This window comes from Tenebrio molitor, chromosome 3 (genome assembly GCF_963966145.1).
Source record: "Tenebrio molitor chromosome 3, icTenMoli1.1, whole genome shotgun sequence".
Classification (NCBI taxonomy): Eukaryota; Metazoa; Arthropoda; class Insecta; order Coleoptera; family Tenebrionidae; genus Tenebrio; species Tenebrio molitor.
In genome coordinates, this window is record NC_091048.1 from 22,464,930 (window position 1) to 22,572,496 (window position 107,567).

The window sequence follows — 107,567 nt, forward strand, 5'->3', positions numbered from 1 at the left end:
GTATGTACCTACTACTTACAAACACAATGAATGGTCCACGGATGACAGAACCTCGATAATTAATCAAAATTACTGCTCCTGTATCCATTAATACATACATAAGTAAACACTTTTCAGGGAAGCATTATTGCATTAATTTGCAGACGTGCGTAGGCCGAATTAAAAAATAATATGTATAATATTGTATACATACCTACTATGTATGTATATGAATCAAAAAGTTAATAACCTGATCATTGATCTTTCTTTATTTAGCTCTCATAATCAATTTTTCAATATTTTTGATCCCAGACAATTATTTATAACTTTCATCAATAACCCTGAAGTTTTTTGAATGGAATTTAACCATGGAATATACCCACTGACTACAAAAAAATTCCTCATGTACAGGATAACAGTATAAACGGTGTTTGAAGTTCAATACGGGTGCTCCACGAAGCGCCAGTGACGTCAATGGTCCAAAAAAACCTCAATGTCCGAGTGGAATTCTTTAATATTTTTTTTGACAAGACAAGTATACCCGGTTCAAGACGGAGGATTTAATTGGTCGACAAAAACGCAACGATCATATTTATTCGCTAAAATCGTACCACGTGACCGCGTCACTATGGATTTCCCCACTACGATGGACTTGGCGGTCGTCGTTAGATCTTCAAATGAATCAAAAACAAAACATTCGAATTGGTCTTGAGGTGTGGATGTGCGAGTGGAGTTAGTATAGTGAGAGTGATATAATATCGTTAATTTTTAAGTGCGAGGTAAGGGAACTAGACTAAGTCGCGGTTCATCTTCGATTGTTACCACTAAATTTATTTCCAAACAATTTGTGCAATATGTTATTGAAACGGTGTGCAATCACGACCAGAGTTTTGACTTGAAATGGATGTGCCAATTTCCTTGATATGTTGCGAAAATAATTTACTGAAATTGTGCACGGCAACGTCACTTCTTCTGCGCAAGTTGCATTTAAGCGATGCACTGCTGAAGACAGTTGAGCAGTTGATTCGAAATTTCCAAACAATTTGAAAGTGTCTAATGAATGTTTAAAGATCAGACGTTGCTCATAGCTTCATAAACTTTTAAATTGCACAATTATCGACATCGTCGAACAAATAAAAATTCCTCGTTTTCCATACGCTAATTGTAACAACTCCCTGAAAACACCCGAGAATCGTTAATCCTTTGGAATTACGACAATGTCGAGCCAAACAAGGTGACCGCAATGAAAACCACTGCTTTAGAGGTAATTCAGTTTTGTAAGTTCACAAAAAATTACCTCAAAATTACCATCAAGAACAATCGAACTGTTGCTAATGGTCGAAGCGAGCTATATAAATATATCTGCACTTAGACAAATAATGTTAAATTGGTCAATTTAATGATGAATTATGGAAATGTCCCTTATTACAAAACAAATTCGGAGTTAAGCAGCGAGCCAGTTGTTGCATAAAAAATAACCTCCAGAGACATAAATATACAATATCATTGGAAAAAATTTTATTAGAGAAAAATTTCCGAGTTAAAGAGCGCGCTATTTATTGCGTAAAAACAACCTCCGGAGACAAATACAAATAAATCAATTGCATAAATATGTATGGAACATCTTCCTCATGCATAATTAATGCTATCATCGACAAATTTTAGCCAAAATAGGCAGTGTAAACTGTACAGAAGGAGCAGGGAGTTGACAAATTTGAATAAAGCAGTTTGCTCCTACTTCATTGTAAACGTACCTAATACACGTTTGGGCGCATTTTTGAGTAAACTTGCAACACACGATATGCGATTATTTCATCAATAACTTCACCTTGAAATTGAAATCAATATCAGACTTGCTGAATTAATTATACAACAATTAATTTTTGACCCTGGTCTAAAAATGCTGTCAACTTCTTGCAGATTCATTCAAAATAACCAATAATCTAACGTTAATTACGTGGCGAAGTACACGATTAATCAATTATTATATAAAATTAATGTGACCCAGTTCCTCACACGGGTGATTTTATGGTTAACAAGAAGTGTTGTCTCGATTTCGTAATAGTTAGATATGAAAAACATAGAATCAAAATCTAAACATGCGACTATAACACAGTTTTTTCTTTAGGTATTCTACATGTACAATGTGTGGATATGGCAATTAGGTCCGGTCCATGTTTTTTGTTTTTATAGATTTGTAGCTTTACAATTAAATAATTTAAATTTAAATTTACCATTTACTTATTTCACTGAAAAGAAATTCAATACTGTTTTTTTTTCTATTTTCTTGGCAGAGCAATTTATAATACATATATACAATCATGGCCACCCAAAAGTGAACGATAGCTTGCGAACATTTCGGTATTTTTCGTTAAATTAAATTAGGCTGTATTCATTGGCGTTCGTGCAACCTGTTTTCTTGCCAACGACTCTTTACTGCAACGTACTCTCGCCACAGGGGCCAACGACCAATTTTCTTCAATTATCGTTGTAACGCCCTTGGTGCATAAATAGGTAGCTAAAATAAGCCGTTCACTTTTGGATGACTGCGATTGTACATTGATTTTAGTGAATTCTTTACAATATTTGAAAATTTTACAAATTACACGACTAAACTAAATCTCAAACAAATAAAAAACTGAGCTTTTGGTCACAGTTCCCAAAACACTGGCAGCATTTCCACTTTGAATAGCAATAGTTATTCTTTGTTAGAAATAGCTAGGGGATTCGAAAAAACCAGATTTTTCAAGAAGCAACTTGCTTATATCCTTAAAAAGTTCTTTGGCATCTGGGCTCCATGGGCCAAAGGTTTCTAAAGAAAAGACGACAAAAGTGTGATTTTCTTTAATGCTACAATAATACAATTCAATATGTGCGTTTGTGTTCTATTACGTTTTAAATCGCAAAGACAAATTATGTAAATTATTTTTTTTTATTTCTCGAAAAGAAAATGTATGATAGATATGTATATGGTGTATCTTATTCATAAATTATGGAATTTTTTTATGCGCCACAATTTATTGTCTCGGGCAACTAACTTTACACGAGAGAATGCTTTTTCCTTAAACGATAGAGTCATTTAGCAGCGTTTCAATTTACAGACATTTGCATAATACCAATAATATCTGGGTTTTATACAATTCAGTAGTGTTGGTATTTCGCACGAAAAATTCAAAAATTTATAAATATTAAAATTCGTTCCACGTGTTTGCATTTAACATTTATTAAAAAAAAAAGAAGGAATTATCTCTTTGTATTTCTGCTGGCCATTTGATAATGGGGCACGTAAATGTATAATGTCTTTATAATTACAACTTTGTTTATTTATGGATGTACGTGGAAATGTACTTAAATCATGTCACATTTAAAGTGCACATTTAAACGAAATTATATTTTACAAAAATCTCATCGTATAATTTTATAATCATGATCATGTCAGAATTCGATTCATTAATTGTAAAAGAAAATCTGGAAGGAATCGGCAAAAGAAAATTATTTTGCCTTCGTGCTCTCAAAAGATGACTTTTGTGCTGGGAATCCACAAAAACAAATTTAAACAATGCAGAATGCATACATTAAATTTTAAAAAAGTGGTTTCCTGTGACGCAGATCTGTTTAAATTATAGGTCTACAAGATAAGATCCGCTTTAAGTTGAGGTATGGGAAATTCATTGTCTGAATTTTACGAAAGTAATTTTGTTAAAGCGTACCTATTTTAGTAAATAAACAATAGCAATTAGTTACTGATATCACAGGGTTTAATTTAGGTACAAAGTGTCTATAAAAGAACGTATCTATATCGAGAGTCCTGTGAAATTCGAATTTATTTCATTTCTGCCCTTCTGTGGCATATTGTGGTACCAAATAGAAAAACAGAGGTTAAGTAAGTTCATTAATGACAGATTTTTAATAGACTGTTGTAAGACGAAAACTAATTAGAATATAGAAAAATTCTTAATTCTTAGAAACATCTTCTACCTTTAGAGAAAATTTCAAGAACAGAGTCTTCTCTTCAGTTAAAATCAGATGATTTTTACTAAACCATTTCCGAGCAGTATTATGTATTGTCAAATGCTTTGTTTACAAGTGTCGGATTTTCTACAAAAAAGTCTACTTAAGTAATTATAACAGTAAAAAAATATACTGAAGAATGATTTTTTTATTTACTAATTTCTTTTTCATATTTTGCTGGATTTTGCCTTACTGACGTAACTGCTCTACCTAATTATTTTTTCTATTTGTTGAAGTTCATTTTAAAGTGATATTTTGAATTATGTTTAAACAAAACGTTCAAAATTCGCGGTTTTTTTTTCAACATTTAGTTATAAATAATGTTCCCAACTTATACGTTCCGAAAATTCACATCGTATTTATTAGGATAGTCTATTTTACTAAAAACATTTTTATTTAAACCTAGTATATCTAAGAAGAATCTTAAAATGTTTATTAGAAGGAACTGGTAAGCAACTACGAGTATGTATATGTACTGGAAGTTCGAAAATAATAATGTTTTACTTCTAGATTTAACAAATAGGTGTAGAATACAGTTTGTTATATTTTATTGTTATTACAAAATTTTTGAAGGTTTCCTTGACCGTTTATAAACTGGGATGTGGGTGTACTCTTACAAAGACTTTATTTCGAAACATTATTTCATAATATTTTTCATTATATTTGGCACGTCACAATACGCATTCAGGAAAGTTATTTTATTTAAAAAACTTAACACATAAAGTTTGGAACAAAATTCATAGTAGCGTTATGTGATGTTTTTTGGAAAATCGCTCGGACAGGTCGATTTCATTTTGAAAAATGCCATCCTGTGACGTACATATACAACTGTTTAAATGACGTCATTGGTTTTTGCGCAATGACGTCATCACCAATTTTTTTAAATGGCAACCCCCACTTTTTTCATCTCTTTCTGATAGACGTTCTTACTACCTAAACGATGAATGAAAAAAATTGGTACCTTACATAACAATTTTTTTTGAGAAAATGGCAAATTTTGCTTTAAAAAATTAATTTAATTTTTAATGTAAAAATTTTAATTGACCTCAAACAAATGCAATCAACCATCTAAGGTTAACAATAAAAATTAACGCAAATGTTGAAATTATTTTTTGTACACTGCGCTCAATAATGTCAGGGCTTTTCGTTCCATTTTAGAGCGAATTCGCGGCAGTAAATCTTCTAAATTGTTTGGTCGATTCTGTTTTAAATAAACCCATACAAAAAAAAAAATTACATTAAAAATTAAATTAAATTTTTGAAAAAAAAATTGCCATTTTCTCAAAAAAAATGTTATGTAAGGTACCAATTTTTTTCATTCGTCGTTGAGGTAGTAGAAGGGTCTATCAAAAAGAGAAGAAAAAAGTGGGGGTTGCCATTTAACAAAATTGGTGATGCCCTCATTGCGCAAAAAGCAGTGACGTCATTTAAACAAGTTGCACGTCATAGGATGGCATTTTTCAAAATAAAATCGACCTGTCCGAGTGATTTTTTTAAAAACATCACATTACGTTATTATAAATTTTGTTCCAAACTTTATGTTCACACTGTAGAAATAGCAGAGTAGCAGAAATATCTTCTTGGGTTTTTCTATTGACGGAGTTACTGGTTTTTTGTCTTAGTAATAATTTTCCTTCAAGATTGTGATTATGGGTACCTTTTTTTATTGAAAAACCCGAATTTTGAGTATAAATTATTGCTGAGCTACCTTTCTTTGTACACGGCCACACTATGTTTTCACTTGTTTTTAACACTCTGTATTTTCGAAACTTGTATATTAAAAATCAGCAATAACTGTCCACGTTGACTCAACATAGTATTACATTTTTCCATTTTTATGCTTTCAATAAAACCAAAATTCACAAATAACTCAGGTATTTATTTATAACTTAGTTATTTAAAAGTTGTTCGTACATACCACTCCTAGCCCCTTGTAATGTACCATATAATTAGTAAGTACCTGCGTAAGTATTGAGCGCAGTTCAGTTGAGGATTAAGCAACCCTTCTATTCCTTCTAATGACCCTACTACCTGTTCTTAATCTGTGCGCAGTTCGAGTGCCCTCCCTACCTAGAACCTAGAACCTGTTTTGTGGGTTCCACAAAAAGTTGCAGTTATTATCATACTTAAAAACGTTACAAAGGAAGAGTAAAAATTGTAAAATAAATTCTGCGTGTTTATGTTTGCCTCGATTATAAACAAAAAATACTACAACACTTACAAGATCTTACCTCATCGGTTTCTATTCATCTTTTTGATTTCAGTCAAATTCGCACTTTCTATGCTAATGTAAATAAAATACGCTTCATAGTAAATCATCAATAGAATTAAGCAATTTGTACACAGTGTTATGTAAAATCCTGAAAGAATAGTAAACAAAAAAAAAATTAAATGACGAAGTTCATGATCTTTCTTCAATAATTTGTATTTAAAGTCAATGTTCAAGGACTACTTGAAATTACGAGTCATTGTTTAATATGCTTATAATTAGCGTTAAATAATGTGCATTTAGCAATAATTTACCCGCCCTGCACTTTGCAGCACATAATTTGACATATCGCAATGTCACTCTTCAAATTCAACTTGCCGTAAAAAAATCGCAATTTATATCGAAAATGAAGCACGTTTCCATCGTTAATTAATCGATTCTCATTTACAGCCGAAACAACAACAACATGCCAGAAGGTCCAAGTGACCTAGAACTGCGAAGGAGGCAGTTCAAAGCCCAAATGTCCACAGTACAAACCCGTCGTCAGCAAGCGGTTTGCGTCAGACGAGCTTACAAAAGATACGGTACCAAAAGCAACCCCTATGTCATTTTGGATGGGTTGAATATGACAGTACCGAAAGGTGCCATGTGAGTACCTTACGATTCTTACACCAAAGATAAATGTCAAAGTGAGCAAACCTGTAACACCGGAACACTTTTATTTCAATACAGTCAATAATTATTCCACATAGTTTGGTAGAACCGGTTTTTCGTTGTTGTTGATGTTTTGAATTACGTATTTCCCAGTAAAATGATCGAACGTCAATCCAGATTTTACACAATCGTGCCATAATTATACAGGGTTATTCACATAAAGCTAGCGTAACACGATACTAAATTTCACAGAAAATTCTGTAAAAATGACAAAGACAGACTATGATCCTGATCGTTCATTGGTGCTGAGCGAGGGTCTCTCTCATTTTCTAACAAATTTTCTACAAAATTTAGCATCGTGTCAAACTATAGTACGAGTATTTTTATCTTTGTAAGGAATTTTGGCTTAAGTCATAAATAAACCGAACAAAGACCCTACTTAAAGAAATTTATTGTGATATTGTACCTGTCAATCACTAGGCGGTCTCGGAGAAAAAAATTACCTGGGATAGTACTCAAAATATTTGTCGGAGACCGTCTAGTGATTGACAGGCACAATATGACAATAAGTAGGGTTTTTGTTCGATTTATTTAGGGCTTAAGTCAGAATTCCTTAGGAAGATACAAGCACCATAGCTTTAAGGCTGTATGACACGATGCTAAATTTTGTAGAAAATTTGTTAGAAAATGAGAGAGGACCAATGAACGGTCAGGATCTGACAAAGACAGACTATGATCCTGATCGTTCATTGGTCCTGTCGAGGGTCTCTCTCATTTTCTAACAAATTTTTTACAAAATTTAGCATCGTGTCAAACAAGCTTTAGATGGCGAGCCTGACCAGGTAAAAATGCAACCCAAAATACGCTTTACAAAGCATTCATTGTGTTTTGGTATTTAAAAATTAAATCAGGAATCCGAGTAGGTATTCTAACGTACGATCAGTTAAAAAAAAATCGAGTTACCTGGACTGTGCTATTCTGATGCTTTGATTGGTTCAAACCACCATTTTCGCCTACTCTGATTTTTTTTTTATTTGATCGCACGGTATTAATTTGAAAGGTATATCTGTCATTGCATTTTTCGTTCATATTTAGTATTTGAAAAGGTTTTCGAACGGTGATATGATCCTACTTACCCATTGCTTTTGTGATTTTAATCGCTTATTATTCTTATTAAATCATACTTTGTTGGGAGAGGTTTTTTTTTGCCAGAACTTGACATTCATTTGGCTGACGTTAAAAGCTGTCAATTTTATGTTTTATGTGCATTATGATAATGCTGGATAATTTAATAGGGATCGAGATTGCTTTGTGAATTGCCTTTTGGGTTGCATTTTTACCTGGTCAGGCTCGTCATCTTACGTGAATAACCCTGTATAATTTATTATCAAGGGTGGGTTTGGTTGGTGCATTTGCCCAAGGCAATGTATTTTGTTCAAGGTCTGTTTACCTTTCTCTGGGCACAGCCCAATTTGCAGTGATTCAAACCAAAATGAATTTGACCTTGTGTAGACACATTAGTGTGAATCTGATGTTGAAATTATCAAATAAAAATTTCGTTTTTGGACTTTTTCAAATGCTATGATTATTTCGTCTGAGTATTCGTATTTTATTTTGTTTAGATATGGACTACTAGGAGCTAGTGGTTGCGGTAAAACTACTCTTCTCAATTGCATAGTTGGTAGGAAAAGATTAAATTCTGGGGAGTTATGGGTGTTGGGAGGCACACCGGGATCACGAGGGAGCGGCGTACCTGGACCTCGAGTTGGTTACATGCCACAGGTAAATTTTCACTTTGCTCATAAATCACAAAATTTCTGGACCTCAAACTGTTCCACAACTTACTTAGGAATTTGGAATCTACCAGAAAGTTAAATTGTTATAATACAATAACAGTTAATTCTCTTCTTTAATTACTAGTAAATACAAATAAATCTATCGTGCACCTGTCATGCATGTCTTACGTACTTTGTTTATGGCTTAATTAAACCCATTAATTCTCTAATTATTACTACTCTTGGCAATTAACTCAACAACGAAATATGTATTACAACAGCTTCTTTCACAACACACAAAAATAAATTCGTAATATCCACCTTTGTTATTAAAAATCTTAAATTGAAAGCGAAAATTTCTTTGTGCACTCATCAATCACCTTGACCAGCATATTCGTGACGTAAATCTAGTTCATAATATTATGACGACATAACTTTCTAACTGAAACATTACAATAAGCACCAACTAATTAGACGAGTGCAAATTACGCGATAATTTCATGTTGTTCCTGTGATTTAATCTCCAATTCATAACCATCTTTTCGTTGGTCGATGCTTACTTAAGTAACACAAAGTAGAGCTAAATGTGTGCGATTTTTTCAGGAACTCGCAATTTACGGCGAATTCACAATTCGCGAAACTTTGAAATATTTCGGGTGGATATCTGGCATGACAACCGAACAAGTAGAAGCAAAACTGGGATTTCTAGTCAATTTTCTGATGTTACCTGACGCCGACCGACTGGTAAAAAATCTGAGTGGTGGCCAACAGCGGCGGGTGTCCTTGGCTGCAACCCTAGTACACGAACCGGAGTTGCTGATCCTTGACGAGCCGACCGTAGGAGTTGATCCTTTGCTGAGACAAAACATTTGGGACCATTTGGTGGAAATTACCAAGCATGGAAGGACCACGGTCATCATCACGACCCATTACATTGACGAAACGAGACAAGCCCATCTTGTAAGTTGACTTAATTTTATTTGATTATTCAAAAGAAACAACCAAGCCAAGCAAACATATATTACGAGGACTCATGTTCACGTGGCCATGCTTTTTTACAACAAGATAAAGACAATTGGCAAAACACTCCTAGAACATTTAAAATGTGTTTCGCATTTTTCCCAACATCTAAACATCCAAGGTTGGCGATACCATTAATTGTCACCATTAGCACTTTTATCAAGACTATAATTTATGCAATTACAGTCATCTGTATAAAAATTATTACCTATCTTACCACCGACAAAAAATTCCTTGAACATGTTTCAATGAATTGAATTGTGCAACTGCAAGCAACACACGCAAGTTGTGCTCTACAGGTTCATTAATTAATAAATAAGTCCATAATTCATTCTTGACGGAAAAGTATTCCATTTTCGCCCACCTTACAAATATCCGGGTTGGTCATCAGTCTTTAGAATCCGATAATTGTTATTGTAAATAAAAATAAAAATGTCAATGCTTATATTGGAGTCATATAACCAAAAATCAATAAATGATAATGTTAAATAAAAGTCGTGTTAAAAATAACGTAGTGATGACATTTAATGAGGATTGCAAATAATATAATAAATTTAATATAAGTGTTAAAAAATTATTTGCACCCGGTTTAATTACATTAGAGCGTCATTACATTAATTATGTTTATTTATATAAATAAATTATGCAGCTAGATAGGTTAAATAAAATTAACTGGTTTTGAAGGAGTTGACTCGATTAATTAGAGAATCTTTTATTGTGGAACTGACTTTGGATTGGTGCCTTTTCGACAGTGTCCTGAAAAAAAGTAATGATACTGTTAATAACCGCAATGGTTGTTAATAATTGCCAAAACATGTCGCTTTATTACCGATAATTACCACTTACCTGAAAGTTACGACCGTGGATAATTATTTTAGTCTCTACAACAAAGTAATTACGACGCAATTTAAAGCTTCACGTGGTGTCTGGTAGTTTTTCTGCTGATTAAGCGTTTAAATGGTTTCGAAAAAATCCTCTGCGTCAGAGCTAACAGCAATGACAACATCAACCTAAACCTTTACTCTCTTCTGATGTCAATGTCGAGCTCACAGAGTCGCTCACCTTGATCTGCATAAAATCGAAAAATTTTCGTGCTCATGGGGAACTTCATCCGCTGCTACCACCAAATCTGAAATACCAAGCGGAAATTTCCAAATTGCCTAATTGACTTTCGCAGCTAGGTTTTACCTTCCTAAAATGTGGCAATCGCCTCTCATGAATATTCTTTCCGCAGATAGGACTGATGCGCGGCGGTTACTTCTTAGCCGAAGAATCCCCCGAGCGGTTAATCTCGCAGTTTGGTTGCGCAAGTCTGGAAGATGTCTTCCTCAAACTCAGCGTTATCCAAAATATGGGCAAAAGACGCCGGTCAAGCATCCTTCAGGGCGTGACCGAGGCGATACAGGTCCCCACTGGAACGATAAACGAAGCTGCTGTCATTGACGACGAAGTGGGCGAAATCTCGGGAGAGTTTGGTGACAACGTGTCCATGTCGAGTCGGGGAAGAGTGTCGATAGCTCCAGAACCGACGGAAAACGCCCCTCCTGAGCTACCACCAGAGGAGGACCCTCCTATGGCTTGTGCGGACTATTTCAAAATTGTCACGCTAACTCACATGCACGCCCTCATCTGGAAAAACTTCCTCTGGATGTGGAGAAACGCACCAGTCATGACCTTCATCACGTTACTACCGGTGGTGCAAATTATCTTGTTTTGTCTCTCTATAGGGCACAGTCCGAGCGGATTGTCACTTTCGGTAGTTAACCACGAACTGCAACAGTCCGAAACCTGCGAATTAGCTCCCGGTTGCAACAGCACACGTTTAAGCTGCAACTATCTGACTTTCCTGGAAAATCGAACACTGCAACTGGTAAGTGCGTTAGCAGCTGTTTGGGCACAAGCTGAACGTGTGTTTCAGAGCTTTTACGCGTCTGAAGAGGAAGGCAAAGAAATTGTTCGGCGCGGAAACGCTTGGGCGGCTTTGGTGTTTGCCAGTAATTTCTCAGATTCTATTCGGTCGCGTATAGAAGGCGGAAGGAACGTGCCGGACTGGGATTTAGTCACTTCATCGGTGGAGGTGTACCAAGATAAGTCCAGTAAGTTGAAATAAGTACAACGTAAAATGCAGTGTACTTCACTCTTCACTCCTCTAGATGAAAATATTGGCAGTTACATCCAAAGAGACTTATACTTCGCCTTTGAAGACTTCTTTAAAGAATATTTAGTCTCGTGCAACATTGACAGTAAAATTGGATCGATACCGATCAAATGGGAAAGGCCAATCTACGGCTACGATAGTACAGATTTCACTGACTTTGCAGCACCGGGTGTTATGCTCACGTGAGTCTTTGCCTTCAAAGTCGAAAACTCTCCTGCTGACTTGATTTACTTTTTCCAGAATCATATTCTTCTTAGCGGTGGCATTAACTTCTGGAGCTATGTTGCTAGAAAGAAACGAAGGAATTTTAGAACGGTCACTGGTAAATGGAATCAACGGAGTGGAACTACTCTTTTCCCATGTTATAACACAGTTTACTGTCATGTTTGGTCAATCTGCCATGGTTTTGTTTTTTTCCTTTTACATTTTCGGAATTACCCAAAATGGAAATCTTCTTCTGGTCGTAATTCTGATCATTATGACCGGTCTTTGTGGAATGTGCTTCGGTGAGTAACAACAAACAACAAAATTCCATTTTCTTAATTCATTCCTGTCGCAGGTTTTGTGGTTTCGTGCAGTTGCGACAATGAAAGGTCGGCTACTTACATGGCGATGGGAAGCTTCCTGCCCATAGTGATGTTGTGTGGGATTATATGGCCCATCGAAGCTATGCACAATGTCCTCAAGATCATTTCTTACGTCTTGCCGTTAACGAAGTCGACAGAAAGCTTGCGCTGCATCCTTGCCAGGGGTTGGAGCATCGAAACCCCCGAAGTATACGAAGGATTCATTGCCACTTTGATATGGATCGTCGTTTTCTTAACCATTAGTATATTGTTGCTCAAATTCAAGAAAGGTTGAACGTTTTCGTGTGATTCTAGTTTACTTGTAGTTTCGTATTTTTAATTTAATTTGTTTTTATTTAAATAATAAAATAGATGTTTGAAAAAACTATTTTCCTTCAAATCCACCACACCTTACAGCAAATTGTTTTATTGTTTACAACTATCACAAATTCTCATTTTTCTCCTTTGTAAACTGCCTCTTAACTGCCCTAAAGCAAAATTAGCAGATAACCGTTGCCCTAGACAACACATTCAATGTTACATTTCTGACAGGTCTTGAAAAATTTGTCAAAACTGTCAAAAGCAAATGCAGAACCATTTTTAAAAGATTTGGAAGCTTCAGGGACGTCGTTTCAAAGAATAAAATTCAACTCGTTTCTGGGTAAATTGGGCTTTTCTAATTGCCCGCGAGGCCTTAAAACCCTATGCTCGTGTTTTAATCTTGTCCCTCGGGCAATTAGAAAAGCCTAATTTACACAGAAACTCGTTGCATAAATAACTATACAGGGTGTTTTCGAAGTTGAGGCGTTCCTTTTAACATGTGATAGTATGCGTTGTTCTAAAGAGTTTTATCCAAAATCACCTTAGTAAAATGTCTATGGCAATGAAGATACAATAAGTTAATTTTTTTGAAATTTTTGAAACCGGTCCTGCTCAAATTTTGCGCGGATTTGTTAGAAATTAGAATTGACAAAAAAAAAATCAAATGAGCATGGACGTTAATCAAAAATACTGTCAGAGTTGTCATCTAATTAGTCGGAATGGCTTTATTATTAGGAAAATAATGAGCTCACAGATATGTTGCTAATGTATGGGCAATGTTATCACGTTATCAGAATGCAGCTGCGGCGTCCAGAGAGTACGCAGAGCGATTTCCGGAAAGATACCACGTCAGTTATTAATCTAGTACAGCGGAGAAATAGACAGGACCAGACTCAAAATTTTAGAAAACAATAAAAATATACAATTAATTATCTCCGTTAATACAAACATTTTACTAAGAAGATTTAGGCTAAAATTCTTAAGAATAATGTATAGTACCTCGTGTTACAAGGAACGTCTCCACTTCGAAAACACCCTGTATTGCACGACCTGTATATAATGAGGAACTTTACTCCTTGACTGTATGGAGTAAACCGGGTCTTTTTTCCCCTTGGGCAAAAAACCAAAGCCAATTCAATCTTTTATGATACATATTCATTTCGAATTATGTAATTTGTTTTTCTACTCGAGGTGCCGTTTGTAGCCCGAAGGCGAAGCCCGAAGGACTGAGGGTCGTACAAAGCACCGATAGTAACGATCATGCAGTCCCGAGGTGCAGATACTATTATGTGCACGATCCAAAAATTTTAATTGAAAATGCCGAAAGGTTAAAAATTATTTTTAACTGTCAAAATGACACTTAAATTTAATTTGACAGTGATAATTTACAAATTTTCGACTTTTTTCAATGAAAATCGTTGGGTCGTGCAAAAAATAGTATATGGACCTCAGGAATGAATGATTTTTACCCTCAGTGCTTTGTAGAACCCTGGGGCTACAAACTGCACCTCGGGTAAAAATCATCCACTTCACTCCCTCGGTCCATAATATGTAGGTATTTATGCATTAAGGGAGATATATTATGAACATGATTTTTCCCTGAGGTTGACGTGGTTATAAACCGAGGGCTTTTCGCCCGAGGTTTATAAATCAACCGAGGGGAAAAACATGAATGAATATCTCCCGTGGTGCATACAATATTTTATTTTTTAGTGTATGTAAGTACTTAAAAGTTAAAACCTTCTTAAAAAATTTGGAGGAAAGATTGCGTTACTATAGTTTGGTTCTCAAAGGTTGTTGTAAACAATGGGAAAGGCAAAAAAAATCAAAATATCCCAAGGGAGTTATGAGTTGTTTTTCATAATGCGTATCTATGACGAAACAGATATTTATGCATTAAGGGAGATATGAACATGATTTTTCCCTGAGGTTGACGTGGTTATAATTCGAGGGCCTTTGGCCCGAGGAATTATAAGTCAACCGAGGGGAAAACATGAATATCTCCCGTGGTGCATACAATATTTTATTTTTTAGTCTCTGTACTTAAAAGTTAAAATTTTATTAAAAATATTTAGCAGGGAAGATTGCGTGAATATGTGGTTGCTATAGTTTCGTTCTCATGAGTTTGTTGTCAACAATGTGGAGGGCAAAAAAATTTGACAAATCCCAAGGGAGATATGAGTTGTTTTGCACAATCTGTATCTATGACGAAAAGAAACAATATCGTGTTACTAAAAAATAATAGTTATTAAGGTATCAAGGGTGTTATAAGGTTGATAATAATGCCCTAGGGGATTATTTCTCTAATAACGTATCAGAAAACTGTGTCATTATCGTTCAATAACAACACAGTAGGTCATTAAGAAACAATATCGTGTTACTAAAAAATAATATACTATTTTCCAACATAAACGCCGACTTTCTCGGGAACAATGGATGCAACCCACAATTCTCTAAAATTCCACACAACTCTAAATAATAATAATATACAAATAATTCACAGTAATGTTAGATATTCTACATTTTCTGGAACAGGGATGCAGACCATCGACAAGGTAGTAACAGTTGTGGATAGAGTTGAGCTATAAATTCTAATTAATTAAATCGCGAGGGTACTTTCAATTTTTATTAATAGGAACTCAGGAGTGTGACGGCACCTCTTGCAAGTCTAGCCATCAGGAGTAACATTAGTGTAGTGTTGCCGATTTTTAATCGATTCTGGCAATAATCGATCCAGACGGCCAAAATAATCGATTTTTTAGATCGATTATGGGAGCTACGATTTTTAGTCGAATCGATTTTTTTTGTCGTATAATCGGCAAAATAATCGAAACATTCTTGAACAATGACGCAAAACAATTTTCTTTGCGTTTGCGTGTTGCACTGTTGCCTCTCTCCAAGATTCCAATTAAAAAAAATATATATATAGTTTAGGGTCCCTAACTCCCTAGGGACTTTATATTCAGTCAGTACTACCAACATTGATTATTAGCCAAAATGACACAGATGGGAAGGGGGAGATGTGGATGTCCAATCAGGTCCAAGTAGTCTTTCCAAGTCCAAGGTCCAATGTCGCAATGTCCAATTATTTTATTTGCGCAATGTGCAACACAGATTGTGCAATTCTTAAACTGTGAAGTGTAAAGCGTGTAAACTGTAAAGTGTGGTATAAAGTTATTAAAGTAAATCAAGAACGCAATTTAGCAATCCCGCAATCCGAACCCGAAATTCCACTTCATTTCACATGTGCATATGGTGTGAGGTTCAAAAGTAAGTAAAAATGCCTGGAAATAAGAAATGTAGTGTTGTATGGAATAATTATATCAAAACTGCTGGTGGTGGGATTTGCAAGTTATGTGGAAAAGAAATAAAATCTTGTGGAAACACAACTAACCTAATGAACCACCTTCATAGGAAACATGATTTTGTATCGAATCAGGCAAATCGAAGAAAAAATCACATCCAGACTCGAGGTCAGACACAGGGAAAGAACAACGTCGACCAGGAACAAGGGAATTCTTCAACTGCAATTTCAAATCCCTGTCAAAATGGTAACAACCCCGTACCTACCCTGATAGATTGCATGTTTTTAAATTCTAGTTCCAAAACATAACGCAGTGAAAAATACTAAATTCTCCATCTCAATTGTTTCACGTTATGGAGAAAACCGTTGTAGTCTTGCAGATTAATTCCCGCCACACTTGTTTTTGTGTCTGTATCTGTCTTCTGTCAAAAAAACGTGCAATCTATCAGCGTACGGAGTTTAGGTGCTTCCATGTAAATACGTAGCTAATACCTGTTCACGTTGGATTGAACATTAATGGTGCAAATTGTACACATTTGGCACTAACGTTCATATGAGTTGTCATAGTCATTTGCACCACAGCTGCTCTTCCCAACGTGAACAGGTATTACTTGTGCAAAATGCAAACGGTAATTTTATAGAACGGATTGATATGGAAGTAGAAGACGAAATTTCATGTTCTAGTCTCAGTAGTATTGGAACCACGTCTACTGTTACTTATAAAACCAACAGTTCTCTGCAAAAACGAATTGACACTGCATTTTCAGAAATACGGTCATTTAAGGGTATATACTCTTCCTGCACAATTGATTTATATTTAGTTTACCCGTTGTAGATGGTGGTGATAAGGCCATACAAATCACAAATGCATTACTGTTCATGATTGTAAAAGACAGTTTACCATTGGATTCAACTGAAAAGGATGGATTCAAGTATTTCATAAAAATGGCACTGCCACATTATGCAGTTCCTGGGCGGACAAAAATTACTTACTTATTAGATAACAAATTTGATGCATTGAAATGTATTGCTAAGGCGCAAATAAGTGAAGTCAATTGTCTGTCAATTACTGCTGACATATGGACAGAAACAACAAATACAAGAAGTTTCCTGGGTGCTACTGCACATTACATACACAACTATAAGTTTTGCAATGTATTTATTTGTTTAGAAGAATTAGATGCAGCACATACTGCTGAATATATAAAAGAAAGACTCTTAAATGTGTGTGAGGATTGGAACATTGCTGTTCCAAAAATTGCCGCTCTTATAACAGACAATGGAGCAAATATCACCAAAGCATCAGCAGACCTTGTAGGCAAGAGCAGAAATCTACCTTGCTTTTCGCACACATTGAATTTGGTTGCCTCAAAAGTTTGTGATATTGAAAATATTGCTCCATTGGTATCGTCAGTGAAAGCAATTGTTACTTTTTTCAGACAATCTGTTTCTGCAGCTGATGAGCTAAGGAAAGTTACCAATTTAAGACCAATTGCATCTGTTCCTACAAGGTGGAACTCTACCTACTTTATGCTACAGAGATTTATGGACATTCGGAATGAAATTGGAACTGTTTTATTAAAGTAGGTTGTTACAAAATGAGGTGCAAAAATAAAAATAAAATAATTGGTTTTTCTATTAGATTTCCTAGAAGCCCAAGGATGTTAACTGCAGCAGAATTACAACAAGTTGAAGAAGTACTGCAATTACTATCGCCTTTAGAACAAGCTTCAACAGAGATGTGTGGTGAAAAATATGTTACTGCCAGCAAAATTATTCCACTCGTTAACATTTTACAAAAACAATTTAGTGCACTACATTTAGAAACACAAAATGGACAATGTATGAAAACCACATTATTACAAGAGCTGAAGAAAAGGTTTGGAAAGATGGAAGAAGTACAACTATTGTCAATTGCAACACTATTAGATCCAAGGTCAATTTTAACTTACTGCAAAATTTAAGAATTAATTAAGGTTAATATTTTTTAAAAATCATATTTCATTTTTAGGTTTAAACGGTTACACTTTGGAAATCCACTTGGAATGTCAAATGCAATCGTTAAAATAAAGCAATTGCTTCTTCAAGCCAACAACGAGGAGGGACGAAATAATGTTGCTAATACAGAGACTGTCCCACTTGAAACAGATGCTGAGTTCGAGTTGTCAATTTGGAACTACCATAATGAATTAGTAAAATCTACAACAGTGGTTGATCCATCGGATGATTCCGAAAATGAATTGAAACATTATTTAAACCAAAAAATAGTGAGTATCAAGGAAGATCCTCTGCTTTTCTGGGAAAGACATAAGACAGTGTATCCTAATCTGACAAATATTGCCTTGAAATATCTCACCGTTGTTGCAACCTCGGTACCTGCCGAACGCATGTTTTCAAAAGCAGGGATTGTGATGGAGCCCCACCGAAACCGCCTACTACCAAGCAGACTAGGGAAATTAGTTTTTCTAAATTCCTTGAGTGCAGAACAGTGGCATTTATAAAATAAGTAATGTATAACTGTATAAGTAGCATATAAATTTAAATATACGTATAAAGTAAAAGTAGTATAAATTTCTCTAGGTACAAAATAAAGGTGCGCCTCATAATGATTTCAATGTGATGTGACTTACTCTCAACCGTAATTTAGAATCGATCATTTCAAAAATCGATTATTTCTGTTTCGATTAATCGCTAAATCGATTCTGAACGTAAAACTTTGAATCGATTCAAGAAATCGATTATTTAAAAAAAAATCGGCATCACTACATTAGTGTGGCGTAGATTCCTGCAAGAGTGTCATAGATGTCAGCACATTCGACCATTATTCATTCAAATGGCCTTCAACCGAAAACCTACTTATCTAAGCAAAGTATTTTTATTAGTCACATGATCCTAGTTTCACATAATGTTGATGTTAGCGTCCAACAATGACTTACAGAGAAAAACTTGTGTCATTCCATGTTGTTGGTAAGACCATTACATTCGAAAACGTCTCTGCATTGTTATTTTTTATAGAAAGAGAGAATAACAAAAACTTTCTCACATGGACATACCCTACGATAACGGATGACCAGAAAAAATACGTCCTGCAAAAATGTTTCGCAGAAGACGATCAAAGTGAATATATGTGTTGGCGCAACAATAACACCTGGTTTCACATACGTAAAGTTACCGAAAACAAGACATTCGCAATCGTAATTTTAGCTAAAGAATTTGAACCAAAAAAGTACAGATTATTATGTGATATTTTAGGGAAAAAATATTCAAAGTGTCAAAATCCTGTTGAACTGGTTTCGTTGTATTTGAATCTGTGCATGTCAGGTTCTTGCACGTTACACGAAAATGGAACTTCGTATTCTTGTAATTTCAAAAATTTCGAATATCCTACAAATATAAAAGGTTGGGGATTTTTATTGCGCAATGTTGCCGGCATTAGTTACCGCCAAATTTAAATTGCAGAGTTTATCCGGTCGTTCGATTTGGAAATTATTTTACTTTACACCGCCATCCTCCTTAAGAGAAGAACATTGGTCTATCACCCCAACACAGAACAATTACTAAATGTAGGTAAACCGGACGTGCAAAAATAATCAAATTAAGCGTTTTATTTTAGGAATTGTTGGCTTTAAGTAATCTGGTGCCTTGTAGAAAAGTCGACGAATATTTACACCCCGTTGTAGACAACGCCATCAAATTAAAAGGTTTGTCCTTTTACGTCGCAGGAACCACTGACGGCGATTTAATAAAGGAAGAACACCTGTACGATTTGTTTGTTGACCTACAGTCTCGCCAAATAACAGTTTCACCCAAGGCCGAAGGTAAAATTATGTGTGCGCTAAATTTTTTTAACGACACGATTTATGACATCCGTAATCAAACGATAAAAATATCTTGACTGAACTATCGGCAGGATCATAAATCTATCGTTATATATACGGGAATTGGCCTTCCTTTTCCGTTTCGAAAGATATCTTGTCTGAAGTCAGTTGTTTAGTCCGCGGTTCGCACCAACACAAAACACTTTTTTTTTTAGAAACGATGAGCATGACCAAGACTCACAAAGAAATAGCAGATTTTCTTGTAAAGTTGTCAACAAGCGAATTGTCCGAAAAGGACATCAAGCAACAAATTCTAAAAAAAACGACAGATCTGTTGAGTTTATTGAAAAACATGGCGACGGTGACAGCCGGAAGTGACTTAAAAATGATTACCACAAATGAATTGAAGTCCAAGAAGTTTCACCCCGCGCTGGAAAATTTTCTCTTTAATTTGGCGCTTGCGGAGAACATGATGATGCTATAAACGATGTACATTTTTAATAAAACACTTTTATAACGTGAAATATTTTAATTTCTCTTAATTTCCTAAATTGCATTGTACAAAAAAATATTGATGTAACTAGTCAATCTATTCGTAAACTTAACATACAACTGAACGCTGTGGACAATGGTGAAGTGATCTTCAGTTGAATAAATTAAAATAATATTGTTATTATCACATGAGCGTTAATAAATTTACAACCAGTACAGCTTAGGGTCATCCCGTCTTACTTGTAATTTAACAACGTGTTTATAAATCTTCAACGCTGGTCCTAATTTCAATTTTAAATTCGTGAGAACGTCCATCCTCGTCATCAGGAGCAACGAGCGTCCGTCTATCTCCTGAAACAGTCGAATCGTCAAAACCACCCTCGGCGACCCTCGCTGCAACCCACCTGTTCCCTGAAGATGTTCGCCTCCTTGGGAAAATATTGGGCAAAGTACTGATAAACCTCCTCTGCAGACCAATTCGTGGCGTCTGGTATGCTCGGATCGATGTTGTCGTCGTCGGAGTCCTTGTTGCTCTGATTACTTTGCGAATCAGAAACGCCTCCGTCGCCGTTTTGCTGCACTTCGTTCTGCGGACTCAGCTGTGGCGGTGTGGGAGATAACGGCGGAGATTGATAATTTGGTGTTGTGTTTCCTGATATGGAAGGCGACGACGAATTGTTATCGTTCGTGTCTGAAATCGCGTACGAAATGAGACCGTCCGCCAAAACGTAAAAGTCTCGATTACCATTGCCGTTTGTTAATTTCTGCGAAAACGAATTGCTCATGTTTGACTGGATCTCGTTGATTTTCAGCTCCTCGGGCATCTCACAGTTTATGCAAAGCCATCTCGTCGGCGGCTTCGTCTTCTCGGGGATGCGCGGTTCGTGGCATCCCGAGTGGTAAGCGTCCGCGCAGACGGCGCAGATCGTCAGGCAGCCCTGGAAAGCGGTTCGTCCATAGCACAAATGTTGTTTCATTGTTGCGGTGAAACTCAATACGTATAAAAAACAGAACATATTCTCGGAAGACGTAGCCAAAGTGCATAAGCAAGTTGCTTGAGGAATGAGTGGACGCATTGTTATTACTAGGAGCGGTAGATAAGGTTAACAAGAAAGCCGCACACTGTACAAGAGTAAACAAAAAAACATTAAACAATGAAATATCTCAAGTGAGAGCGCTAATGAAATCAGAATAAATAAAAGTATTATCTTATGGGATTTTGACTCATCAGACGATAATCATATTGAACTGAAATACTGACTACGTTCGCTTAAAAATAAAGAAAGAAAACATATTTAAGTACTGCAAAACTTAAATATTATCAACATCGACTCATTTAAAAGAAATGTTGATATTTATCAACAAATAGTAGGTACCTACATATCGACGATTTTCTAATCTGTAAGCAATCAATTACTTCAGTGTTTATGGTAAGCAGCAATTTCTAAAATTATTTTCAATGTTATTTCTTATTGCAGATCTCTTTGTTTTAAGACATTTTTCCAGGGGTTTATGATTTATGTCAGCCACAGATGTTAGCCAATAGCCAATTGGGCTTGAGTTTAAGATGGCGGCAATACACAAGTCTACTTTCCAAAAAAATAATCACATGACTGCATAACAAAACGACTTGGATTAAATAAAAAATGAATATTATATCATTTTCAGTGCAATGAGTTGAGATTAGCCATAAATTGCATCTTCATAATGAGTCATATTAGAAACACACAATAATAAATCAGGAATAGAAAATGCTAAAATACTCACTGCATCTGAGGTTTCAAAGCAAACCACACAGGTTTTGCAGTGTGGACATTGCCAAGTATTATCCGGATACATCCTGAGCATCATATCTTCCCCATTGAGACAACTATAATGGGCTGAAAATAGAACAGTAAATTCGGATAGCGTTGTCGTTTTTTCAAAACGAACCTTTATTGCTACATTCGCGACAAGCCACCATCCGATCGTTGGGTCCCCTTTTGTTTTGTATGTGGCATACAGAACAAACTCCACCTTGTTCTCGGCCACTGTTGGAGGTGCGCGAATTGGGCCTGGACTCATCGCTCAATTTGGCCAAATGCTTCTCAATCGTGGCCTTGTTCAATGAACCCAGGGGACGTCCGCGTTTTTTCGGAATGTGGGTGTCTGAGGGATCGAAGACTTTCTTGGCCCTCTGCAAAAGTGAGGTTATGAAAGTCACGATCGGTAAAAATAATGTTAGCGATTGATTGGTGCACTTGAGACGTTTTTAATTAACGGGACGATAGCGTTCACCAAGTTGGAATTGGGTTATTTGTGGTGATTGTCAGTTCGAGTTGGAGGTTAGGAATTTAGGGATCTGTGTGCGTTTCTGATTGCGGGATTTTGGTGGCTTTTAGGTTTTTTCAACTTTCGAACAGATGGTACCATTTTAGGTTTGGTGGTCTTCATTGGTCAGGTTTTCGGTGGTGAAAACTCGTCACATCTGTCACTCTGTGATTGACAATTGGCTGGAACTAACCTTTCGCCGTCCCCCTACTCGTAGACTTCCACTTTCCGACTTTTTCTCGTCGGAGTCCATGTTTTCGACAGGTTTCTCTTTTTTGATGCCAGGTTTAGGCCCAGGCTTCTTCCTCGGTTTGACATTGATGACCAGGTCCTGGGAATGACTATCTCCGTCCCTCGCGTCGCCGTTCGCACCCTTGAAATTGTCAATTTCGTCCGTTCTGCGTCCCTCGTCCTTCGTCGGTCCCATCAAGTAATTGTCGTTGTCCATCTTGACGAGACCCCCGTTCTCGACTTCCTTCTCGATCAAGATGGAAATGTACTTCTTCGTGTATCTGACGCTGTCCTTGGAGAGTATGTTGTTGATGATTTCTTCGCCGGGAACCCCGAACTCCAGGTAGTCCGGCTCCAGGACGACGAGCTCGCCGAAGGCGTTAGTCAAGAGTTGTGCGAACTTCCTGTTGGCTTTGTTGTCGGCGTTGTTATCGTTCTGATTGTCACGTTTGACGTGCGAGTATTTTTTCGCAGCATTTCTGTAGCTGATGCTCCCTTTGTACTCCACTTTGAGGACGACGTCGTTCTCGACGCACCACTGCAGGTCGGACCGGGCCTCCACGGAGTTTATGGAAAAGCGCCGGAACAGGTAATTGCATATCCGCTGTATGTCGGGCCGCGCTTTACGGCGACGTAACTGGTCAATCGCCTCAAGAATGCGGTCTCTGTTCTTTATCGAATTCATTGCGATCGGATTTTCGACGACTCCTGTTTATCAGATACGCGCGATAAAAGTCGGTCTATCGAGCGGAGCGCAACTGTCCGGTGCGTGCAAAAAACGCCAAAACGCCGACAAAAAGACCCCGGGACTTACGCACTTTCGCAACTGTTGCCACGGTCTCCGGGACTCCTCTTCCGCTTGGTGGATACACCGTGCGGCTCGGGATCCACGCTGCGCGCTTAGGCGGTCCACGGCGTGCAAACTCTCGCTCGAATTTTGGCTCTTCCGTTGGGTGTTTGCGGCCGCACTTCGCACCAGGTGCTCACCTCGACAACTACGGATTATTTGGACGAGTTTTCGGCGTTGTCCGTCGCGTATTTACCCGGGAAAAGGTCGCGATCAGGAGCGGCTTTTACCACGCACTTGTGCCGAGTTCGTTGAGCGTTCCTCGCACGGGTTTGGTTTTATCCGTGTTGCGGCAGGGTTGCTGAAACGAATCGCAGCTGCGCACGCTTAACTTCGCTCAGGATCGGGCCCGATCAACTATTTATCTTTTAATTTTGTTTACGCCTTTGGTGCTCCCTCCGTTAATTATGCGTCCGTAATTGGACGCTTCGTTATTTAGGGAGTTTCAATCGAATTCTGGATCGGACTCGGATTTTACACCAAGGCGCCCACTCGATATCTGACGCCACACCTGTCGCAGAAACGCCGGTTGAACTCATTACCTCGCGCTTCTTACCTCAACTTTTAAATTACGATGCGACCGGCGTTAATTGAAATAAAACCATAGACGGTACGCTCCCTGGGGCTCCTCTCGTCCGACAACTTTCGAAAAACAGGCGGGTCCGGTGCCGCGCGCTGCCGTCGCTAACCCTCTTTTTTATTTAACAACTTGGACGGGCAAGATGAATCAGGCACGATTTTCTATATTCAACTCTCGCAACAGCTCAGCCGTCAAAACGATACGAGAGGATAAAATTGTGGAAGAAGTGATGGAGGTGACAAGAGCCAGTGGCGTAGCATCGCGCGGCTCGAAAAACTCCGCGATAAATCAATAAGTGCCGTCGCGACCGAGAAAATTCGCAAAACTTCACGTTTCACTCCACAAATTCTATTTTCGTCCAGATTCCGCGCATCCCTTCATTTTAAAATGCAACCGTTTTGACAGCGGTCACGCCTAAATCGTCACACATTTTTTTTGATTAAATAAAAATGAAATCAATCGTTTCGATACCCCTCTCCACCACTGATTTTAACCTTGAAAAAATCGCTAACCTTGAATTCGCGGTCGCGTCCTATCGATTTTTCTTCAAGGCCAACCTCAGTACCATTTAAGAAAATTGTACTCTCTATGAAAAGAAATTCCAAAATTTATTAAAAGCCATTAGTTCCTTGGGTTTACAGAAAAAAAAAACAAGTCTTTAAAGTCAAAATGGTACCTACCTAACTTTTTCCAGGCAGGTTTAAATTATTCAAAGTCCCATTACTTAAAACTTGTATTAATGTGAATAAGTACCTGAAGGTGACAAAAAAAATAACTCCTATCCCAAAAAAGCCACCTGTTTAACAATTTTCCGTCCTGGAACTAGTCGCAGTAATTATTGTCGGTGGTCTTTGAATCCATGAGTTTACTCTAGGCCGTGTAAATAAGGAAAAATCTCCAAAATTAGAAACGCCAAGAGGGCAATTGTACTTATCAGACAATATTCTTGCTAAGCGGTAAACTTAATTTGTTGTGAAGATAAGATGTACACCTCCTCGCAAGTTTTTCTACTTCTTTTCTACAGTTATGGCCAAATATGTACTTTTTATATCTTCAAATATGGTTAGTTAGACGTCAGTTGTTTCATAAGTATACTTATTTTAATTGTGACGTCTGCTTACTGTTTTAAACTTTATTTTAATTAAGTATCAAGTTGTGACATATACTTAACTGGAAAGTAGACTTATTTATCTAGAAAGATAACATTCTAACTTTATTTTTTTACATATAATTTATCTACTTCTTGATTTCTAAAAAATCAGATAAAAACATGAAATAATCTTCTTTTCCTACGACCCTTACAAAACCTTGCATAAGCAGGCATGAAAATTATCAATTTCATCCACCTGTGTCTTATAATAACGCACACTACACTCGCATTGTCAAAAATAGTTTCTACATATAACTCGTTGGAAAGTGTCTTTCATGCATTTGTGTGGTTTGGCACTCGGCTAGCGCCTCAGCATAAATACACAAACACAAAATCATGCGAAATGTGTCACTTTCCATACTCGTTATATAACATACGAATCTCTAATTTTCTCCAAATATCTTTTAAATATTTAATACCTTCGTTTTATGCAAATTTAAAATTTTAAACTAGAGCTGAACTACTGTATTATATCATACTGCAGAACAAATGAAGGTGATGTACAATTTGCAACAGCTTGTGACATAATTTAACCTGCACGATAAAGGCATTTCGGTATTAAAAACTATGTATTATTATTACGTTCAGGAGGTCATCACCCATCAGTGACCAACTTTTACAACCATGGGATGACCTACTCGATTGCCATTAATTTGTCAGGCTGTAGTGGCCTGTCAACATGCATTGTTAAAACTTGATTAAAATTGATAAAATAGTACAAATGAAGTACACGGACAGTCCCATCCTGAGCGTGTTAGATCTTCCCAGATGAAAAATGGTGGATGCGCCGGAAGAGCGAGCGCCCTCTGTCGTCTACACTTTTCAAATGATACTAAAAGTTTACCTTCATTTATATTAATAAATCTCGTTATACATAGTCATTGACAATAATATTAAGTATATAGGATGTTTCATTTATTGATACCTCCAAATAGCACCAAGGGACATCAATAAATATATTGCAAAGCTTGGTGTCTCGTAAGTGGTATGAAGCGAATTTAGTAATTGTCATCCAACCCTTCAATCGGGACTCTGTGAGGTAGCCGGTTAGCTATATTACAGCTGAAACATCCTGTATATACATGTTATACTCAATACCTACATATAGGCATTCTTCAACAATTAGAAAAGCTATAAATGACAACTTTTTAAATGACAACTGACATATTTCTTGTTTTTGCTGAGACGAGAAAGTAAAAGATGTTTGGTCGGAAGTCGGCGTCACTTAAAAAGCTGTAAAAGAAACGAAACAAATTTTTACTTCAAATTCTTTTGCACCGTAGCAATCTGGCATTAAGCATTGATGAGATCGTTCACGTTGACAAATTATACAAAATGAAAAATATAACAAAGAAGTTCGTATCTAACGTATGTAACAGTCCCGGACGAAACGGTTTTAACATTCTAATATCCAACATTATTGACTCTGAATATAAGCTAAGCTTGTACCTAAACTACATAATTCATTTCTACAACAATACACACAGAAATACACAGAGATAAATTATATAAATTAAGACTTAACCGACTTATCACAAGAACTACTTACTTCATTGTGAACCAATAATACTTGAATGAAATGTCTTTGTGTATGTGTACAATCTTCTATATATCTACTTGCTACACAATGAACACTGATTTTATATATAAAAAATAAATTTAAACAACTTTAACAACAAATTATATTAACTAACGCAATATAGTTTCGTAACGATTTGCTAAAATTTCAAAATATACTATAAATTATTGGCAATTAAAAGTGAGACGGAAACTAGTTGGTTTGTTCTGATAAACAATTCAGTTGCACGATACAGGATACATATTTATTAAATGATAGTCGATTTTGGAACACCTCTATGTGTTTTTAAAACCTACCAAGGTCTATTTATTTAATTAACAATTGACTATTCCTGGGAATATTGCTAAATATTTGGAATGTGCATGAACTGTATGTTTTACTGCTATAATGTTATGGTTTAATTAGGCCATACCAGGGTCTTCCAATGCACCATCTTCTTCTAGTTTAGTTATTAATTTCATCACTCTAACCTTCTCATCGGTTTGTCGTGACATATCTATTAAAGCCAACAATTTCTTAATACCGATAAATATGCTAAAAAAAAATCAATCATAAATCATGAATAACACACAATAAAAACAATGTACCGTTTTCCCTGAACTTGTTGGCCGATTTTCTTGAGTTCGTGAGCACTAAATACGTCGGAAGCTTTCAGAACAGCCAGTAAGTGGTCGGCTTTGGAAAGATTCGGCAAGTGTAAAATCGCGGTGAACGCTGACAACATTTCCATGTCTTCGAGAACTTGTCTGCGAAACAATAGTTTAAATTCAATTTGCAAAGTGGTCAAATAAGAAATAACCTTCTGCTGCTCGTACACAAAATCAGCAATTTTTTCCCTGGTGGTGGTTGCTTCTTCAACAAAACCAAAAGCGCCTGCAATGTTAAATTGGAATATCGCGGACCAATAGGACCGTAATCTAACAGTCTTTCAATATTATCCACTAGTATGCAACTCAACGTTGAACGATAAGCGTCATCAAACACCTGTTGGGTACAATAATGAGCGTTGACCCCACCGGAAATTAGACGTTACCTTTCTGATATGTAAGCATTTGGCTGTTTCCGTGTACCCCACCATTTCCTCAGGTGAGCACACTTTAATAAACGGAAAATCGGATTCTTTTGCAAGCTGCGCTGCTAAAGCGGTTTTTCCGGCATTCGGGGGGCCCTCGATCAGTACAGACACCAAACCTGAAGTGTCTTTCGCTTGAGCTTGTTGGGTGAACAGTCTGCCGTCTTCTAGAATGCTGCTGACCGGGGAACCCCACTCGACAATACCGCGTGCCAAAAATTGGTCAAGGATTTCTAAAGAAGTACCGAATGCCTGTTTCACATGAAACAATTAATTGCAAGTTTTTTTTTCCAAGTCACGTTATACGTACCGGTTTTATGTCGTTTTCTAAAGCGTTCAGGAAGTCACTTCGGTTAACTAACAGTTTAGAGATTGCTTCTGGATCGACTTCGACCTTGCTGGCAGCTTTGATCAAACGATTCATCGCAGTTGATTGGGCAGCTCTGATTAAGCCCTCAAGCTCGGCACCCGAAAAATTTTTAGTTCGTGCAGCCATTTCCTGAAAATAAACATTTTAGATTGATTTTCGATTTGTAATAATGGTATATTATTTTGAAACAAGTTTAGTAACTAAACTAGCTAAAGTTCTAAAATTGAGTTCTGTACAAAAAAACAACGGAAACTAACTTCTAGTTCATAGTTTGTAAACCTTTCACGTTCACCTCTGAAACTCAAGGCAATAAGTATGTATGATTATATTAATTTATTAGTCAAGTTATTGTAAAAAGTAATTGTTTTTTGTAATTAGAGTAAACAAAGACTTCTATCAGTAATATCTTTGATACAGTGGCGGCTCGTTAAATGACGCAGGTGCTGCTTCATCCAGAATTTTCTGCGTTTTGTTTTCATTTTAATTGAAAAAAATTTCACGGGGGCGGCAAAATCTGCTTCGTCCGTTCCTGAAGTCACCGGCCGCCACTGCTTTGCTGTAATATTTTACGATTTAGGAAACTTACCCTTATGTCAACATCAGGACTAATTTTCTTATATTGCTTCATCCTGCTGGTGTGAATATTGAGAATTTCATATCTTCCATCCTCATCTGGCAGACTAATTTCCACCTGAACTTCCAACCTACCAGGTCTGAGCAAGGCGTCATCAATCATATCTCTTCTGTTTGTCATTCCTAATCTCCAATTTTAAAACAACACTTTAAAAAATAAATACACTCACCAATTACAAGAATGTTATTGAGCTGTTCCACTCCATCGATTTTTGACAAGAGCTGGTTAACAACTGTATCATGAACTCCTGTGTTCCCAGCAACTGACCCTCTCTGTTTACAAATAGCGTCGATTTCATCAAATATAATAATATGCAAGCCACTGTTGGGACCAGCCTGGAATGATCAGTGGAAAAAAATATTTTCCAGATATAAACGGTATTTTTACCCGTTTTTCTTCCTCTTCAGCATCAGCAAAGAGACGCCTAATGTTGGCTTCTGATTCACCCACGTATTTGTCCAACACTTGTGGACCATTAACAATTTTTGGTTCTCTGGCATTCAACATTTTTCCAATCTGTCTGGCCATCAAAGTTTTACCAGTACCAGGTGGGCCATATAATAGTATACCTTTAACATGTTTGCAACCCAACTGTTCAACTATTTCTATTGGGAATACCCTCGAAGCAAAAGCTCTCCTGAAGATGGCATTAAATTCTTTCCCCAATCCTCCAATACCCATTTTCTGGAAGTCCCAGTCTGGATTGATGATAGACTGGCGCACTTGTTTTCTACAACAATCAAATCATTTACGCAATTATGTTGTAAAACTTGTTACTGCAATACCCTTTTGCCTTCCCAACTAAATTAAGAGCAGATGCTTCTGCTTTTTCAAACTGTATTACAGTGTTTGGTGTTAGTTTTCCTAGTTTACCCTTCTTAGGCTTGGCCTCTCCTCCTTGTCTAATAGTGTTAATATTAACAACTAAAAGGTAACAAATGAAGCAAATTAATTGACACACTGCACATACAACCTTCAACTTCTTTAACAACAAGAATCAACAGCTTTTTGTCCTTAAATGCAAAAGCCAGCTGCTGATCAACTGTAAACATTTGGTTTGGAAATGAGTAAAGAAATTCTTTGGCCATTTCATCTGTATCATATTGCTCTTGTGAGGTTCTACAAAATTGTGAATTCATTTAAAATATATGCAAGTAGGTTGCACAAACGTTTTTTTCTGCATGTAATCTGCTTCAAGTACAATGGCTGTTATGTAATCCTCTTCTTTGTAAGGATTAACTTCAATTTCCTGATTAATGGATAATACTGCCCATTTCCTTTGAGGTAAACTGAAACCCACTTCATGCCTTTGTACTCTAGGGTCCTTCTTGATAGAAAAAATAAATCTCTGGCCACTCCCTGCGACCACCTCAAGATGTCTGTTTACAAAAGACAATCAACAGTACGGCAATTCATCACAGGTATGATGAAACTTACTCAACAGATTGTGGAAAATCTGAGTCATTCACAACTGCACAATTTGTCAATGACAACTCATCAGATGGACATTTTGTCACCTTGAACAGCTAAAACACGATAAAAATAACACTCACCCCTTTACAATAGCAATCTGATAAAATAATTGGAGAAGAAAGTTAGAAAAAAAATCTTTTACCATGTTTGTTTTCTTTTAGCAATTTTTCAAGTGATGGCTGAGTTTGGTCCAGCTGCAATGCAGGTTTCACTGAAAAGCAGGAAAATCAATACTTGTGTGGAACACCAACATAACCTCTTAATTGTTATAGTGACAGAGTAAAAGATGAACACGATGAACACGTCTGAGACAGCTGACAGCGATGACAGGACTCGCGCGAAATAATTTAAAATAATTATTGTGCAACGCTGGCAGTAATAGTAATTAAACAAACCTTGATGTCATTTTTTAAATCTTTATTACTAATTATTCATTTTTGTTCCAAAAATGAAGACCGCGCTACAATGGTTAAGAACCGTGGAGGGAGAAAAGACTGGAGATGGCATTTCCTATGCTGCCCATGTTAAAAATCCGAACCCTCTAAAAGCACGTGCAACAACCTTTTATGACCCAGTCCACAATGCGCTACATAAAGAAGCACAATGCGCCTGGAAGGAAGGCGAAGCAAGCCATTGGCCTAGCGTCTATATTCAGAAACCTTTTATGACTCTGTAGTTTTCGCGCGCCGGTACACTTATTTGAATTAGTGCCATCTCCAGTCTTTTCTCCCTCCACGTTAAGAACTATCTCTGGAACTATGGAAGAACCTAGGGGAAGAACTTGACTGACCTAACCTGACCTTTCATTGCTCGCAATTGTAACATTTGCCATGTCATCAAATTGGGTTTGAACCATGGAGGTTTGAACACTGGCGTCTATATTTAAATAGGCCGAGAGGGCAGTAGCTTGAAGGATGAATCTCTGGATTTTTTGTGGTTCACCGGAAATGTGGATAACTTCAATGTGGTATAATTAACGGTATTACTGTAATTATTGTACCCCATCAACCAATCGCAAGGTTCAGTTTTGGTACTGTCACGTTGGTACAATGAGGGACATGGAATCCTGGGCAGTCTGTTATTGTCATTTCAAAAAGTGTCAATGTAAATGCACCTTTACCGTCATTATGATTGATATTTTCAAAAAAACTGTCAAATTAACTTAAGCTTGGTTATGAGTAGCTAAAGAATGGTTTAGAAATTTTGACAACTGAATGACACATCTGCCCAACTTTCCGTGCCCCAATAGTACCAGGCGGCGTTTTACGTGTCCAACAGCTTTCGGATTTTAAAACACAAGAATAAAAATATGGTTTAATAAAGATAGTACATTGTAATAATTTATTAAATTTTGTACAAATAAAATGTGAATACAAAAACAACCTATTGTATGATTTTGTGTTTTATTAGAAGTAATACGCTCAATATTAACAAAAATCAGTCAAAGAAATAGTACACACTATGGAACAAAACACTGCACACAGTAAGATATAAAAATTGTCTCTTATTACACTCACAACTCGTCATGATTTTCCTGAAACAAAGAATAAAACATTTAGTTACGTCACGACAAAAAGAAAGACAATCAGAATTACCTCTACTTGTGGCACGTGTTCTTCATCATCGGCGTCTTCATCATCATCATCGTCTTCATCTTCATTGTCGTCTTTCTTTTCTTGGGCAGCGGCGGCCTCTCTTTCGGCCTTATCGATATCCTCCTTGGCCTTCTTTTCTCCTTCTTGTCTCTCCTTCAAACCGGACAGAGTGTCTTTAGCGTACTGGACATCGTCGGTGATCAACACACTATCGAAGATGGTGCCAGACTTGACTTGCCACAAATCGAAGCCGACAGCGCAGATCTCCTTCTGCTTGTAAAGCTCCGAATCGGGGGTGTACTCGGGATTATCGATTTCAGGGTGAATCCATGGCCCTTTGTAGGCCGGATTGTCGATTTGTTTTGGCTGCCATTCTCCCTTGTAGTCGGGATTATCAATCATTGGTGGTTCCCACTCGCCGTCCATCTCGTCGTCCCAGTCGTCAGGCTTGGTGGCTTCTGGATCGGGAATGTGTTCCGGCTTGTCCCAGTCTTCAGGTTTGGTGTCGTCTGGGTCGGGAATGGTGGCACGGTCGTCCCAATCTTCCGGTTTCTTCGCTTCGGGGTCCTTGATTTTCTTGGGCGGGAGGAGGTCCCAGTCGGATTCTAATTCGCCGCTTTCGACTTTTTCGCCGTCGATTTGAACTTCGTAGGTATTGTCGGGTTTGATGATCAACGTGTATGCGTGTGTGTAGACGTCGTCTTTGCAACGGATTTCTTTGTTGATTAGTACGTTCTTGTCTTTGTAGTTGAGGATTACGTGAACCTTCTTTGTACCGGGTCCGCAAATGTCGGGGCCGAACATCACGCGGTATGGCGATTCCCCGTGCATGTCCTCTTGGTTAAGGGAACAGTCGAAGACTTTTATGTAACCGCCGCCGCAGTCGATGTTCTGTTCGTGCTTTACTGTAAACTGGATGACCAGGTCTTTGCCTTCCGTACCGAAGGGCTTGAACTTTCTACTTAACGCGTAGAAACGAGCATCCTGCGACGTTTGGATACCTGAGAAATGACATAATTTGTCAGGATTAATCTTGCATTACTTATATAATATAATCCCATCAATCATCCCATAAAAATACAAAACATACAATTAAGTAACTAACAGTCCACTAGAGATAGCAAATTATTAATTAATACATTTTTGTTTCATTAATAGAAACCCCAAATTCTTTCCTGTCTTTCTTTATTGCCACAAAAATGCAAATGTTTTAAAAGCAGAACTTTATAGAAAGAAATAATTGAAAGTATTGGTAATAAAAACAACTTTCTTTATTAAGCAGATGGTTATTAAACTTGATTTGAAATTTGACTCTTGACTCTTTTTTTCACAAATAAAAATTACAATATTAAAATTAAAAAAAAAATTAAGAACGGCATTTAAATAATATGCTTAGTTGACAACAAAGCAGATCACGTGGGAACACTAGCCCAATCAATTTGTTGCGTCTTTGGTCTCGCCATTCATAATTTCGTATATTTTTCCATGGCAATTACAATATGTAGTTAAGAAACTATTTAAGCAAACTTAAGACATGTTGCTTGAATTGCCGTAATTCCGGCTTAAAGTTTTTCTCAACAATAATGTCACCAACTTTAATTAAGCGTCTTTTCGCTTGCGTTACAGAACCATATAAAGTGACAACTACTCTAAAATCCCTCTGAAAACAAACCTAAATTGTGAATTTCATTTTCAATAATTTTTTTTATTAGAAAGGAACTTTTATTTGGGTGCAAGAGTGGTAACATAATCTGCTTCAGGTGACTTACATCAGTCTTCAGAAATAATAAATGAAGTTTATAGTAGCCCAAGTAAATTGAACCTTTACTGATGTCAGGTGTGTTGAAACTACACACGCAAGAAACCACTCTAGCTGAATCGTTACGTAACGTCTAAAATTGTGCACAAATCCAGTAAGATAAATATTATCCTGAACAGAAAAAAGGAGTCGATTGCTTCTAAAAATGACTACATATTTAAAAGCCCCATACTAATATAAATTGTTAGAGCTAGAATAAATACTCTTATCCACATTTATCTTTTAGATAACCAGCAGTCAACTTTACTCTTACAGAGGGCAAATTTGGGATTGTATTGATCATGAAGAAGTGAAAACAACATTAAACTACCCCATTAAGTAATGTAACAAATGTAATTTTAATTACTTTGTAAAAATTTTAATTTATGGGTAATGACAGTTTCAACAACTCAAGATTTCTAGTGATTTCAGTCCCCAAAACAAGTCTACAGTCATTAACAAGAAACAATTTAATATTTTATTGGTACCGTACAACAAACAGAAAATCTATCTTGACAAATATTTCCTTGGCGATTCTCCATTGTATTTGAAGAAATCACTGTCTTGTTTGTAAAAAATTACCAGTTTTTTTTTGTTTGATCAATGCTGTGACAATGATTTGAAAAAACTTGATATATTTTTCAACAGTGGGGCTAAGTTAAACGCACATTAGAGAAAATAGCTTTCCACGTTCTGGTGGAACGGGCGTTACTTCCTGCTAACATAATGACCATTACCTTTATCCTCTTCCTCATTATTGAAGAATTTCCCGGCCGTCAGCACGAATTTCCCGAATTCTTTCCCCGGATGTTTACTGTATATCCAATTTTTTTCCCAGGAATCTGAAAACGAAAGGATTAGCGGCGTTCGGAGGGGGGCAAAGGCAAAGCAAAATTAAGGAACTTCCTGAACCGGCGTGGAAAGCGATTTCCACCGCGGACACTTACCATCTTGGAATTTTTCTTCAAGATATACTTCGGCGTTCAATGCATAAAAATATGCACTCAACACAAACACGAATAAATGCGACTTCATTTTATAATAAATTCACTAAAAATATTATACTCGCCGACGTCAAATTCTCGCCACGAATCTACCGCAAATGCCAGAAAAATAGTGAGAGGGACGTATACAAACCGGAGGAAATCGCTTATCAGCGCTGCGTCCGTCTTTCTCGTTTAGCGGAGTCGGACAGAGACAGTCGACGCGGGTAGGTCTGTGATGGCCAACTAATTCGACAGATGGAACGATTTGATTGGTCGCAACCAAACACGGTGTACACACCGAACAACAAACGTTGCGCTGTTATCTCGTTTCGACTCGAGCAACGACCAATTAGTTTAAGGCTAACGTGTACTTTTGTCCAACTAATTCGCTGTACATTTGGAGTCTTGTGATTGGCCGATTTCAAGTTGTTATGAAATGTGGCGGTCATTCAAATTAGTTGAACTCTGGTTTTAATCTCAATTGCGATCACCGTTTCCTCTGAAATCTTATCTCATTGTTTCGAAACTACTATTTTCAACAAGTAAATTTCCCCAATGTTCACAGCTGCTTGACTCAACAATTTCACAAATTCAATTTGTTTTTCTTTAATTTCCCAGCCGCAATCCTAATGCCCCACGCAAACCTCTTCAAATTTTATACCTATTTTATTTCGACGTTTATTCGTCGACAATAAAAGTCTGTACGAAGACGCATATAATTTACGATTCCGGTGAATAGTTATATGGGCGTTGTTATCTGCAATTTCTTAATACTCACCTCAAAACAATCGATTATTCGCCAGAAAATGACGGATTACCTCATTTCATATCGGAGTTTCAAATCTACCGCTTCTGTATACAAGGAAAGTAAAAAGATCAACTTTGAAAACAAAGAAATAAACTTGATCGCCTACATTTGAAAGTAAAAGTTCAGTAGAGTGCATTTAACACAAACGAAACACGTTCCTCCAAGAAACAACATGTAAAAACGTCCGAACAGGGGTGAGTACTCGATTATTTTGCTTAAATCGGATTTATTTTCCATAAAAATGTACAATGCAGTAAGTTTTAAGTAAAAAAAATCGTGCTAAAGTCGTTTACCTTGAACTAGCAAAGACATAAAGAAGTGAGTTACAGTAACTTAAGTCATGTTACCATTGATCTCTTGTTTTATATATAAGTAAAAATATGAGGTAAGTCTTAAAAATAGACCTAAATTTGTTTTTCTGTGTTAATCATGGGCTATTAAAAAAATGCGGACTTTTCAATAAAATCGATTATTATCCCGGTCGAAAGTGAGTGCAATTTCACCTTTTATCTATGATTTTCTCGAATATCATGCTCATTTTTTATTAAAATGACATGAATAAGGTGATATAAAACTAGCAAGTATATAACTTTCTAAAATATGTACGTTTTGGTGAAAAGCATTTGGTGAATTTGCATTGATGTTTAGAGTGGTACTGTGTACTTTGTGTTTTTGTGACATCAACTACTTTCATTTTAATTAATTTTTTTCTCGCCCATTTTGCAGAGACAATAATGAAAAATGTCTTCAGTCAACGATAGAAAAATAAGAGACGTGCGTGATATTTGGAACTGCAACAAAGAAGTGGACAAGGAAAATCCGCGCGTTCCCGTCGTCGAAAACAATGTAGATAATCGGACCAAACACAAATACAAGACTTTAGAGAGGCATCTAAGCATGAAGAAGACTATAAGGAAGAAGATGATGAGGGACTTGAGGGAGATCGGGGACGCCGGGGTCGAACCGAACTCGCCGACGCAGACTGCTGGCTTTTTAGAACAAATCAAAAACGACCAACCTCCACCCGCCAACATAGATAAACCCAGTTTATGGAAAAGACTTACAAAAGGATGGGGTCACACTTAAGTGGACAGATGATTCGTTTGTGGTTGTTTATACGCCCCAGCGGCTTTAAATAATTTACAAACAGTATTCGCAGTGAATTAGCTTATTTTTTAGCTTTAAGTTACGCTGTTCCTAAAAAGTATTTTCTAATATTAGGATAACTACAACTAGATGCAAAATAATGGTGTTATAACAGTTAGAAATATTTATTTTATAGTATGTTACCAGGTTTCATTGTTGTATATAATAAATCCTGTAAAACAGATTGTTGTTAAACCGATCGAATGATGTTAGAGTCTTTATTAAACAACAATCGCTGCAATTAATTTTGTTGGGTGGATATAATAAATTCACTCGATCTCGCTTTAAATAAATAGCTGTTTGATTTTATTGTGCACATGTTCCAATAAATATTTTTGAAAAAAATCATCTCGATTTATTTGTTATCCGTAAACGACGCTAATCCACTTTTACAACTCTTCATCTGTTCATTCTTTCCACTCTCCAGGGACGCGTAAATAAATACTTTCATAAAATAAAATAAATAGTAACTATTTATTTGTAACATTTTCACTTCCAACACCAACAAATTATTTATGCATTTTACAAGTATATCAAAGTTTTATCCAGTTTAATTATACATTCTGAATATCGAAACAACATAAGCATACTACAAAAAGTGTTATCAGTACTGCGTACCGTGTAGAGCGGTCGATTCGATTCCAAATTAAGTAGTCATATTTCAAGTACAAAACTTTGATTAGCAACAAGCATGAAAAAATTCAGAAAGTCTGCGTATATTTCAATGTGACAAAACTATTCCCATTTTATAGCAGTTTTACAGATTACGCCTGGATCTTATCAGTGACCTCATCTGACAGTACTTTTCTAAAAACTTACACTAAACATTATCATCAACCGTTAGAGTCGATTACGCCAGTTAAAAATTCTATAAAACATCGAATACAGTTTTTTTTACAGCAATCAGAAGACTAGAAGAATTTATCAAAATTTGCTTTGTGCGCAAACACGTTTGTATTTATTGTCATATGTCGACTTCGTGGTAACAGTTTGGCATTTGTTAGTAACATTGGCTTATGCGAAAGTTTGGAATGACTCAAAACTTGTAGTCCACAGTGCGAATGGAAAATTTATGTTTTTTACAAAAACGTTTCTTTAAGTAGTCAAGTAAATGAAGTTAAGTAAACTTGTAGACACCATATTTGGCCATACTCAAAAGTCACAAAAATTTCTCAGAAAGAGACAGAAATAAGCTACGACGTGAGAAAACAGACCGTGACCTCCATACAAGATCCGACGCGTATATTTAGCAAAATGACAGACGTTTCTCTTACGAAACATTCAAGTTACAAAAATAGAACATTCAAAATTGTTGTATAGTTAAAACACCAAAAAACTGTAAACTTTAAAGTCGCACCAAGTGATTTTAAAGTTTACGTTAGATTCGTTTTCGTTGCTTAGACCACCACATGCCAAGTCTGGTAAATTATCAATGTATCGAATGTATTTAATTTTTCCAATTTCCCTAACATTTGAAGGCGCTAAGAGCCAAACTGTTCCGTCACATCTTCGATTGGTCGGAAAGAGTACCCTTCTCTGCCGTCTAAATGTAAAACATATTCGTGATGCTGCCACAGCGACTTCCTGTGGGAGACCGTCAGCAACGTAATACCCACTTCCCTGCAGTACTTGTACATGCTTCCTTCAACATCTACAGACACGGCGCTAGTGCACTCGTCCAAAATCGCGAACTGTGGTTTGTGGTAGAAAAGCCTAGCCATAGCGATTCGTTGTTTTTCTCCTCCGCTCAAAACGTCGAGCCAATCGGCGATGGTATCTAGGCCGCCTTCGCGTTCCAGCAAATATCCCAACTGTGCCCTACGCATGTGCTCTTCCAGCTGCTTGTCTGTAGTTCCCCTTCTCAAGGCTTCTGCCCCCGAATGGGGATAAGTCAGTTGGTCTCTCAGGCAACCCAAGGTCATGTAAGGCCTCTGGGGGATGTAGAACAGCTTCCCGCGCGCGGGTTTCGTCAACTGACCGCCAAACAAAGGCCACAGTTCTCCCAAAACTCTAAAGAGCGACGACTTTCCTGCGCCGTTCGGACCACAAACCAACACGTTCATTCCCGACTTGATCTCGAAGGAGATCTCCTTGATCAACACGTCTCCGTTTGGAGTTATCAAAGGCACTCGATCAAATTTGATCAGGTTGTCTTGGTAGATGTATTTGCCTGCGTCAGCTTTCAAAGTTTCGGCTCCTGTGACCATCGTCCGTTCGTACTTGCCTTGGTTGAGATCATCCAAGACTTCTCTCAGTTGAGTCACTCTAGCTGTGAAACCAGCCAGTCGGGTCAACTCACGACCTGCTAGGACCAGCCGTCCGATAGCCTCAGCCAATTTTACCAACATGCGACCGTAAGTGTAGTAAAGACGAGATCTTTCGCCTTGGTGTGACGTCGACAGAGAGTGCGTCGCCGACATGAACGGCAGAGAGACCGCCCAGAAACCGACCACGCTGGCAAAATACTTGGCCACTAGGTTGTCTACAATTCCCATTAAAACTCTAAATTTCAGGAATTTTCTCAAATGATTCAAGAGCTTGTTGTAACTAGACAACAGCGTGGCCTTCTCGCGGAGATTGCCGTTGTAAAAAGCAATCTCCTCCGAGTGCGTGATCAACCTCGCGTTGATGTGTCTGAATTCCCCTTCGAGTTTTTGTTCTCCTGCGGTCAACCTCGCCGTTGGTTTTCTCAGATGTGTCAAGAGGGCCCCCGACACGAACAAATACCCCAGCATCAAGGCAGGAGTCCCTCCTCCTAAAGTCGACGACAGTTTATAGACGTAGATGCCGATGTCGAGCAGCGGCTTGGCAGTGTTACAATACAGATCCGACACACTTTCGCAGAATTTGTCAACGTCCGTGGTGAGCAGTTGGTCGGCGTTTACGATGCGATTGTCGAGGTTCGACATTCGATAATATGTGAACTTCTTCAGATAATCCTCGTATAATCGTCGAGTCATATTTGTGCGTAATCTTATTTTCAACTCTCCTATGGAATATTTTAATATGTTGTTCACAACTGATATTATTGGTAAAGCTAGGAGGAAATTCATTAGGCGTTTCTTGAAAAGCTGTTTGTCCATGGAGACTATTGCACTGAAACAAAATTGCCACATTTAAAACAAAATTGATGTCACTGCACTGTTATACATATTTACAATTCAGAACAGCAATTAATAAAGTGTCGAATCATCGCGCTTTTTTTTCTCTTTTTTTTTGTAAAGAAAAATAAACGAGTTTTCATACAATTAAGCCATATATCCATTCTTAATTATTTAACGGTTATCCTGAATTAATTAAATAGTTCCGTGAAGAGTTGCGATAACTGATTAGTTTATCCAAGGTGAAATAAATCTATTAAAAAAAACAACTCGGAAAAAGTGATCAGTCGAAGCCTTATCAAGAAGTCCACAGTTCAAGAGCAAATATTATTTAATAGGAATGCAATCTTCGTAGATGTTATTTCGGTTTTGTGTTGTCTGAAATACACCCTGATCACAACAATGGTTTCGAAACGTAACAAAAAATCCCAATCAATTTTAGGTGGTTTAATAAATAAGTTAGCATGATTCGATTTGCCACAATTATATCAGCAGGATCACTGTAATTTTATTAACGTCAAACAAAGGACAATTATTTTAAATTAAAATTTCTCGTAATGCAATATTTATTGTTTTCGTGACGCTTATTAACGACTCTTGGAAGAAGGATTCGCTCCACTAAAAACAGGGAGCGACTTTTATAACTGGTAATATAATATTTAATGATAACAATTTTTTGGCGTTCATGGTCCAAAGTTCATCGCACCGATTTGTAGAATAATTATGATGTCGTGATACACTGATAAATCATTTTTTTCTTATTACATGGTACACTGACCGACATACGATATTTTATTAACGAAACTAATAATTTTAGCAATATTTGTACGATTAGTGCAGGCTCCCGGTTCGTACTTCGTAATACCGTATTATTAAGAATTCAAAAATCAACTAATTTACTTGATTCTGTTGTTACTCAAGGTTGTGGGTGATCTACAGGTAGCAATCCGTAGCTTGATACTTGAGATGCGCATCCATTTCCCAAGTATCAAGCTACATTTTGCGACTTGTATTTTATCTAGTATCATAGCTACCTCTAATTTAACTATTAACTTTAGTGTTAACTGCATTATTTTTTTAAACAAATTAAGATACAAATAAACTAAAACATCCGGACTCGTTTTTACTAAAAAAACAGCAAATGTAACCAGTTTGTGAGACATGTGACGATTATCGTGAAGTAAAAACCACAATAACTATTAAAATTTGATAGGTAATATTCAAACCAGACTACACGTTGTGAATGTATGTAATCAGTTTTAAAATAGTAATTGTGTGACTAACAACAAATTTTCCTCCTCAAAGGTGAACCAAATTTTGTTTTAATATTCCAAAACATTTAAATAAAATTACAAGGTCAGAATTGTAAAAACGAGTGTTTTGCTGTTCAAGGTTCACACATTTTAATTAAAGTTTGGGCTTTCACACAACCATTTATCGAGCGCCATGATGATGATCACATAAAAATAATCTTTTTTGCGAGTAATTTTGCTGTAATTAATTACTCATTTTCTGAATTTATTGATTCCTTTTCCTGGATACTTACTAGGTATCATCAGTCTACAAGTTGTTAATTGTATAATTACGCATTTTTGTTTAAATGTGGCTAAGCACATTAATTAAAACCAATGGCAATTAAAGAACCAACAACAAATTAATAGTTATGATATAGGTATATATTTATTTGAATTTTCCAGTAATTAGGTATGTCTTTGAGGTTTGTGGGATGTCAAAATTTTAAATTACATAACCTATAAAGGACCATTAAAATTTGTTCTGCTTTATCACAATTGGCAAAAGAGTCTTTTTATTACCTTTCTATCTTGGTTCCATTGTTAATCATCCACAGATCACAAACTGATCTGGCAACTAAACTGACAGCTACCAGAAAGAGAAATCCTGCCTCAGGTGAAGTCCATCCTGGTACAATAATTTTAAGTAAATGGACAACTTGTTTGAGAAACTGTTTATCAACTTGAGCTTTGATTTTGTTTTCCTTCTTCTCTGAAATGAAATATTTCACTTCTTCATCGATAGTCTTTTTCACTTTTCTCCTAACAAAACAAAATCGCTAATCATGCATTTACCACAATTACGTTACAACAGCCATACCTATCTAGTCTGTAATTGTTCTTCTTTCTCTTCGACAATAAAATCCACAACCCTGCGGCTGTTGCTCCTGCTGCTGCAAGAGCATTGTTTCTGTTTACTACTTTACTAAAGTTGGGTGCCATGTTATTTCATTTTTTACTTAAAATTAAACTAACGATTGCGAGAGTCGACGATGACCAAGTGACAAAGCAACTTATTACGAACCGATTGTCACGACTCACTCATCCACAAACACTGACACAATCACAAAGTAGTTAAGTCCGCATAACTAAGTAAAGTCCGTGAAATAAAGTACAATTAGCTTAGCTGAGTAACTGCTGTCAGAGATGTCTGGTTGGATTTGGCGAATCACATGATTCTGGTCGATTGTTTGCACTCAGCCAGAAAGCGATAGAAGTACCCTCTGAGAGAGATAAAAAGATACTCCGACGTCCACCTGTGGAATTTGTGATTATATGATTTAAAAAAATCGAAAGTGTCTAATTAATTGGAAAAGAGAAAGTTCCGGGACATTCGTAATCATTTTTTTCTTATCATATACACGTAACGTTCTTTAGCACAATATTTACTCAAAATCATATTCATTAAATTATTAATTTCTCGATTAAATTGTGTTAAACATTTAATCATTTGTAGAGGTAAATTGCTGCTTTAAACACTTTATAATTTTATAAATATGCTCCTATATACAGCGGGCAGTATATTATTTATATTTATAACTATCTTTAATGGTTGGAATTTTTTTTTGTTTCCTCCAAATTTTGAATTCAAATTTCCAGAACCACCAACATGGTAATAGAGAAAAACACTGAACCGAAAGTTGTTTTGTTGCCATACCAACATAACAATATTAAAACTTAAATTGATCAAACAAAAATAACGAGGTTTGGTTAGAGTGAATTTGTAAAAATGAAGATTGAAGAAGTAAAAAGTACTGTAAAGACACAACGAATAAGTGCCCACAGTCACATAAAGGGTTTGGGTTTGGAGGAGAATGGATTTGCGTTACCGTCGGCGGCCGGCTTGGTGGGACAAGAACAAGCTAGAGAGGTTAGAATCGCAGCACACACCATTACTACTGTTACTGATGAAGCTAATTGTAGGCCGCAGGGATAGTAGTTGATATGATTAGAAGTAAAAAAATGGCAGGAAGAGCGGTGTTACTTGCAGGACCACCAGGAACAGGCAAGACTGCAATTGCACTGGCTATAGCCCAAGAGCTTGGAAACAAAGTACCTTTCTGTCCGATGGTTGGGTCGGAAGTGTACAGTTCAGAAATTAAAAAGACAGAAGTGCTCATGGAGAATTTTAGAAGAGCCATTGGTTTAAGAATTAGAGAAACTAAAGAAGTTTATGAAGGAGAAGTTACTGAATTGACTCCAGTTGAAACAGAAAATCCTGCAGGAGGTACTTAAATAATCATGTAAGAGGGAATAGTTGTAATTATTTTTTTTTAATAGGATATGGAAAGACTGTTAGTCATGTAATTATTGGCCTGAAAACAGCAAAAGGCAGTAAACAGTTGAAATTGGACCCAAGCATATATGAAGCTCTACAAAAAGAAAAGGTGGAGGTAGGAGATGTAATCTATATAGAAGCTAATAGTGGGGCTGTGAAGCGCCAAGGCAGATCTGATGGGTATGCAACTGAGTTTGATCTGGAAGCAGAAGAATATGTTCCTCTTCCAAAGGGAGAAGTTCATAAGAAGAAAGAAGTGGTTCAAGTAAGTCTCATGTGAAGTAAATTTACAGTGTGGCATTAGTTATTTTGTAGGATGTGACCCTGCACGATTTAGATGCAGCAAATGCCAAACCCCAAGGTGGTCAAGATGTTCTGTCAATGATGGGCCAGCTGCTGAAACCAAAGAAAACTGAAATCACCGACAAATTGCGTCGCGAAATCAATAAAGTCGTCGACAAATATATTGATCAAGGCATAGCAGAACTAGTACCTGGAGTACTATTCATTGATGAAATCCACATGTTGGATATTGAAACATTTACGTATTTACACAGAGCCCTAGAGAGCGCAATCGCTCCCATTGTCATATTCGCGACAAACAGAGGGCGCTGTGTTATTAGAGGTACTGATGATATTGTGTCGCCTCACGGCATCCCCTTGGATCTATTGGACCGCTTAGTAATAATCCGCACTTTACCCTATTCGAGATCTGAGTTGGAACAAATATTGAAATTGAGGGCTAGTACTGAAGGTTTGGATATTGAACCTGAAGCTTTGTTGGCTCTAGGAGAGATCGGCACTAGATCTACTTTAAGATATGCAGTACAGTTATTGACTCCTGCTTCATTAACGGCCAAGACAAATGGTAGAGACACCATCAATAAACTTGATATTGAGGAAGTTAGCACTTTGTTTTTGGATGCCAAGTCTTCCGCCAGAATCTTATCCGACAACAAAGAAAAATATATGATGTAATTTTAAAATAAAACTTCTTAAACTGTATTTTATTGGAATTTTTTTAAAAAAGTGAGAAATTTGGATGCGTCATCAGAATGTTATTTCCCCAATTCAAATAATCCGCATTTCCCTGGATTAAATGGCGACCAATCAGAGGCAGCCATTTGGATATACGATGATTTTGTCGTTTTTTATTGGTCGCGAGGTTTGTAAACTGTTACGTCATCGAGCGTGGTACTTCCCGATTGGCGAGTTTTCGGTGTAAACTCTTCTAGAATCCAGCTTTTGTCGTCATTCCGTAATTCGATTTTGATTTGGCAAGTGTGCTCACGTCGTGTGCCGGTATTCCTGAATGAATTAAATACGTTTGAAATTTTGTGAAAAATGAAGCAGTTGATAATATTAGCTGTTGGTTTACTTCTCGTGTCAGGTAATTGTTAAGATTTTCTTAGTTTTCTGTTAACACTGATCAATTTTTTTCAGGTTTCACACGAGCGGATGAATCTGTTGGGGAAGGAACTGTGGAAAAAGTTGACGTGGATTTGGGAGCTAGCAGGGAAGGATCCAGAACAGGTATTTATTTGATGTTCAACGTATATTTTCGTAATTCATTAAATGTTCTTGGACTATTGGGTTTGTTTGTTTCGCAAAGTGCAACCTCCTGTCAGATCTGTTCAGGTCTGTAAACTGCACCTGATACCATCCGTATCTGCAAAAAAATAGATCGATTTTATTTTAAACAATAAAAATTGCCTCATTTAAATAAGTGAAAGATTTACAATGGTAATGTGACACTGTTAAGTAGTTATTGTTCATGTCCTTCCAAAGGAGATAAAATGGAGAACATTGCCTACAGAATCACTAAATTATGTAATAGTAAATTTATTGATAATTAAAATTGCCTCATCTTTATCTGTATGGATTTAGGTAATTTTCGGATTAAGTCAAAGTACCTACTACCTACTATGGCGCATGTAATCCTGTGATAAAGTCAATAAAATCATTAATCTGCTATAAACTTAAAAAGAAATGTTTACTTATTTTAAAATTGAACATTTTTTAGTCATTCAGGACTTTAAAAAAATCGGATATAATTCAAAGGGACCAGAAGGATAATTTATAAATAGGTACCTTTGATTTTCAGTGACGGGATCAACATATTTTTCTCTAGGTCCTTTCACATCTAAATAATCAATTTGCCTTTTTAAATCGGCATCACTGCAGTGGCATTCCATTTCATCTTTGCAATAAAATTTTGGCGTAATTGTAATTGCTAAAAAACATTTTTAAGTAAAAACACAGCCATTCGGTAATATTAATGGTTTGTTTTATTCGACCACTGCAACGGACACGACGTTTTTTAATTCGTCTAATACTTACGCAGCTTTAAAGGTTTTCCGATTTGCACGTTAGACCTTCCGATTAAATTTTGCGATGCAAAACATAACTTAAACGGTTTCTTTTTCTTGGGAAGCGATTGTTGCTGAGTCTTTTCTTGACTCATGTTTGATCAATACCTACAACAATTTGATTTGTAGACGATGAGGTGGTTCAGCGAGAAGAAGAAGCGATTAAATTAGACGGTCTCAATGTGGCCCAAATGAAAGAGCTTCGGGACAAGGCGGAAAAGTTCACTTTCCAGACAGAGGTTAACCGCATGATGAAACTTATCATAAATTCGTTGTACCGAAATAAAGAGGTAAAGCTGACCGCGTTTTGTTGGCGACAAAGAGTTACATCTTTTTTTATTTTTAGATTTTCTTGAGGGAATTGATTTCGAACGCTTCAGACGCGCTCGATAAGATACGTATGCTGTCGTTGACGGACAAGAACGCGCTGGACGCCACATCCGAGCTTAATATACGTATCAAAGCGGACAAAGAGGCGGGAGTGCTTCATATTACCGACACCGGTATCGGAATGACGAAACAGGATCTGGTCAACAATCTGGGTACAATAGCGAAGTCTGGTACTGCCGAATTTTTGAGCAAGATGCAAGATGCGTCGTCAGCACAAGACATGAACGACATGATCGGACAGTTCGGTGTTGGATTCTATTCAGCGTTCTTGGTTGCCGATAAAGTAATCGTCGCCACAAAGCACAATGATGATAAGCAGTACATCTGGGAATCAGACTCGAGCAGCTTTACTATTGTGGATGATCCAAGAGGCGATAGTCTCAAGAGAGGTACTACTGTCACTCTACAATTGAAGCCTGAAGCCAAAGACTTCCTCGAACACGACACCGTCCGCACTTTGGTCAAGAAGTATTCGCAATTCATCAATTTCCCTATTTATATGTGGACCAGCCATACCGAGCAAGTAGAAGAACCGATTGATGATGATGAGAAACCTGAAGAAAAGGAAAAGCCTGACACCGAAGATGATGTCGCTGTTGAAGAGGAAAAAGATGAAGACAAGCCGAAAACCAAGAAAGTCGACAAGACAATCTGGGATTGGGAACTTCTCAACGACAGCAAGCCCATCTGGACCAAGAAACCTTCAGAAGTTGAAGATAAAGAATACGACGAATTCTATAAATCTCTGACCAAGGACAGCAAAGAACCTTTAGCTAAGGTTCATTTCGTTGCAGAAGGTGAAGTCACCTTCAAAGCCCTTCTGTACATCCCTACTATGCAACCTTCTGAAAGTTTCAACAGATACGGTACCAAAACGGACAACATCAAGTTGTACGTCAGGCGGGTGTTCATTACCGACGAATTCAACGACATGATCCCATCATATCTGAGCTTTGTAAGAGGCGTCGTCGATTCCGATGATTTGCCATTGAACGTATCACGTGAAACTTTGCAACAACACAAGCTCATCAAAGTGATTAAGAAGAAGCTAGTCCGTAAGGTCTTGGACATGCTGAAAAAAGTTCCCGAAGAAGATTACGAAAAATTCTGGAAGGAGTATTCAACAAACATCAAACTTGGAACGATCGAAGATCCCGCTAACCGCACACGTTTGGCCAAACTTCTCCAATTCTATTCTTCCCACGACGATAAGATGACTTCCTTGTCGGATTACGTGAAACGTATGAAACCGAAACAAGAACGCATCTTTTACATGGCGGGCTCATCCAAAGAAGAAGTACAAAAGTCGCCTTTCGTCGAGAGGTTGTTGCGTAAAGGTTACGAAGTGTTGTATTTGGTCGAAGCCGTCGACGAGTACGCGATTTCTGCGATCCCAGAGTTTGAAGGTAAAAAATTCCAGAATGTCGCCAAAGAGGGATTCAGTTTGACGGAAAGCGAAGGAGGCAAAGAACAATTGGAACAGCTGAAGAATACTTTCGAGCCACTTACTAAGTGGTTGAGCGATGACGCCCTCAAGGACCAGATTGCCAAGGCGACAGTTTCCGAAAGATTGAGCGACTCGCCTTGCGCTCTCGTCGCCAGCATGTTCGGATGGACCGGAAACATGGAACGTTTGGCGGTCTCCAATGCTCATCAAAAATCCGACGATCCTCAACGATCATATTACTTGAACCAGAAGAAGACTTTGGAGATTAACCCGAGACATCCGTTGATGCGGGAACTGCTGAAGCGCGTCAACGACGATCCTTCAGATCCTACAGCCAAAGATATGGCTTTGATGCTGTTCAGAACCGCGACATTGAGGTCCGGATTTATGTTGAGGGAGACCGCAGACTTTGCGCAATCGATTGAAGGAATGATGAGGAAGACTCTAGGTGTTCCACTGGATGAAGGGGTGGAAGAAGAGGAAGATCTCCCAGAAGATGGCATTCCAGAAGACGAGAGCGAAGAAATTAAAGATGACGATGGTGAGCATGACGAGTTGTAAATAAAAAATGTGGATGAGTGTCTGTGTGATAAATGATTGTTTAACGATCATCAAAGACTGTCAAATTTTTGTATCGTACCTATTTAAATTATAACAAACATTACTTTAACTTTGGTACTGATCTTTTTATTTCTTAAATGTTGTCAATGATGTCCGCTTCAAAAACAGGCAAACCGCTAGTGCCTAAATTGGTTAAAGCGAAGACACTTCCGGCTCCCGGTTGTTTCATTATTTGATCGTCCGAAAGACCGATTCTGGAAGTGGTTACAAACAAGATGTCCAAGTCTGGGCCTCCCCACATTACTGAAGTGACGGATTCGGCTGGAATAGGGAATCGGTCCAAGAGTTCTCCAGTTGTTGGATTCACTTTAATCACGGAACCTCCTCCGTAGAGGGCCACCCACAAGTTATCGTCCACGTCGATCGTCATTCCGTCAGGACTCGCATTCAAATCATGATCTTTCAGCTCGAAAGCAACTCTGCGATTTGAAATTTCGCCATTTTCGTTATCGTAGTCGTACTCGGCGATTTGTTGAGTCGGCGAATCGATATAATAAAATTTATCATTTGCTTTGTTCCACGCCATGCCATTGCTGACGTTCACCGGAGATATGATCTCCTCAGGCGTCGACACGTGATCTCTTGTTATTCTAAAGAGTCTCCCCCTGTTTGGGTGGTTTACGGTATCGGCATCCTGATCCATCGTGCCTGAAACATTTGTTAAAACAACAGCAGAGACTCGTTACTTTTCCTTACCGTACCATATCCTTCCTTCTTTGTCGGCTTTCCCGTCGTTCATGTTGCAGTCAGGCTGATCGTCCGAAACCGTCGCCAACGTTCTGGTAGTATAATTACCATCTTCTCTGTTCCATTTTACCGCAACGATGGAGCGGTCTAGACCCACAATAAAAAGATCTGGATCAGATTTAGACTGGACCACCGGGGACACCGCTCCTTCCAAAGTTATCGACGTAATTTCCTTGTTGGTGTAATCGTAACTAAACATTTTTCCAGCGTGGACGTCCACATAATATAAAATATTGTTTCTGCCGTCCCACGATGGACACTCTGCGTGTGTCACAGGTTCAGTTATTTGGTACAAAGCAGGACCATCAAAATTGTTCGAACTTAAAACTTGTCTTTAAAATATGTACACAGATGTATACAGATTCAATTTACCCATGAACTTCTGTGTTAAGTCCAACTGCAATTGCAACAATTAATACAAGATGGCGTAACATTTTTTGAACATGTAAACTTCTTGTCACTGTTGAGTAAAACTGTTATCCTAAACGGGAATCTATCATTTATATTTGTCAAAAACCGACCTTGATACAAAATATAAATTGATATATCAGGTACTTAAGTTATGCTCAATCAGAATCAAGTAGATTTCAAAACATGTTTTCGTGTTTAAAAGATTCTGCTATCACTTAGCAAATCTGGTTCTCATACTTTAGATAAATACAGAAATGCAAGTGTGCGAAAGATGCTCCATGTTTGTTACTGATCTTTCTGAAATGAAGTGGTGCAGTCTTACCGAGATTATTTTTATCTCAATTTCTTTAATGTGAAAGTTTTCTTTTTTTAAATATCACGAAGGGTTCAAGAAAACAAAGACAACAAACGCAACAATTAAATAATAATGGCGACTATACCTACTCCAAAAACAATCTTTACGCAACGGAAAATAATATTTTTTGTAAAATTATTTTCGGTGTTTTGCTTAAAATATGTTTATCAGAGTGTTAGATTTATTTGAACGTTTGTCTTACTCGTTTGAATTGTCATTTTCAAAGCTTCAAGTCACTCACTTTGTCTTTTTAACGTCATATTTTTCGGCCATTTTGTAAATGAACTTTTTTACAGGTACAGGCTGACATCAAATAAATACCTATGCTTTTGAATATTTATTTTATTTTAAACATATTGTTCGTTAGTAAAACATAAAAAAGCCAGCATTCTTTGATGTTCACAGTTGAGTAACATCGAAATCTGCACTAGATTGTTACATTGAGTTATTAACGAAATATTACCACTACAGTTTGTCGCTGCCACAATCCTAAAAAATAATACATATTTTTATCGATAAAGAAACGAAAGTTCTCAACCAATACCTGATCGTTTATCGACTGCAAAAGATCTACATCGTACATAGGCAACCCTTTAGTGTCTAACCCAATCACTGCAAAAACTGCACCAGCCGCCGGCTGTTGCTGCTTTTCTTCTTCTGTAAGCGAATATCTTGAAGTTGTGACGAAAAGAACATCTAAATCAGGCCCTCCCCACATAGCTGAAGTCACATCTTCAGCTGGCAAGGCCACAACTTGCAAAAGGTCACCACTGGATGAATCTACTTTAATTACAGCACCACCTCCGTACAAAGCCACCCACAGATTATCATCTTCATCGATGGTCATTCCGTCTGGACTACCAGTTATAACACCAATGTGATCATTCATGTCGAAAGCCACTCGTCGATCGCTTATTTCTCCTTTCTCATTGTTATAAGAGTATTCTACAACTTGTCCAGTAGGGGTGTCTATGTAATAGAGTTTGTCGTTAGCTTTGTTCCACGCAAGTCCATTGCTGATGTTAACGGGAGCTATTTTAATTAAGGGAGGGTCAAAGTTGTCACAAGTCATTTCGTAGAAGACACCCTCGTCGGGGGTTAGTCCATTTGGACCTTCGTATCCCATGGTGCCTAGAACAGATTCATTCACAAATGATGTCAAAACAAATATTACTTGTACCAATCCATAATCTTCCTTCTTTGTCCGCTTTTCCGTCATTAAATCTACTTGTTGGGAATTCAGTTGAGACAGTGGTTAATATTCTTCTGTCTGTGGCTGGTGATTCACTGTTCCATTCGACCGCCACAACAGATCTATTCAACCCTGCGATCAAGAGATTGGGGTCTGCTTTTGAAGGAATAGCAGGAGCCACTTCTCCGTCTAGTTTTATTGAATCGATTTGTCCCGTTTCGTAATCATACTTGTATATTTCTCCCTCGTGGATGTTAACAAAATACAAGATGTTGTTTCTTGTATCCCAAGTGGGAGATTCAGAGTGATCTACTGGATCCGTGAGTTGATAAACTCCCGGACCTGGTACACTGTCAAACAATTTTGTATCGTCAACGAAATTATGTAGCAACTTACGCTCGCACAAGGGCCCATATGGTGACGAAAATGATTGACGTTTTCATTTTTAGTTTCCGAAATAAACTGCTTTTAGAGTGTCTCGATACTAAATTTATTTTATCTTAAACGTTCGACTATGATATTTTTGAGCCACTTAAAGTAATAGCTACAGTTGTAAATATTCAGCTGCGTGCGAATTTTAACAGTACATGCGACGATAACAGTAAGATAAGAAAATGTACGTATGTTCGTATGTGTATATATTAAATATAAAAATTAAATGGTGTCGACAATGTCGGCTTCAAAAACATGTCGTCCTTTCGTTCCCAAACCGACCAAGGCAAAGACACTTCCAGCCAACGGTTGCATCGCTCTTTGCTCTTCAGTCAATCTGAATCTCGATGTCGTCACAAAGAGAGTGTCGAGATGTGGACCACCCCACATCACGGACGTGACAGCATCTGCGGGGATAGCAATGATTTGCAGAAGGTAGTTCGTTTTGGGATCAACTTTTATTACAGCGCCTCCGCCGTAAAGAGCAATCCATAAATTGTCTTCTTCGTCTGTGGTCATACCGTCAGGAAAACCGGTAACTGAGTTATACAGCCCGAGATCAAAGACCACACGACCGCTGTTAATTTCACCTTTTTCGTCATCGTAATCATATTCGATTACTTTGCGAGTTGGGGTATCTATATAGTAGAATTTATTGTTGGCCTTGTTCCAAGCAAGGCCGTTGCTTACGTTCACAGGAGCTATCATAACAGCAGGATTGTCTAGGTTGTCTCGAGTCATTTTATACAATACTCCGTGATTGGGGGTTACTCCTCTTGAATCTTCAAATCCGATAGTTCCTGCAACCACGTTGTAAAAAAATTAAACGCATTTCGCAAAGTTATTACCAAACCACAGACGACCTTGTTTGTCCGCTTTGCCATCATTGAAGCGACTCGTGGGGAATTGTTTCGATACAGTTGTCAAAGGTTTAATTTGGCAAAAATTACTTTTACCGTCCCAATCTAAGGCCACCACGGTTCTGTTCAAGCCGACGATTAACAGATCCGGATTATTCTTTGACGGAACAACGGGAGAAACTTCCCCGTCCAGATGAACAAAGTGTGTTTCTCTTGTTGCATATTCGTATGAGTAAACGTTTCCAGCGTGAATGTCGACGAAGTACAAAAGACCTTTCCGATCGTCCCATGTTGGACCTTCTGCGTGATCCACCGGATGTGTTATTTGGTACAACTGCGGACTGGATAGGCTAAAAATATACCATACCTAGGTATAGATACCCAAAGGAATATTCATAGTTTTAAATGTTTAACAGATATTTGAATATATAGTAAATGTCCACCTTACCAGTTGTTAACAGCCAAATAGAATGACAGATACAAGGAAATTAAATTTATTGTTATGATCATTACGATGTTAAGGAAACTACAATTTTTACTGCTTGCTTACAAGATAGATATTTGAATAATGGAATTAATTATAAGAACTTTCGCTTTTACAGTCAATTTGAGCGGGAGCTACTGGACTATGAACACAACCAGTTTTTTTATGGCATTGGTGATTTCAAGTGATCTCGAAAAATAATCACCAAAGACATCTTTTTCTTTAATTGGAATCAATACATTAAATTTAAAAAAAAATTAAAACAAGAAAAAAGGTGAAAAATAAAAATAATACTTGATTATACATAGTAATTTATTGTATATGATTTGTTACGAATATTTACTTATTGTTTAAACATTAGCGCATATTTAAATATATCTATTTTTAATAAAGGCTCTACACAATAATTTTCCATGCAATTGATGGCGCCCCCTCCTTGGTCGGCATAGAAGATTTCTTTATTGAGAGTTAGATAACTTTGACATCTAAATAGCACCATAACCTAACATTAACACTACTTTTTACTATTTATTTCAGGGGTAATTGATTTGCTGAATTTAGTAATTATCTGTGCCAGTTTGTATTGAGAGTTTGTCGCTTTAACTAAATGTTTCCGAAAAATATATTGAAAACCCTTGTGCCGGTGCGACTTTTAAGTTGTCATTCGGCTAGTATTACCAGACCCCACAGATTAACTTACAAAAGGACATATCCTACTGTTCTCGTTAACCCAGATGGGTCGACCATTAACATTAGTTACCACGAGCCTAGACAAATTATCAAGGTAGGCGTATCAGTTTCTTGAAAATCAGTAAATTTCAATCTATTTGAAGTTGCCGTTAAATATTTGGACTCTCAGTGAGGCACAAAGAAAAGCAAGATTGGAAGCAAGAAAACCAAAGAAAAAGGTGAAGATTGTGGACGATATTGAAGACACGTACGATGCCAATAAATATTTGAAGTATCTGAAAAAGTAGATTAGATAACATTATGTAGTATGAGTGTTTTAATAAAATATAATTGCGTTATTCAGCATTGTTTTGAAATCTCTAATTGATATTACAAACGAAACTTTAAATAATTTTGTTAATTAAATTGACTGAATCTGCTACTTTCATTATGGTAATTAGGGCTATTGTGGAAACAATTGTACGACTGTGGAGAAGAAAAGAAAGTATGTGAATTACATTTCCTGCATGGGAGCATTTCACTTTTTTGAAAACGTTTCAAAAATTCCTCTCTTTTGTTTCAACAAAACTCACAACATTGTCCATTGATTATTTCGTAATACATGAAAGGTTCGACCTTTTCGGTATTTTTGCGACTTTGGGAAAATCGTGGATTTGAAAGTGGCGCTCGAACCGCGGGCCGCATGCGCCACCGACGAACTGCGCAATTAGCTGCATCCGACGCGGCTTGTTGCTATCTTTGTCGCCGACGCGGACAGAAGCGAGACGGAGAGGATCCGTGATGACATTTCTCACAATATGGCAGCTGTGGATGCTAAACGGACGGGTGAAAGCTTGCACTGTCATTACTAACTTTTTATTTACGTGTGAAACTTCAAATTGCGAGCTAGGCTGCAGCGGAGGAGTATACTGTTCGAGTGCCTAAAAGTGAGGTGTTCCGTGCCGAATAAACGAGAGGAGAGCGCATCTGAATTAAGTCGAGCAAGTGTGGAGAAGTGTACTATTTATGTTAAGCTGCAACAGTGCACACATTTTCTAAATTTAATTATAAAACCTGCAGAAATCCACTTGCGCGTTATATTTACCTAGATAAGTGATGTCTAATGATTTTTCCATTGTTGTGATCGACAGTTGTTGCTCATGTACCAATGTTGAGCAGTTACCTGACAAAGTGTTCAAAGGTTTCCAGTGAAATAGTAAATTACTAAAAATTATGTGTAATAAGAAGACTTCAAGAGTGGTCCACCTAAGTCGTGCAAAAACATGTACGATATTGGTTAATATAACATAAGACCTCACTCTAATATGATGCACTCGACCAACAAAAATGAATCCTGTACTGCTAAAATTTCGTGTATATATGACATCCCCTGTGATCCAAACGACACAAATTATGAAAAATTGTACTGCCCCAATAACGAACTGTCGGAGCCCCCCAGGACCCGGTGTGACAGACTCAAAACGGGATCGTCATGTCAGGCGTTGAAGCATGCGGTGGCGTCCCTCCACCGCCTCGATGACTTCCACAAGGAAAAGATCGGCTCGGGGTTCTTCTCCGAAGTTTTCAAGGTATGACATAACCTCCACATTCGCAAATATATCGCCTCGCCAAGTCTCAAACTGGGTCATAATGCTCGTATTAACCTCGAGTTTGCCATATATGACGGGATAAAAACTATAACCTACCTACTTACCTTTGCCACTTCATTAACGGGCGATTACTTTGCGGTCGGATACCAATACGGTAAACCCCGACTCAAAAATCTGCGACATTGGAAACGCTAAGTCTAGAATTACAGGTTCGAGCAGTCTTATTATTGGGACATGTTTTTAGGTTACGTCCCCCGATTAGCCGAAAAGTTAATCCGTGTGAGTGGCATGGCATTGCGGAGGAGTTTATTATTTCCGTGATTGTGGCCGAAAGGGCCCCACAAATTTCAGCTGATTTTGACGTAATGTGAGCACACGCCACTTCCTCCTTAAGCCCCTTAATGGCGACTACATTTTTAAGTAATCAACTGATACTTAATCTTTTATCGATTGGAGTGCCCGATACGGCAATTGATCGATCTTTTTCTGTCACTATACTTCAAATGTAGAAATAGAGCGAATGCGAAAGGAGGAAATTTTAGTCCAAATATTTTTCTTTAAGTATGTACTAACAGTAATATAAATAGACGTCATTATCTTTTATACATTTTATGCTAAGTAGTATAATTATTGCTGTAGTTCACGTTTCACTTTTTATGATACTATCATTTACGTACTGTATTTTTTATTACTAGTCACGGCTTGGATCAAAGGTCACAGTGGTGTTACACCGATTGTATTGTCACCCTTAATAAAGTCGAAATCTTAAACAAAGGTCTCGATAAAGCTTTCCCATGAGAGAATTTTGCAGACAACAGTTTTAAATCAAATCTTGGTTAAATTAATTTTTGATGTAAATGGCAACTGATGATTTTTATTTACACTCTGAAATGTTTCCTTATGGCTACTCCAGGTTAAACTGTTTTTGCTAAATTTTTGCTTTGAAGAAGTTTATACCTAGCGCATTATTTTTCGAAAAGTGCGTCCCAGATAAGACGAATTTTTATTATTGGAATTCGGAAGTACACTTTTAGCAAATGTTTCTGTTTATCAAGGACAAACATTTTGGCAAATAAACGTTGTTACATAACGTGTATCTAGGCTTGTTTTTAATCAAAATTTGTACTACACTTGCAAAGATTTCGGTCAAAGATTTCGGCAAAGTTTTAACTACAAAGCAGCGGTTACAAAATCAATTACTAGGTAGGTATGTGCAATAATTCGGATAAATTCAATTTTTATCACCAAGAATGTCAGTAACGGAGTTTAGTAAATATTTTGGAATTCTTTTTCAAAAAGGAGAACAATTTTTGATTTGAATTTTGACTACAGTATTTGCCTGTCATTCAAAATGTTTGTTTACAAATAACTTTTGCCAGTAACATTGTTTTGAACTTGAAGCAACATTGCATGTTTTGGCAAATTTTTGAAAGATAAATAGAATCACAAGGTGAGTAAACAATTTGTTACCAGCAGGATAATTGACGCTGGTTGTAAAGATAATTTTTTCAAATTGGAGAGTACATTCGGCACAGGGGTATAATTGTATGTACAGTCGCGAGCAATAAATTTTGGTCGTCAAGGTCATTCTTTGACGCAATCGAAAATGCTCCATTGTAAAACATTCGTAAATATCATAACCTATCATCATGTTGGATGACATTTTTTTCTCAATTTTTTGACACTTTGGTGACGTGGGCATAATCAGGCAGGGAAATTTTTTAAATTTGTGACAATCTAACCAAATTTTGAAATGCCAAAAATTTATTGCCCGCGACAGTAAGTACTGTAATTTTTATTGAGGTAATTAGGTGCCGTAAAAGTGCAAAAAATAATTGTTTTCAGTTATTTCAATAATTTTATGGCAGTGTCATGTATTTGATAATAAAATTGCAACTCCGCTGTTAGAAACATTAACTACAAAAAAAAAAGAAAAAAAAAACCGATTTAATGATATTCAGCAAAAGATTTATGATGAGAAAAGTTCCAGTATTTTATGGACAATTGCCGATAATCCTAACAATTACCTGATTAATGGCTGCAGTAAAAATTTCTCCCCTAAGCTTCAATCCTTGACCACCTGTTTTGAGAAATTAACACATAAAGATCCACAGTTGACGACATTTGCATGTCAGCTTTTAAGCGTTTTGACAAAGAAGATCTTTGTTGGACGAATTGATTTAATTACAGTAGTATATCCGAGAAAGTAGGCCCGATCCTGGTTCCTAGGGGAGTTTTTGAGAGTTACATTTGAATTGGCAGCCAGACTTTATGAATTAAATGCAAGCAAATCCAAATGCTTAACGTAATATTTATACAGGGTCATTATAAATGATTGTTCCGTCGCAGTTGGCGTTGAAAACCCACACAAATTTTGGATGTGCCGCAGCCTCGCAACGTTAGACAAACTAGTAGACAGATTTCCACTACCGCCGTTAGCGCCATCTATCGGCGATACTAGTCTCACTCATGTTATGAGGTTGCGGGACATGCAACTACGTCACGAACGCCTACTGCGATGGGACAATCATTTATAATGACCCTGTATTTTATTTTCACCCTAGAAACATTTTCATAATGAGTAATTTTATTTAAACGCAGATAATGACAAATTTGACAATAACAGTGCAACCAATTTATCAATCGACTAACGCCCCTAGGAACCATGATGGAGCCAACTATTTAATGTACTAATTTTAGATTTAATATTTTTACAAAAAAGTGTACATTTTTCGTTTGAGTGTCAATCATTCAAAATAGTTATTTTCAAATAACTTTCCTCAGTGACATTTTTGGAACTTCTAAAAGCAAATTTTTGGCAAATTTTTGAAAGATGTGTGCAAATACAGTGGAACTCGGTTATAACGAACACTCAAGGGACTTCAGAATTTGTTCGTTATATCCGATCGTTCGTTCTAACCGTACGTCATCGTTATTTATTAAGAAAGATAAATAATTACATATTATAGGTATACATAAGATAATATGGTAAACATTTTATTTAATTCAAATAATCACTAAGAGTTTCCTCTTCTCGGTACCGATCATATTAGCGCAAAACAAAAATCGTTTGCCGTTCTTTGGACTGTTTTCTGCCACATAATTAATTTTTCACCTTTGAATTTCAAAGTTTGATTTGGTGTTTATTTTATTATTTATAAAATAATCCCGTTTCATCACCATTGAAAATATCCCTCTCATTATACAGCCTGTCTTAGATTTATCCTTATTTCATAAACGAAAATTTGTTGGTAGTGTGCTGGACTTAAATGGCAATTTTACGCATGTTTCATGTTGCATATTTTTATTTATCTAATTATAATTCATAAAAATATCGAATAATGGAGGTCGGTTAACTTGATTTTTTCATTAATATCACAATAAACCTAATTTTTTGTTCGACACTGTCAGAATTTGAGAATTTTTTCCTGTGTGAACGGATTTTTATAAATTTGACAACTTGTCAAAACGAAACGTCAAGCTAATTTTAAAGATTTTTAGCGATTTGGAGCCTTTAAGAGGCTCGTCGAACAAAAAAATGTTGTATTCAACTCGTTCTTGTGTAATTTGGGCTTTTTTTGGCACTCGTGGACCTTTAAAACTCTCGTTTCACTCGAGTTTTAAACTGGTCCACTCATCCCAAAAAAAGCCAAAATTACACACGAACTCGTTAAATAAATAACTATTTGATGCAACATATTTTCCTTTTTTTCTCGAAAATTTTCTTATCAAAGTGTATATGTAGTTTTTTTTATGCCATTACAATCAGAAAACAAAACTCTAACAAAATCAATAAAAAAAATAGGTTACTATTTGAAAAATAAAAGTTGCCCATTGCCCATAAATGGGTAGATGGTATAAAAATTATATGCTCACTCAGGTTTGTAATGTTTTTAGAGCTATTTCGTTTCCTGTATAATTTTTTTCATTTGGGTCATCAGTTATAGCGTGGGCCGTTTTTTTTAAAGACATCCTGTATCTTCTTCGTAATTTAGGCCATACGGACGTAAACTAAGAAGCAGTGACTGCCTTGTCAACGCTTGCTGTGTTTATTGTTTCCTAGAAGTAACAAAAGTGCACGTGCGTACGTTATAACCGAATTGTAGATTGCTTTCGCGCCTAAATATTGGACGTTAAAAGCAAGCGTTCGTTGTAAACGAGGTTCGTTATAACCGAACAAATTTGTTAATATAATATAGGACTTTCAATTCTGTTCGTTATATCCGAGCGTTCGTTATAAGCCGGGTTCGTTCTAACCGAGTTCCACTGTATAAAGATATTACTTGACCACTTCTGCATGTCAGATTTTCAGCGTTTGACAAATAAACGCCTTTGCCAAATTATTTTTTGTTAAAGTTAAATCAGAGTAAAGTATGAAACAACTTCGATTACTTCAACAAAAAATTAGACTTTACTACCACTGATAAACCATGATTCATATTATGACAGTACGTAATATGTAGGAAGGAATCTTGATTGACCCTTATTACTCGTAAATTGTGAATAATAAAACACACCCTTTTTGCCAAATAAATTCCTAATGATGACAACATAATTGACGAAATGGGTCGATAGTGACGGAAGTAGAAGGTGTGTTTTATCATACATGTGACAAAATTATTGGGTTCCATTATATATATTATTTTTTTATTGTTTTTTGAATGAGTAACCTTTGCCTCGTGATTATCATTGTCATATATGTAATTCAAATTCATTTTTTCCTTGACGCGAGGTTAAAAGACGTGGAAATGACGTGTGGCAATTAAACTTTATTCCAGCTGAAAATTTATTTTTCATCGTGTAACGCAAAAATTTGCAAAGCTGGGTGAGATACTGAAATATGAACAGGATATTTGTCGTCTTCCATGATACCGTTTTTCTCTTATCACATCCGCGTCGGTAATCGGGTAATCGTATTACGTTGTAAAATGTTGTGAGATTATTTGCATTTTGCCGTATTATCCTCATTTGAATAATACAAACTCGTGTTTTAATCGTCCGTCAAATTGTGCGAGACGTTTAGGTACATAAATTTATATGTATTTGAATCAAGTCAGACGGCTGGGAAAAGAATGCTTAATATTTGAATCTAATTTGAATAAATATTTTGTACATATTGGGAAAGACTGGTTGCATTAATTTGCAACTTACATAATAAACTATCAAATTGCACTTTCTATCGTGTCTGGTGCCTGATGAAATTGTACCAAAAAGGACTAGCCGAAATGTGGGTGTTTTCAGTTGAAACGGAGTTCGATGTGGTTTTTGAGTATTAAGGTGTGAACAGTTGTCCCGTCATAAATTAACCGAAAACCGATTTTTCATGATGGACCTTCTGAAAGTTGAGCCAAGACTAAATAACTGTTCGGTCATGTTGAAAAACGAATTCCTTTGCCAAACGTGTTTCCCAACACAACACACTATCAGAATGGTTTCGTGTTAAGAAAACACTTTGGTTGTGCCAACGGAATAAAACATGGATTTTATACACCTGTGATGTGGGTTTGGATGTGGGACATGGAGCGTCGTGCATTTGAGCATGTAAAAATTAAAATTTTAGGACAACCCTTGTGGTATTTTTAAATTGTCACCTAGCGAACCGGACGGATATCTAAAAAATATTTATAACACAAGAACATCGCAAATCAAGTCTCGAAGGTTCTTCAAGCAGTTTTTTGGCGCTATTTCTGGTGGCGTTGATGTACATCGGCGGTGTTTTTCGTGATCCGTTAAAAGAAAAAGATGTCGTTCCGCATTGATTTCGTATGCAAACACAATTAGGATTATTTTCTACGACACCAATAACAAGCCTACAGTGTAGAAAACGTACTTTCAAATAAAATAAGTTAGTATTATTTACTGTAATAATTGCTTGTACGTGAGATTTTTACGGCATAATTAATTCATAATGGAACTTTGCTTGTGTCTGGATCGAGATGATTCGCTCTCATCTCGCTCAGTGTGTAAATATTTAGCGGTAAATAAATCCTAACTGCACAATAAAAAATTCATTCGGCGAACTTTCTTGAATTGCCATAAAATTGAATTTATGGCATTCCATTTGGTACATTTCGCGTGTTGTTTTGATGAAAGCATAATGTGGTGAGGCACCAGTTGGAATTTAATTAAAAATCACTTACAACACTCTGTCGATTTGTTTTCTTTATTTTACAACCATGCCGAATAGAATTACCGGTCAACGATGGGGTGTTCCCCATTCTCACGGCTCAACGGCAGATTTGCACTTGTCGACTACGAGGAAAGATGAAATGGAATAGCTAGGCGTGAAATTGACTCAATGAAATATGGTTAGTGGCGATTTTACTTTTCTTGAGTAATATGAAAAAAGGAATTTCTCAAGTGGCCGCGGAAATAATCGTCAGGTATTAAAACTGACCTCAAACGTGGACACTTTTGTAATTACCACATCCTGCATTAAGATCTTTCAAAATGCAGTCCCAGTTCGCTATTTTTGGTGTATTTACGTAATTACGAGTACATTTGTGTGTTGTTGCCCAATCGTATTGCCTCTTGCTTTATCTTCTCAATTAAATACATCCGTTGTTTGTTGCTGTGACTTGGAATTTTCTATTTTACACCGTTGGCTTCGTATCAAAATGTTTCTTTTTTTCCGAATCGTACTACATGTTGTGTTCATTTAATTTAATCAAATATTTTTCGCGTGTGTCATCTCGTATGATTTGTATTTTCTTGGACACTTGCACAACGAAGAGCGGCATCTAAGATCTAAGATTTTTGATGTAACAGGTTGCACATTTTCTAATTTGCAAACAAATGAAAAGATTAAAATATGCTTAACCTTTTTGTGAACTTTGTCATTAACACAAATAACTTGTTGAAAAATTCACTATTGTATCATCCAAGAAATTATAAGCAGGTGTGACTTATACTGGGTGTGGTGAAGGTTTGGGAGCTGTCAAAAATCGTGTAATTTTAAATAACAAAATAGTTATCATAACTAATTAGGAACGTGATTAATGTTCAGGTTCAGAATTTGCTAGAAATTTTTATAATCTCGAAATGATTAAAATTTTAACTGGAAACAATCTGATCATTTCAGTAACTTGCTCCGAATTACTCTGAGTACTGCTCTGAGTTACTCACTGTTCTATTCTACATAAACATACGATTTCTAGGTTCTTCGATTGGGTTTACTCTACATTTTTAATTTTTATGTTCAATTTTTTCATAGAAACTTCTAAATTGACGTTTGTAGCTTTTGTGAATTTGAATTGTGAAGCTATGTTTATAAAAATTCCTTAAAATAATATACGATCTGATTTTGAAAGTGCAAATATTTAAACCTGGGGTAGCTCGTGTTAAAAGAAGGCAAAATAAGCCAACTTGCTATATACAAATGGTTTACAAGAGAATCAAAGGAATCAGTTTGTTTGGGAACCGCTGAAAATTTTCAAATTTGACAGGCGGTTTTGACGTACGGTCGGTGGACAAATAAAACTGGGACACTTAAAATTTAATCTATGTAAATCAGACCATTGAATTGTCAGTATATTTGTCATTGTCTATATTATATAATAATGTAAAACGATGCAAATTTGTAAATTTTGACTTATGTGATTGTCATTTTTGTCCCAGTTTTATTTGTCCATCGACTGTACGAGCAAAAGTTTTTTGAGTTTTATCATGAATTTTTGATAAAATTTTTGTAAAGTGATGAATGATGGTAAAATAGTGTCTGCAACTTATTCAAAAAAACCAACACAAAGTAAAATTTGCTCAAAATGCCTGCCATCGTTTGCAATGCAAGCTTCAGCACGACGTGCTCAAGAAAGCCGACCACGATTCAGAATCCATCTGTTTTTACGAATTTCCTGAGCGGCGTTTTGAACTCGCAACCAAACTAGAAACTGAGAAACTCCCAGGTGACTTGCAAGACGCCGAGTACTTGTTGTTCCAGGCTGATTTTCAATTTCGTGAAGAATTTCTTCTGCAACTGAAATGTGACCTTCTCGTTGGCGGCCAAAATCACGCTTATTTATTTCGAAACGCCCGAAATCGCGAAGATGCTGCACAACGTTTACAAAGGTTCATGCATTGGGAAGTATCCTTTGAAGCAACATTTCACAGTAGATTTACCGTGCTAGCTCTGAATGTCCACTGCCTTCGCCATAGATCAAAACCATATCGGGTTTCTCCAGGTTAGTGAAAGCCATTTGTGATTTAAATTGAGGTTAAAATTGAAGTTCTTGTCAGAGTGACTTAATTTTGAATTAAATATCAGCAAAAAAGTCTACTGTGATTTTTTTTGCCCCATTTTTTTAATAAAATTCAGTGGTTCCCAAACTTTTTTTTGAAAAACTTTCAGCCCCTTTTTGTCGAAAAATATCAACATTGTATAATATTGTTTACTATTGTGGAGTTCTACCATTGGTTAAAATATCTGCACAACTTTCAAAGTCACCCTGTATAATACACTGTCTGAGTTATATAAAAACATTTCGTAGTAAAAGTGAAGAAATCTCGTTCGACAATATAGGGAATTTTTATTTGTTGATAATAGTCAATTATTTCACCAATTCGTGGAACATAATTTTCGTGGTTTTTGTCAATTGTTATATGTTTATGACACTTTTCCACTTAATTTAATGGCATTGATAAAAACCATGTAAGAGTTCCATTTATGCGTTGTACTGTCACTGATTTGCAAAATACCCAAGGGTGCGGTGCGTTGTTTGATAAAAAAATGCTCGGTTGACATTGATTTTAAAAAACAATGTCGAGATAATAAAAATGACTTCAAAGCAATAGTTGATCTGAAACTATTTTTTACAAATAATGTAGGAATTCATCGTACATGTGACAAAAGAAAATCCAAAATGTACATTTCATCATTTCTTATCAGATCATAATAAAAATGAAAGATCTTAAGTATATTGTTTTATCGGTAAATACTTATGTTGATCGAAACCTTATCGGGATTTTTTCAATAATCGCAGAGAATTCGAAGGAGATAGGAATAATTGTTACGCGGGTCGTCATGTGGGGAGTTGAGCTTGAGTTTTGGCAAATTATCGCGTTCGTGGCCAACAGAACGTAAGACTGAAAATTTTGCTTACATCGTTCGAAACAGACGTCAATCGATGACACATGCAATGACGCTATTTAACTTTTTTGTTTGATATTCTTAGCTGCAAAGGATTAAATTTAAATTCTGCACCCGTCTTCGCTGAATCATTTTCTATACGGGCCGAATTACCAGGATATTTTTCATTTTTCGATGCTCCAAACTCGTTGGAAAAAATACGATAATAAATCGTACCGATCTGTCCGGTGGGAACCTGTTTAAAAAAAATTTAATTGATGTTGGTTTATGTCAGAATTCGTGTGGTTATCTCGCGTTGCTGTTGTGTACCTTAGCAATAAGCTTAAACCTTGTGATTATAGTACGTAAACAAGGCTAATTACTTGCACAGTACGATCACGTATGGAGAGCTGGAAAGTGAACGAGTTTCGTACGAAAAAACTGTTATGTTTGATTACTTTAAAACCGATCGACCTATAAATAGAGTACCTGTTGATACGGTTTGACTGTTTTAAATTCGGATTATGTTTATAATGTTTTGATTTTTTTTTTGACGATCTTGTGTACCTTTCAAATTAAAATGTTGACGCAAAGCTTAAATTTGGAAGTTCATCAGTTAGTTGAAATTCCACATGTACGCCTCAAGTGATACTGACTTTTGTAGTTTTCCAAATACAAAAGTCATGCAGTCAAAATATTAATGAAAATTAAGACCATTGAACTCGGCATTTGTATATTCACCAAACATACTGTATATCCACAACTAGCGAGTCACGATCGAAGAGTAATCAAGCCATATTTTAATAAAATAATTAAATTTGTCAATATGCTCTTCTATATTTAAACATAATAATTAACCGACTTTTATTGTTAATGAAACAACTGTGACGTATTTATCAGATGTGGAAATCGTGAAATTTTATCTTCATAAACGAGTTTTGTAATTTGCGATATTAATTTAGTCAGTATTGAGAATTTCCTGGTGAAAATCTCCGGTTCCAAAACGCCTGGCGTGCATTTTTGGCAAAGGTCTTGTTTTCCAGACTCCAGCCGAAGTAAATAATTACTTCAAATCGCCAAGCATAACAACAGCAAATAACATTTTAACTGTTGGCAACGCAGTCGCACATTTTCCGCATCTGAGAATATGTTTTTCGTGTAATGAAGCTCACCGCAATGCTGGAGTTGTTTACTCGTCGGATATTTGTGTCAACATCTCAGATAAACATTCGCTTAACTTAACAATAAAGTAATTACGGCCGTATAATACGGATAAGGTGATGGTTTCGTTATTTGCAAGGGTTCACCCCCGTCGGGGAAAATTCAGACGTTCCAAACTTCGGGTTAAATGTCATTTAAAAGTCAAAATAGCTGGTCGGGAGCCAGAGGCTGTTGGAATAGTTTCTGTTACCTACAAACGAATTTGCAAATTTTTTCCTACGCGAATTTAACCATCTGGAAAGTTTCCAAATTGAAAGGAACCGGTGCACATGCACCAGGCGCTGAAAAATCAATGATGACTATGCTGCAGTGATTACCCCTGGAAGTTATGCGGTTTTTAATGATGTGAATCGAAGTTTTGACACCGGTGCGGTCGGTCCCGAACTGAAAAAGTCACCGTGAGTCAGTGAAGCCGGCACGAAAGCTGAAAATACTGAAATGTTTATCGCTCGGCACAATTTCTCGCTATTTCGGGGTGCGTAGGACGGACGTCCCAAAGATCCGAGCGGAGAAAGTTACACACATTTCTAATATTCCCCAAATGATATGTAGACCGTGGTGGACCATCACCAAAAAAATAAATCGTTTCGTGACTAATTGCCCGAACAGAAACCAATTAATTTTTGATAACATCGAAAAAAGCGGATGACTTTTATTTTTTCATGCCGGACAGTCCTTCGGTAATTTGATACTCACAGGAATGTTAACTAGTGGTTAGATTTTTTTGAGACGGGGATTTTATGAAAGGAGAACATGTATCTGTTTCAGACGTACATACTATTGTGTGGTTTTTTATTCTTAATTTCTACTCGAGAGGTAACACAGAAAACAAAATTGTTACACCACATCCGACACATCGGGTGCCATTCACTAAAATTCTCAATTTTTCAATGGAATTTCTCCGTTTCGCAAAAAATCTGCCTCGAAAGTGAAGAGCCCGGACGATCGTTACACCAGATGAGAATTATTATTTTCGTGCAGATAATTATTATTATTAAAGTAAACCACCGAATCAGTCTTATCTGGTCTGGCAATTATTTCTTTATATTTTTGTAACAATATTATCATTTAAAATAACGAATGATCGACATTATCTGATCGCATTTACGTCACAGAAGAATTTATAACAGTCCTGTTATTTAGACGATTATAACTGATGCCAGTAATTGATAGGTAGAGCAGTCCGGAATCGAAAGTTTTACATTCTTTTCTTTTAATGCATGCTCGATGCAGAAGTGAAAAAGGTAAATGGGAGGAAATTATTTATATGCTAATTTCCAGACACGTGATCGGCGATATTTCCATTATTGATTGCAGTATTTTTCGTAACAATAATCTTGATTTGCACGTGCTAATTATTATTTTGACTTCCACGTTTCGAAGTGAATTTCGCCGAAGTAGAGATGGACACGGAAAATGTACGTAATGCAGTTTTATGCAGAATTTATTCTGTTATATAAAAGAATGAAAGTAGGAAAGGAAAAAGGATGCGGTCGCACGTAATAATCCAATTTGATTGCTCGTTTTAGACGCATGTGTAAATTCATTAATATGTTTGAGGAATCAACACATTTTGCAAGTCCGATTTGATTTGTAGATTAGATAGTTTTCTGCACTTCAGGTTTTTCAACAGTGTCGAGTAGTAAGTTTTCCCTTCATATTACTACGCCCTGATAACGCTCATACAGAGTTAAATGGTGAATCAGAGGCCTTCCCTTTAGTTCTGTAAATAGAGTAGTAAAATTGTCTTACGTCACCGATATATCCGCCAGAAGGTAAATAATGCCATTCATAGTTTGTTATCAATTTGATTCTGCCAACTGGATCGGAATTGTTATCAAAGAAAATTCCTTTGGCATTTGGAAAAAGATGAAAACCCTGCGTTTTTTTATATCCGTTGCAAATGACTCACCCAAAAGTCTGGATTATTTAAAAGTTTTTGGGAAAATATTTACAGTTGGTCGGTAATAAATCGTAACAGATTTTTGTTTTAGTTTCCACGTACATTTAGAACAATTGTTAGTGAAACGGTGAAATATTTTGATTGTAAGAACTTTCAAGCAGAAGCTCAGTCTTACTGGAAGTGTTTTTATGAAGCATTTATAAATAACGAGGAATGCCAAAAATTCAAGTAAAAATGTTTTTCAAGGTAGTCCATAAGTTAACCGAGTTGGGTGCAAAGAAATACATATGTACTGGAAAAAATAGCGATAACAATGAATTTATTACCATTGCAAATAACCAAGGACCTTCAAGTTAGGACAAACGAATAAATTGTGTTGAAGATTACGCAGTTTAAGTAGTCCGCATTAAACCAAGAGAATAGATCTTCAGGTTTCGGTTTATGTTACAGAAAGCAGAAATAGATCAGTAATTTTTTAAAAGCGGCTGTTATTTAGAAGAAAAATTGATTGGATGGGGTCTTGTGCGCATTAAATTTTATTTGATCGACTGTAATAACCTATTTTTCATTTTGCAAACAAGTTAAATCAGTCATTGAGTATAAAACTCGATTATGTTTTTATGGAACTAATTAAATAACAATAAAAACCGTAATTTTAGTATTAAATTACCTTATGCAATAACATTTAAAGTAAGTTGTGGTTTATTTTTCGAAGAATAAAATTTCATAATTCAATACAACATGAATTTCACAAAAAAGAACGTCAATTGATAAAAATAAAACAGTTTATATAACGATTTATTAAAGTGATCTGCTACGCTTACTTTCCATCTAGAGAAAATTGTGGTGACAGTAATAATCTGGAAAACACTGTGGTATTTGTTGGCAACAAATTTTAAATTTTTTATTGCCGCTATTATAATTCAAAAATAACTCGGAACAAAATCTACGTAGAGGAAATTGTTTTAACGGCAATTGTTAACCGTGTTATTGGCATTAAGAGTTTGACATTTTGAAAATAATTATGTAACGTTGGGTGAAAAAAAATATGATTTATTTTTGTTGTATTCATTCCAGGTGACCCATCGAGTCACGGGCCACGTGATGGTGTTGAAGATGAACTTGTTACGTTCCAATCGGCGCAACATGTTGAAGGAGGTCCAACTGATGAATAAATTATCTCATCCGAATATACTAAATTTGATGGGAGTATGCGTTCACGAAGGTCAACTGCATGCCCTCACCGAGTACATCAACGGCGGTTCTTTGGAACAACTGATCCAGAACCGGAACGTGGATTTGCCTCAGCCGACGAGGGTTTCTCTGGCCAGGGACATAGCTTGCGGCATGACTTACCTCCACTCCAAGGACGTATTTCATAGGGACTTAACAAGCAAAGTGAGTGACGAACGGTTCTCTTTTCACTCTACCGTTTCCAAACAAATTAAGAACTGTTTTTTCATCCTGTTACTTCACCCGACCGCTCGTTGAGCGATATAATTAACGTCCGATAATGAACCGATTCACAGCATCACGGAATGCCGGATTTTTTCGTTGTCGCCTTGCGAGAAGCAGCCACTGACCGTCTCGCCTTTTGTTGCAGAATGTCCTGATCAAACGCCTGGAATCGGGCGAGCTGCAAGCCGTCGTCGGCGACTTCGGCTTGGCCAGCAGCTTCCCTGATGGCAAAACGAAACTGTGTACGGTCGGCTCGCCGTACTGGATGTCCCCCGAGTGCCTGAAAGGTCTATATTACGACCAACAAAGTGATGTATTTAGTTACGGAATAGTATTATGCGAACTGTTAGCACGCGTCGAAGCCGATCCCGACCAGCTGCCCAGGACTGACAATTTCGGTCTCGACTATCTGGCGTTCACCGAAATGTGTGGGCTGAACGTTGTACCTGAGTTTCTGAATTTGGCGTTTCGATGCTGCACCATCAATCCCAAAAGTCGACCGACGTTCGTCGACATCGTCCACATATTATCCTACATCCTCGCCGACTTGCAGCCCGCCCCCGCGCTGGAGCAACCGACGTTGGCCAGTTGCGCCGCCAAAAGCGAAGAGCAACTGCCCGGGTTGTCCGTTCAAGCGTCGGCGCCCCAACACAGGAAAAGTATGTATCAACGTCTCGGTGGTTTTTTTCTTTGCTGGATATTGCTCCTCTGGAAACTGTGTAATCAGTCGTGCAAAAAGTGCTCGGAACAAGAGAACGACGCGTATTTCGGCAATTGTGTTACCGTTATTGTCTCCAGATGAAATGGCGACAGCGAGAGGAAGAGTAATGAATTTTATTTGTCTGTCTCAAAAAACGTTTGAGAGTTGTTGATCGAGCCGTAGTTGGGTCGAGGACAGTTTAGAGGACATCGTTTTCAGTAATGAGTTTTTGACCGATTTTGACGAAGCGCAGGAAACATTAAGTTAACACACTTTTAGAAAATTAGCCACGATTCTGATTATATGGTGATTGTCATTCAGATTGCAATGATTGGGTTATATTCTGCATACGCTATGACCAAGTAAACGTTTTATAGTCGAGTTACTTGTGGCATACCAATTTTAAAAGGCTATAATGATTCGTCGTTGTGGATGGAAAAATGACGATTAAAAATTTCGCTTTGAACCTGCCGCACAAAAATGACAAATTTATTAAACGTGTCTCGTATTTTTTAGAATACACCCACAGATTGTTTGCTAAATAAGTGTTGTCAATTGCCGGAAATGTAACACGATGGACTTGAATCGATTGTTGCCAATGTGTTTGCAAAAAATAAGAATAACGGAGGTCGAGAGCTGACTCTTGTGGTACACCAATTTTTTTTTATTGTGTTTCATTGTTTGCCACAATTAACCGTGTTCTGTCAACAATATTAGATTTCTTTCAATATCCGGGATGTACTATTTGCATCAAACAATCTCGTTAAGTTAAATCAACGCTAACACTTTGCGTTGTACCTAATTTTGTTTGTCTTTTTTATAAACAAGGGACAAAAGAAAGGAATCTTCTGAGCTTAGGTCAAAGTCTGACTTTTCTGCACAGGGTTGTCAGGTGTAGAATGATATACCGTGCGATCAACAATTACTTAGATCAAAGAAGTCTTTGAGATTTTGGGCGTATTTCCAAATCTAGACGTTGAGATGCTCTGGATGCATGGAAGTATTTTTGGTTGCATATAATGGGTGTTTTTTTTTCGGCGTGTTGGTTTACGTTGAAGAGTCGATTGTGAACTCTGATCAGCCGGTTAAATTGAACCTCACTTTTTGCGTGTTTTTAATACGCAGTTTGAAAAATCAATCTTTTTTAAGACCAGTCGTTTATCAGATGTTTAAATCTAACCTCACTTTTTGTTTTTGTGTTTATAATCAGGCAACAGCGCTGTATGTCCATTTCCATTCTCCGTTATTAAAAACACCATTACGAAAGTAAGATTCAATGCTGAATCTTCTTTTATGTTCTGAAGTAATAGATATTTTTGTATTGAGGGCGTGAAGGAGGCTATTTTGACCCGCGGCAGAATTATAAGCACGAGGTCCGAAGGGCCGATGGATTATAAGACGCCAAAGGGCCAAAATCGCCGTTCACGCCCGAAATGTAAACATTATTTTTTGTAAAATCATTTAAATCCACCTTAAAGCTTTGAAAAAATAAATGACATGATTCGTTCTCAAAAATCAAGAGTTATGTTGTTGGTTGCCAATGTGATGCAACAAATAAAATAGCTAGAGGTATTTTCATATTTGGTGGCGGAAACAAAAGACTAAGAAATGTCACAAATTTGTATTGTCAGTGTCAAATTTGTCAAAGACGTTCGTGATTTCGACAGAAATGCAGCAAATTGGCAATAAGAAAGTTATTCATCGTCGAACTAGAGAAATAATTTGTAATACGTTTGATTCTATGAGAATAACTTTTCCTTATGAAGCACTGACAAAAATTGGTTTCCTTAGAATTTGTTTTTTCAATTTATTTAACGAAAATTTAAATTTACCTAGACATTCCTTTTTACGGCGTTTATGAGAAATTTGACACTGACAATACATTTTTGTGACATTTCTCAGTTTTTTGTTTCCGCCACCAAATATGAAAATACCTCTATTAAAATTAATTGTTGTTCTTTTAGGCCTTAAGGCGCAAAAGGCATTATTTACGCCCGCAACTTATTGTATAAATGACTTCATTTTGATACGATTTTACAAAAAAAAAAAAAAAACATTTTTGCGGTAAAATTTCATCAGTAGTGACAGTTTTTTGACATTTATTAACTGAGTTAGCAAAGATGCGAAAAATCAGACACTGTCAAAGTCATAGCCGCCCCGTATCTAAGTAATTGTTGATCGGCCTGTACAACCTATCAGTGATAAGTATTGAAAAATAATAAGCGATCATCATAAATATTATGCCAATTAAAAAACCCTGTTCTAACTATGGTTGATTCATTCGCAAATTTCTCTATGAATTTTGATACATTCCAGAATATTACAGAAAGCTGTTCTTTCGGCAATTCTTTCTCATTGCATAATAATTCAATCAGGTTCAGATCTAAACCCCAGAGTCGCTACTTTATGGTTCTTAATACGTGACGTGCATTTTCCTTCGTGAAATAGACATAACTTTTAAATATGCTTCAGATCATGTTCTTGCAGGCACGTGAATTTTTTTCCAAACACGATTTTTTACACGTTCTTTTTAAATATGTTTCTGCAATCCTCCCTGCTTTTTATAACCAAAGACCAAACACTTCTCGGAACTTACTTTTATTTATCATTCAAAGGAATTTTTTCCGTTGTTCTGGAGTCTACTCTTTGTGTTTCCAGATGAGAAAAGTGATTTCCGTGTAGGAATTCGGTCATGTAATTTTTTCCGAATGTAATACAATATTCAAAGATTTTTTTCTGATGTTTTCTGTTAAATTTCGTTGTAAGTTTGTTACTGCTCTTGCTGCAGATTGGTTTATTAAGTCTTTTATCATCCATCTTCCTGGCCGATTTTCCAATCGTTTCGTGTTTCTGTTCAATTTGATGGATGCACAGAATATCTTGTACAGTTGAAAGTTACTGATCGCGTTTCAATGTCTAGAATGGTTCCGCGTCGCATTTTTAGGGAAAGGATTCTTAGCTAATGATGCGATGGGAGGAAATACAACTTTCAAAATAAAACGTGTTCAGGTTCAGGTAAATTTTGGATTTTACAAGTAATGAACTAATGAAAGAATATCTGGGGGTTGGGATTAAAATGCAAACATATATTAAATAAAAAGTTACAAAAATGCTCGTACTCTTATTGTAGAGTTATGTATATTTTCAAAATCTTTTAAAATTTCTCTGCAAAGGTCATGCTATCGTCTAGACATAATTACTTCAATTTTAATTTAACATTAGGAAACCGTGGGTAAACAAAGTCATTACTTTATTTTAATTGCAAGTACGAGCATATAAGTTGTTGCAAAAGTGATAAAGGTGTTATTTCAAAATAACGAGGAGAGTGATACACTGTGTGTAATATTTGACGTGAGTCGATACCGGTAATGCACTTGTAAAAATGCACTCCTTTGAATGTTATTTTTTGCACGACTGTTAGATAATGTATGCACTAACTATAAAATTTGTAATATAATGTTGTCTTAATTTGCCCGCCATTCTGTCAAGATGGCGGAGCCGATTTTGGTAAGTACCGGCTTTACAAAAGCTTCGTCACTGTAATAACAATCGGCTATCTTTAACTGGTACTTGTTTTCAGTAGTTCATCGGCGATCGCTTTCGGAAGACGTATCCATGTTGGCCATAACGCTGCACGCGACCCCCAGCGACAAAGCTCGTCGTCATGCGTTGACAATGTGTCGACAAGACCCGCATTACAAACCTCGTACAACCAATCCGTTCGCGGCCCTGACTCAATTCCGCGGCGTGAAAAAGTTCCTCGGCAATTTCTCTTCGTGTTGCGAGATGCCATCACCGTTCATCGACTCCACAGAATCACCAAAGTCCCTCCCGGGCTCGCCGACCGCTTCGCGAAAAACGACGGCCTCGAGGTCGCCCTTGTTCGTCCATCCCTTCTTCAAAGGGGGCTCCAGCACTAACCTGTTAGAATTAGGAAACACCGAAGCCGCCACGACGGGATTGAGAAGGCGGGGTTCATGCGAATCCGGTTTTTACTCGAGCGTGGGCGAGTGTCTCTCGCCCAGCAGCTTGTGGGACAGCGGGACGGCGGTTAGTTCTTTGAGGTCTCTGGACGAGCTGGAACCCGCCGAGTTCGAAGCCTTCTGCAAGAGAGCCTCGTCGATTTGCACCGACAGCAGCGAAGACATTTCTAGTTTGACCGGTTCCGACTGGGTGCAAGATCTGAAGCCGAAAAATATATCGTCGATGGTGGATTATTTCGAGAAGAAGGGGGCCAATCTGAGGCACCCCGGCGGCGTCAGGGGCGGTTTGCAACACAGTTCGAGGATAGCAGCTTTACGTAGGTCGTTAGAAAAACACGGGACTTCTGGCGCGGTCAGTGTTAATTCGCATTTGACACCGCAAAAGCACAAATGTACCAGAATTGTTGTCTGCGAAGGTGCAGTGCGATCGAAGTTGCCCCTTTTTGATAAAAAGTAGGCCAGTCTTCCTCCAATTTATTTCCTTCTCTAGTCAGATTGTACATGTTTAAAATTGTTACATGTTTTGAGGCCTAAAATAAAATCTATTTTTCACTTTTTTTGTACATATTTTAGGACTAAAGTGACGTTTGATATTACAAGCATTGTTCGCGATTGCTGAGCGTGTCCTTGTTGGTTCACAGCAAAGTACAGGTGTAGATAACGTATTTTATGTCCATGGTCCGATGGGCTATGCATGTTTTTTATGTGACCTTAAAATTTGCCATTTCATTAAATTTTTACGAAAAAGTCCGATTTTTCAGTGGAATTTTATGAATATGAATCAATTTTGTTCTAATGTGATACCGTAACAAAAAAAAAAAACCTGAAAAATTCCACAGAAAAATTAGAACTAATTTGACAAACTTAACCTACATTAGGTCCATTTTTTCGAGTTGTGTGAGAAACTAGCTTAATTTTGCATTTATATTATTTTAAAGGTACTGTTGGAATGAATTTTGTGTTTTAAACATTATGTTTGTTAATGTTTGTGTGAACCAAATGCCAAATGTTATGTGTATACTGACATATCCAGTTTTAGTTGCAATAATTATGTAAAAAAAATGTGATGACCGTCCATCAGAGAAGTATTTGAAATTCGTACGGATTATATTACTCTTGTATTTATGAAATATTTAGTGAACAAGTATTACTATTTTAACGGTCTGTTTGTATATCTTCCATATTGTCTTGTCAATAATATGTATAATAGTTGTTTAGCAAATACAATAAATTTTTCATATATCTTTATATTTTCAACTCTGACCTTTTACAGAAATACAAAATTTATTTAAAAAATAAATTAACACTCTAAAGGTAAGTCAAATAAATGAATATTTCGAAATTATATACAGGATTTATGGAAAAAAATAATGCTTATGAAGCAGGAAGTACATTGAAACGACTTCAAGTCATTTCTAATTTTGCAACTAAACCAAGGTTCTAAAAATTAATTGGCCGCTTTAGTCTCTCCAGTCGTTTCTGGATCACCTTGCAAATTTTATGAAGGATTTTTCGTCTTTTAAAACCCATGGACAATCTCTTCACGGTATATCATCATCCCTCGTTGAGTATTAATTGGTTTTACTATTGAGAACTTCATCTGGATACGTCTTAGATTAGTTGCAAGACTCCAAACTTCATATTTACCAAAAAAATAAAACACCTGCAACTGGATTTCTCAAGTGCTTATGAATATACATAAGTAGATAAATTGAATCAGTCTGTTTTCAGTCTTTTCACAGCCATTTCACTTCCTTGCGAATTGGAATCTTCCGAAAACGTCATATGCGAAGATGAAAAATCCGTTGGACCTTGTGAATCACTCACTGTTGAAAAACCTACAACAGTTTTTTTATTAAACATGTTCGTAAAAAAATTAAAACACGCTTACAAGTGTTGGAATCTTCTGCTAGACTAAAATTTGAATTGGAGTTAGAACTGTCGACCGCGCTTTTACGAGACATATTTTCTTTATTCGCATCTTTATGATGTTTCATTCCCTTTTTCGATTCGTTCGCTATTGGGACCCATTTATATATTTTCATTGTAGTGTCACCAATAGTAACCCATTTCTTTTCCCTAAACACAACACATCTTTTAATTTTTTATTCATTTTACATATTGGTATGTCGCAATAAAATTTTAAATTACGGGTTTTAAGACTTTGAAGTGAGTTTAATAAAAGCAAAATAAAGTGGAGTTACATCAAAAATCGGTAATCTCCAGTTACTGTAATGTTAGGTCTAAGCTTAAGTCAGTCCATAATTGATTGATCATTGTCAAATGTCGCAAAAAGGGCAAGGCAACAGGATACGTTTTGGATTTTTTTATTCATGAAACTTGTGCACTAATAAAATCAATAAATTGAAATTTTAAACCTTAAACCGATACTTTGGCCTGGTTTAATTCCTTCATTATTACTCTTAAATTTTCCAATATTTCTATTATTTTTCACGATAATGATCAGAACTGGTACAGTACGAGACACGGAATTTCGGGCACTGTCAATATACTGTCAAAAAATGTACAATAGGCTTTATTTACATTAGTAACCTCAATTTTACCGTTTGCGACGATTTTGATTGACGTGAACAGAAAATAAATTTCAAAATGTGACTTTTAAATATCACGTTGACAATAAAGAGTGATTTACATCGCAATTTTTTGAAGTGACAGAAAAATGATGCTCGAAATTCCGTGTTCCTAACTGTATCTATCAGTTTTAACGTAATGAAAAACTTGATCCAGATGGCTCCTAGTCTGCTCAAATAAATCAATAGCAACCCCAGTTCGATCTTGGTGGGTTGTGGTTCAGGTTTTAAACTCCCAATTATTTTGGCCGCGCTGTATATTTGCTAAAAATCCATTCGGTCTCGTTAACGACTCGGTACATGGATTATTAGCAAATATTCACGAAATCTAGTCAGCTATGATTATGAGGCTGACATATGGATACGTAAGAAAACATGATTGCACTAAAGGGCCATTTTATTATTTTCTAAATAATTTTTAAATCATATTGACCACTTAGTTTAATTGTAAAGTCTTGAATAACAAATTAACTCACCAGTGCCTAACCCGGTCTATAACATTCATAACTTTTTTCACATCATCTTTGGCACGACTTCGTGTTTCTGCGCGAATAGAACGAGACATTTTTAATCTTTTTTCACAGTGACTAATAAAAATTATTTACAACTCAAACCTCACTATTCCAACGCCATTTTTCTGAGAGAAGAAAAATAAACGACATGAACAGTGTTGCCAGACCTATCGAGTGACATTTCGGTAGATCAACTCGGAACTTTTCGGTAGGTTTCGTAAAAAATCGGTAGATTTTTTTATTTCTCGGCACTGGACGTATTCCTTGTAATAAAACGATTGAATTTTACATAAATAAAAGCTACGCTCTTTCACACCCTCATCATGGCGTAATTTAAACAGAACACAAAAAAAAAATAGGGCATTTAACGGAGTTTTGGTGATGGTGATCACCCCTTCGATTGCAGAAATAACGGCACATCAACCAGTCCAAAACAAAACGCCTTCCAGATTGAAAAAACTAAAAAGCAATATTTCTATGAAGTATAACGTTGGAAAAACTTGCAAGAACTTCACGGTTTTTACGTAAACAAAATCGCTGTTTTCCATTTAATCCTAGAAATATTGTCATAAAACAATGCATATACAGTGTGGAATAAAATGATTTACATTTAAAATAAATTAATAAATTGTGAAACACAATTGGCAAAAGGAGAAAAGCAAAAAAAAGAACAACAAAACAGCTACAGTCATATAATTCTAAAGAAATACGTTCAAGTCCGTAACATGTAGAAAATAACTAAACATAAATAAAAGCTAGACACTTTCACACCCTCGACAACAGAACACAAAGAAAGCGGGGTAATTAACGGGATCACCCTTTCGACTCCAGGAATAACGGCACATCAACCAGTCACCAGTCCAAAACAAAACGCCTTAGATGTTCTCTTATGCAAATGAAGTAAAAATGTTAGATTATGAAAATTTTTTTGAGTAACTTTTCGGTAGATTTGAGGTTTAAATCGGTAGATCGGTAGATTTTATGCGAATTCGGTAGATCTACCGAAAATTCGGTAGATCTGGCAACACTGGACATGAATGAAATGAACCTCTATTGCTGAACAAAGATGGAGATGTTGGCAGGCCTCAGATCTGTTCGTTTGTTGAAATTGGCTGACTGCTATTCCATCAATTCGACAAAAGTATTATATACCGGTTGGTGCATTTTTTTTTCACCATTTCTTGCTGTATCTTTCAAATATTAAAAGTTTCACAAAAAGAATTTCTTCTGTGCACAATTTTTGTCATTCATTTTTAGCAATTTCAGACAAACGAACAGAAATCGAGTTTAAGTTTAAATTCTATCGATCGTGGCGCCATCTGCTCAAGTGATGCACCACTAAATTTTAAATAAAAATAATGTATTGTTGAATCTGAATTGTTTTGGACAGAATGCGCAGAAAAATTGTATGCAGATTTGCAGATTAGACAAAATTGATGCGTTCGGTAGCAGTATTTAAGTTAGGTATGCTACATGAGCTGAAAATAGCAAATATTTCCGTTACCGACCGCGGACTGCATTGCCGTCATTTTTTGCAGTTTCAAATCATGGCCGATTCTATCGAATTGCGTATGAGTGTTACGTCTATCAAAAGAGTTGATCCATATGTGAAAGATATTTTAGCGACTGCTACACACGTTGCTTTGTACAAATTCAACACAAGCAGCAACGAATGGGAAAAAACAGACACTGAAGGTGCGTTGTTTGTGTACAGCAGAAATGGGGAACCGTTTCACAGTATTATGGTTATGAACCGACTCAACACAAATAATGTGATAGAACCCATCGTGAAAGACTTTGATTATCAGATGCAAATCCCGTTCCTGTTGTACAGGAACTCAAAAAGTAAAATCTTCGGTATTTGGTTCTTCAATCGCGAAGAGTGTGTACACATAACATACTTAATAGAGACGGTTATGGAGGGTCTCAAAGACAAATCCAACGAAAAAACGAAGAAGCAGGAGAACGGCGTCGACATATTCAGCCTGCTCTCCAAAGCTCAAGAGGATTTTAATAAAACGCCGACCAAGCAAGAATCAGTGCCTCCGGCGTTTTCAACACCTAGAGATTGTACATCAAAAAGTGTTATGGACTTTTTCGCTAAAGCTAGCACGAAATCGACCCAGAAACCTATACCCATGGTACCTGGGGGCGACGGGGAAAACGTCTTGCAGCGGTTGATGTCCAACCCAGCTCATACAGTCGAACATATTGAAAAACAGCAAAGGTCAATCACTCCACAAGAGCAGGTAGGTAATGCACCAAAATAAATTTGACAAAATTTTGTGAATTCCCAATTGCGTGAACGTGTATTGCATGAATTGCGTCATATGGTGATATACATGGTGCCATTGAAAGTTTGGTGTATTATACTATTCCTCTTCAAGTAAAATTTATATAACGCCAACAAACTTCTTTGTTCCCCATTGGGAATCCCCATTCAATCCCATTGTGTTGTGATTCGTGAAGCCGAAGTTTTTTGGTGGCCATAGAATAGATCTTATTTGACGATTATAGCGCCAAATTATGAAAAAGGGCGGGAAATGTTTATTTTTTATTTTGCACCAATAGAGAACAATGAAAAGTAAAAATTGATTTGTATCTTTGCAAATGTAGTTTATTTCGCTTTCTTTTTCATTAAAATAATAATTAATTTGTTTTCGTCAAATCATTGACGTCTGTTGCTAACAGTCTTCAGGTTTTTGTCCTTTTACACAGCCTAGAAATACAAAAGTAACTATAAATGCAGCAATATGTAAGTGAAATTCATTTTTGACTAGAAAAAAGATAGGTTTTCTTCACAAAAAAGAGGATATTATAACTACAATTGTTTTGATTTAAGCTTCGAGCGGAAAGAAGTTTTTGTTTTGAACTATGGAAAAAAAGTGGGTGAAGTGATAATTTGTTTGGATGTGATTGAGAGATTTCTCATAATATAATGTCCAAATGAAAATAAGAAATTACTAATGTTGTTACTTCTTTCTCTAATCATTTGATTCTTGCAAAATACAAACGACACTAAATACATATTGGATTTTTTTTTTACGAAAGTAATTTCTATTTTATAGGTACATTATAAATTCTCTAGACTGAGACACTCGACAGCTGCTCGTAATTTAAATTATAATGTGACTAATAAACACATGCAAATCTAATAGCAATTTGTTAGCATTTATTGAACAGTTTTTACGGGAAAAATAATGTTAATAACCTGATTTTTTTAAGAATCTTGTTTACAACTATCAGCGCACCGCATGTCGACTATTAATTATTAAGTCGGTTTGACTGGTTTGTAAACCACCACTATTAAGTCTTTAATGCGACTTCAGGTCTTGTTTCCTATGATTGCACAATTGCAATACTAAATTCGAAAAAATATCATGTGTCAGGCCGTAAATCATTGTTTTGTTTGTTGCAGATGTGACATTAATGTCTTTTATTAATTGAATTTATGCGAGGCGGGGTGGCGCCCTTTTTAATATCACTCTGCAGCACACCTATGCGCTTTGTGCATAATATGCAATAAACTTATGACTCGCCTGTCACTTTTGTCGTTTTATCTCGCCTATGCAGCTACTGGTTTATAAATTACCATTCGTTATATAACGGCCTCGATAATGTGAATAAGTAGGTTCGTGCAATACCAGGTCATAAAACAATCGCCAAATCCAACGACCACCGATAAGTTAAACCGTCTTACAGGTCCCTCTGCGCCACAAAGTAAATTCGGACAGGCGCAGCGTTCCGATATCGTTCCCCAGCACTAGCAACGCCGCCGAAAAGAAGGAGCCAGAGAACCGAATCAATTTCATGGGGGTTTCCCCGTCGAACCAGGCGTACCAAGGGTCGTCACCGTTGGCATTCCTGTTGCAAGGGCCGAGCCTTCAGCAACCCGAAGAGCCGACGGATCACCTGAGGACGTCGCCATTCGCACAGTTCCTAGACAACGCCCAAAAGCCACAACTGATGACTCCGATGATGTTCACGACGCCTACGGCTGCAGAAAAATTGGACAACACTGTGCCCAAAACTGAAAACAAACTTGACAACATCGACCTGTTGACGGAAAAACAGCTGGCACAAGCGCTCATTCACTTGCTGAAGACAAATTCGAATTTCACCAGGCAGATTCACGAAGCTTACGTAAACTCGATCATGGAGAGGGTCAATTGCAACAGTAATTCACTCATTTAATTTGTACTTGGAGGAGTTTTGTATTTTTTAAATATTGGACATGTCTTGATTGATTCAAGCTTATCCTCAATCCAATGCCTTAAATTTTTAGATTTTAATAGCGACATTAAATTCTTTTCTTGTTGTTTGACTGAAAATTGTAATATTTCATATTAGATTTGTATTCATGCATCTAGCATCGAAGGACTATTTCATGTTTTGTATATATTCTTAAGATTTTTGTTTCTTCACCATGAGAAAGGAACATACTGGAGTATGTAACATTTACAGTTTAAGACATTCACCGTGTCTCGAAGAAATACGAAAGGATGACGTGAAATTTTCAGGCGCTAGATTTACACGGCTATTCGTTATTTTAATCTGAAACAAATGGTTACATAGAAATACCTTGAAATATTCGATTAGAACGAATTATTATTACTTGTATTGATGTAACGCATATACAGTTACACATTACTAATTGTGATACATAGGCATACATGTTTAGAATTTTGACTTTGCTATTAATATAGTTTAAAACAATGCATGTACTTTTTACATTTTAATAGAGCAACACGTTTAGTTCACCCTTTTATTGTTCTTTTTCTTGTGTTTCTTTTACCTCTAGTCATTTATCGAGCAGAAGCCGTTATTTAAGAAGAATTTTTTTTTGTTTTATGTCCATAAATAAAACCTAATTAATATTCAATGTATTTTAGTTCAATGACATTATCTTTATAATTATGTAATACTTCCCAGTAGTAGGCACACGACCTACTCGAAACTATATTTGTAGCAAAATTGATTTATACTTTGATTCCCAATGTAAATGTATATTTTTAAGCGAACATATAAACTCAACAAGCTGTAATGTTATCAACAGATTTATTATCTTTGTTGATGTATTTTTTTACTCTTTAGACATCTCAATTAAATTCTGTATACTAAATATTTAGTCTGGTACGTTCTGCAACTTTTGTACTAAATTCGTATATTTTTGCCCACATCATCCTTGTCATCTTGAAATTTCTCTCAATAAATTATTTGTTTGAGCAAGTTTTTGAATAACAAACCCATCAAATTTAACATGTTTATTTATCATTGCAGCAATATAATATAAAAATTCACAGTAACTCTAAGATACAATAAATAAGCATTCACCTACCTAATATTATACATAACGTAAGCGGTTACAGTCAGAATGTTAAAGTATACAAGATATGTACAAATTCATGACGAACTAGTCATTTCAAAAAATTTGAGCAGTCATTATTGTCGAGTTAGTAAACATCACGAATACATTTTAGTGAACAGTCGATACAGTACGATCAAAGAAGAAATAGATGCGAGACGCACCAGGACAATTATTTTAGTTCCGAGACTTTTTGATCGTACGAAATTAAAACGTACAAAGTGGGGCTGGATCAGTAGTAAATTGTAAGAGTTCACAGCCGCGGTGTGCTTAGTCGATCTAATTCTTATTGTTTGTTATACAATAAACAAACTGATGTTTACAAAAATACTTTGGTTCCATATTAGTAAATCTTACACGTACACTCGTAAGTTGCCTTAAAATTTTAATCAAGCTCTGCTTAGTAGATCATGTTTACTTATGACTAATAAACATTTTATCCGGGTGCGCGTATTTGATATGTACATATTTAGTGTCATTATTTACATGGTTAACTAAATTAGCTTTTGAACATTTCGGAGCTACTTTCTCGATGTCCAAAACAACTGACGCTTTAGACGCCTCTCTGTAATCGCTGACCACGCTTGCATCTCCTTGCATCAGATTTAATTTGGCGTTGGTCTCGTTTTTGTTCCCGCTGTGATGCGTGCTGATTCCGTTCTGGATGAGCAAAGGGACTTGAATCCTCTGCAAGTCGTCGCCTGGATAATGATATGAACACTTCTGTTGTTGCGGCTTCTTCAGGATATTGTCATAAGTACGTTCTAGTTTGTCACAGCCGTATTTGTTTTGAGAAGACATGCGATGTTCGTATGGTGATGTTCTGGAAACACAAAATACCATCAGCAAAACCCACCGGAGATACAAAGTGGTGTCGTTGCTTAGTTCGGCGTGTGCTGTCATTACGCGGACAATATACCAGTTACACTTACCCCAATTTGTGAGTGGTGTAATTTTGATTTTCGCTCCGTAAGATCTTGATAGCTAAGGCGATCAGGACGAAAAGGATGACCGCCCCACAGACGGGGACGGCTATGGTGGCTGCGCGAAACCACACCTGTGAGTTGCTGTAGTCTATTGGTTGTTGTAAGTTGCCGATGTTTGCATGGGGAGTACTGTCACCTTCCAGAGATTCTCCTAAAGTGTTAAAAACGCGATAGTTTGTGGTTCTCGTTGGTCAGATGTGAAATCATACCTAGTAAAGTGTTGTTGAGTAGATCTTTTGTTTGAGGACTGTCTACATGATTGCACATGTCGTGGTAGCAGCAAAATATTAATGACTTCTTCTTGTGCACATTTACATTATGACCAGGACCGACTTCGCATAAGGCTCGATTTTCTCTGCAAAAAAGAGACGAATGAGTCAACATTAAAAAAAATATCTCGGCATGTTTGTCGATAAAATTGTAGTACTTTTTTTTTAGTTTTGAGCGCCACTTGTTTCTCTACGAAGTTCAACCAAAAGACATTTGATGCGTTTGTTTTATGTCCAAGTAACTGTTCCACGTTTCGGTAAACTGTGACCGTAGTAAATTCTATTATTAAACAACAATAGAAAACCTGTTTTTGCAAATCCGTAGCAATCACGGAATCCATTTAAAAATTACATTCTATAACAGCCTCCACTTTCAGTTGGTTAATACGACAAATTGCACAATAAAAATTCAATAAAAATGTCTGGATAAACGTGATACGATTGAAACCTAGAATGTGCAGAGCGTAACGTTCTACGATTAACCGTTAGGTACTCCACGTTTTCCAACAGCATTGTTTGACAAAGTACTGACGTCGTCGGTAGACTAAACAATTAAGTGCTTACTTTCTTTTTGATGAGAGTTTCGGCTAAATCACAAAAGGAGCAATAAAAAAACTATTAAAACATTTTGCGTTATCTAGAATGGATGGTGTAATTTGCTTAAAAAAAATGGGTGGATAAACCCATTAAATTTTATTCCCAAAGGTACTTTTTGCAGAGGTATTTGGACTATGTATTTGTAAATAGAGGAAATTGTATGTGTGTATGATAATAAAGATAATGAAGCAAAATAAATGAATTGATAAATAAATATTTCACTACAACATAGCTACAGAATACAATGTGACAGACGAGATTAGAAAATCAATTTGAAGAAGAGACGGAGTTCTTATGTAGTAGATTTCGAAAATACTGCAAACATTTTATTTTACAAAATTTCCATGGAATTATTTTTGTACAATGTTTTATGTGCAATGTCAACTCTGCTATATTGAAACAGGTGACCTACAATGCCCAAGACCCGACTTGACCTAACTATTTATTTCTATGAGAGTTATTTCAATCTCAGTTTTATTTCATTAATATCGTAGAATCTCCTGGAGTTGTTAATGTTCAAAGTACCATTTTAAGTCGGTACAGAACGTTTCATAGAGGATTTTTAAAAATCGTCGGTGCACAAGAAAAGTGACATTTTCTAGAATGTTATAAATTTTCTTGATCAAATCAATCAAGAAATTCTAGAAAATGTACTGTCGCGGCCAAAATACATTGGTAGTCACTTTTTGACACTTCAAATGTAAAATACTATAGATACGGTCGGTGGACACGTAAAATTTAATCTATGTAAATTGATTATTGAATTGTCAACATTATTTGTCAGTGTCTATACATATAATATGTCATACCAAAGTTAATCTATTTGTAATAAAGCCGTAATTAAACGATGCAAATTTGTAAATTTTGACTAATGTGATTGTCATTTTTGTCCCAGTTTTATTTGTTCATCGACTGTACCTATTAATGTCAATGTACAATGGCCGACAATAAAAACTAGCCATCACTTTTCTGTCACGTCAAAATCCAAATGTGTAATTAATGCTTTAATGACACTGACATTTGAATGATGGCTAACTTTTTTTGCCGGCCACTGTATATAACAATAATTTCAAATTATGTATTCTTGTCATAGTGATAGTACAACTGCGGCCAAAAAATTTCGTCCACAACTGTCATTCTACTCACGTATGCTGTAAAGCAGCCTTTAGGCACTTCACATGTTGACATGTGTCAATCAAATTGTGTCTATGTAATATGTACATATAAGTAGTACATTTCAAATTTTAATTTGCAAACGTCAATCGTAATGACATTAAAGGTTAAACTAAACGCAATTTTTGTGAAATGAAAGAAAAAGGGTGGACGAAATTTTTTGGCCGGAATAGTACATTTTATAACATTAAAATGCACAATATTTAGAAATCGTTTTCCTGAAAAAATGAGGATTTTTGAGATGTCACTTTTCTTGTGCACTGACGAAATGTCATTGAATTTTGACCATAATTCGAACCTCTCGTAAGGTTTCACACTATGACAAAATTGTAAAAATGTGTCAATTTTATTCTGACAGTTCCCGTTTTTTTGCAAATAACTGTACCTAAATGGAAAATTAAAATTTTACAATTTTCCTTCCACAAAACAAAACTAAAAACAGTATATTATGATACGAGTCTTATAAGAAGGTATTTTGTAGCACGTACGGGTTTGTAGTAAATTTTTTTTTAATAAATAATTGTCAGTGTCAAAGTTAAGAAAAAACCATACTGTACCACCGTAAAATGTGCGCATATGGACCAGCTGTATAACAATTTTACACCAAATCCCAAATCATAGTTATTCACTTCCATTCCCGTACCTTTCTTCCGTGAATTCATTTTTAAAACAAATGTAATGAGGAATCAGGAGAAATCTTTTTCAAATTTGAAATAAACTCTCGTTCGTCAGGGCGCAGACTCAATGACATAAAAAAATATTGACACTCAGTGCGACCAACTGTATTACATATCATGAAAATCTCTGTTTGGCTCTTGGCATAAGCTCATACCAACATGACAACGTTTTGACAATTGTTTATTAAAAAAAAAATCAACAATAGGAAGGAGTAAGAAGTGCTACAAAATGCCTTATAAACGATAACTATTTTTTCTGCTTTGCACGCATTTTTAAGTGAAAATTAACAATTTCAGGGAATTTTGTCGTGGTTGGCAACAAATATCATATTGTTTGGAAGATTCAAATTTCAATTGTTATTAACAAAACGATTTGGTACAGGGTTATTATAAATAATTGTAGTCCAAGTCCACAGGAGTTAAATTGGATACAAAACAGCATAGGGCGCTTTCCCTCCTCTTACTTTAACCTCCTTGATTCAACCGCACTGTTCACCTAAAAAATGACAGTGACAGCGACAAAAATTGACAGTTCACATGAAAGCGGCAAAAATTTTATAACATGGGCATGGCCTGCTTCGACTACAATCATTTATAATAACCTGTATGTACCCCGCCAAAAATACGAGATTAGGATTAGTCTAACTGTTCAAAGCACATCTAATGCAATGATTAATATTTACAACAATTGTATATTCCACGGGCACAACTTAAATGAAAATTCGTTTAGTTTTAGCGTTTATTTTGATTTTTGACATTTCGTTTTCGTCATGCAACCTTGAAATAGTAAATTGCACTAGTTTGTTTCAAAACGCGAATTTCTATTACAGCACCCAAAATGGGTTTTGTTATGGCTTTCATACAGACGCAAAATAGAAAAAAAAAGATAAAAATCAATGTATTTTTTCCAAATAACATCATTTTTGGTTCAACACCTTGTTTGTTTTCGTACAATGTTTCTGGAAAGCTTCAGGTTAAAAATATCGCTAATAATAACACAAAGAGGAATTTTTTGTTTGTACTCATTGCACCTTTTCTGGTTTGTGCGTGCAATAATTCAAACAGGTTGCTGTTGTTCGATTGGAAGAATATGAAGCGTTTAGAATATACATAATTTTCTTTCGTAGGAAATCACAATTTCAAAGCAATTGTAAATATTTTGATCGATGTAACGTTATGATTGGAAGTATTATGCGCATTTCACGGCGGTCTGACTGCATCGGCGGCGTTCTCCATTCAATTGTTATTGTTTGTGTGGTGGCTTATTTCAGTAAGGCAAGATTCTCCCTCACTTTACACGCGTTTCAGTCATGACATGAGACGTCTCGTCAAAAATTATCGACCTTGCGAAACTGTGCAAAAGCTCATTAACCAGAAGATTACAGCTTGGAAGGACATTCCACGGGAGGGAATTGCACGTTTAATTGATGACTTGTCGCACAAGTTATTTCAGTATGTCAAAGAAATTATTAATGTTTCATAATTTAACCAATATAAAACTTTTACATGACATCAAATATTCAAATGAATCTCTCTCAACTGCTTTTTAGAGACTAATTATGCCGTCTTAGAACAGCTTTGCTTCAAAAATGTAACCAGAAGTGTGATTATTTATACATCATATGGGAAATATGTGTCCTAACGGGCATGTACTGGACGAATTATGTAAATTGTAAACGAATGTATCAGATCATTTAATTGCTGCGTAACAGCATGTAAATTTTTATGCGAAATAAAAAACAAATATGAATTATTTTGCAAAGTGACTCAGGAAATAACATAATACCGTTAGGATTAAACAAGTTTTGTATTGATAATTGCGCTATTAATAATTACAGAAAAGTGTAAATTGTACATAAAAGGAATGCAACAAGCAACGTCTTTGCAGCAGCAGGAAGTAAACAACGCGCTTTGAAAAACAGTGAAAAAGTGGAATGCCTGAAATGACCGTAATTTTATTAATTGTGGATACGCGTTCTATCTGTACGTAGGTATCACAAAACAACTGGACTAACCGTTACGATACAAAAACGCCGATTTAGAGTCGTCGATAGTTCGGTAAAAATCAAATTGAACTTTCCAGGTTTTAAATGTCATGTTGATTGGCACGTCGGCTGCCGTTCATTTTTCACAGGTTCCAGCGGCTCTCTTAATAGCTGTTGAACCGGCATCATTAAACGGACCATCTTCGTGATGCACCAAATAAATTCCTGGAGGAAATCGCTAGATTGAAGGCAAAGTACGGTTATATTTAGCTATAAGGTCAAACAACACGCCAGCAGAACGCAAGAACGGGCACTCTCTTCTTAAGAAGTCATGAATTCGCCGTCGGTGCCGACGTGCCTTTCAACTTCGACAGACGCACAAAAACTAGAATAATTAAATAATTAGCACACGTGACCCGCGTTCTCCGCCATTAACTTTTCGCAAATCGCACAGGTTTATTAAAGTATCATTTCAGTTTATGACTCAATTAAAAAAATAACAGCGCTGGCCATTATGCAATGGAATTTTTATCGGAGTTTTTGTCGGCGCTTTAAATCAACTTCGATTGTATCTGAGGTACAGTTCCAAGTGTGATAACTGTCCAACATTCTAAAGTTTTTGTTTGTGTAGTCGCAATAACGATACAGGTGCACCGAGAACCTGTCGCGAACTGGGACATGGCGATTTGTAGAGAGATATTTTCTTGACGTTACGTAATCGCATCGGGCTAATTTTATAATCAAAAATATTCCCATGGAAATTAATACGGCGTGTTCGGTTAAAAATACGACGCGGCGTTTTTACGCGAGAACGCTGATGGATTCCTCGAATTTTATTCCACAGATTTCGGATATTTATCATGTTGGCCATTTATTAAACCGAGAAAGCGTTTAGTGCCGTCAGGTTGACGGCACTGTCGATATATTTATCCGAGTGCGCAACACTGTCGAGACTCCCCGCAGTGTTACCACTCTTGCGGAAATCCACCACTCGACTTCCTCTCCTGGTCACTTACTTGTCACTAATTAGTTCGAGGCAGCCGTGGCGGCCGCGATAGTCTTTGGAATTATGGTCCACGCGATCCAGAAAATTGGAGAAGCAACCGCCTCCGCTGGACTTGCACATGTAGCCGGTGCTGACGCACTGCGGGAGGTTGCAGAAACACCGTACATAATCTGAAAATAAAATAACTAATATTACCATAACAAAATATAATCTCGTTCACTGCATTCTCCGTGGGGGAGTCCAATAAGAGTCTCCCCGCTTCACCGAGAACCCGTGGAATTATAATATTGCAATAAATTGCAAATTTTACAGTGACGGCTGCGTTGGCAAGGTTAGTTTATGTTTTAATTGCATCGGAAAGAAACATCGACACGACGATGGGGACATTTCATGCCATTAATAACTTCTAAAAATAATGCATCGTCGAAAAACTTGTTTCAGAATAAAATTTCCGAGCGCATCCGGCTTTCTAACAGCTTTATTTAGATTTTTTTCTAACTACTTATTCATTAGACATTTTACAAGATAACGGGTAAACTTTTCCCTATTTGCCAAGGGTTTCTCGTTGAAATGATTGCTAAAGACAAAAACTGAATTTAATTGATTGATTTGTATTTACATTCGGCAAGACTGAAGTCTTTTTAGTAGCATTTACATGATTAAATGTTAAAAAGAATCGGAAGATTATATGTGTATCGAAATGTAGAAAAATATACAGTCGAACCTCGAATTACCGAAATTAAAAAAACGATCTGTTACAGTCGTTTAATGAAGCATTTTTTATTATATCTTAGTTTTTTATTATTGTGGACAGGGTGCTTGGTGGTACACACACATAATATCATATTCAAATGCAATGTCTTTTTTTTCAACTTCTTGCATTACCAACAGTTTTTCGCCCACGCTATAGTTTTGAGTTTTCTTTTTTCACTCCATTATAGAAAACAAAAAGAACCAAATGTGGCAAGTTAACCACCTAAACTAAAGGTTTGTTTTTCAGCGTTTCACGTGAAATGCCGATGATGTGTATTATATTTCTTAAATTAAACATTCTCATAAAATCCAATTGTGGCGCTCTTACATCATCAATTCGGCGAATTTGAGTTATTGAAATAAGATACCATAAAATATGGTTGTCGGCAACAGCTTCGACGTATCACAATATTGGAGTTATCACGGTTTTGACATAATTCCACTTATAGAGGTTCCAGGTTCGAGTTATCGAAGTTTGACTATAGTTACAGAAATGAATATTTATACGTAACAATTAGAAATAAAAGACATACCTACTCGTATGTATGTGAGAAGAAGGAAAGTAAATAAAAAAAAGTAAGAAAACACATCACTGGTAGAGAATACTTTCTAAAAAAATGTTTTAAGCTAGTGTAACGCGGGACTAAATTTCACAGAAAATTTAGTATGTAGTAAATTTTTGAGAAAATTTAGAATACCGTGTCATACACAAAATAACCAAATAAATTTACTAGTAAAGTGCGTCTATCGATATTTTAAAACGACCTTTTGCTTCCTTCAGTGGTTAATTGCCGGCTAACAAAGATTGTCGTAAAAGTAGTGAGTAACCGATTCTCAATAATCCGCAGGTACCATCGAGAGTTTTTGTTACAGGGTAGGTAAATAATCCCCTAGTAATGAGACCATCATAAACGACCCAAAATGTTAACTAGTGTTTAAAAAGTCGTTTCAAAATATCGATAGACGCACTTTAAATTTTTGTAGAAATTTACCAGTAGGTGTTCGAAATCCAAATAAAAATGTGCGAAAATTTGCGCAGTAGCTACAAATTGAAACAGTTAAGCCAGAACGCATGCGCTGCTTTTGAAACTTTGAATTCGTTCAATTCTATTGGGTCTTTCGCATTGGGTAGCCATAACGATTAAAGAGCTATGATTGGACCTGATTTTTTTGCGTCCAGACATTTTTATCAAAATTTGTGAGATTGAAAGTGTATATATCCAAACCAAATAAACAAAAATTACCAAGTGTAGTGATTTTTTTATTTGACAAAACATGTAGTTTTTTGATTTTGGCACAGACTATACACAGAAATTTGAGAAATCTGAACTGGCACATTCACATCTTCTAGAGACTTTTACAGTTGCTGAACAATGTTCCGGTTCTGTCCCGGAAAATTGGTAACGAATGATTAAATTAAACTGAAAAACTATGAGAATGTAAGCGATGTTGAAACAAATATCAAGATATATGGCAGTGAAGAAATTTTTACAATTTGGACAATGTATTAATTAATGATTTGGTGTCTTAGGAGTTTAATTTTTATTACATTATTTTTTTTTATCTTGTCGCTGGTCGCACCCGGTTCCGATATGCAATATGGAAGAAATTAAAAGAAAAATTCATTTTTAAATAACAAATAAAAATACCAACGAATAATTTTAAAATGTGGCTAATATTAGATGTGAGAGGAATGGCACTAGTCACAAAGGATAAGTTGATTTAAATCGTGAAATCACTCTCTAAAACGAGGTTCTTTTGTTTTTTTATTAGATCTAAAAAACTAAAAGAGATAGGGAAAAAATTTAATAGAAATTCTTTTCGTTTTGTCAAATTCTAGAAGTGTGTTTATGCAAGATGCAAGATATATACAGGTGTGTTAAATTTAACGTTTTTTATATTTGAATTTTTTACGAAAAAGCGTTTACAAATCAATTTAAAATTTGGAATGAATTAGCAATCAAAATGTATACCCGCCTATGGGTAAGGGCGAACATTTTCTGTTGTGATAGAAAAGGAGCCTTGTCAAAAAAGTTAGTGTTATAAAAAAAATTAATAATCAAAATTAAAATTCTTATGGTTACAAAAAAAGAGACTAATTTTAGTTAATCGCGAAAAACAACTCGTTTAGTAAGTAAAAACTGGGGGGCAAAAAATCTTGGAAAATGCGAATTTTGCAAAATATTACATAAAAAAGTTTCATAAATTGGAGAATTCTTCCATTGATTATAATTAACACACGTATTTCAGATACACCTGTATATAATTTCAGGCGGTGATTTCACTCCAAATATGCATCTCAGCAGTCATTTTTCTGTGGTTTTGAAATTTAACCAACTTCCAGGAATAGAGTTCCTCTTGTCAGGGGTTGAAATGAAGAAAAAGTAGCGCAAGTACTGGGAAAAATTGTAGGTTACGTCGAGTCGCGAGCAATAAATTCCGGTCGTGAATGTCATTCTTTGACACAATGAATGAATGAAGTACTCCATTGTGAAACCATCACAACCTACAACATGCTGTATCATGTCAATTGTCATCACGCTCTCTTTGTCAAATTTTATCGATGAAGTGAAAAATAAGCTACTTGGAACAAAATTAATTACTCAATCAAATAAATCTTACTTTATCAAAATGTGACTTTGTGGTGATGATTTTGAACAATATTCCAAAAAATTCTTGACGCTTTAAAATGACATTGACGAATATGTATAAGTCGCGACTGCACATAATCAACAGGTATGAAACAATAAATAAATGAACTGCAGAAAGTTCTTCGCAAATGGGTTATTATTACGATAATTTCTTGCTTCTTTTCAAAGGGTCTAGACAGACAGTGATCATTTCGTAATTTACACAGTATTTTAAAATGTAAATGAGTTGCCCCTGCAGGCAGATCTCGTAGAACAAACTACCCCTAATGACATTTTAATGACGGACTACTCGAATATCTAAAAATCAGCTGCACTTTTTGCAAGACATGGTGGTGCTGCACATTACACCGAAAAAATAACGCTGTCGGGCAATCTTGATATTTCTTGATATTTCAATTGACGTTTCCCGAATCGGTTCTGAATCATTTCAAAATTTTACCTTGATAGATCGAAAAAATGTGGCAAGAATGTCGAGAAACCGCGAGTCGAGCCAACGCCGGAAAAATTACAGAATACCGACGAATGCCGAAATAAATCAACGAATGTAGGTCTCCGGTCGTCCCACCCGCAAGAAGCGCCCCATCTGTCAAAGAGGAAGGACACACCGGACGCAATTTACCAATCGTAAATTACGGTTTTGCTCCGATGACTTTGCGTGCAGGTAAGGTAATTGTAGAGCAGACTAACTTTGATTGCACATAATGGTTACATGGCGCCGGACCTGTGGCTACAACTAGGGTTGGTCCTCGACCATCCCGGCCGCCGCAATAAATTCAAACAACGCAAACGGGGGTAGGACAGGTAAGTCCACCCAAGTTTGTTCACCCCACTTGCGGATGAATTATGGAACAGTCGGCGAAGAAATTAATCGAGTCGTGAAAATTTCGTGCACGCCGACATTCGACCGGATCATTTCAAAATTGGAAAATGCCGAAATGTGCCGCATCATCCCGTTTTCATCAATATCGGTCGGGGTCTTTGTTTCAGGAATTCGGGCCCAAGACGGTGTTTACTTTGGGTCGGGGTTTGAGGCGGGTGGCTCCCCTGTAATTTCGCAGGCATACCTGAATAAAGGTACAGCGTCCTGCCTATGCTATTATTTACCTGAGCGTAAAAGCATGCTTCGACCGGTCTCCCTCGGGTTACTCGTTAAACATAATTAAACTAAATTATAATTAGTTAATAACAATCCGGTATCCACGCGGTATCTTTCGTCCAGATTGTTATTGTGCGGCGTACGTGTAATTTGGGCCGAATTTTTTTACAGAATCTCGCATTATACGAAATTGGTCCGGTGGGAATCGTTGTTCGCCAAAAAACGTAATTAAGGAGTCCGACCATCGACTATTTATTTGGAGAATTCGACAGATATTTCAAATATGTCCGGAGTAAATTAGTGAGACAAAACGAAGACGACGCGAGTGCAGAGAACCAGATCGAAGGTATGCATCGACGGAGCGCCCATGAGACCCAAGATAAGCAAAAACCACAGTTATCTCCAACAAGGTAAAGCACTTAGACAGGTAACTCAAATAATGGACGCTTTTTAAGAATGAAGAACCGTAGATAATGATATAAAGACAAATAATTTATGGGACGTTGTAAAGCAGCGGTACGTGTCTTTTATGAAGTCGCTGAGGAAAGTGGTGCGACTGGTTCGGCGATTGGTACTTTTTCTTCGACCGTCATCGAACCTCCCAAATTAATTGCACCGAAAAAATCCATCCTGCAATTGGCTCGACGTTAATGAGGCCATTATAATAATTAACCAACATGAAAATACGACGGCGGAATACAAATACAGCTCAATCTCAACAAAACTTGGTTAATTAATGAGCGGAATGTGCGGGCCATAGACGAAGAATGCCACTTTTTGGCGTTATCGTTTCAACGATTTATCCACAAATCTCTCGTTGAGTAATCGTAATGGGGCTCGAGTGGCACTCTTTTGAAGTTTAGCATAAGAACGAGCCTGACCAGATTCCTGCTGCTACATTTGCAAGCTGGTTTTCTATTAGAAATTGAACAAATTGCAATTATTCCGACAGACAGGACATTCAAATCGTTTTATTAGCTCTAACGTCGTTACTTCGCCCACGTGACGTAATGCTTGTTTATTGTGTATGTAATTGTCAGTAATTAATAAAAAGTGTCACATTAATTTTTGATTTTTACAACCAATGGCAGAGGAGCGCCTTATCAGTATTTTATTATGTGAAAGCGAACACATTTCGAATCGTATTCTTGAATTAAATTCAATATATCTGACATGACGTTTATAGTCACAACATAATTATGACACTCGAGAACAAAGAACTATAATGTCATAGGGTATCAGTATCAACAGTAAATAACAATAATTAATTAACATCGGCCCAAGATTAAATCATACAATATGAAAAGTAAACAAAGTATTGTTGTTGTTTGTGTGGCGTAATTCAAAAAATTCAATTCCGAATTAGCGTTACGGATTGGGGCGATAACAACGCCAAGAAGCGGTCACCGAAGCGTAATCGAAAACATTGCAAAAGATCGCGGAGGAAATAGTTATTTACATTGGTAATGTATTAATCTTTTCGGCCGACGATCCATTATTCGTTTTCTCAAATTTAAAATTTGTTGTAACCAATAATTTTACAAAATCTGTCAAAGACTGACATTTGATTAATGAAATGGCAGAAAGTTATCTATTATACCGATGTTTACAATTTACACCACAAGATGGCGTTATCAGACTTTAGACGAAAACAATTAATTGTGTTCATTTTTGAAAACATAATGGATCTATGGTAGCGCGATTTTGTCTTTGTATAAATGAACTTTATTTATGATAAGCTAACAGTTTTTTTTTGGAGCTCCCTGAAAGCTTAAAATTTTACACACTCCGTGTGGTACAGTTGGTTGGAAAAAAAACGGGAACTGTCAGAATAAAATGGACACATTTTTACAATTTTTTCATAGTGTGAAACCTTCTTACGAGAGATAGGTTAGAATTAACGTCAAAATTCAATGACATTTTTTTAAATTATTTGATAGGTATTGTCAAGTAGACAATTAATTGACAAATGGATAAAATCAAATTTATAGTTGATTTCATATAAATGTTCATCATGTGAGCTGTGCATGTGTAAAAGCACCTTTAATTTAGTTACATTGCAAAAGTCACATGTATGAAGGTCATGTCCAATAAATCTTTACTTGATAAAAATACAAAGACAGAAACAAATAAGAATTACTTTAATTTAATCAGTAAAAAGACGTAACATTGCTTTTGAAATCAGCAATGTTAAAACGGACAAAAGTGAAAAATTAGTCAAATCGGGCAAGCAACTTTGAAAGTCAAAGTCACTAGCTTTGGCTTTAATACCAACAGAAAATCAGATTTTCATGGCTTGCTTAGATGCACATTTATATGAAATTGAGTATACATTAGGAAAATTTTCGTTTCCCAATTTTTTGCAACCAACTGTAAAATGACAGACAGTTTGGTTAGTGTGTAAAAGTCAAGATACCGTAGTTGTTCAAAATGTGTAGACATGTCATTTAGAGTTGAGGAGGCCAAAAATAATTATAATGCTTGGTTCGTCGAGATTGATGAATTTGGGCGGATGGGGTAACGATTAAAATGTCGTTATAAATTTCGCAATGCCACCCCCGCGTCGCAACCTGAGGGGGGTAAAGCACTTCCGGGCGACGAATGAAAATAATTGATGCAAATGAAGAGGCCACATGTGAGTAACCGTCGAAAAACCGGTGGGTCACCCGTGACAGGCCACTTTGCATCTGTTTTGCGGCGGCGATTTTGCATATTTTCACATTCAAAAAATGTTTAAAACATCAGGCGAGAGTGGCCGACGTAAAATATGTAAGAATCGTACTTAATATATATTCATCAATAATAAGCAGACGTGCAGTATAACTGTGATTGCATATAAATGCGGGGTATTATCATATAATCAGCAACAAAGATAGACGCCTGGGGATAATACGAAATGGTGCAAATACGCACCGGATTGTTGTTGCATGGGAATTTACGCAGGGACAATGGGGGAGGCGGAAAAAAAACGGAAAAGTGTGCAGCCGACCATAAAATGGCATGTCGGTTCACTTACACAGCTGCGACTTCCTTGAAAGATGGAGCGAGAAGGAGCTAGTGGCGCCAGAGTCAAAAATGAAACGTCTGCCGTGAAGTACTTCTGTATGTCGGGCTAAGTGGTGCCGGTGACTTTATCTAAGTCTAGCAGTGTATCCGGTGAAGTTCGTCATTTATAATTAGTCTCTGAATTCCAGTATTTTATTAAGCATTTTGTTTATCGCGAAGCGGAGAGGAAACACAAAACACACTTTACTTAAGTGGAATATCTACTCGGGCTCAATTTAAATACCCGTTCTTGTGCTTCAGATATGAAAGCTTTTTGCGGGAGCTTTTCGACTGGATGGCCGTAAATTAGGGCCCGTTTAAGGCGTCACATCCAGACTAAATAACATTACCGTTTCATTTGGGCCGCCCCTAGGTAACTGTCTTTCCGTTGTCTGCGGGCGCTCGGACACAATGGGGTAAATGAGGTAGCGCGCCCATGCTCTGTCACTGTAAACATTTTTCTTGTTTGACGAATCGTCTGTGGTGCTTGCTAAACATCCTTCTAAAACGTTTCGGAGTTTGTTTTTTATTTTAATAGCAGTGTGCAGTCTTTCTTCCTAAGTAAACATTCTAAACGGAGTCTGGTAATGGCGTGCAATGTAACACGAACATGTTAATTTGTTGATGTATACTTTAACTTGGCCATAATGACTATGTTACATTTTATGTACTGGTAGCTCCTTAAATTTTTATTATAACTAAAGGCCGTTTCACATGCAACTCCAAACTATTCCGGCTAATAATAATTTAATTGGACAACATTTTAACTTAACGGCGGACAGTATCTTTTTCAAGCCGATAATAATTGAATTTTATTACAAAACGTTAAACACATCTTAAAATCTCGTATTTATCTACAGGCGCCGTTTTAAAAAAAAACTATATAAAATACTTCTGGGTACATTTTTGCTAAACTCACGAACTGACATTTTTACGCAATTTTTTGGAAGGGACTCGACGAACTCCATGTTGAAAATTTGCATGTTGCAGTGATGTCATATCGTCATACGCGAAAATGGATGCTGACAAAAATGATTTATAACTGGTCCAAGACAGAAGCATAAACCCACGGTACACCTCAACGTATTTATTAATGAGTCATGATTTAGTCAGTTTGGTCTACAGGTTAATTAAAATTTATTCAAGAATTAAAAAATTGACAATTTTTCTTAAGGAAATGTAAGTACGGCGATGGAGTTGAATGTTCCAGATAAAGTTCTTCGAAACATAAAGAAAAGTGTTTTTCGTATGGCAGTTGTGCTTGGATCTGTCAGTTTTCTTTCGTTCACGACAGCTTTTTCAAAAATTTTCCGGTTGAATTTTTTCTTTTTGCATAGTCTCAATCAGTACTCCAGATCTATAGTTTGTCTCAATTCTAAATTTCCATCACCTGTTGAATTACGTTGGCAAAATAAAAATATTTCTAAATTGGGGATTCTTGTAACCAAAGTTGGCAATATACATAATTATTTTATAAACATGATTCGAAAACATTAAAATTAGTTCATTCGTTTATTTTGCTTTTAGAATTTGATTTTCTACCTACTTACTTACTGCATTTTAAAAAAGGTTTTCGTTCTTTTCCTTTATTCTAAAATTTTGAGTTGTAAAAACGGAAATTGACAGATAACCTAACAAATATGTATAATCTGACGCATTTTTCACCAAACAGTGTTGTCGGTTGTATTTTCAACGTAGAATGCAGTGTTGGTGGAAATTTAGAATTGAGACAGACAGGGGAATGGTTTGAGACGACAAAGGGAGTGAGACAGGACTTATCCCCCTGCTATTTACGATATATGTGGCGGATATGGATGAAATGTTAAGGAAAGCACAAGCGGGGGGAGTGTGGTAGGTAGAGAGAAAGTTTGGAGCCTAGCGTAATTGTGGCAAAGAGCGAAAGAGAAATAAAGGAAATGATGAAGAGCCTGGGAAAGCATGTGAGGAAGAAAAAGCTAGAAGTGAATGTTGAGAAGACGAAAATGATGGTGTTCAACAAAAGAAAGAGGAAGAGTGAAGAGAATGAATGGAACTGGGAAGGAAGGAAAATAGCACGAGTAAAAGAGTTCAAATACTTGGGCTACACATTCAACGAAAGAGCCACGGATATCCCACACATCAGAGAGATAGTGGAGGAAGGCAAATAAGGTCGTGGGATGTGTTTTGGGAATAGAAGAAACTGGAGAGGTGATTTCGGAAGGAGAATGATGATGTACAGCGCAGAGATCTGGGGGTGGAAAGAACAAGAAGAGGTAGAGAGAAACGCCAGGTTACGTAGTGAGGGAAGAGTGCAAGCGGGAAAGAGAGCGACAAAGTTTGAAGACAAATGGATGGAAGGATACTAACGGAATGCTAGAAAGAAAAGAAAAAGAACACGGAGAAGAAGGAGAGAGATAATTACTACCGGAGGAACGGGTATGGCAGTGAAGAAGGGGAAAGATGAGAGCAAAATGGAGATGAATGAATGTAGAGCTGAGTGAAAGAGACAAAGACACAAATAAGCAAGAAAGAAAGGAGAAAATCAAAGAATTCAGTTGCAATAGGGAGATTGAGAGGTGCATGACAGGAAGTTCCGGAGTACCTGGGGAGAGAGAGTGCAAAAGAAAGAAAAATAATGACGAGATCTGGATATGGGAACGAGGAGAGAGAAAACAGGTATTAGACGGAAGGAGAGGAAAGAAGGTGCAGAACGTGCTATGAGGAGAGACAGACAATTGAGCACCTGTGGAATGGATCTAGCGAAATGGGAGAGAGGGAACGGAGAGAAATACTGAATGAAGACGGAAGGGAGATAGGGTGGATGAAAGAATGAAAAAAGAAAGGGGTGGGGGATAGAAAGAAAAATGTAAAAAAAAACCGGAATTGTTACTTTTTAGATAAAACTGTGTAATATGCAGGAATCGGAAAGCCCCTAAGACAAATAAAGCATTATCGTAGTAGCAAGTTAAGAGATGAATTAGTCAAGTTTGGTGTACAATTGCGGTCACGGAATTTTGGCCGTCACTTTTATGTAAATTAAAAAAAAAGGATGTAGTCCATGCTTTATTGTCATTTGTCACTATGATTGACTTCTGGAATTGAAATCCAAAAATTTGTCATTGTCATACATATTTCATTCAATACCCCATTTCAATAAAGTGCAGATAATATCCCTGTTCCAAGATGGTCAAAATGGTCTTGTAATAGCAGAAAGTGAGGTTACGAATACGTAAGAGTCACTTTCAATGGAATAACAAGTGACAGCCAAAATTCCGTGGTCGGAACTGTACTAGATAATTGAAATATGTATGTAGATATATTCAGGAATTAAAAAATTCGTTGCTTTGACCAGTTCCACTAAACTTTCAAAAAAGCTTCCCAGAACAACTTCTTTTTATTTTTGAATTGTACCATTTTGAAAACAATTCCCTTGAAATTTCTTGATGTAGTTTCAGTCAATTTGCGTTCCGTCTACTTCACTTTGGGTGTCCAATTATGGTACGGACAAACTATTACTGGTACTAACAAGTTAAAAGCTAATAATTATCACAATTTTTGCTCGTGTTTATTTAATAAAATTGAGGTTTATTAGTTTGTTTATGTAAACGGAGAACCAATTAGAAACTCTAAATTTTACAATAGACAGATAAATACGGCAAACAGCAATTAAAAGCTGATTCCAGAGGAGACATTTGACAACTCACATTAAGCTCATGTAAAAATGACAAAGATAATTTTTAGTACACTTCGATCAGTGTACCTTATGCCCCATTTTATAATTGTGTTTTTTCATCCATCCATTGTTATTGTAAGCGTTAATAATGTAACAGCTGCCAACATTAACATTTCACCAATAAATACGGTATTTACCGTACTGAACCGATAACACAAAGTTAATATATCTTTGGATCAAATTTATGATCCGTTCGCCAGAACAGATCGTTATCGTGTCCGATCTGACAAAAATAATTAAGATCGAAACGCGCGGAATCTGTCTCCGAGTCGTCACTTTGACACGACCGTCCGAATTAAGCGCAGACGTGACGCCGTCGAGACTAAACGCACTAAATAATCGCCGATTTATTTGTACACATTGTGTATAGTTCCGTTGGAACGGGACCAAATCTGTCGTTCGAAATAAAATATATTTCCCCAATTCCGAAATTTTATATTTGCCGCAAAGTGTGTTTCGTTTAATTGTCTTTTCCCAATCAACAAAACTTAATTTTAGACGGCGCTTAACACGTAAATAGTTACATTTTGCGTGTTCATGTTACAGTTTCTAAAAAAGTTGCGATAAAAAATATGTGAGTCACGGTGCAGCTTATTTTTTAAATGTCACTTAAATGTCCCGGATGAGTTATAGATCGATCCGCGACGTAATATGGTTAAACATTGGCCGACATGGGTCCTGCTCCATTAGGAGCGCATCGATAAACATCTTTCATGGGAGCTATGGGGGTGCACAGGTAAAATAATGGGGAATCGACAGCTTGTTTGTTATTGGCCAAAACAAAAAGTCGACCGTAGAGTCGTCGGTCGAATTTTTATTGGTGTTGATTGAGTTGGAGCTGAATTAAAAATGGATGAATGTAAAAAATATCATTTGCAGCATGTGAGTTGCGTTCAAAGGGTTTTGCCGCAATCGCCAATCATTCTGCATGATTTAACAATAAATTAATCAGTCCCGATTTGAGGTGGACTGGAGAGTGGGGCTTCAGATGGGGCACTTTTTGTTTTAGAGGATCGTGCACAACGCATCATTTCGTGTGCCTTATCTGTCGCTTTCAGACTAGAGATAAAGCGGCGAATGTAAATAGCACTGCGAGGCTCACGTATAAATACAATAATTAATTTTTTATTAGCTGCGGCCTATGGGAACTTTTCCGGTGAAGAGCCAACTCGTGCCGGTTCATCGAACCATCACCGGCCCAATCAATATAAACAATAATAAATAATAATGTTGATAGATTACCTGTGGAAAAGCGGACCCAAGGCTGCGGCTGCGATCGCACTTTATTTACGGTAATCGGTTCTTCTGTTTCCAAGGAATACGCAAACGAAGAAGACATCGAACTGGTTAAGCTGCCGATAATCCACGCCAATAGGGTCCTATTCGCAATCGAGCTTTTGTCGCAGCGCTCGTACATAATCAGATTTTGATAATGAGCGCACTTATTTCGACGGGCCACTGTTTAATGTCTTTTCGAACCCCTTCAGAATGTTTATTTTAAAACTTTTCAAACACGCTCGTGTTTAGGAAGCGCATACCGCGGCGCCAGTTAGATCAAACAAATATGTAATTATAAATAAATTATGGTGCGTTACATGTTTATCGTGTCCGATGATGGGTTGCACACTGCGAAAATGTCTAAGTACGCTTTGTCAACTGGAACAATTTCTGCGGAAAACACGCTGCGAACGCGATCGCTTGTTGCACACTGAGGCACTACCTCCTCGCGCGACCGCTGCCCAAGAACTGAAAACTGAAATTTATTTTGTTCGCGTGTTGAGCTTCAAAGGTCTCGCTTTCTCTTTCCGATCCGAAAGCAGATGGGACGTCCTTATCTACCGGCGCGGCGGTCTTCTGCCGTAAAGGCCTTCATACGGGGCTTGTCGACCAAAATTCGACGCTGAAATTATTGCTGTCTTATGATTATGAGTTAGTGGATTGCGACACGCATTTCGGGTGTGCGAAACAAAATCGAAGAGTGCCAAAAATTTATGAAATTTATTACCAGGCGCGCAAGAGCATTGGCGCACGTTGCGACATGCACACGCACTCCACTAATTTTTTAATTACATTTTGTTTTAATACATATTATTGTAAGAATTTTTTTCACTTACCTGGTCGGTATCTAATTTGAGTATGTAATTATTTTTTTCATTATTAGGATACAAACAAGTTGTCTTGAAGTTTAATTCGAAGAAGATTGCATTTGCCTCCTCGAGCTTGAATTACAGCTTCCATTCGTCTTGGCATTACCTCATAAAAGTGCTGAATGACAGCTTGATCTATTTCTTCCCATTTTCGAATGACTGCTGCAGTTAGGTCTCTCAAGTTTGCAGGAGCAGGAGTTAGGGCTTTAACATGTCTTCCGACCATGTTCGATCGGATTAAGATCGGGATCACTTACAGGCCAAATTATACGGTGGATTTCAACTGTGCCCAAGTACTCATTTACGATTTGAGCAATGTGTGGACGCCTACTGCGATGAGATAATCATTTATAATGACCCTGTATGTTGGAAACAACGTTTTTGTGTGTTACTGTGTATACTGTAAAGTCCATTCAAAAATCAAAAACCACCAACGTCGCATTTTCCTCCATAATTACTATCGACAACGCTGTCTAGTGTAAAATTTGGTGAGACTTGTAATTTTGAGGTTAAATGTTTATTAAGTGTCTTGTTTTTCTGGGCACGTTTAAGTAAAGCTAATAAGAATCAATAAAAAAATGAAACGTGCTGCTAATAAAACAACGAACGAAATTCAAAGCAAGTGAATTTTATTTTGAATCAAATAAATGTCATAATTTATAGTTACAAACATAGTATGAAAAAATATCTAAATACCTAGGGTTTTCTAAGTTTTACCAACCTAAAGCAACAGGTGGTGGTTTTTTCATTTTTGAATGGACTTTGTGTATAGGGTGATTCAAGTTTTACCGCCCGCACGATTAAGCCTATTAAAAATTAGTAAACATTACGAAACTTTAGGGTTACATTCCCTTCATATGTGGCTACAAACGTATGCTATCAATTTTCCCGTATTAGGTACTTCATTCAGAAAAAAAATTCCGTGCACGCTCATAATTCACAATTAATTCAAAGAACATATTAGTGAAATTCGCATCAAAAGAAAATAATTAGTTTTTGAATTATTGCAATTTTAACATTAACAGGGAAAAATGATCAAGATTTACAATTGCAGTGTCATAAATAAATACCTCATTGTTGGTAAACATCTGTTGAGAGCTTTTCTAGTAATTCTTTAGTCCCTAAAGGGTACCATAATACCATGAATAACCCATGTCAACCTCTTTTGTGGTAGTAACCGCCCAATTTAATACTCGTAATAAATCATAGCTAAATTTTGCACTTTAAAATCGCATTCCATTTATTTCAAAAAACCGTGATGCTTTCATGATTTCAATGAGATCAAATTTTCCCTAACTGTTTGAAAGGACTCTCAGTGAAAAATTATGTAAATTAATGTAGGGGTTGTTGAATTAAAACGAAATATTTATTCGTTTCATTAAAAAAATTGAAATTTTTACAGAATGTTCTACACTTCTACAGGGACACACAATCATTCCTGAATTTTTTGAGAATTTTAAATCGCTTAGAAGTGAATGTTTTCGGTCGGGCGGTAAAACTTGAATCAGCCTGTATATTGTTAAAAATGGAATTTTTTACTTTTTTATAAGAAAAACCCTGCAGAAGTTTTTGACAAAACAAAAAGAGAACAGAAGAATTTTAACGATGGTGCATAAGAAGAATATGTATAGAAGTTCACGAAGAATTATTATACACAGAATGATTTTCAAACTACAGGGTGTACTAAAATGGCGTATAATATTTACAATTTACATCACATGATTTTATGTTGAGACACAAGCAAAAAACTCTGTTCATAGAGGAAAATAAATATTCCAGCACTAATTTAACCATTTTGATTATTGATGTATTTGTAATTTCATTTTAAAAAATGCTTTTCATAAATTTTGAAGCAATTGCAACATTGCAACTAAACTAGAGTGATTTTTCGAACTTGAGTAAAGTCAGAAAGTATTAAGGATTGTCATTTTTGATAATAATTTGATGTCCCACTTTTTATGATGCTCCCAATAGTATATTTAAAAAAATGTGGTCGAGTGATTTGGTGCTTGCTTTGGTGCCTGTTCCCGCTCCGTGTGTCGTAGCTTCATCAGGTGTCAAATATTTCAAGAAACAGGAACTATAGGACGAAATTAGTAATCATCAATATTAATTACAGAAATCGTTGAAAAACTTAGGGAAATAATATAAAATAAAATAAACTTTCATTTGTCATTTATCACAACAGATGAACATACAGTCAAAATGATGGTTTATCAACTAAAAGCACGACCTAGCTTTGGAAAAGAGAGATAAAAAACTACAGCCAGCTTGCACACTTTAAAGGACGTTCACGCTACAGGCCAAGATATTTTTTTGTTAGGTTGGCGTCAGGTCCTGTCATATGACGTTTCGTTTTTAAATATTAGTCTTGTTATGAATTCCATAATTAATACAATTCACAGTACCGCCAACTAAAATGTCAGTTTTTCATAGGTAGTCCGAATTTGAAACAATCGTGAATGCTTCATATTTGAACATTCGTTAGATACAGTTTCATTATGTACTAAAATTTTTTTCGTTGTTATCAAGCCTATTTTCTACTCGTGATTTGAGAAGAAACTAATGGAAAAAACAAAATCGACACAAAGCGTCTTGTATTCTTATCTTCTGGTAGAAAAGTTTTGTTTTCTTGTAAACAACTAAATGGAATATCTTATGTATTCACGTAGCTTTAGAATACACAAACAGACCTCTAAAAATAAAATGTGCAATCGGAAATAAATAAAATTTTTATAACAAAATAACTATGTCATTCTATAAATAAATTAGAATAATTATAAAAGAAAACTGGTCTCTCTGTCGGTTTGTTTTTGTGTTGGTTCCGATTTCAATAAAATGTGATACGTGGGTTAACGATTTGAACTACAGGATACGGTTCCTTAAAAAATACAATCACGCAAGGAAAAGGCAAATAATAATTTTATCTACGAAAAAGTAGGCACTTTTTGCACTAAAAATTGTTGTCAAAGTTGACATTTAGTGAACCGACGGAATCGTGCCATAAAACTTTTAGTGCACGCTTTTATGACACAGAACTGTCAGAGTAGGTACAATACAATTTGTTGGAAACATTGTTTAGAAGTAGGTTGCTAAACGACGTGGTTCTGAAACGACTTTGATTATTCATAAAATATTGAATCGATTATTTTATACAAATTTATGTTAAATCGTAGATAAAATGTTGTAAGACATACGTGTAAAAAGTTATTTTGTTGCACTCACATCCTTTAAAATACTCCCTCGTAGTTCGGTTGTATTTTAAACCCGTTCGTGCAATAAACGATAACTTTTTACACTTGTTTCTTAAACAACTATTACCAATGATACGCGCTAGGTTACATTTTCATAATAATCTTCTCTTTCTTTTTTCACTTTTCCCTGTGGAAATATTTTTGCTGTCTAGAAGTAAACTTGCAAATTTTACACCAACAGCTAAACGACACGACACGTTTGCAAATATATATTTTGAAAAAAGTAGTACCGTAGCATTTACTTTGCATCCACCTTTCTTTATTGAACGGTAAAGAAGCTTCACACCTGCTAAAAACTAAATCATTCCGTTTTATATGACAACAAAAGATGTAGAACGAGATTTGTTCGATACAGATACTTACAACAAATGTATTTTGATAATCTTATTTCTTCATTTATTTGATCAAAAATAAATTCTATTATTCAACAATTTAATCTCCGATGCTGGTTCCCACTTCGAGATAATTTTGTCATTTGTCAATATTTCAACTTCACTTACAAATGGTGCGTTTAATTTTTGAGATATACAAATCTACAGTTCCGTTTGTTTCAAAAGAATGTCTGCCTTTCGTAAATGAACTACGCCGCTGGTTCAATCTCCTTGCTAGGTGGTACAATTCAGCCAAGTCACTGGGACTAATTAAACCATCAAGTGTACGGCCCCCTTTATTCATACTTCTTGGGATCCATCGATGTAGACTTAAGACAGAGATAAAGCGCCACTCATGTTGTATCGTTTGGTATGCTGCAATGTCTGTTGCGTTGTTTTTTAATGCAGTCCCCCCTGGCTTTTTACTATGGCATCCGAGATGTTTATAATTACTATTATGATACAAGAACACACACTCATCAATAACTTTTTTTAATCCGACTTGATAAAAGCAATTTTAAAGGGGGTCCATTTTTTATCAAGTGCCGCGATGAGACCTTAATTGATTTTAAATGTTTGGATAACGTTGACGATATCAGTCGTTATAGAAATTGTCCGGCGAACCGACGGTCGAGAGTTCTTTGTTTGGGTTGTTGTTTTGAGGAAACAATTTTATTAATATTTCTCGAGTGTGCTGGAGACTCGGTGATTAAACAGAGTTTGTGGGACTCGTTCTTGCTCTCATCATCGCTAAGCGGGGCTATAAACAAAGAACTCCAAAAAGAAATAAAGTGGTCTGTTTGGTTTGGTCGGACCCCTTACTGTGAAATCAGCCGAAGAGATAGGCGCTCGGCAAATACACCGCCACTCCACATGTTTTAACCTTAAATAACAGGGTAATTTATCATGAAACAGTCAGCGGCCGGCACGGAATATTTTTTTTTAATAATATAATGCACTTTAGGTTAATTAATTAATTTCATTATGCCGCTGACATCGGCTATTAGATTTTATGTCTGGCTCGATGGCAGAAGTTTAAACATTTTACGAACGGCCTCGACATTTTCCAAGTCATTATTGGCTTTTTTTCATAAGACTAGCGCACGTTTTAAAAATTGGTAATGCAGCGGCGGCATTTTATTCAAGTCACTCAAGTCACTCTTTTTGACTTCGGGAATCAATATTCTACACTGATTCATAAATAAAATCGTGCTGTTAATGAAATAGTTCCAGAGACATTTACAAGTATACAGGGAGCGGCACGGTTGTCATGACACGGGAACCTACGAGTATGTATATCTCTAGTCGAGAAAGGGTTTTATTTTTAGACCATTAGATTATTATTACATTGTGTGAAACTATGGTCTAAGCCGAAATAAAAGGTCTATCATTGATTGAATTAGGTTGTCAAATAAAAAAATTGCTAATTTGCAATAAACTGATTGTCATAATTAATATTGGCCAACAATTACTGTTTGAGTTGGCAATAAAACTATGGTGACTTTTTTGCAACCCTGTTGGCTAAATTTGTCACATAACCGGAAGTGAAGTGAATTTGATAGATCGCCGAAAATTAGGTTATGTGTGATGCGAAAAATGAGAAGTTTTTAAAAACAAACAAGTTAGAACGAAGAAAAGGCATCTAATTTAAAGGTGCTGCTCCAAATGCCTCCAATTATTATTATTAATGAAAGATTATAAAAACCAAGACGTTTAAATTTGAACTTTATGTCAGCTGTCAATAATGACAATGAAACAAAGGGAAATAGGTACAATTCACGGTCTTGCCAATTTCAAGTAAAATGTTGTATTGCCAATTCAAACAATAATTGTTGCTTACGTGGTATAATCCTACAGTAACGTTAACAAGAAACTACTCCCTAGGATTCGAACTTTTAGGGTAA

At 36.5% G+C, this 107,567-nt stretch overlaps 17 protein-coding genes and 1 long non-coding RNA gene across 22 annotated transcripts; 9 read left to right on the forward strand and 9 right to left on the reverse strand.

Annotated features, from left to right (window-relative positions):
• Window positions 1-598: 598 nt before the first annotated feature.
• On the forward strand, window positions 599-12,756 carry osy (oskyddad). Its single transcript, XM_069042476.1, has 9 exons — window positions 599-758; window positions 6,650-6,847; window positions 8,476-8,635; window positions 9,232-9,588; window positions 10,883-11,518; window positions 11,567-11,744; window positions 11,802-11,988; window positions 12,047-12,312; window positions 12,366-12,756. The coding sequence occupies exons 2-9, from the start codon at window positions 6,666-6,668 to the stop codon at window positions 12,665-12,667; spliced, it is 2,268 nt and encodes a 755-aa protein (XP_068898577.1). The 5' UTR covers window positions 599-758; window positions 6,650-6,665; the 3' UTR covers window positions 12,668-12,756.
• A 2,634-nt stretch (window positions 12,757-15,390) lies between these two features.
• On the forward strand, window positions 15,391-18,558 carry LOC138126704 (E3 SUMO-protein ligase ZBED1-like). 2 transcript variants are annotated; one of them, XM_069042484.1, is made up of 6 exons: window positions 15,391-15,963; window positions 16,108-16,244; window positions 16,639-16,782; window positions 16,833-17,580; window positions 17,640-17,933; window positions 18,009-18,558. In XM_069042484.1, exons 1-6 carry the CDS (start codon window positions 15,938-15,940, stop codon window positions 18,496-18,498), a joined length of 1,839 nt encoding a protein of 612 aa, XP_068898585.1. In that variant the 5' UTR covers window positions 15,391-15,937; the 3' UTR covers window positions 18,499-18,558. The 2 variants fall into 2 exon arrangements, with proteins under 2 accessions (XP_068898585.1, XP_068898586.1); XM_069042485.1 differs by lacking the exons at window positions 16,108-16,244; window positions 16,639-16,782 and having other exon boundaries at window positions 15,393-15,963; window positions 17,437-17,580.
• A 255-nt stretch (window positions 18,559-18,813) lies between these two features.
• Window positions 18,814-20,339, forward strand: LOC138126712 (putative DENN domain-containing protein 10 B). Of its 2 annotated transcripts, none has more exons than XM_069042493.1 (5): window positions 18,814-18,964; window positions 19,013-19,396; window positions 19,457-19,560; window positions 19,611-19,815; window positions 20,031-20,339. In XM_069042493.1, the coding sequence occupies exons 1-5, from the start codon at window positions 18,925-18,927 to the stop codon at window positions 20,297-20,299; spliced, it is 1,002 nt and encodes a 333-aa protein (XP_068898594.1). In that variant the 5' UTR covers window positions 18,814-18,924; the 3' UTR covers window positions 20,300-20,339. The 2 variants fall into 2 exon arrangements, with proteins under 2 accessions (XP_068898594.1, XP_068898595.1); XM_069042494.1 differs by having other exon boundaries at window positions 18,824-18,960.
• On the reverse strand, window positions 20,325-24,436 carry Lint-O (L(3)mbt interactor in ovarian somatic cells). The gene is made up of 6 exons (XM_069042486.1): window positions 22,811-24,436; window positions 22,240-22,483; window positions 22,075-22,187; window positions 21,053-21,245; window positions 20,712-20,998; window positions 20,325-20,658 (listed from the first exon to the last, which is right to left on the reverse strand). The coding sequence occupies exons 1-6, from the start codon at window positions 23,531-23,533 to the stop codon at window positions 20,512-20,514; spliced, it is 1,707 nt and encodes a 568-aa protein (XP_068898587.1). The 5' UTR covers window positions 23,534-24,436; the 3' UTR covers window positions 20,325-20,511.
• LOC138126717 (uncharacterized) lies at window positions 21,244-22,212 on the forward strand. The gene is made up of 2 exons (XR_011157929.1): window positions 21,244-21,737; window positions 21,786-22,212. It is a non-coding gene; the product is annotated as an uncharacterized lncRNA (long non-coding RNA).
• Window positions 24,437-26,264: 1,828 nt separating the features above from the next.
• Window positions 26,265-31,020, reverse strand: LOC138126701 (vesicle-fusing ATPase 1-like). Of its 2 annotated transcripts, XM_069042479.1 has the most exons (14): window positions 30,949-31,020; window positions 30,696-30,764; window positions 30,518-30,606; window positions 30,250-30,459; window positions 30,054-30,199; window positions 29,866-30,004; window positions 29,468-29,810; window positions 29,250-29,415; window positions 29,033-29,202; window positions 28,387-28,575; window positions 28,038-28,328; window positions 27,804-27,988; window positions 27,592-27,750; window positions 26,265-27,538 (listed from the first exon to the last, which is right to left on the reverse strand). In XM_069042479.1, the coding sequence occupies exons 2-14, from the start codon at window positions 30,696-30,698 to the stop codon at window positions 27,406-27,408; spliced, it is 2,223 nt and encodes a 740-aa protein (XP_068898580.1). In that variant the 5' UTR covers window positions 30,699-30,764; window positions 30,949-31,020; the 3' UTR covers window positions 26,265-27,405. The 2 variants fall into 2 exon arrangements, with proteins under 2 accessions (XP_068898580.1, XP_068898579.1); XM_069042478.1 differs by lacking the exon at window positions 30,949-31,020 and having other exon boundaries at window positions 30,696-30,894.
• Window positions 31,021-31,880: 860 nt separating this feature from the next.
• On the reverse strand, window positions 31,881-35,076 carry Calr (calreticulin). The gene is made up of 4 exons (XM_069042489.1): window positions 34,894-35,076; window positions 34,684-34,788; window positions 32,149-33,149; window positions 31,881-32,087 (listed from the first exon to the last, which is right to left on the reverse strand). Exons 1-4 carry the CDS (start codon window positions 34,979-34,981, stop codon window positions 32,067-32,069), a joined length of 1,215 nt encoding a protein of 404 aa, XP_068898590.1. The 5' UTR covers window positions 34,982-35,076; the 3' UTR covers window positions 31,881-32,066.
• A 2,265-nt stretch (window positions 35,077-37,341) lies between these two features.
• Abcd3 (ATP binding cassette subfamily D member Pmp70) lies at window positions 37,342-42,465 on the reverse strand. Its single transcript, XM_069042481.1, has 3 exons — window positions 42,100-42,465; window positions 41,802-42,041; window positions 37,342-39,982 (listed from the first exon to the last, which is right to left on the reverse strand). Exons 1-3 carry the CDS (start codon window positions 42,219-42,221, stop codon window positions 38,368-38,370), a joined length of 1,977 nt encoding a protein of 658 aa, XP_068898582.1. The 5' UTR covers window positions 42,222-42,465; the 3' UTR covers window positions 37,342-38,367.
• Window positions 42,466-42,919: 454 nt separating this feature from the next.
• On the forward strand, window positions 42,920-44,562 carry pont (pontin). Its single transcript, XM_069042487.1, has 4 exons — window positions 42,920-43,149; window positions 43,203-43,506; window positions 43,560-43,822; window positions 43,873-44,562. The coding sequence occupies exons 1-4, from the start codon at window positions 43,009-43,011 to the stop codon at window positions 44,533-44,535; spliced, it is 1,371 nt and encodes a 456-aa protein (XP_068898588.1). The 5' UTR covers window positions 42,920-43,008; the 3' UTR covers window positions 44,536-44,562.
• Window positions 44,563-44,784: 222 nt separating this feature from the next.
• On the forward strand, window positions 44,785-48,438 carry Gp93 (heat shock protein 90 Gp93). The gene is made up of 4 exons (XM_069042477.1): window positions 44,785-44,947; window positions 45,001-45,090; window positions 46,056-46,216; window positions 46,273-48,438. The coding sequence occupies exons 1-4, from the start codon at window positions 44,902-44,904 to the stop codon at window positions 48,322-48,324; spliced, it is 2,349 nt and encodes a 782-aa protein (XP_068898578.1). The 5' UTR covers window positions 44,785-44,901; the 3' UTR covers window positions 48,325-48,438.
• On the reverse strand, window positions 48,429-49,661 carry LOC138126711 (regucalcin-like). The gene is made up of 3 exons (XM_069042492.1): window positions 49,504-49,661; window positions 49,081-49,451; window positions 48,429-49,032 (listed from the first exon to the last, which is right to left on the reverse strand). Exons 1-3 carry the CDS (start codon window positions 49,563-49,565, stop codon window positions 48,458-48,460), a joined length of 1,008 nt encoding a protein of 335 aa, XP_068898593.1. The 5' UTR covers window positions 49,566-49,661; the 3' UTR covers window positions 48,429-48,457.
• Window positions 49,662-50,221: 560 nt separating this feature from the next.
• LOC138126710 (regucalcin-like) lies at window positions 50,222-51,627 on the reverse strand. Its single transcript, XM_069042491.1, has 4 exons — window positions 51,486-51,627; window positions 51,078-51,439; window positions 50,442-51,028; window positions 50,222-50,386 (listed from the first exon to the last, which is right to left on the reverse strand). Exons 1-4 carry the CDS (start codon window positions 51,530-51,532, stop codon window positions 50,363-50,365), a joined length of 1,020 nt encoding a protein of 339 aa, XP_068898592.1. The 5' UTR covers window positions 51,533-51,627; the 3' UTR covers window positions 50,222-50,362.
• A 116-nt stretch (window positions 51,628-51,743) lies between these two features.
• On the reverse strand, window positions 51,744-53,034 carry LOC138126713 (regucalcin-like). Its single transcript, XM_069042495.1, has 3 exons — window positions 52,830-53,034; window positions 52,370-52,731; window positions 51,744-52,321 (listed from the first exon to the last, which is right to left on the reverse strand). The coding sequence occupies exons 1-3, from the start codon at window positions 52,889-52,891 to the stop codon at window positions 51,744-51,746; spliced, it is 1,002 nt and encodes a 333-aa protein (XP_068898596.1). The 5' UTR covers window positions 52,892-53,034.
• Window positions 53,035-53,322: 288 nt separating this feature from the next.
• On the forward strand, window positions 53,323-53,897 carry mRpL55 (mitochondrial ribosomal protein L55). Its single transcript, XM_069042499.1, has 2 exons — window positions 53,323-53,649; window positions 53,699-53,897. Exons 1-2 carry the CDS (start codon window positions 53,473-53,475, stop codon window positions 53,840-53,842), a joined length of 321 nt encoding a protein of 106 aa, XP_068898600.1. The 5' UTR covers window positions 53,323-53,472; the 3' UTR covers window positions 53,843-53,897.
• A 441-nt stretch (window positions 53,898-54,338) lies between these two features.
• On the forward strand, window positions 54,339-74,717 carry cdi (center divider). 2 transcript variants are annotated; one of them, XM_069042482.1, is made up of 4 exons: window positions 54,339-55,123; window positions 68,410-68,730; window positions 68,936-69,449; window positions 73,071-74,717. In XM_069042482.1, the coding sequence occupies exons 1-4, from the start codon at window positions 54,860-54,862 to the stop codon at window positions 73,928-73,930; spliced, it is 1,959 nt and encodes a 652-aa protein (XP_068898583.1). In that variant the 5' UTR covers window positions 54,339-54,859; the 3' UTR covers window positions 73,931-74,717. The 2 variants fall into 2 exon arrangements, with proteins under 2 accessions (XP_068898583.1, XP_068898584.1); XM_069042483.1 differs by having other exon boundaries at window positions 73,074-74,717.
• Window positions 74,703-77,647, reverse strand: BCL7-like (chromatin remodeling complex subunit BCL7B-like protein). Its single transcript, XM_069042498.1, has 4 exons — window positions 77,607-77,647; window positions 76,541-76,721; window positions 75,365-75,552; window positions 74,703-75,311 (listed from the first exon to the last, which is right to left on the reverse strand). Exons 2-4 carry the CDS (start codon window positions 76,627-76,629, stop codon window positions 75,190-75,192), a joined length of 399 nt encoding a protein of 132 aa, XP_068898599.1. The 5' UTR covers window positions 76,630-76,721; window positions 77,607-77,647; the 3' UTR covers window positions 74,703-75,189.
• Window positions 77,648-78,115: 468 nt separating this feature from the next.
• DCP1 (decapping protein 1) lies at window positions 78,116-81,801 on the forward strand. The gene is made up of 2 exons (XM_069042497.1): window positions 78,116-78,825; window positions 80,279-81,801. Exons 1-2 carry the CDS (start codon window positions 78,124-78,126, stop codon window positions 80,768-80,770), a joined length of 1,194 nt encoding a protein of 397 aa, XP_068898598.1. The 5' UTR covers window positions 78,116-78,123; the 3' UTR covers window positions 80,771-81,801.
• A 24-nt stretch (window positions 81,802-81,825) lies between these two features.
• LOC138126709 (uncharacterized) lies at window positions 81,826-101,651 on the reverse strand. The gene is made up of 5 exons (XM_069042490.1): window positions 101,134-101,651; window positions 88,645-88,804; window positions 83,137-83,282; window positions 82,874-83,078; window positions 81,826-82,764 (listed from the first exon to the last, which is right to left on the reverse strand). Exons 1-5 carry the CDS (start codon window positions 101,306-101,308, stop codon window positions 82,356-82,358), a joined length of 1,095 nt encoding a protein of 364 aa, XP_068898591.1. The 5' UTR covers window positions 101,309-101,651; the 3' UTR covers window positions 81,826-82,355.
• Window positions 101,652-107,567: the final 5,916 nt, after the last annotated feature.

Bases quoted from the DNA above. Each gene is read 5' to 3' on its own strand.
- osy (XM_069042476.1), top strand. From the start codon at position 6,666: ATGCCAGAAGGTCCAAGTGACCTAGAACTGCGAAGGAGGCAGTTCAAA. The intron at 6,848-8,475 runs GTGAGTACCTTA...TATTTTGTTTAG, and splicing joins ACAGTACCGAAAGGTGCCAT to ATATGGACTACTAGGAGCTA. The intron at 11,989-12,046 runs GTGAGTCTTTGC...TACTTTTTCCAG, and splicing joins GCACCGGGTGTTATGCTCAC to AATCATATTCTTCTTAGCGG.
- LOC138126704 (XM_069042484.1), top strand. From the start codon at position 15,938: ATGTGCATATGGTGTGAGGTTCAAAA. The intron at 16,783-16,832 runs GTATATACTCTT...TACCCGTTGTAG, and splicing joins AGAAATACGGTCATTTAAGG to ATGGTGGTGATAAGGCCATA. The intron at 17,934-18,008 runs GTCAATTTTAAC...TTTCATTTTTAG, and splicing joins GCAACACTATTAGATCCAAG to GTTTAAACGGTTACACTTTG.
- LOC138126712 (XM_069042493.1), top strand. From the start codon at position 18,925: ATGACTTACAGAGAAAAACTTGTGTCATTCCATGTTGTTG. The intron at 19,561-19,610 runs GTAGGTAAACCG...GTTTTATTTTAG, and splicing joins ACACAGAACAATTACTAAAT to GAATTGTTGGCTTTAAGTAA. The intron at 19,816-20,030 runs GTAAAATTATGT...TTTTTTTTTTAG, and splicing joins AGTTTCACCCAAGGCCGAAG to AAACGATGAGCATGACCAAG.
- Lint-O (XM_069042486.1), bottom strand. From the start codon at position 23,533: ATGAATTCGATAAAGAACAGAGACCGCATTCTTGAGGCGATTGACCAG. The intron at 20,999-21,052 runs GTAATCGAGACT...ACGCGATTTCAG, and splicing joins GAAATTAACAAACGGCAATG to ACACGAACGATAACAATTCG. The intron at 20,659-20,711 runs GTGGGTTGCAGC...CGACTGTTTCAG, and splicing joins CGAACATCTTCAGGGAACAG to GAGATAGACGGACGCTCGTT.
- LOC138126701 (XM_069042479.1), bottom strand. The intron at 28,576-29,032 runs GTAAGTTTCCTA...GTTTATTTTCAG, and splicing joins GTCCTGATGTTGACATAAGG to GAAATGGCTGCACGAACTAA. The intron at 27,539-27,591 runs GTACATTGTTTT...ATTTTTTTTTAG, and splicing joins CAACAAGTTCAGGGAAAACG to CATATTTATCGGTATTAAGA.
- Calr (XM_069042489.1), bottom strand. From the start codon at position 34,981: ATGAAGTCGCATTTATTCGTGTTTGTGTTGAGTGCATATTTTTATGCA. The intron at 33,150-34,683 runs GTAATGGTCATT...GTCATTTCTCAG, and splicing joins TAATGAGGAAGAGGATAAAG to GTATCCAAACGTCGCAGGAT. The intron at 32,088-32,148 runs GTAATTCTGATT...TCTTTGTTTCAG, and splicing joins AACACGTGCCACAAGTAGAG to GAAAATCATGACGAGTTGTG.
- Abcd3 (XM_069042481.1), bottom strand. From the start codon at position 42,221: ATGGCACCCAACTTTAGTAAAGTAGTAAACAGAAACAATGCTCTTGCA. The intron at 42,042-42,099 runs GTATGGCTGTTG...TTGTTTTGTTAG, and splicing joins AACAATTACAGACTAGATAG to GAGAAAAGTGAAAAAGACTA. The intron at 39,983-41,801 runs GTAATAAAAAGA...ATTTTGTTTCAG, and splicing joins AATGGAACCAAGATAGAAAG to TGCAATAGTCTCCATGGACA.
- pont (XM_069042487.1), top strand. From the start codon at position 43,009: ATGAAGATTGAAGAAGTAAAAAGTACTGTAAAGACACAACGAATAAGT. The intron at 43,150-43,202 runs GTTAGAATCGCA...AGCTAATTGTAG, and splicing joins GACAAGAACAAGCTAGAGAG to GCCGCAGGGATAGTAGTTGA. The intron at 43,507-43,559 runs GTACTTAAATAA...TTTTTTTAATAG, and splicing joins AACAGAAAATCCTGCAGGAG to GATATGGAAAGACTGTTAGT.
- Gp93 (XM_069042477.1), top strand. From the start codon at position 44,902: ATGAAGCAGTTGATAATATTAGCTGTTGGTTTACTTCTCGTGTCAG. The intron at 44,948-45,000 runs GTAATTGTTAAG...AATTTTTTTCAG, and splicing joins TGGTTTACTTCTCGTGTCAG to GTTTCACACGAGCGGATGAA. The intron at 46,217-46,272 runs GTAAAGCTGACC...TTTTATTTTTAG, and splicing joins CGTTGTACCGAAATAAAGAG to ATTTTCTTGAGGGAATTGAT.
- LOC138126711 (XM_069042492.1), bottom strand. From the start codon at position 49,565: ATGTTACGCCATCTTGTATTAATTGTTGCAATTGCAGTTGGACTTAAC. The intron at 49,452-49,503 runs GTAAATTGAATC...ACAAGTTTTAAG, and splicing joins CTTAACACAGAAGTTCATGG to TTCGAACAATTTTGATGGTC. The intron at 49,033-49,080 runs GTAAGGAAAAGT...CAAATGTTTCAG, and splicing joins AGAAGGAAGGATATGGTACG to GCACGATGGATCAGGATGCC.
- LOC138126710 (XM_069042491.1), bottom strand. From the start codon at position 51,532: ATGAAAACGTCAATCATTTTCGTCACCATATGGGCCCTTGTGCGAGC. The intron at 51,029-51,077 runs GTACAAGTAATA...AATCTGTTCTAG, and splicing joins AGAAGGAAGATTATGGATTG to GCACCATGGGATACGAAGGT. The intron at 50,387-50,441 runs GTATTGGTTGAG...ATTATTTTTTAG, and splicing joins TGCAGTCGATAAACGATCAG to GATTGTGGCAGCGACAAACT.
- LOC138126713 (XM_069042495.1), bottom strand. From the start codon at position 52,891: ATGATCATAACAATAAATTTAATTTCCTTGTATCTGTCATTCTATTTG. The intron at 52,732-52,829 runs GTAAGGTGGACA...GTATATTTTTAG, and splicing joins TATTTGGCTGTTAACAACTG to CCTATCCAGTCCGCAGTTGT. The intron at 52,322-52,369 runs GTAATAACTTTG...ACGTGGTTGCAG, and splicing joins ACAAGGTCGTCTGTGGTTTG to GAACTATCGGATTTGAAGAT.
- mRpL55 (XM_069042499.1), top strand. From the start codon at position 53,473: ATGTTTCCGAAAAATATATTGAAAACCCTTGTGCCGGTGCGACTTTTA. The intron at 53,650-53,698 runs GTAGGCGTATCA...ATCTATTTGAAG, and splicing joins AGCCTAGACAAATTATCAAG to TTGCCGTTAAATATTTGGAC.
- cdi (XM_069042482.1), top strand. From the start codon at position 54,860: ATGATGCACTCGACCAACAAAAATGAATCCTGTACTGCTAAAATTTCG. The intron at 55,124-68,409 runs GTATGACATAAC...TATTCATTCCAG, and splicing joins TCTTCTCCGAAGTTTTCAAG to GTGACCCATCGAGTCACGGG. The intron at 69,450-73,070 runs GTATGTATCAAC...ACTTGTTTTCAG, and splicing joins GGCGCCCCAACACAGGAAAA to TAGTTCATCGGCGATCGCTT.
- BCL7-like (XM_069042498.1), bottom strand. From the start codon at position 76,629: ATGTCTCGTTCTATTCGCGCAGAAACACGAAGTCGTGCCAAAGATGAT. The intron at 75,553-76,540 runs GTGAGTTAATTT...TGTTGTGTTTAG, and splicing joins ATAGACCGGGTTAGGCACTG to GGAAAAGAAATGGGTTACTA. The intron at 75,312-75,364 runs GTAAGCGTGTTT...AAACTGTTGTAG, and splicing joins AGCAGAAGATTCCAACACTT to GTTTTTCAACAGTGAGTGAT.
- DCP1 (XM_069042497.1), top strand. From the start codon at position 78,124: ATGGCCGATTCTATCGAATTGCGTATGAGTGTTACGTCTATCAAAAGA. The intron at 78,826-80,278 runs GTAGGTAATGCA...ACCGTCTTACAG, and splicing joins CAATCACTCCACAAGAGCAG to GTCCCTCTGCGCCACAAAGT.
- LOC138126709 (XM_069042490.1), bottom strand. From the start codon at position 101,308: ATGTACGAGCGCTGCGACAAAAGCTCGATTGCGAATAGGACCCTATTG. The intron at 88,805-101,133 runs GTAATCTATCAA...TTTTATTTTCAG, and splicing joins TTGGGTCCGCTTTTCCACAG to ATTATGTACGGTGTTTCTGC. The intron at 82,765-82,873 runs GTAAGTGTAACT...TTGTGTTTCCAG, and splicing joins TACACCACTCACAAATTGGG to AACATCACCATACGAACATC.